Source organism: Scyliorhinus torazame, chromosome 25 (genome assembly GCF_047496885.1).
Source record: "Scyliorhinus torazame isolate Kashiwa2021f chromosome 25, sScyTor2.1, whole genome shotgun sequence".
In the NCBI taxonomy this organism is placed as follows: domain Eukaryota; kingdom Metazoa; phylum Chordata; class Chondrichthyes; order Carcharhiniformes; family Scyliorhinidae; genus Scyliorhinus; species Scyliorhinus torazame.
The window spans coordinates 6,572,873-6,717,051 of record NC_092731.1 but is presented as its reverse complement, the minus strand read 5'-3'; the positions used below and the strand labels follow the sequence as shown (position 1 = coordinate 6,717,051).

Below are 144,179 nucleotides of genomic sequence, written 5' to 3'. Positions count from 1 at the left end.
CTCAGTGTCTCCGAACAGGCGCCGGAGTGTGGCGACTAGGGGATTTTCACAGTAACTTCATTGCAGTGTTTATGTACTACTTGTGACAATAATAAAGATAAAGATTATTACAGGTCTTCACCTTGACACAGTTTGTTGCGGATTTTGGGTTGTTTCTGTCCCTGGAAACCTTGTTCTTGCTCCTAAACGTTGGTTCATGTGTCTCCTCCACATAGCAGTGTGTTTTCGGGATCCTTAAGGGGGAGGGGGAGCAGCCCAAAGTCGTGGTCCACATAGGTACCAACGACATAGGTAGGAAAAGGGATAGGGATGTAAGGCAGGAATTCAGGGAGCTAGGGTGGAAACTTAGATCTAGGACGAACAGAGTTATTATCTCTGGGTTGTTACCCGTGCCACGTGCTAGCGAAACGAGGAATAGGGAGAGAAGAATTGAACATGTGGCTACAGGGATGGTGCAGGAGGGAGGGTTTCAGATTTTTGGATAATTGGGGCTCATTCTGTGGTCGGTGGGACCTCTACAAACGGGATGGGTCTACACCTGGACCAGAGGGGTACCAATATCCTGGGGGGGGGGAAATTTGCTAATGCTCTTCGGGAGGGTTTAAACTAGTTCAGCAGGGGCTTGGGAACCTGAATTGTAGCTCCAGTATACAGGAGGTTGAGAGTAGTGAGGTCATGAGTAAGGTTTCAAAGTTGCAGCAGTGTACCGGCAGGCAGGAAGGTGGTTTAAAGTGTGTCTTCTTCAATGCCAGGAGCATCCGGAATAAGGTGGGTGAACTTGCAGCATGGGTTGGTACTTGGGACTTCGATGTTGTGGCCATTTCGGAGACATGGATAGAGCAGGGACAGGAATGGCTGTTGCAGGTGCCGGGGTTTAAATATTTCAGTAAGCTCAGGGAAGGTGGTAAAAGAGGGGGAGGGGTGGCATTGTTAGTCATTATTATGGTGGCAGAAAGGACGTTTGATGAGGACTCATCTACTGAGGTAGTTTGGGCTGAGGTTAGAAACAGGAAAGAGGTCACCCTGTTAGGGGTTTTCTATAGGCCTCCAAAAAGTTCCAGAGGTGTAGAGGAAAGGATTGCAAAGATGATTCTGGATAGGAGCAAAAGCAACAGGGTAGTTATTATGGGGGACTTTAACTTTCCAAATATTGACTTGAAATGCTATAGTTCGAGTACTTAAGATGGGTCCGTTTTTGTCCAATGTTTGCAGGAGGGTTTCCTGACAGTATGTAGATAGGCCAACGAGAGGCAAGGCCATATTGGATTTGGTACTGGGTAGTGAACCAGGACAGGTGTTAGATTTGGAGGTAGGTGAGCACTTTGGTGATAGTGACCACAATTCGGTTACGTTTACTTTAGTGATGGAAAGGGATAGGTATATACCGCAGGGCAAGAGTTATATCTGGGGGGGAAATGCAATTATGATGTGATGAGGCAAGACTTAGGGTGCATTGGATGGAGAGGAAAACTGCAGGGGATGGGCACAATGGAAATGTGGAGCTTGTTCAAGGAACAGCTACTGCGTGTGCTTGATAAGTATGTACCTGTCAGGCAGGGAGGAAGTGGTCGAGCAAGGGAACCGTGGTTTACTAAAACAGTCGAAATACTTGTCAAGAGGAAGAAGGAGGCTTAAGTAAAGATGAGACATGAAGGTTCAGTTAGGGCGCTCGAGAGTTACAAGTTAGCTAGGAAGGACCTAAAGAGAGAGCTAAGAAGAGCCAGGAGGGGACATGAGAAGTCTTATTGGCAGGTAGGATGAAGGATAACCCTAAAGCTTTCTATAGATATGTCAGGAATAAACAAATGACTAGGGCCTGTAAGAGCAGGGACAGTAGTGGGAAGTTGTGCTTGGAGTCCGAGGAGCTAGGAGAGGTGCTAAATGAATATTTTTCGTCAGTATTCACACAGGAAAAAGACAGTGTTGTCGAGGAGAATACTGAGATTCAGGCTACGACTAGAAGGGCTTGAGGTTCATAAGGAGGAGGTGTTAGCAATTCTGGAAAGTGTGAAAATAGATAAATCCCCTGGGCCGGATGGGATTTATCCTAGGATTCACTGGGAAGCTAGGGAGGAGATTGCTGAGCCTTTGGCTTTGATCTTTAAGTCATCGTTGTCTACAGGAATAGTGCCATAACACTGGAGGATAGCAAATGTTGTTATTTGCTATATATAACAGGTAACCCAGGTAACTATAGACCAATGAGCCTTACGTCTGTTGTGGGCAAAATCTTGGAAAGGTTTATAAGAGATAGGATGTATAATCATCTGGAAAATAATAATTTGATTTGAGATAGTCAACATGGTTTTGTGAAGGGTAGGTCATGCCTCACAAACCTCAATTGAGTTATTTGAGAAGGTGACCAAACAGGTGGATGAGGGTAAAGCAGTTGATGTGGTGTATATGGATTTTAGTAATGCGTTTGATAAGGTTTCCCCCGGTAGGCTACTGCAGAAAATACGGAGGCATGGGATTCAGGGTGATTTAGCAGTTTGGATCAGAAATTGGCTAGCTGGAAGAAGACAAAGCGTGGTGGTTGATGGGAAATGTTCAGACTGGAGTCCAGTTACTAGTGGTGTACCACAAGGATCTGTTTTGGGGCCACTGCTGTTTGTCATTTTTATAAATGACGAGGAGGGCGTAGAAGGATGGGTGAGTAAATTTGCAGATGACACTAAAGTCAGTGGAGTTGTGGACAGTGCGGGAGGATGTTACAAGTTACAGAGGGACATAGATAAGCTGCTGCGCTGGGCTGAGAGGTGGCAAATGGAGTTTAATGCAGAAAAGTGTGAGGTGATTCATTTTGGAAGCAATAACAGGAATACTGGGCTAATGGTAAGATTCTTGGCAGTGTGGATGAGCAGAGAGATCTCGGTGTCCATGTACATAGATCCCTGAAAGTTGCCACCCAGGTTGAGAGGGTTGTTAAGAAGGTGTACGGTGTGTTAGCTTTTATTGGTAGAGGGATTGAGTTTCGGAGCCATGAGGTCCTGTTGCAGCTGTACAAAACTCTGGTGCGGCCTCGTGTGGAGTATTGTGTGCAGTTCTGGTCGCCGCATTATAGGAAGGATGTGGAAGCATTGGAAAGGGTGCAGAGGCGATTTACCAGCCTGGTATGGAGGGAAGATCTTATGAGGAAAGGCTGAGGGACTTGAGGCTGTTTTCGTTAGAGAGAAGAAGGTTAAGAGGTGACTTAATTGAGGCATACAAGATGATCAGAGGATTGGATAGGGTGGACAGTGAGAGCCTTTTTCCTCGGATGGTGATGTCTAGCACGAGGGGACATCGCTTTAAATTGAGGGGAGATAGATATAAGACAGATGTCAGAGGTAGGTTCTTTACTCAGAGAGTAGTAAGGGCGTGGAATGCCCTGCCTGCAACAGTAGTGGACTCGCCAACACTAAGGACATTCAAATGGTCATTGGATAGACATATGGATGATAAGGGAAGAGTGTAGATGGGCTTTAGAGTGGTTTCACAGGTCGACGCAACATCGAGGGCCGAAAGGCCTGTACTGCGCTGTAATGTTCTATGAGGGGTTTGTCTTTTGAGGAGAGATTGAATAGTTTAAGCCTATTCTGTAGAGTTTAGAAGAATGAGGGGAGATCAAATTGAGGTATATAATATGATAAACGGTATGGATAAAGTAGATGTGGAGTGGATGTTTCCTCTTGTGGGCATTTTAGAACGAGAGGTCATAGTCCAAGATAAGGTTAACAGATGTAAAACCGAGATGAGGAGAAACTACTTCTCCCAAAGGGTCGTGAATCTGAGCAATTCACTACCTCAGACTGTAGTGGATGCCGGGATAGTGAGTAAATTTAGGGAGGAGTTAGATAGACATTTCATTCGTAATGGGTTGAAGGGTTATGGAGAATGAGCAGGACAGTGGAGTTGAGGCCATGATGAGATCAGCCATGATCGTATTGAATGGTGGAGCAGGCTCGAGAGGTTAAATTGCCGACTCCGAGTTCTTATGTCTAAGAGAACTATTCTGTCTAATTCCACCTTCAGTCTTGGTCTGTAGCCCTGAAGGTAACAGTACCTCAAGTGTTCTTGACTAATATGGGGATCAGGGGTTATGGGGAGACGGCAGGAGAATGGAAATGAGGTACATATCAGCCATGATATAACGGTGGAGCAGATTCGAAGGGCTGAATGGCCTAATTCTACTCCTTTGTCTTATGGTTTTATTACTGTTGCAATAGTCATGAGTCTGAGATGAATTTAGTCACACTGCCAAGTCACAAGTATCAAATGTCAAGACTTCATCTGATTTTGATGTTCACATCCATGTTTTCCCCACATGAAGTAAAAGTACAGATCAATTCTGACTGAAGTTCATTTTGCGGAGTTGTTAATGTTCACACGCCAAGTGGGAACTGTTGTGTATTCAGGTTTGTTCCCAGTTGGAGCAAGATCATTTTAAGAATTTGACCACCTGATGTACTGATGACGTCATCGGCAGTTTGGATGTGCTAACAGTCAGTCCATTCTAGCAGCTCGTGAGAGAACACCATTCCAATAAAACTCTTGTTTGTTTGTACCTTCTTGGTCTGCAATCCTATCCTTTAAATATACCACAATGAAACTGATGGTGAGGAGGTCGGAACCACGTCGATGGACCCCAGGAGAAGAAAAAGAATGTAGAAAGAATTGTTGATTTGTGCGCGGACATCTGTAAAGGTTTAAGAAGCTAAAAGCTTTGCTACACCAAAGCTGGCAACGACGGGTGCCAAATAATAGAAGCAACCCATCGAAGGAACCAAAAAAGATTTAGGTGAAAACAACATTGAAAAGACACTTGCCAGGTGCTCTGCCTGGAAAGCTGTGGAACAGTGCTTCCTCTAACGTGAGTAGCAAGTAAAGTAACAAATACCCTGCAACAATAGTTTAGAGCTGGGAGTGATCCAAACTCTGAAAGGAGCAGGCTGAGCTCAGGGTTATCTTTTTTGAAAGGAAACAAAAAGTGAGGTGCTGAAAACATCGTGGCACATTTGTGTTTACAGAAGCCTTCCCACAGTAAAATGGCAGGGGATTTTGACGCCATGGAACTGTGTGATGAAAGCACCGAATGCTGGAGCTGATACACTGAGGGATTCAAATACTTTGTCCAGGCGAACAAAATTTTGGCGGACATTATCGTCTTTTCGGGGCCCGACGTGGGGGGAAACCTTCAACCTCCTGCGAAGTCAACCAGAAAAAACAGGCTCGAAAACGTATGGTGAGATTGTGGAGATATTGCTGGGCCACTTCTTGCCTAAACCTTTGGCCATTGCCGAGAGGTTCAGGTTCCATAATCGTATCTAACGGGAAGGTGAATCAATCACACAATTCATGGCTACATGAAAGAAATTAGCTGCATTCTGTGAATTTGGAGATATCTTGCACGACACCATTAGAGACCCAACTACTGTCTGGGCTAAGAAATGAAGCTATCCAAAAAAGGCTGTCAGCAGAAAGCAACTTAAATCTAAAGAACGCTTTAGAAGACGCAGTCTCTATGGAATTAACAACTAAGGCAGCCCAACAACGAAGTTTGAACGCTAAAATTCAAAAAATTCCAGTTGAGAAATTGCCCTTGATGTACAAAAATTGGGCACACAGCAACTGATTGCTGGAGTAAAGATGCAAAACGCAAGAATTGTGGTTAAAGAGGGCGCATCGAACGTGCTCTTTGGAGAAAACAATGGGCAGCATGGTAGCACAGTGGTTAGCATGGTTGCTTCACTGCGCCAGTGTCCCAGGTTCGATCCCGGCTTGGGTCACTGTCTGTGCGGAGTCTGCACGTTCTCCCCGTGGCTGCATGGGATTCCTCTGGGTGCTCCGGTTTCCTCCCACAGTCCAAAGATGTGCAGGTTAGATGGATTGGCCATGCTATTTGTGTCCAAAAAGGTTAGGTGGGGTTACTGTATTCCGGGGATAGAGGACACATCGAATGTGATAGTTGGAGAAAAAAAAAAAGCTGCAAGCAAAATTATAAAAGGCAAGAACCAAATAGATCAAATGAAAAATCGAATAGAGGGAAGAGTGATACGAAAAGGGTGCAAAAAAGGATCAGAGTGGGCAATCGGATGATGAACTATCATTGAACGTACTGGCCATTGTGGGCACAATAAACCGCTTCTGGGTCACTCCGAACCTCAGCATCAAGAAATTGAGGTGCTTCTCGAAACGCCGGACCGTAAGGAAACTCGAGTTCATTGGAAAGAGCATTCAGTTTGGGAAAAGAGCTGCTGATTCCCTTCATGCATCAAGGGTCAACAAGAATTAACATTTTGTGGCGGCATGTGGTGCAGTGGTTAGCACCGGGACTGCGTCGTTGAGGATCCCGGCCCTGGGTCACTGCCCGTGTGGAGTTTGCACATTCTCCCCATGTCTGTGTGGGTTTCACCCCCACAACCCAAAGATGTGCAGGTTAGGTGGATTGGCCATGCTAAATTGCCCCTTGGAAAAACAATAATTGGGTACTCTAAATTAAGGGAAAAAAAGAATTAAAATATTGCTGATCATAAACAATGGTAACAACAGGCGGAAAACGAGCCAGCACAGAAACTAAAGAAGGATATTTGGATGGGAGTTGCTCCAGATGATCAGATGAAAAGAGCTGGGTCTGCTCAGAGTGCAGTCTGCAACATCAGTATTCTGGAGCTTTGACAGAGTCATCCAGACTCGAAACGATAGCTCCCTTCTCCCTCCACAGACGCTGTCAGACCTGTTGCGATTGTCCAGTATTTTCTGCTTTTGTTTCAGATTCCAGCATCCGCAGCAATTTGCTTTCATCCATGTTTCTTTCCTATTTCACTCTGTACAGCAGCATCTGAAGTCCGGTGAATATACAACAGCAAGAAAAATGACTATAAACTGACTTTGCTTAGCAAACCAACCCTAAAGGCTAAATTTAATATGTGCTTAAAGGGTGAAAGCCCTCCTGGAATTCCTCAGCAACAGCTTCAACTGGAGAAGTTAGAAGTTGCATTCCACAAACAAGACCTAAAATTGGAGGGTGACTGCAGCAAGAATGAAACCTCATGAGGACAGATGCAGGTTCTGACGGAAGCACGCGACAATCTGGAGAAGGAGGCTGTACCACAAGATTTTAAAAATTGAGTACCCAATTTATTTTTTCCAATTATGGGGCAATTTAACATGGCCAATCCACCTACCCTGCACATCTTTGGGTTGTGGGGGTGAAACCCACGCAAACACGGGGAGAATGTGCAAACACCTCACGGACAGTGACCCCACACGGACAGTGACCCAGAGCCGGGATCGAACCTGGGACCTCGGCGGTGTGAGGCAGCAGTGCTAAACACTGCGCACCGTGCTGCCCTAAAATTTTAATTTGTTCATTTTAATTTGGATGTGGGCTTCGCAGGCTGTACCAGCATTTATTGCTCATCCCTAATTGCCCTTGAGGGGGCAATTAAGAGTCAAACTCGTGCTGTGGGTCTGGAGTCACATGTATGGCAAGACCAGGTAAGGACGGCAGATTTCCTTCCCTAAAGGGCATTAGTGAATCAGGTGGGTTTTACGACAATCGGCAATTTTTCACGATCATCATTTAGACTTTTAATCCCACATTTTTATTGAATTCAAATTTCGCCATCTGCAGTGGCGGGATTTGAACCCTGGATCCCCTTACTCTGGGTCTCTGGTTTATTAGTCCAGCGACAATACCACTGTGTCAGCGCCTGCTCGCGTAAAGGAGGCCCTAGCATGCAGGCTGGAGGGGCAGCAGTTGGCAACAAAAGATAGATTGACAACCTGGGCCAAGAATTAAAAAGGCTGGAAAAGGCGCTTGAGCGAAGTCTTAGAACTCCCAACACCTGCAGAGCGCCAGTTCCACCCTACACCAGCTAAGATCTATCCAGGGTGTACCATGCTCAGCAGTGTGAATACATGTTCGTAGTTTCTGAAGTGAAAGCTCTGAATAAACAACCAAATCAGGTTTTGCAACATGACTACAGGGCTAAATGCCATGTTTTTCATGAAGGCCAGGAAGTATTGGCAAGGAACAATACCACCAGTGAAGAATGACTACCTTCCGTCATATTAGCACATGCAGGACTGGTTTGCGACACTGTTGAAACTCTCGATGATAGAACATTACAGCGCAGTACAGGCCCTTCGGCCCTCGATGTTGCGCCGACCTGTGAAACCACTCTAAAGCCCATCTACACTATTCCCTTATCGTCCATATGTCTATCCAATGACCATTTGAATGTCCTTAGTGTTGGCGAGTCCACTACTGTTGCAGGCAGGGCATTCCACGCCCTTACTACTCTGAATAAAGAACCTACCTCTGACATCTGTCCTATATCTATCTCCCTTCAATTTAAAGCTATGTCCCCTCGTGCTAGACATCACCATCCGAGGAAAAAGGCTCTCACTGTCCACCCTATCCAACCCTCTGATCATCTTGTATGCCTCAATTAAGTCACCTCTTAACCTCTCTAACGAACACAGCCACAAGTCCCTCAGCCTTTCCTCATAAGATCTTCCCTCCATACCAGGCAACATCCTGGTAAATCTCCTCTACACCCTTTCCAATGCTTCCACATCCTTCCTATAATGCAGCGACCAGAATTGCACACAATACTCCAAATGCGTCCCCACCAGACTTTTGTACAGCTGCAACATGACCTCATGGCTCCGAAACTCAATCCCTCTATCAATAAAAGCGAATACACCGTACGCCTTCTTAACAACCCTCTCAACCTGGGTGGCAACTTTCAGGGTTCTATGTACATGGACACCGAGATCTCTCTGCTCATCCACATTGCCAAGAATCTTACCATTAGCCCAGTACTCGGTCGTCTTGTTATTCCTTCCAAAATGAATCACCTCACACTTTTCTGAATTAAACTCCTTTTGCCACCTCTCAGCCCAGCAGCTTATCTATGTCCCTCTGTAACTTGTAACATCCTTCTGCACTGTCCACAACTCCACCGATTTTAGTGTCATCTGCAAATTTACTCACCCATCCTTCTACGCCCTCCTCCACGTCATTTATAAAAATGACAAACAGCAGTGGCCCCAAAACAGATCCTTGTGGTACACCACTAGTAATTGGACTCCAGCCTGAACATTTCCCATCAACCACCACCCTTTGTCTTCTTCCAGCTAGCCAATTTCTGATCCAAACTGCTAAATCACCCTGAATCCCATGCCTCCGTATTTTCTGCAGTAGCCTACCGTGGGGAACCTTATCAAACGCTTTACTGAAATCCATATACCCGTACCAGCCTCCTCGAACAGACGCCGGAATGTGGCGACTAGGGGCTTTTCACAGTAACTCCATTGAAGCCTACTTGTGACAATAAGTGATTTTCATTTCATATACACTACATCAACTGCTTTACCCTCATCCACTTGTTTGGTCACCTTCTCAAAGAACTCAGTAAGGTTTGTGAGGCACGACCTACCGTTCACAAAATGGTGTTGACTATTGCTAATCAAATTATTCCTTTCCAGATGATTATACATACTATCTCTTATAAACCTTTCCAAGATATTGCCCACAACAGAAGTAAGGCTCATTGGTCTATAGTTACCGGGGTTGACTCTACTCCCCTTCTTGAACAAGGGGACAACATTTGCTATCCTCCAGTCTTCTAGCACTATTCCGGTAGACAAAGATTACTTAAAGATCAAAGCCAAAGGCTCAGCAATCTCCTCCCTAGCTTCCCAGAGAATCCTAGGATAAATCCCATCTGGCCCAGGGGACTTATCTATTTTCACACTTTCCAGAATTGCTAACACCTCCTCCTTATGAACCTCAAGCCCTTCTAGTCTAGTAGCCTGAATCTCAGTATTCTCCCGAACAACATTGTCTTTTTCCTGTGTGAATACTGACGAAAAATATTCATTTAGCACCTCTCCTAGCTCCTCGGACTCCAAGCACAACTTCCCACTACTGTCCTTGACTGGCCCTACTCTTACCCTAGTCATTTGTTTATTCCTGACATATCTATAGAAAGCTTTAGGGTTATCCTTGATCCTACCTGCCAAAGACTTCTCATGTCCCCTCCTGGCTCTTCTTAGCTCTTTCTTTAGGTCCTTCCTAGCTAACTTGTAACTCTCGAGCGCCCTAACTGAACCTTCATGTCTCATCTTTACATAAACCTCCTTCTTCCTCTTGACAAGTGTTCCGACTGTTTTAGTAAACCACGGTTCCCTTGCTCGACCACTTCCTCCCTGCCTGACAGGTACATACTTATCAAGGAAACGCAGTAGCTGTTCCTTGAACAAGCTCCACATTTCCATTGTGCCCATCCCCTGCAGTTTTCATCTCCATCCGATCTATCCTAAGTCTTGTCTCATCACATCATAATTGCCTTTCCCCCAGATATAACTCTTGCCCTGCGATATATACCTACCCCTTTCCATCACTAAAGTAAACGTAACCGAATTGTGGTCACTATCACCAAAGTGCTCACCTACCTCCAAATCTAACACCTGTCCTGGTTCATTACCCAGTACCAAATCCAATATGGCCTTGCCTCTCGTTGGCCTATCTACATACTGTCAGGAAACCCTCCTGCAAACATTGGACAAAAATGGACCCATCTTAAGTACTCGAACTATAGCATTTCCAGTCAATATTTGGAAAGTTAAAGTCCCCTATAATAACAGGGTGACCTCTTTCCTGTTTCTAACCTCAGCCCAAACTACCTCAGTAGATGAGTCCTCATCAAACGTCCTTTCTGCCACCATAATAATGACTAACAATGCCACCCCTCCCCCTCTTTTACCACCTTCCCTGAGCTTACTGAAATATTTAAACCCCGGCACCTGCAACAGCCATTCCTGTCCCTGCTCTATCCATGTCTCCGAAATGGCCACAACATCGAAGTCCCAAGTACCAACCCATGCTGCAAGTTCACCCACCTTATTCCGGATGCTCCTGGCATTGAAGAAGACACACTTTAAACCACCTTCCTGCCTGCCGGTACACTGCTGCAACTTTGAAACCTTACTCATGACCTCACTACTCTCAACCTCCTGTATACTGGAGCTACAATTCAGGTTCCCAAGCCCCTGCTGAACTAGTTTAAACCCTCCCGAAGAGCATTAGCAAATTTCCCCCCCCCCCAGGATATTGGTACCCCTCTGGTCCAGGTGTAGACCCATCCCGTTTGTAGAGGTCCCACCGACCACAGAATGAGCCCCAATTATCCAAAAATCTGAAACCCTCCCTCCTGCACCATCCCTGTAGCCACGTGTTCAACTCTTCTCTCCCTATTCCTCGTTTCGCTAGCACGTGGCACGGGTAACAACCCAGAGATAATAACTCTGTTCGTCCTCGATCTAAGTTTCCACCCTAGCTCCCTGAATTCCTGCCTTATATCCCTATCCCTTTTCCTACCTATGTCGTTGGTACCTATGTGGACCACGACTTTGGGCTGCTCCCCCTCCCCCTTAAGGATCCCGAAAACACACTGCTATGTGGAGGAGACACATGAACCAACGTTTAGCAAGAACAAGGTTTCCAGGGACAGAATCAACCCAAAATCCGCAACAAACTGTGCCAAGGTGAAGACCTGTAATAATCTTCATCTTTATTATTGTCACAAGTAGTACATAAACACTGCAATGAAGTTACTGTGAAAATCCCCTAGTCACCACACTCCGGCGCCTGTTCGGAGACACTGAGGGAGAATTCAGAATGTCCAATTCACCTAACAAGCACATCTTTCGGGACTTGTGGGAGGAAACCAGGTACGTACCCGAGAACCTGAAAATACCTGAAACAGCTGTGCAAGACAGTACCTCAGTTGAGGACATTTCAACAGAGTCAACCTCAAAACCTTATGTCGACTCCAGTTGAGGCAACAGCAGCCGACATCCAAACTACACCAAAAACACCAGAGGTTGCAGTCAACGCGAAAAAACACGTCTCTAGGTTCGTCAACAACTACACAGGAATCGATGTCCACCACCAAAATATCTAACTTGTTGACTTGTGTTTGTTAATCGTTCATATTGTAAACTTTAATTGTTAACGTTATATTGTGCTTCATTGCAGGAGTCTGTGATGTAAAGAGGGAAGAAAGTGTTGTGTATTATCTTTGTTCCTAGTTGGAACAAGGTCACTTGAAGAGTTTGATCACTGATGACGTCATTGGTAGTTTGGGCGGGCTAGCAGCTTGTGAGAAAACACCTTTCCAATAATGCTCTGTTTGTACCTTTGTGGTCTGCAAGCCTATTCTTTAAAAGTACCACAGGAACCATTAAGAGAAGCAGAAGATGTTAAACATTGAGTTGTGTGTTGAGCCTACCTTTTGCAATGCAATCATATTTTTGTTCATGAGAATATTACTGAACAGACTCATTTTGCTATTGGTTGCGCTAGTGTTCCATTGTTGATGACAATTTATTGAATTTTATTTCTCATCGATAATTTTATTTAAATTTTTGGAAACTAATAATTAGAACTAATTTGAAGAAAGTGTTGTTTAGTTACAGCTCTGCTCCATTTTAAAAAGTGCCCATAATTTGCATTGATAGTATTTATAGTAAAATATTGGTCACTGAAACTCTAATTTTAAGCACTTTTAACCGTTGTGGTACTTTTGTACACTGCAGATGTATGGTTCTCATGCTCCCTATAGCACTTCTGACCAAAAATGACTCCAGTCTCTGCTGACAGGATTGAAGATCTACTTTTGGCACCTCAGTTCAGAGTCAGAGCTGCAATGTACAAAGGGCTTGAACACTTGCAACTCTTTGTGAAATAGCATTTTCTGTTTCCAGCTCTTGAGCTTTGACTATAACCTTACACATTCCTGGCAGTTAGTACAGCGCAGCATTTCTAGATGCTAGGAACAGTTCCGTTACATGTCTTCTCCGTAGTAGATGATTTCTGATGCAAAGGCATTAAAGAAAATTGTGAAAGAGGGGAAAGTTATAAGTGACTTTGATGAGGGAGTTGAAGGGTTGGTCAGTAAATTTGGAGATGATACGAAGATTGGTGGAGCTGTGGATAGTGAGGAGGGCTGTTGTCGGCTGCAAAGAGACATAGATAGGATGTAGAGCTGGGCTGAGAAGTGGCAGATGGAGTTTAACCCTGAAAAGTGTGAGGTTGTCCATTTTGGAAGGACAAATATGAATTAACGGTAGAGTTCTTGGCAATGTGGAGGAGCAGAGAGATCTTGGGGTCTATGTTCATCTTTGAAAGTTGCCACTCAAGTGGATAGAGCTGTAAAGAAGGCCTATGGTGTGCTAGTGTTCATTAACAGAGGGATTGATGTAAAAGAGCCGTGAGGTGATGATGCAGTTGTACAAAGCTTTGGTAACGCCACATTTGGAGTACTGTGTACAGTTCTGGTCGCCTCGTTTTAGGAAGGATGTGGAAGCTTTGGAAAAGGTGCAAAGGAGATTTACCAGGATGTTGCCTGGAATGGAGAGTAGGTCTTACGAGGAAAGGTTGAGGGTGCTAGGCCTTTTCTCATTAGAACGGAGAAGGATGAGGGGCAACTTGATAGAGGTTTATAAGATGATCAGGGGAATAGATCGAGTAGACAGTCAGAGACTTTTTCCCCGGATGGAACAAACCATTACAAGGGGACATAAATTTAAGGTGAATGGTGGAAGATATAGGGGGATGTCAGAGGTAGGTTCTTTACCCAGAGAGTAGTGGGGGCATGGAATGCACTGCTTGTGGAAGTAGTTGAGTCAGAAACATTAGGGACCTTCAAGCAGCTATTGGATAGGTACATGGATTACGGTAAAATTATATAGTGTAGATTTATTTGTTCTTAAGGGCAGCACGGTAGCATTGTGGATAGCACAATTGTTTCACAGCTCCAGGGTCACAGGTTCGATTCCGGCTTGGGTCACTGTGTGGAGTCTGCACATAAGAATTAGGAACAGGGGACTTCTGGGTGCGGCGATGACCAGCTGAGTCGCACGTTTCGGCAGCTCCCGGTGGAACGGACTTTTGGGCTCTTAATAAGAGCCCCAACGGCAATTTTAATGGCTAAAAGTACTGTGCGGTGAACCAGAAGGGAATCCCCCCTGGATACGGATGAAAAAAGGAGAGGAAGGTGGCCGGATTGCGGTGGATCCTTTAGAGCAGCGGCAAGGAAGGCAAGCAAAAACCAAGATGGCGTCGGAAGGTGGCAGTTTAATATGGGGCCCTGAACAACACGAGTTTTTGAAATGCTGCGTGGAAGAACTCAAGAAGGAGCTGTTGGCCCCGATATTACAGGCGATCGAAGGGCTAAAGGAGGAGCAAAAGACCCAGGAGTGGGAGCTTCGGGTCGTGAAGGCAAAGGCTGCCGAGAATGAGGACAACATACAGTGCCTGGTGGTGAAGACTGAGATGCACGAGGCACACCATAAACGATGTGTGGAAAGGCTGGAGGCGCTGGAGAACAACGCGAGGGGGAACAACCTAAGGATTCTTGGTCTTCCTGAAGGTGCGGAGGGAGCGGACGTCGGGGCATATGTGAGCACGATGCTGCACTCGTTAATGGGAGTGGAGGCCCCGGCGGGTCCGCTGGAGGTGGAGGGAGCATACCGAGTGATGGCGCGAGGACCGAGAGCAGGAGAAATTCCCAGAGCCATAGTGGTGAGATTCCTCCGTTTTAAGGACAGAGAAATGGTCCTTAGATGGGCAAAGAAAACTCGGAGCAGTAAGTGGGAGAACGCGGTGATACGCGTATACCAAGACTGGAGTGCGGAGGTGGCGAGAAGGAGGGCGAGCTTTAATCCGGCCAAGGCGGTGCTTCACAAAATGAAGATAAAATTTGGAATGCTGCAGCCGGCAAGACTGTGGGTCACATATCAAGGGAGGCACCACTACTTTGAGACGGCGGATGAGGCGTGGACTTTTATCGTGGAAGAAAAATTGGAATGAGCGGGTTATTAAAAAAAGAACGTTTGAAACAAAGTGGTGGGGCGAGTATGGGGGACGAAGAGGGGGGTAAAAAGGGGGAAAGAGGAGTTTTATGTTATTAATCCTGCGATGTGGTAACTTTTCTCTCTTCCACAGGAGGTGGTGGGGGGAGGAAAGGAGGTGGAAGAGATGGGGCGTTGGCCATTGGGGGCGGGGCCAAGGGGAAGCGAGGGCTCGGTTCCCGCGCTATGATAATCATGGCGGGAATAGGGAAGCAGGAAGGAGGGGGCGTCGCATGGTGCGAGCCGAGGTCACGGGGGGAAGCCGAGGTCGCTGACTTCTGGGAGCAACATGGGGGGTGTAACTACGCTAGTGGGGGATCTAGCAGGGGGGGTGGAAGGGGGGAATTGTTGGGCTGCTGCTGCTGGGGAGAGGGGGGAGCTGGTATGGGGTGGGATGGGCGGGGGGGGCACCGCCTGGGGGGGACACAGCTGCGTGGGAACCGGGTGAGGAGCTGGAAAAAGGGGATGGCTAATCGACAAGGGGGGGGGGGGTAAAAATCCCCCAACCCGGCTGATCACGTGGAACGTGAGAGGGCTGAACGGGCCGATAAAGAGGGCACGGGTACTCGCACACCTTAAGAAACTTAAGGCAGACGTGGTTATGTTACAGGAAACGCACTTGAAACTGATAGACCAGGTGAGACTACGCAAAGGTTGGGTGGGGCAGGTGTTCCATTCGGGGCTAGATGCGAAAAACAGGGGGGGTGGCTATATTAGTGGGGAAGTGGGTAATGTTTGAGGCAAAGACTATAGTGGCGGATAGCGGGGGCAGGTACGTGATGGTGAGTGGCAAACTACAGGGGGAGACGGTTGTTTTGATAAACGTATATGCCCCGAACTGGGATGATGCCAATTTTATGAGGCGTATGCTAGGACGCATCCCGGACCTAGAGGTGGGAAAGTTGGTAATGGGGGGAGATTTCAATACGGTGTTGGAACCAGGGCTGGACAGGTCGAGGTCCAGGACTGGAAGGAGGCCGGCAGCAGCCAAGGTGCTTAAAGATTTTATGGAGCAGATGGGAGGAGTAGACCCGTGGAGATTTAGCAGACCTAGGAGTAAGGAGTTTTCGTTTTTCTCCTATGTCCACAAAGTCTATTCGTGAATAGACTTTTTTGTTTTGGGAAGGGCGTTGATCCCGAAGGTGAGGGGAACGGAGTATACGGCTATAGCCATTTCGGATCACGCTCCACATTGGGTGGACTTGGAGATAGGGGAGGAAACAGAAGGCCGCCCACCCTGGAGAATGGACATGGGACTAATGGCAGATGAGGGGGTGTGTTTAAGGATGAGGGGGTGCATTGAAAAATACTTGGAACTCAATGATAATGGGGAGGTCCAGGTGGGAGTGGTCTGGGAGGCGCTGAAGGCAGTGGTTAGAGGGGAGCTGATATCAATAAGGGCACATAAAGGAAAGCAGGAGAGTAGGGAACGGGAGCGGTTGCTGCAAGAACTTCTGAGGGTAGACAGGCAATATGCGGAGGCACCGGAGGAGGGACTGTACAGGGAAAGGCAAAGGCTACACGTAGAATTTGACTTGCTGACAACGGGTACTGCAGAGGCACAGTGGAGGAAGGCACAGGGTGTACAGTACGAATATGGGGAGAAGGCGAGCAGGTTGCTGGCCCACCAATTGAGGAAAAGGGGAGCAGCGAGGGAAATAGGGGGAGTGAGGGATGAGGAAGGAGAGATGGAGCGGAGAGAGTGAATGGAGTGTTCAAGGCATTTTATAAAAAATTATACGAAGCTCCCCCCGGATGGGAGGGAGAGAATGATGGGCTTTATGGACCGGCTGGAATTTCCCAAGGTGGAGGAGCAGGAAAGGGTGGGACTGGAAGCACAGATTGAAATAGAGGAAGTAGTGAAAGGAATTAGGAGCATGCAGGCGAGGAAGGCTCCGGGACTGGATGGATTCCCAGTTGAATTTTACAGGAAATATGTGGACTTGCTCGCCCCGCTACTGATGAGGACCTTTAATGAGGCAAAGGAAAGGGGACAGCTGCCCCCGACTATGTCTGAGGCAACGATATCGCTTCTCCTAAAGAAGGAAAAGGACCCGCTGCAATGCGGGTCCTATAGACCTATTTTCCTCCTAAATGTAGACGCTAAGATTCTGGCCAAGGTAATGGCAATGAGGATAGAGGATTGTGTCCCGAGGGTGGTCCATGACGACCAAACTGGGTTTGTGAAGGGGAGACAGCTGAATACGAATATACGGAGGCTGCTAGGGGTAATGATAATGCCCCCACCAGAGGGGGAAGCGGAGATAGTGGTGGCGATGGATGCCGAGAAAGCATTTGATAGAGTGGAGTGGGATTATTTGTGGGAGGTGCTGAGGAGATTTGGTTTTGGAGATGAGTATGTTGGATGGGTGCAGCTGTTGTATAGGGCCCCAGTGGCGAGTGTGGTCACGAATGGACGGGGATCTGCATACTTTCGGCTCCATAGAGGGACAAGGCAGGGATGCACTCTGTCCCCATTACTGTTTGCACTGGCGATTGAGCCCCTGGCAATAGCATTGAGGGGTTCCAAGAAGTGGAGGGGAGTACTTAGAGGAGGAGAAGAACACCGGGTATCTCTGTATGCGGATGATTTGTTGTTATATGTAGCGGACCCGGCGGAGGGGATGCCAGAGATAATGCGGACACTTCGGGAGTTTGGAGAATTCTCAGGATATAAACTGAACATGGGGAAAAGTGAGTTGTTTGTGGTGCATCCAGGGGAGCAGAGCAGAGAAATAGAGGACTTTCCGCTGAGGATGGTAACAAGGGACTTTCGTTACTTGGGGATTCAGATAGCCAAGAATTGGGGTACATTGCATAGGTTAAATTTAACGCGATTGGTGGAACAAATAGAGGAGGACTTCAAGAGATGGGACATGGTATCCTGTCACTGGCAGGGAGGGTGCAGGCGGTTAAAATGGTAGTCCTCCCGAGATTCCTCTTTGTGTTTCAGTGCCTCCCGGTGGTGATCACGAAGGCTTTTTTCAAAAAGATCGAAAAGAGTATCATGAGTTTTGTGTGGGCCGGGAAGACCCCGAGAGTGAGGAAGGGATTCTTACAGCGTAGTAGGGATAGGGGGGGGCTGGCACTACCAAGCCTAAGTGAGTACTACTGGGCTGCCAATATCTCAATGGTGAGTAAGTGGATGGGAGAAGAGGAGGGAGCGGCGTGGAAGAGATTGGAGAGGGTGTCCTGTAGGGGGACTAGCCTACAAGCTATGGTGACGTCCCCATTGCCGTTCTCACCGAAGAAATACACCACAAGCCCGGTGGTGGTGGCGACTTTGAAAATTTGGGGACAGTGGAGACGGCATAGGGGAAAGACGGGAGCCTTGGTGGGGTCCCCGATAAGAAATAACCATAGGTTTGCCCCGGGGAGAATGGATGGGGGATTTGGAATATGGCAAAGAGCAGGAGTAACGCAACTGAAAGATCTGTTTGTAGATGGGAAGTTCGCAAGTCTGGGAGCGCTGACCGAGAAATATGGGTTGCCCCAAGGGAATGCATTCCGGTATATGCAACTGAGGGCTTTTGCGAGGCAGCAGGTGAGGGAATTCCTGCAGCTCCCGACGCATGAAGTGCAGGACAGAGTAATCTCAAAGACATGGGTGGGGGACGGTAAGGTGTCAGATATATATAGGGAAATGAGGGACGAAGGGGAGATTATGGTAGATGAGCTGAAAGGGAAATGGGAAGAAGAGCTGGGGGAGGAGATTGAGGAGGGGCTGTGGGCGGATGCCCTAAGTAGGGTTAACTCATCGTCCTCGTGTGCCAGGCTAAGCCTGATTCAATTTAAGGTGTTACACGGGGCGCGTATGACTGGAGCACGGCTCAGTAAATTTTTTGGGGTAGAGGATAGGTGTGCGAGATGCTCGAGAAGCCCAGCGAATCACACCCACATGTTCTGGTCATGTCCGGCACTACAGGGGTTCTGGGTGGGGGTGACAAAGGTGCTTTCGAAAGTAGTGGGGGTCCAGGTCGAACCAAGCTGGGGGTTGGCTATATTTGGGGTTGCACAAGAGCCGGGAGTGCAGGAGGCGAGAGAGGCCGATGTTTTGGCCTTTGCGTCCCTCGTAGCCCGGCGCAGGATACTGTTGATGTGGAAGGAAGCCAAGCCCCCGGGGGTGGAGACCTGGATAAATGACATGGCAGGGTTTATAAAGCTGGAACGGATTAAGTTCGTCCTAAGGGGATCGGCTCAAGGATTCACCAGGCGGTGGCAACCGTTCGTTGAATACCTCACAGAAAGATAGAGGGAATGGAAAAGAAGAAGGCAGCAGCAGCGGCCCAGGGTGGGGGGGAGGAACCAGAAGGAGTCTCAGGGTTATTAACATATATGTATAATATGTATAGGTCGTTGCTATAAATAATTGTATATTGGACTGTTAAATCATATTTTTGGAGAGTGTTTATCTGAGACAAGGCAGTTGCCATTTAGTTTTAGTTTTCGTTTTTGTTATATATTATTTATTACTTGTTTATAAAACAGGTCATTGTTATTTATACTGTTATATTATTGTGTAAAGGATACACAATGTACTATGATGGTTGACCAAAAATTTTCAATAAAATATTAAAAAAAAAAAAAAAGAATTAGGAACAGGAGTAGGCATCTGGCCCCTCGAGCCTGCTCCGCCATTTAATGAGATCATGGCTGATCTTTGTGGATTCAACTCCACTCCGGCCCGTACACCATATCCCCGAATCCCTTTATTCTTTAGAAAGGCATCTATCTTTTTCTTAAAAACGTTTAAAGAAGGAGCCTCAACTGCTTCACTGGGCAAGGAATCCCAGAGATTCACAACCCTTTGGGTGAAGAAGTTCCTCCTACACGCCATCCTAAATCTACCTCCCCTTATTTTGAGGCTATGCCCCCTAGTTCTGCTTTCCCCGACCAGTGGAAACAACCTGCCCGCATCTACCCTATCTATTCCCTTCATAATTTTATATGTCTCAATAAGATCCCCCCGTATCCTTCTAAACTCCAATGAGTACAGTCCCAGTCTACTCGACCTCTCGTCATAATCTAATCCCCTCAACTCTGGGATCAACCTAGTGAATCTCCTCTGCACTCCCTCCAGTGCCAATATGTCCTTTCTCAGGTAAGGAGACCAAAACTGAACACAATACTCCAGATGCGGCCTCACCAACACCCTATACAATTGCAGTATAACCTCACTAGTCTTGAACTCCATCCCTCTAGCAATGAAAGACAAAACTTGATTAGCCTTCTTAATCACCTATTGCACCTGCACACCAACATTTTGCGACTCGTGCACCAGCACACCCAGGTCCCTCTGCACAGCAGCATGTTTTAACATCTTACCGTTTAAATAATAATCCATTCTACTGTTATTCCTCCCAAAATGGATAGCCTCACACTTGGCAATGCTGAATTCCATCTGCCAGACCCTAGCCCATTCACCTAACCTATCCAAATCCTTCTGCAGACTTCCGGTATCCTCTGCACTTTATGCTTTACCGCTCATCTTAGTGTCGTCTGCAAACTTTGACACATTGCACTTGGTCCCCAATACAAATCGTCTATTTAAATTGTGAACAACTGCGGGCCCAACACTGATCCTTGAGGGACCCCACTAGTTACAGGTTGCCAACCAGAGAAACACTCATTTATCCCCACTCTCTGCTTTCTGTTAGTTAACCAATCCTCTACCCATGCTACCACTTTACCCTCAATGCCATGCATCTTTAGTTTATGCAGCAACATTTTGTGTGGCACCTTGTCAAAAGCTTTCTGGAAATCCAGATATACCACATCCATTGGTTCCCCGTTATCTACTGCACTGGTAACGGCCTCAAAAAATTCTACCAAATTAGTCAGACACGACCTACCCTTTGTGAACCCATGCTGCGTCTGCCCAATGGGACAATTTCCCTCCAGGTGCCCTGCTATTTCCTCCTAAATGATAGATTCCAGCATTTTCCCTACAACCGAAGTTACGCTTACCGGCCTATAATTACCCGCTGTCTGCCGACCATCTTTTTTAAACCGTGGTGTCACGTTTGCTACTTTCCAATCCTCTGGGACCATCCCAGAGTCTAGTGAATTTTGATAAATTATCACTAGTGCGTTTACAATTTCCCTAGCCATCTCTTTTAACACTCTGGGATGCATCCCATCAGGGCCAGGAGACTTGTCTACCTTTAGCCTCATTATCTTGCACAATACTGCCTCCTTAGTGATTACAATCATTTCAAGGTCCTCACTTATCATATCCTTATTTCCATCAGTCACTGGCATGTTATTTGTGTCCTCCACTGTGAAGACTGACCCAAAAAATCTGTTCAGCTCCTCAGCCATTTCCCCGTCTCCTATTATTAAATCTCCCTTCTCATCTTCCAAAGGACCAATATTTACCTTAGCCACTCTTTTTTGTCTTATATATTTGTAGAAGCTTTTACTATCTGCTTTTATGTTCTGAGCCAGTTTACTTTCATAGTCTACCTTACTCTTCTTTATGGCTTTTTTAGTAGCTTTCTGTTGTCCCCTAAAGACTTCCCAGTCCTCTAGTCTCCCACTAATTTTTGCCACTTTGTATGTTTTTTCCTCCCCGTGTCTGCGTGGGCTTCCTCCGGGTGCTCCGATTTCCTCCCACAGTCCAAAGATGTGCAGGTTAGGTGGATTGGCCATGATAAATTGCCCTTCGTGTTGGGTGGAGGTGTTGACTATGGGTAGGGTGCTCTTTCCAAGGGCCGGTGCAGGCTCGGTGGGCCGAGTGGCCTCCACTGTAAATTCAATGATAATCTATGATTAATCTAGGACAAAGGTTCGGCACAACATCGTGGGCCGAAGGGCCTGTTCTGTGCTGTATTTTTCTATGTTCTATGTAATGCTCAAGGGTCGGAACAGTGGCGCAGTAGTTAGCACCGCTGCCTCAAGCACCGAGGACCCAGGTTCAATCCCAGTCTCAGGTCGTTGTCTGTGTGGAGTTTGCACATTCTCCCCGTGTCTGCGTGGGTCTCATCCCCACAACCCAAAAATGTGCAGGGCATTGGCCACGCTAAATTGCCCTTTTTATTGGAAAAATGAATAAGTAATGCCCAAAAGATTGCCCATTTTGAAGACTATTCAAGATTCTTGTTATTTAGGGAAACTATATGACAAATGATTTAAAATCAGTGTAATTTAATCAGACACTCCATGAGTGAAAGTCTCTGCATCTGAAGAATAAGAATTTCTAGAAAATAGAGGAAGTGATGACCATGACCATTTCCCATACCAGATCAACCCTAATTACCTGTCTCACCGTATCCATCCAATCTAATCTTTGGAAATGTGTCAAATTAGAACCTAGTGTGGGGTCCTGTTACACTTCTGATGGCACTGTAGGTATTTGGGGGCCGATTTAGCTCTCTTGGCTGGGCAGCTGGTTTGTGATGCAGAGCAAGGCCAGCAGTGCAGATTCAATTCTCGCACTGGCTGAGGTTGTTCATGAAAGTCCCGCCTTCCTCAACCTTCCCCCCTCACCTGAGGTCTGGTGATCCTCGGGTTAAATCACCACCAGTCAGCCCTGTCGCTCAAAGGGAGAAGCAGCCACTATGGTGGCCTCACCTGTACTGTACGCACTGCAGATAAAAGTAGCAAGCGCAGCATGTTGCAATGAAAAGCTCATTTTACTAATTTAACCACAATCCGTGTGTAGGTGAGTCTCAGGGAACATTGAGTCTTTCAAAGGCTGAATGACCTGTGGTGTAAGGTTCTGTGATTCTACGATTTGTGCACTGTTAAGTGAATGGCTGGTATTGTATCTTCACATTTTTCTCATGCAAATATTGTGAAGCAATGGAAGCATTTTCAGTCTGACAAGCTGGAACACTCTTGCTTCTTCCATGACTATGACCATACTAATGAGTTTGTTCAATGCTCCGACAGCCTGCATGATATGGGGGGAACCACCCATACTGATGCCGGTATCCTATTGAACGTCAGGTCAGAATTCGAGGACCAGTCTTCACTCTCCAGGAATATCTAGAGCAGTCATTTTCAAAGTCGGGATCGTGACCCGCAGGTTGGTTGCGAGCGGGTGTCGGGGGGGGGGTGTCGAGGAGCAATCCATCGCGGAGTTTCTGATCGCGGAATGAATGCACAAAGGTCGCAGCAACAGGCTTTTAAAAATGACGGCCGCGACTGGCTTTCAGAATGCGGATGCGCTGCGCATGTGTGCACGCTCATCAGTGCGTATGCCTGGAGTCCAGCAAGAAACACTGCCTCCTCCTGACGTCAGCGCGCTGACCGAGCAGAAGGATTAAAAAAAAAAAATTCCATGAGGTCTTCCTGCCTGAAGCGACGGCAGAGAACATGTGCCCCGAACACTAACATCACATGTCCTGGGTGCGATCGCAATTCATCCGTTTTGTCAGCAGCAAACAAGCAACAGGTCTGTAAAATTTAAAATGGATCGTTTTGTAAAAGGAATGAGGCCCAGAGACACAAACAGGCCAGGATCTCTCAACTAAACCTGCTGGAGAAAGTGGCTCAGAGAACCCAAAGCAGGACAAAGCAGTGATGGTGTGAGCTGTTCAGGAGAGTCCACAACAGGACAAAGCAATGGCGGTGTGAGCTCCAGGACCTCAGATGAACAACCCATACAGAAATGTAACATTGAATGACAAAGCAAGTGAGGTTGTGAGGACCAAACGGCTCACCTGTCGCATTAAAGGTAAGTGAAAATAGTGGGTAGCAATGGTCGGCCGGCATGGGTCCCAAAGTTTGGTTGGTTGGTAAAAATGGGTCGTGATTGGTTTGATAGTTTTAAAAGACACCATAGCCTCCGTAGCATCAAGATGAGTGATGAAGCTACAAGCGTGGATATTGAAGCAACCAGTAATCACCCGGCAGAGTAAAAGGCCACCGTTGATGAGGAAGGCTATTCACACTGCAGCAAATTTTCAATGTGGCTTTTTTGGAGGGGAATTCCCGGCAAGACCATTCAATCAGAGGGAAAACTACCAGGATTCAAGCTAGCAAAGGATTGGTTGACTTTGTTTTAGGGTGGCACTGCAGAAAGTGACTCAGGATTGGGCTTCTGTTCCTGTACCATTCAGAAAACCCACAAGCAGTGAAGGGTACCTAGAGAGCAATTTCCTGTAATTTGCAGGTCAAATAAGAAAGCTTGGGTGACAATGGGCATGTTTAATGAGTGGTTTTCAATGCATTTATGCCCAACTGCCAAGAAATAGTGTGTTCAGAAAAGCATCACTCATAAACCTTTATTACTTTTTGGACAATGTCCCAGGACATCCTTCGAACCTCAACGACCTCTGAAAGATTCTGTGTAGAATACCTCCCTAAAACACTACTTGATCCAAAGAATTGCTCCAGTTATTATCAATGCTTACAATTCTGCAGGACCTTTGTAAACTCAACAAGGAGACCAATGAAGGAAAGCCAACAGCCTGCATGTTCTGGATTGACTACAACGTAGTTCAGGCAATTAATAACATTTCAAATGCTTAATAAGTAAAACAGTCGACCATGAACGGTGTATGGCACAAGATCTTGCCTGAAGCCATTCACAACCTGCAGCTTCAGTGAGCCAATTGAATTTGTTCAGCAAGAGAGGGATTATGACCAACAAAGCAGAATTTTCCGAAGTAGGACAAGATAATGTTGAAAAGGTGCAAGATTCTCATAGCGAATCTCTGTCAATGAGGATGAAGTAAACAGCAAAGGGAGTGTCCAAAGAGTTAATAAGAAAGGCATTTATACAGCATAACAGCAGTATTTACACAGGACCTGGTTACTCATCTCAGGGTCCCGTCTCCTTTCCTGTCAGTTGCTATAACAATTGACTTTTTATACGAGTGCTGGTTAACTCACAACCCAATCAGCACTAGGGAACAATCATGCCCAGCTGGAGGAGTCCCAGCAGGGCTATAACAGAAGAGCTGATGCAACTTGAGCTAGAACAAGCTCTATCGAGTAAAGGTCAAGAAAAGGAGGTGGTTTCTCCAAGCAAACAGTTAACATTGCAATGCATGGGGCAGCACGGTGGCGCAGTGGGTTAGCAATGCTGCCTCACGGTGCCGAGGTCCCAGGTTCGATCCCGGCTCTGGGTCACTGTCCGTGTGGAGTTTGTACATTCTCCCCGTGTTTGCATGGGTTTCGCCCCCACAACCCAAAGATGTGCATGCAGGTGGATTGGCCATGCTAAATTGTCCCTTAATTGGAAAAAATGAATTGGGTACTCTAAATTTATTTTAAAAAAACATTGCAACGCATGTCGGAGGCTTTCGAGCTCATTGAGGGAGCACTGAAAAATTTCAATGATAAACTCCCTTCCGCAGAAGGATCATTACAGATCAGAGATTAAAAGGGGCCTCCGCTGCTACAAGAGGCTGTACCAAGGAAAGCAGAAGATGCAACAATTCATTCGAACATTCTTCAAATCTGCAAACCATCTTATTGATCATGACTGTTAACAGTATTTGTAAATTGTGCATTCTATGGATTATGTTGTGTCCCATTTTTGACTAATAAATATTGTGTATATCATGTTGAAAATGAAAACCACTTATTGTCACAAGTAGAATTCAAATGAAGTTACTGTGAAAAGCCCCTAGTCGCCACATTCCGGCACCTGTTCGGGGAGGCTGGTTACGTTTTGAGGCTGAAAATCTTGGGTTTGGGAATGGATCTCCTGATTTTCCAAACATTTAAATGTAAAATCTTGCTTTGATATAGGGTTCTGCGAAACCTTTGTCCAGCTTTCATTGGGGGTGGGGGGGAGCAGGGAGCAAGGGCCCTGAGAGGAGGGTGAGGGTGTGAATGAGGATGTGGGTGAGGGGTGAATGAGGGTGTGGGGTGAATGTGGGTATGGGGTGAATGAGAGAGGGGATGAAGGTGAGAGTGCTTGCAAGTGAGGTCATAGAAGACAGAGGTTAGCAGTGGAAAGGTGCTTTTCTCAATGGAGAGCTGTGACTAGTGGTGTTCTGCAGGGACCTGGGCTGGGACCGTTGCTGTTTGTAGTACATATAAATGGTTTGGAGGAAAATGTAATTGGTCTGATGAGTAAGTTTGCGGACAATACAAAGGTTGGTGGGATTGCGGATAGCGATAAAGACTGTCAGAGGATACAGCAGTATATAGATCAGTTGGAGACTTGGGCGGAGAGATGGCAGGTGGAGTTTAATCCAGCCAAATGTGAAGTTATGCATTTTGGAAGGTCTAATATGGGCGGGAAATATACAGTAAATGGCAGAATCCTTAAGGATATTGACAGGCAGAGGGGTCTGGGAGTACTGCAAGTGGCAACGCAGGTAGTCAAGAAGGTATACGGCATGCTTGCCTTAATCGGCCGGGGCATTGAGTATAAAATTGGCAAGTCATGCTGCAGCTGCACAGAACCTTAGTTAAGCCACACTTGGAATATAGTGTTCAATTCTGGCTGCCATACTACCAGAAGGATGTGGAGGCTTTGGAGAGGGTACAGAAGAGATTTACCAGGATTTGCCTGGTATGGAGGGCATTAGCTATGAGGAGAGGTTGATTAAACTTGGTTTGTTCTCACTGGAACGAAGGAGGTTGAGGGGCGACCTGATAGAGGTCTACAAAATTATGAGGGGGGTGGACAAAGTGGATCGTGAAAAGCTTTTTCCCAGGGTGGAAGAGTCAATTACTAGGGGTGATAAGTTTACGGTGAGATGGGCGAGGGAAGTTTTTTACACATGGTAGTGGGTGCCTGGAACTGGCTGCCAGAGGAGGTGGTGGAAGCAAGTACGATAGTGATGTTTACAGGGCACCTTGACAAATACATGAATAGGATGGGAATAGAGGGATATGCACCCCGGAAGTGTAGAAGATTTCAGGTTAGTCGGGCAGCATTGTTGGCACAGGCTTGGAGGGCTGAAGGGCCTGTTCCTGTGCTGTACTTTTCTATGTTCTTTGAGGGTGTATGTACGAGTGAGAGAGGGTTCGAGTGTGGGGCTGTGGTTGAGAGGGAGAGGGTGGGTGAGCGTTTGGGTGTGAGTGAGGAGGGCGAGTGTGGGGATGAGTGGGTGCTCCCTGTGGTAAACCACTGTATTGTATTGTATTGTTACATGTCTGGGCTTGGCCCTGCTGGCTCTGCCTGTGGCTCCTCCCCTCGGGCTCATGTATAACGGTGGCTGGTCTCCACCTCTGATCCAGTTCGGGATCAGAGGCCAGGAGGCTTTCTGTTCAGTGTATTAAAGCCTCAGTTACGTTCACCACTCGTGTGTTCATTGATGGCATATCACTCCCATTAAAAATGACACGATATGACTTGAAAGTATTTGGTGAATAATAACTTTTTATTACAACGGATACATACAAGATATAGAAACATCTTTTAAGTATGTCTTTGTACCTATTAATCATTAATACATTTTTGTGGTTTAATTTTTCAATATATTTCTCAAGGGTTCCTTCAGCACTCTTGGGAGGTCAAAAGACTGGATATACCCTGATATAAATAGTTTCCGGAATAAGTCCATTACTTAATAAGAGGCACTGCTGTAATTTGAAAGCAAGAGCACCCTCTGGTGTAATTCCTGTGACAGCGTTCAAGAAAAGCTCGGAAAAACATAAAATTAAGGGGACAGTGTAACAGAACAGAATATCCCCAAAGGAGGAAAGATAGGGGATGGATTTTCCGCCCCTGTTCTTTTCAGGTGGTTTTGGTGATGAGAGCGGAAAATCTTGCGAGAGGGTCCAAATTGCATTTCACCCCAACGCGTGATGTGACTGTCCTTGCCCCCCTTCCCCTCAGTGACATAACGGGAGTCCCGATGTTTATTATAATACATTTCTATATAATTATCAGGCCTCTATGCCTGAATCATTTCCCCCCTCAGGTGGGTTGCATTGGTGGGGGGAACCCTGGTGAACGTTTCTGCACTTGGAGCAGCCTTTAAAAATATGACCCTGTTCTTTAAAAAATGAAGTTAGTGGCGGGGCGGACTAGGGACTCGCCCCTTGAAGTTATTTTTTCTATGTTCCCAGCGATACGGTGCAGAAAGCCGCCAATGGTGCTGGATAATTGAACATCGTTCTTCCCCCTCCCCACTCTGCCATGTTCATTTAAAATTCCGCCCAAGGTGTTTTGTTTAAAGGTTGTATATTTGCTCTGCGATCCCTTCGGTAAATGTTTACTTTGACGACTGCAGCTGTACTTTCACCTCTGCTTTTAATGGGTTGTAAAGAACTTGCGCTTTCTTGGTCTCAGGATTTTACAGGCGATTAAGTACTTTCAGACGCTAGTTACAGTTGTAATGCATGGAAGCGTGGCAGCCAGTTTGCACACTGAAAGCTCCCACAAAGAGCAATGGGATTACCACCAGATAACCTGTTTTTTTCGTGATGTTGTTTGAGGACTAAATAATGGCCCAGGACATCAGGCAGTGAGAACTTCCCTGCTTTGGATTTCCTTCTTTTCTGTTTTCTTATCTAATGCCGATATGCAGCACAGTTGAAAGAGGAAATAATTTTACAATAAGGAATCTGCTGGTTCTCATTATTCCAGCTTTCTCTGAATGCTCTTCCCGCTTGCCCCTCCTGGTTGCAGAGCCTCCAGTTACTTTGGCTCCTCCCTCAACACCTTTCCTAAACTTCTGCATTACTCTTTTCATTTGTTAAAACTCTAAAAACCCAACTTTTTCGCTGTGCCTTGCTTTGGGCCCCCCCCCTACACTGCCTTGCTCAACACCTGTTACATATAAATGGAAATGTAGTTAGATTTTTTTTTTTTTCAAAACTCATTGTATGTCGTTGCCTGACCTCAGCCCTGCATGTTCCGGGGCAGAGCCAACAGTAGGAGCTCATCACTGGGGCATTAGTTGGTTTCGCCTTTTTTTTTTTTATAAACCCAGGATCCTGGAAATGAAATGTGATTGACATTATACAAACACTTATTTTTTTTGTCAAGAGATAATGCGTTCTGCTGTTGTACATTTTAAAAATCATCAATAAATGTTGATGCTCAGCTACAATAATTTTAAATCTCAGATCACGCAATTCTAAATTATCTATATCAGGCTAGGTAATAAAGGATTTTAGCAGTCGCTAAATTGACAGTTATGGGGTTTGTCTGCACGATTGTAGGGTGTTCATTTGTAGTTGCAATTTTTCACCCAGTCTGTTCGAAATTTCACCTGTCCTCCCTGTGAAAGTGAGGTGCAGAAAGGGAGCAATGCAGTTGTCCGTTTGGGCGGAAGAGAGGGAATATCAGAAGGTGAGTCATCTCTTTCCCCCCACCCCGGCTGTCAACCCACCACTCCCCTTTGCAACTACTGACAGTTACCTTTGAAAGAATATGCTTGTTACAGCTGGAGAACAATGTGCTGTCTGGAGAAACTTGAGTAGAAAAGTTAAATACATTATGAGGAAAAACGAGAAAATTACTAGTGTATAATTGACCTATCAAATTTCTGGAAATTAAATGATCTTAAACTCATATATTTGTGTTTTATTAAAGCTGCAGCAATACACAGATCAAAGAAGAGGATGCTTTTGTTCAGGTTCATGCTGTGAAAATTAGTTGCCTGCTGTTTAATTAAGCAGAAAGACTTTGCCAAATCTGGAGCCATGGATTGCTACAGCTTCACCGATGAAAGCTCTCTCCAAACTGAAATGCATCTGCCTTTGCTATCAGACAGTGAGCTGCCCATTGCAAGTAATATCCAGAGACAAGAATTCATCTCAGACCCTGATGATATTATTTATGCAGGAATGACAAGTATAGAACTTGATTCTAACCTGGAGGCTGCAGAAATTCCTGGCGATCCATTTGCTGACAATGTAGATCTATCCCTGTACACTGTAGATAAGGGATGTGACTCCCCAAAGATTCTCAGTGACTCCACGGACACAGATTCTCCACCCACGTTGCTAGGTACTTGAATGTGCATGCATTTCTTTTACGTGCAGCAGTGCTATTGTAACTATTTTGCTGCTGGGATAAATTTGTTTCCATGCTGGTTCAAAATACATCTCCAGCCATAATTACTAACCTAAAACCTTTACATAGATCTCATTAAAATATGTGCATTGAACTGTTTGATGGCCTGTTTGGTAAAGAAGCTGCCTATTGGATAGGTCCACACTCAATATCTTGCTGGTGCTAAGTTAACCAGAACAACAGTGGAAATGCCAGTTGATCTCGACATTCCTTGGATAGGGAGTTTCTAACCCCAATTTAATAAATCCTGCATGGTAGAAGAAACTATGTCAATGTTCCTTGCTAGATGGATCAGAACTTGCATACGATTCCCTTCTCAGTTGAATAACCTGATAACTTCCATTGTGTTATAACCTGCCTGCTTACTATTGGCTGGGGACTAATGACAATCCCACAATCCTGTGGGAGTATGAGCTTCCCCAATGAGGGGGGCGGAGAAACCATTCGTAAACTCCATGTATAAATAAAGCTGGCCAGTTTGGAACCAGCAGGAAGGAGTGTGCAGCAAGGGAAGTTACTGCTGCTGTAATATATGTTATTGTAAATAAATGTAATTTGTATCCTTAAAACTCATGCTGGATTCTTCGTGGCCCTCACAAAACTGGCGACGAGGGTTAAAGTGAATAGCTGTCTACACTGCTGAAGCCACCTCCCTGGATTTTTGTTGGATACAGGTTGGAAGTTGTTTTCTATTATACCATGCCTCTGTACGGACGTTTGGATGTTTTTGATGCTGCACTGGAAAGCTGGAACCAGTACACACGACTGATGCGTTACTATTTCCGGGCAAACAATATCACCGAAAACGAGCGCCAGGTGGTCATATTGCTCACCGCCTGCGGCCCGCATACGTTTGGGGTGATTAGGAGCCTTATGTACCCAGCTGCTCCAGACACCAAAACGTTTGATGAACTTGTGAATTTAGTGGGGCAACATTTTAACCCAACCCCGTCCACTATAGTCCAGCGTTACCAGTTTAATACTGCTGAGAGGACCCCAGTAGAATCCCTTGCCGACTTTCTATCCAGGCTACGCAGGATTGCGGAGTACTGTGACTATGGTGAGACCTTGTCAGAAATGTTACGCGACCGTTTGGTTTGCGGTATTAACAATGCGGCCACCCAGAGAAAGTTGTTAGCTGAGCCAACATTGACTTTTCAACAGGCCATTCAAATAGTATTGTCCCGAGAGAGTGCAGAACGAGGAGTGCAGGAGCTACAGGGAATGGAGGTGCATGCCTTGGGGCGCAACCCCTTCCGTCCGAAAACGTCCCCCCGCACTTGAGCGAGGCGACGTCCGGATCAACGCCAGTGGCCGTCGGACATTCCTCCCCGAAGGGAGCCTTCTCCAGAACCAATGGATAAGGAGCCGTGTCCGTGTCAGACTTGTAGGCGCCGACCCCGTCGCGGACGCCGGTCCTGGGGGCGCCAGAGACGCCGTCGTTCCGACCGAAATTGGGACCAGCCCGGGGGCCGTACCTTCCATGTGGATGAACCTGCGGCAACTACTCCTGAGGACGTGGAGACGGAGGACGACTGCCTGCAGCTGCATTGTGTGGCAGCTCCCCGTGTGACCCCCATTAAGGTGACAGTATGGATCAATGGTCACCAATGGATGGAGTTGGACACTGGCGCAGCGGTCTCCGTGATCACCCAGAGGACATTCAACCGCATCAAGCAGGGTATACAGACCCTTACATTAACCGACTCAGGCCAGGTTGGCCACCTACACGGGGGAACCACTGGACATTGCAGGAACTACAATGACCCCTGTTGTTTATGGACGCCAGGAGGGGCGTTTCTCACTTATCGTGGTGCGTGGCCATGGGCCCAGCCTGTTGGGTCGGGACTGGTTGCGCCATTTGCGGTTGCAATGGCAGCACATTCTCCAAACCGTTTCTGGAGGGTTGACTGAGGTGCTAGGACAATACCCAGATGTATTCCAGCCCGATTTGGGGAAAATAAAAGGGGCCATAGCCAGTATCCAAGTCGAACCAGGAGCCACTCCGCGCTATTACTGGGCATGCCCGGTGCCTTACGCCTTGCTCGAGAAGGTAGAAGGGGAGCTCACTCGTTTGGAGAGTTTGGGTATTATCAGGCCTGTCCGTTTTGCTGACTGGGCAGCACCAATTGTACCTGTAATGAAGCCAGATGCCACAGTTTGCTTGTGTGGCGACTATAAACTTACAGTGAATACGGCTTCCCGAATCGACCGATACCCAATGCCTCGCATAGAGGATCTCTACGCGAAGCTTGCAGGTGGACTCTCGTTCACAAAATTAGATATGAGTCACGCCTACCTACAGTTGGAGTTGGACCCTGCCTCCCGACCATATGTAACGATTAATACACACCGGGGCCTGTATGAATATACACGGTTGCCCTTTGGAGTATCCTCTGCCTGCGCAATTTTTCAACGTGTTATGGAGGGCATTTTGAGAGGTTTACCGCGTGTTGCTGTCTACTTAGATGACGTTTTGATTACAGGGACGTCGGAGCAGGAACATTTGGAAAATCTGGAGGCTGTCCTTAGACGCTTTTCGGAGGCTGGAGTCCGTTTACGTCGCACAAAGTGCTTATTTCAGGCAAAGGAAGTAGTCTACCTAGGTTATCGGGTGGATCACGAAGGTTTGCACCCCGTCGCAGAGAAGGTGCGCGCGATTCAACAGGCCCCCGCCCCGATTGACACTTCGCATCTTCGTTCTTTCCTCTGTCTCGTATACTATTCCGGGAAGTTCCTCCCCAATCTGGTAACTACACTGGCCCCATTGCACCTTCTGCTAAAGAAAAATCACACCTGGGTTTGGGGTCAGCCGCAAGAAACCGCTTTCCGGTGGGTAAAGCAACAATTGTCGTCTGGGTTACTAACCCACTATGATCCTGGAAAGCCTTTGCTCGTCACGTGTGATGCATCCCCGTATGGTATTGGGGCCGTCCTGTCCCACAAGATGGAGAACGGGGCCGAGCGGCCGATAGCTTTCGCCTCCCGCACATTGACTGCAGCGGAGAAAATGTACGCGCAGATCGAGAAGGAGGGCCTGGCAGTGGTTTTTGCGGTGAAACGCTTCCACCAGTACATGTATGGCCGCCATTTCACTATAGTGACTGATTATAAGCCTCTGCTGGGACTTTTCAGAGAGGATAAGCCAATACCGCCCATTGCTTCCGCACGGATCCAGCGTTGGGCTTTGTCGCTTGCTGCATACGAGTATTCTCTGGAGCACAAACCAGGAACGCAGATAGCGAATGCCGACGGACTGAGCCGATTGCCTTTATCGACCGGCCCCATGTCGACCCCCACGACCGGTGAGGTGGTTGCAACCCTAAATTTTATGGACACCTTGCCTGTCACGGCATCACAGATCTGTGAGTGGACCCAGACGGAGCCAGTCCTGTCAAAGGTTCGGCACATAGTCCTGTATGGTGGGCAGCATAGACAGCTCCCAGGCGAGTTGCGGGCATTTTCCTCCAAGCTTTCAGAATTCTGCGTGGAAGACTGCATCCTCTTGTGGGGGACGCGTGTGATTGTCCCGGAAAAAGGCCAGGAGCTGATATTATCAGACATGCACAATGGGCATCCAGGTGTGACCAAAATGAAAATGTTGGCCCGGAGTTATGTCTGGTGGCCAGGCCTCGACACCGACATTGAGAAGGTGGCCCAAAACTGCTCCATTTGCCAGGAGCATCAGAAGCTTCCGCCGGCCGCGCCCCTACATCACTGGGAATGGCCAGGGTGGCCTTGGGCACGCTTGCATGCGGATTTCGCAGGCCCTTTTCAAGGATCCATGTTCCTTCTATTAATCAACGCCCAGTCTAAATGGCTAGAGGTGCATAAGATGCAGGGGACAACGTCCTGCGCAACAATTGAGAAGATGCGTTTGTCTTTTAGTACGCATGGCCTCCCCGAGGTGCTGGTCACAGATAACGGCACTCCATTCACGAGTGAGGAGTTTGCGAGGTTCACGAAGATGAACGGCATACGCCATATCCGCACTGCCCCTTACCACCCAGCTTCAAATGGGTTGGCAGAGCGTGCAGTGCAGACATTCAAACGAGGCCTAAAGAAGTACTCTACCGGATCAATGGACACGAGACTGGCTCGCATTTTGTTTTCGTATCGGACCACCCCCCATGCGGTGACTGGGGTAGCTCCCTCAGAACGCCTAATGGGCCGGAGACTTCGCACCCGCCTTAGTATGGTTTTCCCGGACATTGACGCAAAAGTATGCCGCACACAAGAACGGCAGTGACAGGGTTTTTCTCGGCATCGGCCGATTCGGCAGTTTGTGCCCGGTAACCCAGTGTTGGTTCGGAATTCTGCTGGTGGTGCCCAGTGGGTTCCTGGCGTAATCTTTCGCCAAACGGGCCCTATATCTTACCAGGTGCAAGCCCAGGGTCGTCTCCAGCGCAAACATGTAGACCACGTTCGGTCCAGAAGACTATCCCTTCCAAAGATTCCCCGCCCCCGGAGCTCATTGCTACAGCCACAGAGACCAGAGACAAGGGAAGGTAGTCCTCACAATCTTCCACTGGTGCCTCACTCGAAGCCTGCGCAGGTCGTTACAGAACCGTTCGGAGATAGAGACGCCGAGATGACAGAGGCAGCAGTCTCTGACTCCGAGATGGAGACACAGGACGCATCCGAGGGGGAATCCGAGGGCCCACGGGCCGTGGATTTACAATCGTTACGCCGTCCATCACTGAAGCGCCAGTCTCCGTCTCGTTACACGCCGCCTGATCCAGCGCCACGTGTAAATGGTGTCCGGCCTGCGGCAAAACGAGTCCGACGCCCTCCTTCGCCAGGGTCTTTGGTGGGTTCCTTGGACTTTGGGGGGGAGGATGTTATAACCTGCCTGCTTACCATTGGCTGGGGACTAATGGCAATCCCACAATCCTGTGGGAGTATGAGCTTCCCCAATGAAGGGGGCGGAGAAACCATTAGTAAACTTCAAGTATAAATAAAGCTGGCCAGTTTGGAACCAGCAGGAAGGAGTGTGCAGCAAGGGCAGTTGCTGCTGCTGATATACATATATATATATATTATATATATATATGTATGTGTTATTGTAAATAAATGTTATTACTTTGTATCCTTAAAACTCGTGCTGGGTTCTTCGTGGCCCTCACAAAATATTGCCTGTCCTCAGACAGAGGCTGTAACGATATGTTACCATTAGTCAGAAGAGCAGACAAGAATACCGGGGGGGGGGGGGAAATATTAAACACCTGCGTCTCCCTCTCTCACTGTAGGCAGAAACCACTCCCGATATGGTGGAAACAGCCGTCGATGCTGAAATTACAGCAGGACCTTGAGTATTCCTGAGGAAAATGTACCCCATAACATTTAAAAGTTTGACATTACAGATGCTTCACGGTTAGCTTTAGATGTGGATTTATACCAAAAAGGCCAGTTTGCCCCATTTGCAAGACTATTCAAACGTACCTAGTGTGTGGTAAGCAGACTATTAGCCATTTCCTAAAAGAAATAATCTGTGTAGTACTGTAAATGTACTGAATTCTACTTTATTTGTATTATTTTGCTCTCCTTATTTAGCCTTGCGAGGCCAGACACTACAATACTCTAAAGTGAATGCACTTTATTCATTCCCAGTGTCTGTAGGAGATGCATGCATGCAGTTTGAATGACTTAATTGTGGAAGCTCTCGATAATAGTAAGGCAGGAATCATAAGCTAGCATGATGGGTAAGAGAGACTTTACCCCCTATATACAAGTAGGTCACTAGCTCAGGTAAGTCAATCTGCCTGTCTGGATGGTTCCTGGTGGTTTGATGTTCCTTTCATTGTTCTATTATCAGAATGCTGATGCTGCAACTGATGCCGTTTCCTGCTTGCGCGGTTCATTATAAAAGCAGCTAACACAGATTTTGTGACACAGTTTGTAGTACTGCTGCTGGATGCTATGTGAAATTTCTTTTTGTAACGACTGTTTTGTGACACTTAACAACTCATTTTTTAAAATCTGTGCACGCGGATGCTTTATGTTTTGTCATTTGTGATGTTAACACTTCCACAGAGGCAACAAGGGATATGGGGATAGTACGGGAAAATGGCATTGAGGAAGAAGATCAGCCATGGTCTGGTTAAATGGTGGAGCAGGCTCGAGGGGCTGAATGGCCTCCTCCCCCTGTTTCCTATGTTCCGCTGTACTCTTTGCTTGCCTCAATATCTCTCCTCTTCAAAAGGTTAGGACTCAGGTCAACACGCAGTAATTACCTTGTTATCTCATCCGTGTAAACCTAAATATGATTTTCAGCAGGTATTTTTGTGTTGGTAGGCCTTATAGCCAAGCCCAACTCTGTCCACACCTGATGCCTACACAACAACTTGGATTTATATACACATTACTGCATAAAGAGTCCCAAGGTACTTCACGGGAATGTTACCAAACAAAATTTGACGCCGAAACACGCAATTACTTAGGACAAGGGAGGAAAATCTTTGTTGGAGAGATAGGTTTTAAGGAGAGTTTTTTAAAAGTGTGAGGGGCAGCACGGTGGTGCAGTGGTTAGCACTGCTGCCTCACGGCGCCGAGGTCCCAGGTTCGATCCCGGCTCTGGGTGGAGTCCGTGAGGAGTTTGCACGTTCTCCCCGTGTTTGCGTGGGTTTCGCCCCCACAACCCAAAGATATGCAGGGTAGGTGGATTGGCCATCCTAAATTGCCCCTTAATTGGAAAAACTAAATTGGGTACTCTAAATTTATATTTTAAAAAATGAGTGGGGCAGAGAGGTTTAAGGAGGAAGTTGCCAGAGTTTAGGGCCTTGGCAGCTGAAGGCAGAGTTTAAAAATGAGGTGCTCGGGGGGACAGAATTGGGGGAGCATTGAAAATTAGAGGCTGTCACTTTAGAATTGAAGGATCTGTTAAAGGCATGTAACAATCTCCTGAGACCTCTGGTTTAATTTTGGTTTCCAGAACATAGAGGGCTGTACTAACAGGATTGGTGATCACTGGACGCTTGTTTTTGATAAATTGGAAAAGCACACTGCCCAATTTATGCTGGAGTAAAGGGAGCAATGAATTCAACCCTGATGCGTTTTGTTTGGCAACTGAGCTTGCACACTGCTCACTCTTGATACAGGACCTTTTTGATACAGGGAATGGCTTAATGCTACATAGAAAACGCAGCTCAGAAGCTGGCCATTCAGCCCAACTCGTATATGCTGATTTATAATTGAAATGCACATTTCATCTGTAGAAGGTTGAAACAGCAACAAAATATATAACTGAGATCTTGCTGTTTTTTCCTATTGGCTTTTTACAGGTATAAGCCCTCTCCCTCAAAAGAGTACCCCTGAGAAAGGTGCAAGTAAAGGTGAAGGGAAATACGGAGGGCTGCAGAAGAGAAGGCGTCTATCTGCGAGGCATTCTCCTCAGCAAGTATTCCAGGTTAGCACTGCTCATGCTTGTTCTTCCAGTCAGGCTGGTTTCAGAGCCCGAAAATAAGCTGTTTGTAATCTGCAGTATTTTTTTATAAATATATTTTATTCAAGATTTTTTGGCCAAACATAACAGTACATAGTTTTTCTTTTAAACAACAATAAAGCAATATAAATAACAGTGGCCAGTTTTAAACAAGTAAATAAATAATATATAAACAAAAACAAAACTAAATGGCAACTGCCTTGTCAAAAATAGTTACTCTCCAAAGATACAATCCAACAGTCCAATATACATTACCTATAACAAATGTCTATACATATACAATGACATCCCTAAGAGCCCGCCCGGATCTCTTTTCCCCCCCCCCCCCCCCCCCCGGTTGCTGCTGTTGTCTTTCTTTCTTTTCACTCCCTCTATCGTTCTGTGAGGTAGTTGACGAACGGTTGCCACCGCCTGGTGAACCCTTGAGCTGAACCCCTTAATACGAACTTGATCCGTTCTAACTTTATAAACCCTGCCATGTCGTTTATCCAGGTCTCCACGCCCGGGGGTTTGGCTTCCTTCCACATAAGCAATATCCTGCGCCGGGCTACTAGGGACGCAAAGGCCAAAACGTCAGCCTCTCTCGCCTCCTGCACTCCCGGCTCTTCTGCAACCCCGAATATAGCCAACCCCCAGCTTGGCTCGACCAGGACCCCCACCACCTTCGAAAGCACCTTCGCCACCCCCACCCAGAACCCCTGTAATTCCAGACATGACCAGAACATGTGGGTGTGATTCGCTGGGCTTCTCGAGCATCTCCCACACCTATCCTCTACCCCGAAAAATTTACTGAGCCGTGCTCCAGTCATATGCACCCTGTGTAGAACCTTGAATTGTATCAGGCTTAGCCTGGCACACGAGGACGACGGGTTTACCCTATGTAGCGCATCAGCCCACAGCCCCTCCTCAATCTCCTCCCCCAGCTGCTCTTCCCATTTCCCTTTCAGCTCATCTACCATGATCTCCCCCTCGTCCCTCATTTCCCTTTATATGTCCGACACCCTACCATCCCCCACCCATGTCTCTGAGATCACTCTATCCTGCACCTCCTGCGTCGGGAGCTGCGGGAATTCCCTCACCTGTTGCCTCGCAAAAGCCCTTAGTTGCATATACCAAAATGCATTCCCTTGGGGCAACCCATATTTTTCCGTCAGCGCTCCCAGACTCGCAAACGTCCCATCTACGAACAGATCTCTCAATTGTACCGGGAATCCGTCTGGTCCCGGGGCCTTCCCCGCCTGCATGCTCCCAATCCCTTTCACTACCTCCTCCATCTCAATCTGTGCTCCCAGTCCCGCCCTCTCCTGCTCCTCCACCTTATGGAATTCCCCACTAATATAGCCACCCCCCTGTTCTTTGCGTCTAACCCCGAATGAAACACCTGCCCCACCCATCCTTTTGCGTAGTCTGACCTGGTCTATCAGTTTCAAATGCGTCTCCTGCAACATAACCACATCTGCCTTTAATTTCTTTAGGTGTGCGAGTACCCGTGCCCTTTTAATCGGCCCGTTCAGCCCTCTCACGTTCCACGTGATCAGCCGGGTTGGGGGGCTCTTTACCCCCCCCCCCCTTGTCGACTAGCCATCCCCTTTTTTAATCCAGCTCCTCACCCGGTTCCCACGTAGCCGTATCTCCCCCCGATGGCGCCCTCCCGCCCCGCCCACCCCACCCCGTACCAGCTCCGCCTTCTCCCCAGCAGCAGTAACCTAGTTAACCCCCCCCCCCCCCCGCTAGATCCTCTTCTAGCGTAATTGCACCCCCCATGTTGCTCCCAGAAGTCAGCAAACTCTGGCTGACCTCGGCTTCCCCCCGTGACCTCGGCCCCCACTGTGCAAGGCCCCCTCCTTCCTGCTTGCCTGTTCCCGCCATGATTACCATAGCGCGGGAACAAAGCCCGCGTTTCCCACTTGGCCCCACCCCTAATGGCCGGCGCCCACAATTCCTCATCCTTCCCTCCCCTCCCCCACAACATGGGGAAGAGAGAAAACTTACAGGGTCGCAAGATTAACAACTTGAGAAATCATCTTTTCCCCCCCCCTTCACCCCACGTAATCGCACCACCACTTTGTCCCAAACGTTCTTTCTCTGGCCCGCCTATTCCAGCTGCTCCTCCACAATAAATGTCCACGCCTCTTCTGCCGTCTCAAAGTAGTGGTGCTTCCCTTGGTGTGTGACCCACAGTCTTGCCGGTTGCAGCATTCCAAATTTGGCCTTCCTTTTGTGAAGCACCGCCTTGGCCCGATTGAAACTCGCCCTCCTTCTCGCCACCTCCGCACTCCAATCTTGATATACGCGGATCACCGCGTTCTCCCACCTACTGTTCCGAGTTTTCTTCGCCCATCTGAGGACCATCTCTCTCATTATATCGGAGAAATCTCACCACCTATGGCTCGAGGTATTTCTCCAGCCCTCGGTCTTCGCGTCATAACTCGATAAGCTCCCTCCACCTCCAATGGGCCCGTCGGGGCCTCCGATCCCATTAACGAGTGAAGCATCGTGCTCACATATGCCCCGACGTCCGCCCCCTCCGCACCTTCGGGAAGACCAAGAATCCTTAAATTCTTCCTCCTCGCATTATTCTCCAACACCTCCAGCCTTTCCACACACCTTTTGTGTTGTGCCTCGTGCATCTCTGTCTTCACCACCAGGCCCTGTATTTCGTCTTCATTATCAGCGGCCTTTGCCTTCACGACCCGAAGCTCCTGCTCCTGGGTCTTTTGTTCCTCCTTTAGCCCTTCAATCGCCTGTAATATTGGGGCCAGCAGCTCCTTCTTCATCTCCTTTTTAAGTTCTTCCACACAGCGCCGCAGGAACTCTTGTTGGTCAGGGCCCCATACTAGACGGCCACCTTCCGACGCCATCTTGCTTTGTGCTTGCTTTCCTTGCCGCTGCTCTAGAGGATCCTCCGCAATCCGGCCACTTTCCCCTCCTTTTTCCATCTGTGTCCAGGGGGAATTCCCTTCTGGTTTACTGCACAGTGTTTTTAGCCGTTAAAATTGCCGTTGGGGCTCCTATTAAGAGCCCAAAAGTCCGTTCCACCGGGAGCTGCCGAAACGTGCGACTTAGCTGGTCATCGCCGCACCCGGAAGTCCGTAATCTGCAGTATTGACGCACAATCAATACTCTCGAGACAAAGTGGAGTCATATCTAATCGGCTTTAATCAGCTAGAACTGTACCCAGCAGCGATGATACAGAAAGTAAAGGCTGCTGGGACGGCATTGGTTCTTATACCCCGCCTCTCAGGGCGGGGCTATGTACATTATCCAATGGTAGACCCCCTCGGTCTAGCCAATGGTCATTCACCTCTCAGGTACTGCAATACCTGGTATTACCACAAGTATACTTTTTTTTAGAAATTCCGATCAAGGGACAATTTAGCGTGTCCAATCTACCTACCCTGTACATCTTTGTGTTGTGGGGGTGAGACCCACGCAGACACTGGGAGAATGTGCAAACTCCACACGGACAGTGACCCGGAGCCAGGATCAAACACAGGTCCTCAGCACGGTGAGGCAGCAGTGCTAACCACTGTGCCACCGTGCCGCCCCTAATCCAAAGTATACTTAACTTTTTTTCCATAAATTTAGAGTACCCGATACTTATTTCCAATTAAGGAGCAATTTAATGTGGCCAATTCACCTACGCTGCACATCTTTTTGGGTTGTGGGGGTGAGACCCATGCAGACATGGGGAGAATGTGCAAACTCCACACGATACTTAACCTAATTATTTAAAACAAAACTCCCAAATCTGAGAACATGCATTGAGTAGTCATAGAGGAATCCAGAAAGGAGAATCAAAAACGAGGTTTATTTCCGAAAAGAATGTATTTACAAGTACCAGTTCCAGTCGGGACTACTCTGCAGCTCGGCTGGCTTCTATCTTTTTGAATGTATTTTATTCCAAACATACTCAAAAAGAACAACACAAATCAATAACATTCTCAACACCCCAAAACACAGTTTGTACAGTTTTTCCAACGTCTACTCCCCCCCCCCCCCCCCCCCCACACGACAAATAATTCCTCAAACATTGTCATGAACAGCCCCCACCGTGTCTCAAAGCTCTCCGCCGATTCCCTCAACTCGAACTTGATCTTTTTCTCGTGGGGGTTGTAGCAATCGCCCCCCCCCCCCCACCCCTTTGACGTCCGTATGTCCCAGTGAAGAATGGAGAGTAGGAGGACGCCTGCTCGTCTTTGCCCGCAGCTGCACTTCGGGTGGCTCCGGGGCTGGATCAGAGGGCGTATAGGGTGTCGGGGAACTTCGTTTCCCATGACCATCTGGGGGAAACTGTCGGTACTTGATCCCGGTGGCCTTGGATGTCTGGGTCTCCATCTCAGAGCCACCTCCCGCATTTTGGTGTTGTGGCCCCCAGGGGGTTACGTCCCCCAGGCCTCCATGTGGTGGAAGACTTCTTCAGATGGGGCATGGCCAAATGCCGGCTGCCTGCTCCCGAGGTGGTCATGGTGTTCTGCACCGGTCTGTTTGTGTGTATTCACCTGGTACGAAGCCCATCTGCTATGTTGTACCACTGTCCCTGGAATCCAACGGTACACCACGTCCTCTGGTTTGAAACTCCTGGTCTGCGTCTCCCTGCCTTCGCCTCTGCAGATCCTGATCCTGTTGCACGTTCCCGCCAGTATTGGAGAACGTGAGACTGAGGTGGGCCGTGAGCCTCTGGCCCATTGTAGGAATCTGTAATTGGGATCTTTACCTGCCGAACTACGCCAAGTTTGGGGGAAGCTTAGTTGATGAATCAAAGTCCTGGTGCAATACGACAAGTTGTAAGATTTGTAATATTTCTGGACTATGCCAAGTTGTTCGATTCCTTGTATTATTTGACTGTGTAAAGTTGAAGGAATTTATATCATTTCTGCTATTCGGTTATCAGTTGCACTTTGCGAATACTGGAACTCAGCAGAAATTTCAGTTAAAACTTCTCAGGTGCCAAAAAGAATTGTTTTATTTGTAGTCGCTTGATTACAATTTGAAAGTCATTTAAAAGGCAATTCGTAGACAATTCGAAGCTTTCAGAGAATTACAGGCATTATCTTTCTTTGCTTAGGCAGACAGCCTAAGTTTCCTCCGGGTGCTCCGGTTTCCTCCCACAGTCCAAAGATGTGCGGGTTAGGTGAATTGGCCAATGATAAATTGCCCTTAATGTCCAAATTGCCCTTGGTGGTGGGTGGAGGTGTTGAGTTTGGGTAGGGTGCTCTTTCCAAGAGCTGGTGCAGACTCAAGGGGCCGAATGGCCTCCTTCTGCACTGTAAATTCAATGATAATCTATGATTAATCTAGGACAAAGGTTCGGCACAACATCGTGGGCCGAAGGGCCTGTTCTGTGCTGTATTTTCTATGTTCTATGTTCTATGTAACTTTTAAAAGGTCAAAGTCTGGCAGTGAAACATGAAGAGAGAGAGAGAGCTAATCTTCAGCTAAACTCAAACTCAAAGTCAAAAGTGCATTACATCACTGACACAGACTAACAGACTGACAGAACCCCCAAAATACATCTCTAAAAACAAAAACCTTAACAGACAGACTAAGAGAATTAAAGACAGCAATTACGGACAGACAACACAGCACAACACCCCAAAGACAACACCCCAAAGACAATACAGAAAGACTCACTGACAGAATCAAAGTCCTGAATTTATGTGTGCTGAAATTCTCATTTTTAAAATGAGTACTTAAACAGCTATCTTTTACCTATACTAGTTGTATTCGAAATACCTGGCTTCTATAGTCGGCCCTTTGATAAATCGAAAAATTAAGTGAGATATATCAGAAAAGGTTAAATACATAATTAATGCGATAGGATAGGTAAAAGCGCAAAGAATCATTGCAGTTTTAAACAATAAAATGGACACTTAAAATACAACAGGCATTTCAAAATAATTATTATAATTAATAAATTAACCAAATTTGACCCTACTGATTCAGTATTAATAAATTATACAATATGTTAATAATAGTCAAATAGTTGATTGATCAGTAACATTTCAATAATAGTATTTCAGCTCAAGTTTGGATTTTGCAACTTGCAAATCTGTTTTAATTTCATCATAATGCTCAAGTTTGGATTTTGCATCTTGCAATTCTTCAACAACTGCAATTAGTTGGTTTTTAGTAGACCTATACTCATCATCACTTCGTTCAGTATTTAATTGCAACTGTTGGTATTTTGACTCCACTTTAAAAACTTGATTTTGAAATTCTCCGATTTGAACAGATAACTGCTGGAGTTCAGAGGTTTTATTTTGCAAATCTGTTCTAATTTCATCATAATGCTCAAGTATGTATTCTGCAACTTGCAAATCTGTTTTAATTTCATCATAATGCTCAAGTTTGGATTTTGCATCTTGCAATTCTTCAACAACTGCAATTAGTTGGTTTTTAGTGGACCTATGCTCATCATCACTTCGCTCAGTATTTAATTGCAACTTGGTATTTTGACTCCACTTCAAAAACTTGATTTTGGAATTCTCTTATTTGAAAAGATAACTGCTGGAGTTCAGAGGTTTTATTTTGCAATTCTGTTTTAATTTCATCATAATGCTCAAGTTTGGATTTTGCATCTCGCAATTCTTCAACAACTGCAATTAGTTGGTCTTTAGTGGACCTATACTCATGATCAAATTTAGTTTTTGCAATTGTCTCTTGATGTTTTTGGAGCTGTGCCATTACTGCAAAAGACCATTTCATACGTCTTCCACCGTTTAACCGTGTGGTCTTACCCCATGCCTTCTTGATATTATCAAGGGATCACTGACCTTTGGGGATATCATATTTTGATTCAATTTTTGTAGCAACTTCAGACAGTCCAAATTGTCTACGAATGAAAGATCTAAAATCCCCCAACATATCTCCAACAGAAACATCGGGTATTCCAGTACCCCCCTTGGATGTAGTGGGGAGTAATTTTCTGCCTGCTAAAGGCTCTGAATCTACACTTTGATTTGGATCAGCCATTAATTTTCTTGATCGCTGACTGCCGTGACTTTTTTTTCAGTCCCGTTTTATTTTAGTTACTACAGTGACTAATCTTCCAGTCATGTCTATGTTAGTCTGAACGACTGGCACTTCATTTATTTAACACAGTCTATAAAAAATGTTCTTTTCAAGGGTCGAAGTACTGATTGATGTGGCTTTAAGACTTTTAATGGGTGAAAAAGATATTTCTTACCCTAGTCTAGCCGTGGGTTCCGGCTGTCTTCTGGGCCTCCTCCGATTATCTCTGAAGCTTCCCGAAGGTTCCGGACCTCCTCCGATTATCTTCGAAGCTTTCCATCGTCACCTGGGCCTCCGAAGGTCGTTCAGTACTCTCTCTCTCTCTCTCTCTCTCTCTCTCTCTCTTCTCCCCCCCCCCCCCCCCCCCCCCCCCCCCCCCCAGCTGCCGACTACGCCAAAATGTAAGAATCTGTAATTGGGATCTTTACCTGCCGAACTACGCCAAGTTTGGGGGAAGCTTAGTTGATGAATCAAAGTCCTGGTGCAATACGACAAGTTGTAAGATTTGTAATATTTCTGGAATATTCTATGCCAAGTTGTTTGATTCCTTGTATTATTTGACTGCGTACAGTTGAAGGAATTTATATTATTTCTGCTATTCGGTTATCAGTAGCACTTTGCGAATACTGGAACTCAGCAGAAATTTCAGTTAAAACTTCTCAGGTGCCAAAAAGAATTGTTTTATTTGTAGTCGCTTGATTGCAATTTGAAAGTCATTTAAAAGGCAATTCGTAGACAATTCGAAGCTTTCAGAGAATTACAGGCATTATCTTTCTTTGCTTAGGCAGACAGCTCGAAAGTAACTTTTAAAAGGTCAAAGTCTGGCAGTGAAACATGAAGAGAGAGAGAGAGCTAATCTTCAGCTAAACTCAAACTCAAAGTCAAAAGTGCATTACATCACTGACACAGACTAACAGACTGACAGAACCCCCAAAATACATCTCTAAAAACAAAAACCTTAACAGACAGACTAAGAGAATTAAAGACAGCAATTACGGACAGACAACACCCCAAAGACAACACCCCAAAGACAACACCCCAAAGACAACACCCCAAAGACAACACCCCAAAGACAACACCCCAAAGACAACACCCCAAAGACAACACCCCAAAGACAACACCCCAAAGACAACACCCCAAAGACAACACCCCAAAGACAACACCCCAAAGACAACACCCCAAAGACAACACCCCAAAGACAACACCCCAAAGACAACACCCCAAAGACAACACCCCAAAGACAACACCCCAAAGACAACACCCCAAAGACAACACCCCAAAGACAACACCCCAAAGACAACACCCCAAAGACAACACCCCAAAGACAACACCCCAAAGACAACACCCCAAAGACAACACAGAAAGACTCACTGACAGAATCAAAGTCCTGAATTTATGTGTGCTGAAATTCTCATTTTTAAAATGAGTACTTAAACAGCTATCTTTTACCTATACTAGTTGTATTCGAAATACCTGGCTTCTACACCCATGAACAGTTCCGCCGGCACTATGCTCATCTGTTTCTTCATCCCTCTCTTGAAGGTCTGCATGGCTCGCTCGACCAGCCAGTTTGAGTTGGACCTTGTGGATGTGCCGCACACCATTTGCCTTCATAAAGCGTTCAAACTCATCACTGGTGAATGGGGTGCTGTTGGCTGTAACTAGCATCTTTGGGATATCATAAGTGCTGAAAGATAGCCGTAGCTTCTCAACCATGTCTTATGGTGTGGTGGACGACATCCGTTGGACTTCCAGTCATTTGGAGTGGGCATCTAACACAAATAGAAACATTTGCCCTTGGAAAGGTCTGGCAAAATCTACATGCAGGCGCACCAAAGATTGATTAGGCCGTTCCCAAGGATGTAGCGGGGAAGCTGGTGGGAGCTTCTGTTGATCTTTGAATGTGGTGCACTGCTGGGCTGGTTGTTCGATTGCGCCATCCAGGATGGCCACCAGACATAGCTTCTGGCCAGCATCTTCATTATCGACACCACTGAGTGTCCGTTGTGCAGATCCTGGAGGATCGCCTGTCTGCCCAGGCTTGGGATCGCGAGGCGAGCTCCACACTGGAGGATGCTGTCTTCCATACTGACCTCCTGTATCATGGGTATCAAAGGTCAATAGGTCTTTGGGCAGCTTCCCTTGCTGGCCCTTGTGTAAGACGATCTGGCATATTTCCGCCGCACTGAATCCTTTTGTGTCCAGTCGCGTATTTGGGCAGTGGTGACCGGCAAGATATCCATGAAGTTGAGGGTTGAACCGTCTTTGTCGGATCACGGTGGGGTTGGGGGAAGGGGAGGGGGTTGCGGGCACATGTCGATAGCGGGAACCTGCTCAGCGTGTCGGTGTTTGCAATCTGCGAACCTGGGCAATGCTCAGGCATGTTCGTAGGCTGCTAGCGGCAGGGCCCATTGCTAAATCCGGGCAGATGCTATTGACGGGATCGCCAAAGCCCGAACAGTGGTTTATGGTTCATCGCAATGATGAATCAACGGCCATACACATAGTGATGAAATTTCTTTGCCGCAAATACCACGACCAAACCCTATTTTTGAATGTGGGCTAATTACACTCCGCAGCAGCCAAAGTCCTTGACCGGAATTCTGTCGGCTTTTCTCCACCGTCAGCCATGAGGTGGGATAGTACTGCCCCTCAGAGGGGGAGCTCGTACTCCACGAGGCTCATGGGGAGATTAATCTCGGCCATCCCTGTGGGTCTCGTGGGGGTTATAACAATGTATAAATGTTGTCAAACAGTGTATGTTCTAGTTTATTCTAATGGAATATATTAGAGAGATCAGTAACAGTTTACATATTAAAACATGCCAATATTTTACATTTGTATTGAATTGAATTTGAAATAAAGATGAACAGTTAATTTCTGAACTTTATTGTCTAGGAGTGTAGCCAATGCGGAAAGTCGTTCAGCAGTGCCAGTGCCCTGAGCAAACACTACTTGACACACAGTCATGAACGTCGGCATGTTTGCAGGATCTGCAATAAGGCCTTTAAGAGACAGGACCACTTGTAGGTGAACATTATTTTACTCAGGAATTCTAGTTAGTTATTTTTTAAACAGACTTTGTTTGTACACCCAGAATGAAACTATATGCTACATTTCTTTTTTTATTCATCCCAGATCAGATGCAGGTTGGGTTTGTGGAATGAAATTAGGCATTCCCAGTGTTCATGTAGTTAACAGGCTGCAGTCTTGTAAGAGTGAAAGCCTGCCCGGCAGCACCCACAGACTGCCACATGAGATTAACGACCCGCTAATCTGCAATTCTGAGCCTTGGTTGAAGAAGAATTATTCACCTGAAAATTAGATCAAAAAATGCTGCTAGACTCAAAAGGGTTGGTACTAAATGCTGACAGGAATACACAGGTTCTAGGGCTAAAAATAAAGTTGTCCCTACCTGAGATCCTTCTCTAATACTACACTTGGATGTGAATGGCACGATCTAAAGGGAATTTTAAAAAGGGAATTGGATAAATAAGACCATAAGACATAGGAGCGGAAGTAAGGCCATTCGGCCCATCGAGTCCACTCCACCATTCAATCATGGCTGACTTCAACTCCATTTACCCGCTCTCTCTCCATAGCACTTAATTCCTTGAGAAATCAAGAATTTATCAATTCTGTCTTAAAGACAGTCAACGTCCCGGCCTCCACCGCCCTCTGTCGCAATGAATTCCACAGACCCACCATTCTCTGGCTGAAGAAATTTCTCCTCATCTCTGTTCTAAAGTGACTCCCTTTTATTCTAAGGCTGTGCCCCTGGGTCCTAGTCTCCCCTGCTAATGGAAACAACTTCCCTACATCCACCCTATCCAAGCCATTCATTATCTTGTAAGTTTCTATTAGATCTCCCCTCAACCTCCTAAACTCCAATGAATATAATCCCAGGATCCTCAGACGTTCATCGTATGTTAGGCCTACCATTCCTGGGATCATCCGTGTGAATCTCTGCTGGACCCGCTCCAGTGCCAGTATGTCCTTCCTGAGGTGTGGGGCCCAAAATTGCTCACAGTATTCTAAATGGGGCCTAACTAATGCTTTATAAAGCTTCAGAAGTACATCCCTGCTTTTATATTCCAAGCCTCTTGAGATAAATGACAACATTGCATTTGCTTTCTTAATTACGGACTCAACCTGCAAGTTTACCTTTAGAGAATCCTGGACTAGGACTCCCAAGTCCCTTTGCACTTCAGCATTATGAATTTTGTCACCGTTTAGAAAATAGTCCATGCCTCTATTCTTTTTTCCAAAGTGCAAGACCTTGCACTTGCCCACGTTGAATTTCATCAGCCATTTCTTGGACCACTCTCCTAAACTGTCTAAATCTTTCTGCAGCCTCCACACCTCCTCCATACTACCTGCCCCTCCACCTATCTTTGTATCATCGGCAAACTTAGCCAGAATGCCCCCAGTCCCGTCATCTAGATCGTTAATATATAAAGAGAACAGCTGTGGCCCCAACACTGAACCCTGCGGGACACCACTTGTCACCGGTTGCCATTCCGAAAAAGAATCTTTTATCCCAACTCTCTGCCTTCTGCCTGACAGCCAATCGTCAATCCATGTTCGTACCTTGCCTCGAATACCATGGGCCCTTATTTTACTCAGCAGTCTCCCGTGAGGTACCTTATCAAAGGCCTTTTGGAAGTCAAGATAGATAACATCCATTGGCTCTCCTTGGTCTAACCTATTTGTTATCTCTTCAAAGAACTCTTAACAGGTTTGTCAGGCACGACCTCCCCTTACTAATTCCATGCTGACTTGTCCTAATCCGACCCTGCACTTCCAAGAATTTAGAAATCTCATCCTTAACAATGGATTCTAGAATCTTGCCAGCAACCGAGGTTAGGCTAATTGGCCTATAATTTTCCATCTTTTTCCTTGTTCCCTTCTTGAACAGGGGGGTTACAACAGCGATTTTCCAATCCTCTGGGACTTTCCCTGACTCCAGTGACTTTTGAAAGATCATAACTAACGCCTCCACTATTTCTTCAGCTATCTCCTTTAGAACTCTAGGATGTAGCCCATCTGGGCCCGGAGATTTATCTATTTTTAGACCTCTTAGCTTCTCTCGCACTTTCTCCTTTGTGATGGCTACCATATTCAACTCTGCCCTCTGACTCTCCTGAATTGTTGGGATATTACTCATGTCTTCTACTGTGAAGACTGACGCAAAGTACTTATTTAGTTCCTCAGCTATTTCCTTGTCTCCCATCACTAGATTACCAGCGTCATTTTGGAGCGGCCCAATGTCTACTTTTGCCTCCCGTTTGTTTTTAATGTATTTAAAGAAACTTTTACTATCATTCCTAATGTTACTGGCTAGCCTACCTTCATAATTGATCCTCTCTTTCCTTATTTCTCTCTTTGTTATCCTCTGTTTGTTTTTGTAGCCTTCCCAATCTTCTGACTTCCCACTACTCTTTGCCACATTATAGGCTTTCTCTTTTGCTTTGATGCATTCCCTAACTTCCTTTGTCAGCCATGGCTGCCTAATCCCTAATACTTGAAAAGGAAACATTTGCGGGGGGAGTGCAACTAATTCGATAGATCTTGCAGAGGGCCAGCACAGGCACAATGGGCAGAATGGCTTCCTGAGTTACATCCATCTCTCAATTTAAATTATGTCTGTTGATGCATGTAGTAATATCAAGTTATGTGGAAGGAAATGTCACTGAGACTGGCCTCCCCTCCTTTAAAAAGACCTAACTGAGGTCCCAGGTTCGATCCCGGCTCTGGGTCACTGTCCATGTGGAGTTTGCACATTCTCCCCGTGTTTGCGTGGGTTTCATCCCCACAACCCAAAGATGTGCAGGGTAGGTGGATTGGCCACGCTAAATTGCCCCTTAATTGGAAAAAAAGAATTGGGTACTCTAAATTTATTTTTAAAAAGATCTAGGGTGGGATTTACCGCTGTTCAAACCGACAGGAAATTCCGGTCCCACGCCGATCCGTGGGTTTCCTGGTGACGAGAGGTGCTGTCAACGGAAAATCCTGTTGCCAAAAGCGGGACTGGTAGATTCTACTGGCAGGTCACTTCCGTGCCAAAAAACACCTGGCAGGGTGGTCAGTAAATACCGCCCCTATTATCGATCAGAGTTAAAAGAGATGATAACTGAGTTGTTGGTTTAAGCCGGAGGCATTTACCGATAATTTAAAAACAAACAATAGGATATAGTTTAAGTTACTCGATCTTAAGCCAACACCCCAAATCCTCAGTGAAGACTAGACTAATTGATTTCTGTACAGACTGATTCCACTGATTGCTAATATTCACTCCTTTGCACATGAGGTTAGTACACCATTTAATCTCTGGAACCTTGGTTTGATCTTAGGTCAGATTGAAAGGGTCGCAGTGTCCTCATCCGAGTGGCAGTAAGAATTCCACACCAGATTCAGTTGCGATAGTCCGGTCAGAGTTGCATGTTTGCCAGGCCCATAATTGAAATCCATAAAATGTTGGATGAACAGCAGTTTGTGAGAATGGGGTCAAAGGAGCAGCAGGGTTTTCTCATAGTCAAAATGAACTTGGCAAATGAACGAGGAGAGAAACTGGATGCTAATTTCTTCAAAAGAAATAAAGAGAGGCAAGATCATAAGTGTGTGCATGTGATTATTTGTGATACTTAACACAGGTCAACTCGATGAGGGATAATAATGGGATTGCAAAGCATTGTCATTATTTAACAAATGTTAGGAGCAAAATGTTATTAGTAGGTGAACTTGGTGAAACATTTTATTCTGCACTCTCTCCTTAGATCTGGACATTTGCTAACCCACCAAAAGAATAAACCGTACGTTTGTATGGAGCATGGATGCGACAAGAGTTATTGTGACTCCCGATCCTTACGCCGTCACTATGAAGTCCAGCATGGCTTGTATTGTCAGAGGGAGCCCTTTGCTGACAGCAGCTCCAAAGATGTGGATTCAACAGAGAGCATGCTGTACCTACAGAGTGGACATACTCAGACCCTTCAGTGTGAAGTGGAAATGGCACAGAGGCCTACGCCACAAGTTGAGTCTCTTTCTCAGAGATCCGCTCTGCCTAACCGAGAACTGCTAAGGCCCCTCACGAGCAGCTTAAGCCAGAAAATGCCATGCGACACCGGAGCCAGTGGAAGCAAAATTACCTTGCACTACCCCACACAAGCTCATGCTACTGCAAGCGCGCTTACTAGTCCAAGTATTTGTTTGTCAGAAAGGTCAGGCACTGTTAGACAAGCCAAATACAGCATAGCGCAAAGAGAGCATTCTTCCAGCTTAAACTGTAACATGTCTGATCCATACAACAGAGTAAACTCTTCCCATTTCTCTGTAGCAGACCCCACTGTCTCTTGTGTAGAAAGCCTAGATTCTTATGTGATGGATTCAGTGATCCCTGCTAGACCGTCACAGCCTGCACAATATGCTTTGGAGTCTTCAAGACCAGCAAGTTGGCCACAAGCTGTGAGCACAAATCATACATTATCAAGAAATGAAACTGTTTCTGCCAGGCAACAACCAAGTCAAGACCTTGTGTGGACCAACAACTTAGCGACTTACAGTGGCAGCAAAGGAAGTTATTCTTACATTGTCCCCAATTCCCAGCCTCCTGAAGAGGTATCTGCCACTTTTTCAAGTGGTGCTTTGCATAAGCTTGACTCATTTGCCCAGGCATTTACAAGGCAGAATTTGGATATTCAGTCAAATCCCTCTACTGCAAAGAGCCTGGGTGAAAATTCAGCAGTGTCTGAATTTGATGCGTGTGGAAATGTCTTCAGACAGCTTTTGAGTTACAAAGCTAATTTGAACCAGTGGCAAACCTTTCCTGAACAGAAACATCAAATACTGCAGGAACAGTACTCTCTGCAGCATCAACAGCAGATAGCAACTTCACTCTTTACACAGGTCTACATGGGAGAGCAGGAGGCCTCCCCAATGCAGAACCAAGACCAATTTCAAAACCATATGCTCCAGCTGATCTCTGATACTCAATACAACCTATCTCAATCCCAAAATTCGGTAAGTCAATCACAAGTGCTAGTTACCCAGTCCCAGCATGTACTTGCCCAGAAAATTCCATCCCAGATCCAGAATAATGGATCCCAATCGCATCATCCCTCAGAATTAGCACAGGATTTCCAGCATTCCTTAAGACAGGAAATCACTTCTCCATTTTTACAATTTCAAACCGCAAAACAGTGCCAACTCTCGAAGAACATTCTTCCTTGCTATCCGCAAGAGACAGAAAGTACAGAGCAGCAGACAGGACCTGGTTTGCAGCCTGCGTTAAGAGGTGTCTCAGAATGTCACAAGAAACCCAAGAAGAGTCCATTCAAGGCACAACATACTCCTCAGTCAGTGTGCGAAGAAGATGTTGTTCCGAATCAGCTTCAGTCACCGTCAGAGCAGCAGCTGGAGGGTTGGTCACTTCCACCCTGTAGCAACAAGAGAGGCAGAATCTCTAATAAAGATGTGTGTATAAAGCATTACACTGTTACAGGTAAATCCAGTAAGAGTGTGTCAGTTTCTCGAAAGGAGCGACAGAAGTTAGATCCCAATTGCACTGCTCCTCCTAGTCAGGTGGCTATGAACTCCTTTTCTGTTCAGAATTCTTTGACGAGGAGTATGGAAGACTATCTTCAGAAAGCATCTTTTCATGCTAGTGTCCAGGTAATTAACTTAATTTCTCTTTAGGCTTTCCTCTTTTCTCCCCTCCTCTCCTGAAGGTACCGACTTAGTAAAGTGTAGTTCTGAAGGTGACAGCCGCTCTCCTGTGCCTTCTCCCAAGTATGCAGTTTTCCATGGTAAATCTAGACCGTGAATGTTGACAGGCATTTTGACTGTGAGGACGTTCAAGCCTGATCCTTCTTCCAAAGATTTTTCAGGAACAGGAACCTCTTCCTAACCCAGGACAATTGTGGTGTTCCAACTAGATCCCCGGATAAGATCATGTACCAGAGAATGAAACTGGAAACAGGACCTTGCAATGTATGTGGCTTAGTACCCCACAGAGCAATGCATGTACCATTGGGGGATGTCCATAGGAGGGAGCTTTCTAGCATTTGCTGCTATGCTAACTGTCAGCCAGTGGAAAACCTGGACTGAAATTGCATATAGACACGGTGCCATTATGAGTGCTACTGCATTGCTGGTGGTGCACTGACGGATATTCCACTCGATTTCCATTGGCCCCTTATCTACATAGTACTCACACACTCCCTGTGTAGTGTTTATCCTCTGCCGGGAGTACAGAGGCCTGGGGGCTGTATATCCACGGTGAGAGCAGAAATATACAGGCGCCACTCTTGGTAGCAAGATTTGAAATAGGACATTTTCTGTTTTTGTATGCTGGAGGACAGCCTTGAATGGTGAATTGTTTTGAATAGCAGCAATACAGTACAAACAAAACAGGGCAAATTGATCTGTGCCAAAGAAACGAGCAGTATGATGATACTGAAAAATACTTGCACAAAAATAAAGACTGATCTCCCCAGCAGTATAGGATGGGTAGTTCTAAAACAATTACTGGTGGATGTAGGAATATGCTTTGTTTCAGCTTTTGTAAGTGCACCGCGCTCACTTCTTGCCAATGGGGCAGCGCATTGGAATTCTGGAGCAGCTAGGACACACATGAATGGCCTAACGGAATGGCACGGAATAGCACACTCCAGCTCATGCCCATTAGAAAACACAGGGCAAGCAAAGTCAAGCAGTCGGAGCCAAACCCGCTCTGCATCTGGACCACAAGAATAGAATTTCAGACCTTCTGTTCTACCAGATTGTGCGTTTTTTTTTAAAAAACATTTTGCAATATCTTCATGGGACACAGTCTCCCAGGCCATCCTAACAAGACATGAGGTAACTGAGGTGATGACCGTTGATTTTTCCATCCCTTTGAGGCAAGCTGAATATCTTCCTACGTACAAGATCAGAGAAACTGACAACATGGAGACACTGCCCGAGCAATGTGTTCTTGGTTCACATAACATTTTAGAGTATGTTCAATGTTTTTTTTTTAACCACATGTGCTGTATTTGTATTTTTTAAAACAATTTTGAAGCCTTTCCGTGTAGGGAGCCCCTGGAAATAATGACATGTTCCTGGGTACTCCCTGCAAATTTTGCCACACTCCCTCAGCTATCTGTTGCCCTAAATTCCAAAAGACTGTCGGCTGCCTGAAGGAAAACAATACCCGGGTCACTGTGCCACAGGGTCAATGTAAAAGAGAAAAAAATGAAAGAATTCTCAAGACACTCCCTGAAGTGTATGGCCCCAGATGAACAGAAATTTGATCATCTCAGACCTCTTGGGAATCGCGAGTCACCGCTTGAATACTTTTATATTATAGAATAAAAAATATAGAACAGCACCTCAGGCTCAGCAACATAAACCGCTTTATGTCTTTAAAAAAAATTCTACTTGCAAAAGCCTTAGTATGAAATATTCCAGCTTGTAAAGCTCTTTTAACCTTCTATTGTCTTGTATGTAATGAGCTTTGACTTTTCAGGGTGAAGATATTTACAGTCTTTCCAGCATGCCACAAGAAGGAGATGCATCGTCAGCAGTGTTGTGGTATGAGATTTTCCTTTGTAAAAAAATACGTAGAGGTTGGACAACATCTGCTCATGTATCTGTTGATTTAAGAGGAGGATGAGCAGATGTTTTAGTGCCATTGAGTAATGGATGCATGTTTCTACCTGTGTTTCCGAACAGCGAGTTGTTGATCTCTGGTGGTTTGGAATAAAAGACAGTTTTTGTTTTTTTTAAATAAATTTAAAATACCCAATTCATTTTTTTTTTCCAATTAAGGGGCAATTTAGCATGGCCAATCCACCTAGCTTGCACATTTTTAGGTTGTGGGGGCGAAACCCACGCAAACACGGGGAGAATGTGCAAACTTGGACAGTGACCCAGAGCCAGGATCGAACCTGGGACCTCGGCGCCGTCAGGCTGCTGTGCTAACCCACTGCACCACTGTGCTGCCCTGGAATAAAAGACAGTTGATATCCTGCAGGGAATTCTCTGTCAAATATCTGTCAGAGGCCAGGGATCAGACCACCATCATGTCCTCTAGTCAAAAATGGTATGTGGTGGGTGTTGAACAGAAGGGAAATTAGAGAAGGATGATAATATGCTACTAAATGGATTAATGATGTAATGTGCCAAATTTGCTTTGCCAGCCCTGTCTGGGATAATTTAGGCAGAGGGCTCTGCAAATGAACAGCACTGACACCAAATGCCTAGCTCCCAAACCTCCTTTTGGGTCTAATGTGAAGGATCCAGCACATGTGAGGATGCATTATATAGTGTAAGCTCACAGCTTGGCTCGTGCCCTGAAGGTACATTAAGCAGCAACATTAAAGGGGCTGATGCAGGAGGATCCCCAGCATCTGAAAGTTCCTCTCCAAGCTGCCACCATCCTGACATGGATATATATCGCAGGGTCAGAATCCTGGAACTCCCTCCCTAACAGCACTGTGGGTCAAGATGGCAGCTCACTACCACCTTCTCAAGGGCAATTCGGGATGGGCAATAAACACTGGCCCAGCCAGCGAAGCCCACATCCTATGAAATGAATAAAAAAAACACAATTCCATTTTGCTCTAATTCTAAGAATTTGTAGAGGTAATGATTTTAGAAAATGATAAGAAAACCAATATAGATTTTTACTTTGTTAGTGACATGTTTTTAGAATACTAGTATGATTATAATGCAACTAGAATCTTTTCCCCAGATCCTCCGGATGCTCCGGTTTCCTCCCACAGTCCAAAGCTGTGCAGATTAGGTGGATTGATCGTGCTAAATTGTCCCTTACTGTCCACAAAAAGGTTGGGGGGGGGCATGTGCCTAGGTAGGATGCTCTTTCAGAGTGTCGGTGCAGACTCGATAGGCCGAATGGCCGCCTTCCGCACTTAAGGGTTCGTACCCAAAGGTTGTTGTGCAGTTCACCATTTTTTATACACTTCTAAAGACATCAAAATGTAGCTGAGGAAACAGTACTGCCAGGGTTTATACAAACAGTTTGCCCTGATCTGTACCTCATGACATTAAATAAAATCTGTGTAAACCCATCCAACATCCATCTGCATGTAATTTATATTGCTGCAGCCTCTAAACACATTCCCTGCTATATCCCTCCCCGCTCCATCCATTACGGACCTGTGGCCTGGGTCACTGTGATCCTGGGACTCTAGTGCCTACCAACAACAGCCACAGCCTCCCCCAGTGGCACCACTGTGTACAAAAACTAATGGCTTCTGACTGGCCTCCAGCTCTTGGCAGGCAAGACTTAAGCAGCCAGGGTTTTGATTCCAGGCAAGGCTTGCTGGTAGCCTCACCACTGCCTGCATTGACTTTGGTTCGGCAGGCTTTCCTGAAATGTGGCAGCGCGGGTCTCTTGTCGGCTGTACAACCAGCAGGCGAGAGAGCCCTGATGCCTCCGCATGATTCCACCCTGTATTTGAGGCTCCCTGTATTTGAGGCTCCCTGCATTAATCACCTTTCTTTTTTCTTTGTTCTACCTAACCTTCAATACACAGCAGGGACTTGGTGAGTAGCAGCACTTCCCAAAATTTGGATGAAAATGAAGAGAACTTCAGGTGCGAGAGGTGTCAAGGTGTTTTCCATTTTCTAAAAGGACTAAACTGCCACACTTGTCCACGGGAAGGAATGGGAAAACAGCATTCATTGGAAGATGGTGTCAAGTCACAGAAGGTTAGGAAAATTATGCACGTTGGAACGTCAAGATCAAGCAAATTACCCTCAGTGCATTAGTTATTCTGTTGTATAGGTATGGGGATCTGCAAATCCTGAAGCTTGTGAACCTACTTTTAGCTTTGGGAGAGTGTTGGTACAGCTGTGTGTGCCACAGAACCGCTCTTGAGTAAGAAATGACGTGGGTCAATTAGTTACATGAAGCGCAGTGGATTTATATGATGGCGTAATAGCAGCCGAGATGATTGTGAGTTAATGGGGAGAACTTGATGCCAGGAGCAATGCCCTTCGAAAGCTGACCCGATTGCCATTAAAGTATAACTGTTACACGGAACCCCCTGTGTAGAGGAACCAATCTGGTTTCTAATGCTGGGGCCTATAGTTCCCCTTCTGGAAACTAGTACAGCTCAACTCACCGGGTGTTCTGGACTTCCCTGGTTGAGGTTTTATGGTTCAGAACTGGCAAAAGTCAGGTGCCATTGTCATTGGGTTCCACCGGCTAAGGTGGGAAACTGCTGAGGAATTTCAGCCTGCCCAACCCTTACTACTAAATTGAATATGTATGTACACGCATGCAAATTAGGAGCACAAGTAAGCCATTCAATAAGATCATGGCTGATATGATTGTGATTCCCTATATATATCTGACACCTTACCATCCCCCACCCATGTCTTTGAGATCACTCTGTCCTGCACCTCTTGTGTCGGGAGCTGCGGGAATTCCCTCACCTGTTGCCTCGCAAAAGCCCTCAGTTGCATATACCTGAATGCATTCCCTTGGGGCAACCCATATTTCTCGGTCAGCGCTCCCAGACTCGCGAACTTCCCATCCACAAACAGATCTTTCAGTTGCGTTATTCCTGCTCTTTGCCACATTCCATATCCCCCATCCATTCCCCCCGGGGCAAACCTATGGTTGTTTCTTATCGGGGACCCCCCCAAGGCTCCAGTCTTTCCCCTGTGCCGTCTCCACTGTCCCCAAATCTTCAGTGTAGCCACCACCACCGGGCTTGTGGTGTAGTTCCTCGGTGAGAACGGCAATGGGGCTGTCACCATAGCCTGTAGGCTAGTCCCCCTACAGGACGCCCTCTCTAATCTCTTCCACGCCGCTCCCTCCTCCTCTCCCATCCACTTACTCACCATTGAAATATTAGCGGCCCAATAATACTCACTTAGGCTCGGTAGTGCCAGCCCACCCTATCCCTGCTACGCTGTAAGAATCCCTTCCTCACTCTCGGGGTCTTCCCGGCCCACACAAAACCCATGATGCTCTTTTCAATCCTTTTTAAAAAAAGCCTTCGTGATCACCACCGGGAGGCACTGAAACACAAAGAGGAATCTCGGGAGGACCACCATCTTAACCGCCTGCACCCTCCCTGCCATTGACAGGGATACCATATCCCATCTCTTGAAATCCTCCTCCATCTGTTCCACCAACCGCGTTAAATTTAACCTATGCAATGTGCCCCAATTCTTAGCTATCTGGATCCCCAGGTAACGAAAGTCCCTTGTTACCTTCCTCAACGGTAGGTCCTCTATTTCTCTACTCTGCTCCCCTGGATGCACCACAAACAACTCACTTTTCCCCATGTTCAATTTATACCCTGAAAAACCCCCAAACTCCCCAAGTATCCGCATTATTTCTGGCATCCCCTCCGCCGGGTCCGCCACGTATAGTAGCAAATCGTCCGCATACAAAGATACCCGGTGCTCTTCTCCTCCCCTAAGTACTCCCCTCCACTTCTTGGAACCCCTCAACGCTATCGCCAGGGGCTCAATCGCCAGTGCAAACAATAATGGGGACAGAGGGCATCCCTGCCTTGTCCCTCTATGGAGCCGAAAATATGCAGATCCCCGTCCATTCGTGACCACGCTCGCCACTGGGGCCCTATACAACAGCTGCACCCATCTAACATACCCCTCTCCAAAACCAAATCTCCTCAACACCTCCCACAAATAATCCCACTCCACTCTATCAAATGCTTTCTCGGCATCCATCGCCACTACTATCTCCGTTTCTCCCTCTGGTGGGGCCATCATCATTATCCCTAACAACCTCCGTATATTCATGTTCAGCTGTCTCCCCTTCACAAACCCAGTTTGGTCCTCGTGGACCACCCCCGGGACACATTCCTCTATTCTCATTGCCATTACCTTGGCCAGGACCTTGGCATCTACACTGAGGAGGGAAATAGGTCTATAGGACCCGCATTGTAGCGGGTCCTTTTCCTTCTTTAAGAGAAGCGATATCGTTGCTTCAGACATAGCCGGGGGCAGTTGTCCCCTTTCCTTTGCCTCATTAAAGGTCCTCGTCAGTACCGGGGCGAGCAAGTCCACATATTTTCTATAGAATTCGACTGGGAATCCATCCGGTCCCGGGGCCTTTCCCGCCTGCATGCTCCTAATTCCTTTCACCACTTCTTCTACCTCGATCTGTGCTCCCAGTCCCACCCTTTCCTGCTCTTCCACCTTGGGAAATTCCAGCCGATCCAAGAAGCCCATCATTCTCTCCCTCCCATCCGGGGGTTGAGCTTCATATAATTTTTTATAAAATGTCTTGAACACTCCATTCACTCTCTCCGCTCCCCGCTCCATCTCTCCTTCCTCATCCCTCACTCCCCCTATTTCCCTCGCTGCTCCCCTTTTCCTCAATTGGTGTGCCAGCAACCTGCTCGCCTTCTCCCCATATTCGTACTGTACACCCTGTGCCTTCCTCCATTGTGCCTCTGCAGTGCCTGTAGTCAGCAAGTCAAATTCTACATGTAGCCTTTGCCTTTCCCTGTACAGTCCCTCCTCCGGTGCTTCCGCATATTGTCTGTCCACCCTCAAAAGTTCTTGCAACAACCGCTCCCGTTCCTTACTCTCCTGCTTCCCTTTATGTACCCTTATTGATATCACCACCGCCTTCAACGCCTCCCAGACCACTCCCACCTGGACCTCCCCATTATCATTGAGTTCCAAGTACTTTTCAATGCACCCCCTCACCCTTAGACACACCCCCTCATCTGCCATTAGTCCCATGTCCATTCTCCAGGGTGGGCGCCCTCCTGTTTCCTCCACTATCTCCAAGTCCACCCAGTGTGGAGCGTGATCCGAAATGGCTATAGCCGTATACTCCGTTCCCCTCACCTTCGGGATCAATGCCCTACCCAGCACAAAAAAGTCTATTCGCGAGTAGACTTTATGGACATAGGAGAAAAACGAGAACTCCTTACTCCTAGGTCTGCTAAATCTCCACGGGTCTACACCTCCCATCTGCTCCATAAAATCTTTAAGTACCTTGGCTGCTGCCGGCCTCCTTCCAGTCCTGGACTTCGACCTATCCAGCCCTGGTTCCAACACCGTATTAAAATCTCCCCCCATTATCAGCTTTCCCATCTCTAGGTCCGGAATGCGTCCTAGCATCCGCCTCATAAAATTGGCATCATCCCAGTTCGGGGCATATACGTTTACCAAAACCACCGTCTCCCCCTGTAGTTTGCCACTCACCATCACGTATCTGCCCCCGTTATCCGCCACTATAGTCTTTGCCTCGAACATTACCCGCTTCCCCACTAATATAGCCACCCCCCTGTTTTTCGCATCTAGCCCCGAATGGAACACCTGCCCCACCCATCCTTTGCGTAGCCTAACCTGGTCTATCAGTTTCAGGTGCGTTTCCTGTAACATAACCACATCTGCCTTAAGTTTCTTAAGGTGTGCGAGTACCCGTGCCCTCTTTATCGGCCCGTTCAGCCCTCTCACGTTCCACGTGATCAGCCGAGTTGGGGGGCTTCCTACCCCCCCCCCCTTGTCGATTAGCCATCACCTTTTTCCAGCTCCTCACCCGGTTCCCACGCAGCTGTATCTCCCCCAGGCGGTGCCCCCCCCGCCCATCCTCTCCCATACCAGCTCCCCCCTCTCCCCAGCAGCAGCAACCCAGTAATCCCCCCCCCCCCCCCCCCCCCGGCTAGATCCCCCGCTAGCGTAATTACTCCCCCCATGTTGCTCCCAGAAGTCAGCAAACTCTGGCTGACCTCGGCTTCCCCCCGTGACCTCGGCTCGCACCGTGCGACGCCCCCTCCTTCCTGCTTCTCTATTCCCGCCATGATTATCATAGCGCGGGAACCAAGCCCGCGCTTCTCCCTTGGCCCCGCCCCCAATGGCCAACGCCCCATCTCCTCCACCTCCCCTCCTCCCCCCATCACCACCTGTGGGAGAGAGAAAAGTTACCACATCGCAGGATTAGTACATAAAACCCCTCTTTGCCCCCCACATTCGCCCCACCACTTTGTTCGAACGTTCTTTTTAATAACCCGCTCATTCCAGTTTTTCTTCCACAATAAAAGTCCACGCTTCATCCGCCGTCTCAAAGTAGTGGTGCCTCCCTCGATATGTGACCCACAGTCTTGCCGGTTGCAGCATTCCAAATTTTATCTTTTTATGAAGCACCGCCTTGGCCCGATTAAAGCTCGCCCTCCTTGCCACCTCCGCACTCCAGTCTTGATAAACGCGGATCACCGCGTTCTCCCATTTACTGCTCCGAGTTTTCTTCGCCCATCTAAGGACCATTTCTCTATCCTTAAAACGGAGGAATCTCACCACTATGGCTCTGGGAATTTCTCCTGCTCTCGGTCCTCGCGCCATCACTCGGTATGCTCCCTCCACCTCCAACGGACCCGCCGGGGCCTCCGCTCCCATTAACGAGTGCAGCATCGTGCTCACATATGCCCCGACGTCCGCTCCCTCCACACCTTCAGGAAGACCAAGAATCCTCAGGTTGTTCCTCCTTGCGTTGTTTTCCAGTGCCTCCAACCTTTCCACACATCGTTTCTGATGTTCCTCCTGCGTCTCCGTCTTCACCACCAGGCCCTGTATATCGTCCTCATTCTCGGCTGCCTTTGCCTTCACGACCCGAAGCTCCCGCTCCTGGGTCTTTTGTTCCTCCTTTAGACCTTCGATCGCCTGTAGTATCGGGGCCAACAGCTCTTTCTTCATTTCCTTTTTGATCTCTTCCACACAGCATTTCAAGAACTCTTGTTGTTCAGGGCCCCATGTTAAACTGCCACCTTCCGACGCCATCTTGGTTTTTGCTTGCCTTCCTTGCCGCTGTTCTAAAGGATCCACTGCAATCTGGCCACTCTCTCCTCCTTTTTCCATCCGTATCCAGGGGGGATTCCCTTCTGGTTTACCGCACAGTGTTTTTAGCCGTCAAAATTGCCGTTGGGGCTCCTATCAAGAGCCCAAAAGTCCGTTTCACAGGGAGCTGCCGAAGCGTGCGACTCAGCTGGTCATCGCCGCACCCGGAAGTCTCTCAACTCCACATTCTGCCTACCCCTGATAATCTTTGTCTTAAAAATACTCAAATGATCCTGTCTCCACCGATGTCTGGGGAAGAGTTCCAAAGATTCACAACCCTCTGAGAGAAAATGGTCTCCATCTTAAATGGGAGACCCCTTATGTTTAAAATGCGCCCCCCCCCCCCCCCCCCCACACAATTCTAGTCTCAACAAGGGACAGCATCCACCCTGTCAAGGCTCCTCGGGGTCTTGTATGTTTCAATAAGATCACCTCGCAATCTTCTAAACTCCCAAAAGATCCATGTCCACTGTTCAACCTCTCCTCATAAGATAAACCCCCTCATTCCAGGTGTCAGTTGAGTGAACATTCTCTGAACTGCTTCTGGCACATTTATATATCCTTTCTTAAATATGGAGACCAAATCTGTGCACAGTACTCTAGATGTGGTGTCACCAACACCCTGTACATCGAACAACCCAATTTTATATTCCTTTCTACTTCTGTAGCCATCTGGGGTGGCCACGTCCCGATTACAAAATGGACACTTGCAAAGACTGCAGGGAAAATTGGACAATGCTAAGAAACAAGCAGGTGCAAGTCCTGTCTGTTGATTAGAACCTTGAACGCTCAGACAGGACAGAAACTACCAAACGATTTACATACTAATGAGCCATCTCCGGGGACAAAAGGGAAACATTTAGATACACAATGTTAGGACAGACTCCCCGGCGCCAGAAGAAGCCAAGACAAAGCTGACTGACAGTCACCAGGACACGCCCAGCGTTCAGGGAACCACTCCTCTATTGGAGGAAAATCAATACCGATGATTGGGAAAGACCCAATTAGTTGAGGCCATGACCAAGGCTCGCCCAAAAGAGCGCAAAGCCCCTTTGGGTATAAAAGGTATCCCCCAAGGGAGAACGCCCTCCTTTGGCTTTGGCTCTCAGCGAAGAGAGAGACCTGCCTAGCAGCTTCAGCAGACCAAGTAAGTTCCAAGTCAACGCACGCTACGAGATAAACGCTCCTAGTTGCTACCCTGTAAACAGCTCAACCCAGCAGCCTCAGAACCGAGCAACGGCCATTATTCCTCTGACTGAGCGGACACCCGAAGCTAAGTATAGGCCTTAGTAATAGTGGTAGTTTAGTTTTGTAGAGTTTATGCATGAGTAGATTTGACTGTGTAAATAAATGAGCATTGCTTTTGAACTTACTAACTGATGTATTGAGTCATTGATCAGTATTCGGTTCTGAACCTTGTGGCAGTGTCGAAAGATATCTGGCGACTCTTGAGCAAACGTGATTAAATAGAGCCAAATTAAGAACCAACCAAAGTTAGCAACATTTACTGGCGACTCTGACGGGATTCGATTTAGAAGTGGCCTGACCACTCCGAGAGAACCCAAAAATTTGAATTGACAATCCAATTGGGAACTGAAAGAAAAACCACAAGCATCAAAACGGTACTGATTAAGCCTCTGAGATTCGGAAGTGTGTTAATGAATGCGTACTAACAGGGATATAAGGTAAACCTGAGCGATTTTGTTGCGAAAAAACTTGGGAGTTTTGTAGGCCGGAAATTAGCGTAAGCCGTATCCGTATTTACATCACCGCTTTATCGCCTTCTGTTCCAAATTCGTTAGAGATCCTAGTAGAGAGAATGGCAGTGAAGGCAATGGAACGCCTTATGAACCCCCAGGAATTCGAGGTCGCAGCGACCAGTAGAGTAGGGCAGTATCCCGTTTGGGAAGAAGAGATCAGAAAATGTCTCAAAGGGAAAGGATGGCCCCTTTGGAGTGAAGTCTGTGATAATGAGGAAACAGGACCCGGGGGTATAGGACATACTTTGTGAGAGAACCTGTCAAGAGATCCACAAGAAGAGCTTGCGAAAAGCTCGCAAGCCGATGGCAATCGTGTCCTGTTTGGCACAATTGCGAGGCACAGAGGAGGTCGTTGGGACGCTCCGTAGAGAGATAGAGGAGAGAGACAGAAGTAGTGAGTTAGACGTGAGCGAGGTAGAGAGAGAGAACCGAGATCTGAAAGAGCAGTTAGCAGCAAGGGACAGAGAGGTGGATGATGCCAAGAGGGCACATCAGTCTTGTCTCGCGCATTTGAACAGCTTTCAGACACAATACGATAAGGTCTACCAGGACACTCAACGTGCGGTCTTGGTAAGACAAGAAACAGAACAGCAAGTTGAGAAATTGCAGATACAGTGCAATGATTTAAAAGCAGCCCTACGAGCACTCCATACTTCCACAACGGAACAAAGGCAGAGCTCAGTAGACCATGCAAAGTGCCGGAAGCAAATTGCAGAATTGCAATCTCTGCTGTCCGTGCAAAATGGCTTCCAGAGTACATTCGGACCCCAATTAGATCAAGAAAACGGCCCCGATTGGCAGGAATTGAACGAGACTGCCCATAGATACGTACATGGGACATGTACGCAGGAAAAAACCCAGAAAAGGTAAGCGCCCCAACCCCCAACCGAACAGGCAGAACACACCCCCATGAATCCTGTGACCACACGCTGCAAGAGAAGGAGAAGCAGATTTCCTTTACACAACCCCGTTAACCATGACCCAATTACGGGCCTGTTCCTGTGCTGTACTTTTCTTTGTTCTTTTAGAAGATTGTAGTTTAGTCGGGCAGCATGGTCAGCACGGACTTGGAGGGCCGAAGGGCCTGTTCCTGTTCTGTACTTTTCTTTGTTCTTTGTTCTTTGACGTGTGTGAAAAAATTACACCGTTCCTTCCCACATCCGACCCCCACCAATTTTTTTTGCGAAAGTCAGACAACAGACTACCATGTACGGCCTGGACGAAAAGGAGTAAGTGAAGCTCACAGTTTTGAGCCTCGACCCTTCAGTCGTAGCAGCCCTTCCCAACCCACAGAATGTAGGAGGAGGCACACTCCAAGAGATGCACACAGCGATCCTTGATGCAAACGGCTTTAACAGAGGAGACCCTGTAGAAGGCCTAAATAAGTATAGGCAAAAGAAGACCGAGCACCCCACAGCGTTTGGTGGACTTTTGTGGATTCACTTTGCCGCAGTTTTTGGAGAGTTAGCCCGTGCCCATTTGCCCCCAGATAATATGGCCAAATGGACCCAAATTCTAGTCTCCCATTCCACATAAGCAGGACGAAAAGCTTGCACAAATTATGACCCCCTCCGATGAGGCCCACAATGAAAAATGGGTTTTGAAGAGATTGTCCCGCGATTGCAGGCAAAACCGCATTTATAACACCCGATGAAGAGCACGTAGAAATTAACCCAGTTAAGGCACACCAGAACCCTGCATGGGTAAATGAAGGCAGGAACAGCCAATCGCAGCCATAACCTCAAGAATGTTATAATTGTGGACAGCTAGGACACTTTGCACGAGAGTGCAACGCGCCCCAGAAGCAGCAGAGAAACCAACAGATAGGCACCCTAAACAAGAATAGGGCAAAGCCAATCCATAGCGTTAGCGCCCGCTCAGAGTACAGACATGAACGGCACCGACTGACGGTGTTCGCGCTCCCCAACTTGGGTCTGCGACACTCTTTGGGACTAGACCGGTAGTAGCAGGCAAAGTTCGGGGACAACCCTTGGAATTTCTTTGGGACACGGGAGAGTCCCGCACCACACTCTTCCTCCACGATGTTCCAGCGAGACACGTGGCCCACAACAGACATCATTACACTCAGCGGTTTTACAGGCCATTTACAACAGGGACACATCACAGCCCCTATAGCAATACAGATAGGGAACATCGCAACCAAGTACCCCGTAGTTTTAGTTGATCTGCCCCAGACAGAAGAACATATCCTTGGGATCGACTTCATGAGCTCCCATAACCTTTCTTTCGACCCAGTGAACAAGTATGTATGGAAAATGGCAAAGGCAGCACGAGCCCCGCCACGTTCATAGTAGGAGAATATGTAAATAGGATTAGCTCAGTAGGAGACTTCTGGTTCGACCCTCGAGCCATTAGTGCAGACAAACAGGTTAGGGCAGTCCTGCAGGAACACAAAGCAGCATTTGCACAGCACAAGCACGACTGTGGCAGTTTGACTGGCTTTGTGAACGTTACAGGTCCCGACCCTAAACCCCAGAAGCAGTACGGATTTCCCCAGGAAGCAGAGGGAGAAATCTCCAAAGTAATAGAGAGTTTGTTGGATCAAGGTGTACTCAGATCAGTAGCCTCCACAAACAACGCACCGATTTGGCCCGTCAGGAAACCGGATGGATCATGGCGACTGACCATTGATTACCGGGAACTGAACAAAGTAACCCCAGCAGCAGCCCCCACCGTAGCCACGAGTCCCAAGACCATGCTCAAACAGGGACTCCAGTCAAAAAAAATTTTGGTTTTGGACATTAGTAACAGCTTTTGGTCCATTCCATTGGCTAAAGCGTGCCAGTACAAATTTGCCTTTACATTCCAAGGGCAGCAAAAATACACGTGGACGTGCCTTCCACAAGGCTTCCACAACACCCCCTCCATTTTCCATCGACAGCTGGCAAATGGATTAGCAAAATTTTCCCGCCCCGATTGTCTGGTCCAATATATAGACGACTTGTTACTACAGACAGACACAAAGGGAGAGCACATTTCGCTTCTCGACGAACTCCTAGCACTCCTAAAAGAAATTGGTTGTAAAGTCAACACCAAGAAGACCCAGATTTCGAAAGGAAAAGTGATTTACTTGGGAACAGTGATCATAGAACATAGAACGATACAGCGCAGTACAGGCCCTTCGGCCCACGATGTTGCACCGAAACAAAAGCCATCTAACCTACACTATGCCATTATCATCCATATGCTTATCCAGTAAACTTTTAAATGCCCTCAATGTTGGCGCGTTCACTACTGTTGCAGGTAGGGCATTCCACGGCCTCACTACTCTTTGCGTAAAGAACCTACCTCTGACCTCTGTCCTATATCTATTACCCCTCAGTTTAAAGCTATGTCCCCTCGTGCCAGCCATTTCCATCCGCGGGAAAAGGCTCTCACTGTTGATTCCCAAGTTTCTTTACCTGTCAGTCTGGCCTCAATAAAAGTCGAGATGGATTTGCAGGTACAGCATTAGTTATTTTATTTAGCTTGCAAGCTTGATTCCTTTCACAGAAACATAGGACACGTCCAGTCTCCTACATCCAGGAAAGCGAATGAACAAAGAGACAAAGGGATCTCTGCAAATCAATTCAAATGGTATCAAGTTTCACATACTCGACGCCCATAGGTCATCCTATATCCCTCCTGACCTGTTTGATCTATTCTGATTGGCTCACTTCCAATCCCTTCCTCTGGTCCCTATTACACAGCATCCTTTTCTCCTGCTTTGGTGGACACACCTCTTCCTGCTTTTCCATGCGGTCTGAAATCCTTTGTCTGTGAACTCACCAGAATTAGACTGGCCTACCTCTACATTACATTAACTAATATCTCTAAAGTAACTATTTTATATCACATTCGTCATCACTGTCCACCCTATCTAACCCCCTGATCATTTTGTCTGCCTCTATTAAGTCTCCTCGTAACCTTCTTCTCTCCAACGAAAACAACCTCAAGTCCATCAGCCTTTCCTCATAAGATTTTCCCTCCATACCAGGCAACATCCTGGTAAATCTCCTCTGCACCCTCTCCAAAGCCTCCACGTCCTTCCGATAATGCGGTGACCAGAACTGTACGCAATACTCCAAATGAGGCCGTACCAGAGTTTTGTACAGCTGCAACGTGACCTCATGACTCCGGAACTCAATCCCTCTACCAATAAAGGCCAACACTCCATAGGCCTTCTTCACAACCCTATCAACCTGGGTGGCAACTTTCAGGGATCTATGTACATGGACACCTAGATCCCTCTGCTCATCCACACTTCCAAGAATTTACCATTAGCCAAATATTCCGCATTCCTGTTATTCCTTCCAAAGTGAATTACCTCACACTTCTCTCCATTAAACTCCATTTGCCACCTCTCAGCCCAGCTCTGCAGCTTATCTATGTCCCTCTGTAACCTGCTACTTCCTTCCACACTGTCGACAACACCACCGACTTTAGTATCGTCTGCAAATTTACTCACCCACCCTTCTGCGCCCTCCTCTAGGTCATTGATAAAAATGACAAACAGCAACGGCCCCAGAACAGATCCTTGTGGTACGCCACTTGTAACTGAACTCCATTCTGAACATTTCCCATCAACCACCACCCTCTGTCTTTCAGCTAGCCAATTTCTGATCCACATCTCTAAATCACCCTCAATCCCCAGCCTCCGTATTTTCTGCAATAGCCTACCGTGGGGAACCTTATCAAACGCTTTACTGAAATCCATATAGACCACATCAACTGCTCTACCCTCGTCTACCTGTTCAGTCACCTTCTCAAAGAACTCGATAAGGTTTGTGAGGCATGACCTACCCTTCACAAAGCCATGCTGATTATCCCTGATCATATTATTCCTATCTAGATGATTATAAATCTTGTCTCTTATAATCCCCTCCAAGACTTTACCCACTTCAGCCGTGAGGCTCACCGGTCTATAGTTGCCGGGGTTGTCTCTACTCCCCTTTTTGAACAAAGGGACCACATTTGCTATCCTCCAGTCCTCTGGCACTATTCCTGTAGCCAATGATGACATAAAAATCAAAGCCAAAGGCCCAGAAATCTCTTCCCTGGCCTCCCAGAGAATCCTAGGATAAATCCCATCAGGTCCCAGGGACTTATCTATTTTCAGCCTGTCCAGAATTGCCAACATCTCTTCCCTACGTACCTCAATGCCATCTATTCTAATAGCCTGGGTCTCAGCATTCTCCTCTACAACATTATCTTTTTCCTGAGTGAATACTGATGAAAAATATTCATTTAGTATCTCGCCTATCTCTTCAGACTCCACACACAACTTCCCATCCCTGTCCTTGACTGGCCCTACTCTTACCGTAGTCATTCGCTTATTCCTGACATACCTATAGAAAGCTTTTGGGTTTTTCTTGATCCTACCTGCCAAATACTTCTCATGCCCCCTCCTTGCTCGTCTTAGCTCTCTCTTTAGATCCTTCCTTGCTACCTTGTAACTATCCATCGCCCCAACTGAAACTTCACACCTCATCTTCACATAGGCCTCCTTTTTCCTCTTAACAAGAGATTCCACTTCTTTGGTAAACCACGGTTCCCTCGCTCTACGCCTTCCTCCCTGCCTGACCGGCACGTACTTATCAAGAACACGCAGTAGCTGTTCCTTGAACAAGCTCCACTTATCCAGTGTGCCCAACACTTGCAGCCTTCTTCTCCAACCCATCCCCCCAAGTCACGTCTAATGGCATCATAATTGCCCTTCCCCCAGCTATAACTCTTGCCATGCGGTGTATACTTATCCCTTTCCATCACTAACGTAAACGTCACCGAATTGTGGTCACTGTCCCCAAAGCGCTCTCCTACCTCCAAATCTAACACCTGGCCTGGTTCATTACCCAAAACCAAATCCAATGTGGCCTGTCAACATATTGTGTCAGGAAACCCTCCTGCACACATTGTACAAAAAACGACCCATCTAATGTACTCGAACTATATCTTTTCCAGTCAATATTTGGAAAGTTAAAGTCTCCCATAATAACTACCCTGTTACTTTTGCTCTTATCCAGGATCATCCTCGCCATCCTTTCCTCTACATCCCTCGAACTATTTGGCGGCCTATAGAAAACTCCCATCAGGGTGACCTCTCCTTTCCTGTTTCTAACCTCAGCCCATACTACCTCGGAAGATGAGTCCCCATCTAGCATCCTCTCCGCCACTGTAATACTGCTCTTGACTAGCAGCGCCACACCTCCCCCTCTTTTGCCTCCTTCTCTGAGCTTACTAAAACACCTAAACCCCGGAACCTGCAACATCCATTCCTGTCCCTGCTCTGTCCATGTCTCCGAAATGGCCACAACATCAAAGTACCAGGTACCAACCCATGCTGCCAGTTCCCCTACCTTATTTCGTATACTCCTGGCATTGAAGTAGACACACTTCAAACCACCTACCTGAACACTGGCCCCCTCCTGCGACGTCAAATCTGTGCTCCTGACCTCTATACTCTCTTTCTCCTGTACCCTAAAACTACAATCCAGGTTCCCATGCCCCTGCTGCATTAGTTTAAACCCCCCCAAAGAGCACTAACAAATCTCCCCCCCAGGATATTTGTGCCCCTCAGGTTCAGATGTAGACCATCCTGTCTGTAGAGGTCCCACCTTCCCCAGAAAGAGCCCCAGTTATCCAGAAATCTGAATCCCTCCCGCCTGCACCATCCCTGTAGCCACGTGTTTAATTGCTCTCTCTCCCTATTCCTCATCTCATTATCACGTGGCACGGGCAATAACCCAGAGATAACAACTCTGTTTGTTCTCGTTCTGAGCTTCCATCCTAGCTCCCTGAAAGTCTGCCTGACATCCTTGTCCCCTTTCCTACCTATGTCGTTAGTGCCAATGTGGACCACGACTTGGGGCTGCTCCCCCTCCCCCTTAAGGACCCGGAAAACACGATCCGAGACATCACGTACCCTTGTACCTGGGAGGCAACATACCAAACGTGAGTCTCTCTCGCTCCCACAAAATCTCCTATCTATGCCCCTGACTATCGAGTCCCCAATTACTAATGCTCTGCTCCTCTCCCCCTTCCCTTCTGAGCAACAGGGACAGACTCTGTGCCAGAGGCCCATACCCCATGGCTTACCCCTGGTAAGTCTCCTCCCCCCCCCCCCCCCCCCCCACCCACAAGTATCCAAAGCGGTATACTTGTTTCTCAGGGGAACGACCGCAGGGGATCCCTGCACTGACTGCTTTTTCCCAGTCCCTCTTACAGTTACCCATCTATCTCCAATCTTTGGTGTAACTAATTCCCTGAAGCTGCTATCTATGACCCCCTCTGCCTCCCGAATGATCCGAAGTTCTTCCAACTCCAGCTCCAGTTCCCTAACTCGGTCTTGGAGGAGCTGGAGATGGCAGCACTTCCTGCAGGTAAAATCAGCAGGGACACTAACGGCATCCCTCACCTCAAACATCCTGCAAGAGGAACATTGCACTCCCTTCCCTGCCATCCCTCTAACTTTCAACCAAGATCTGGCTAACAAATAAAAAAATAATAATATAATATGGTACTTGCCTCACACCACTCATGGTAAACGCGAGATCGAGCACAAGAGAATTGTCTCGATCGTCAAATTGCCCCTTCCCCACAACGTCTCAGCCCTCCGGTCATTTTTAGGACTAGTTGGTTACTGCCGAAACTAAAGCAGCGCCCCTTTCCGAACTTCTCAAGAAGCAGGCACCTTGGGAATGGCTTCCACAGCATACAGATGCCGTGGATGCTTTAAAAAGAGCACTCAGCACAGCCCCCGCTCTACAGGTCCCAGATCCACATTCCCCGTACGCTATAGAGGTAGCAAGCACCGACCGAACCCTTTCGGCCGTGCTCCTCCAGGATCGCCATGACCAGTTACGCCCCATAGCATACGCCTCACGCATGTTAGATCCCGTAGAGCAAGGATTTTCTGCCTGTGAAAGGCACCTGCTCGCAGTTTTTTGGGCAGTGCAATACTTCGAATACATTACAGGACGCAACCCCATCCTCACAGAACACACACCGACACAGCTATTGTTAGACGGCCGACTTAAAGATGGCACAGTCAGCCAAATCCGTGCAGCCCGTTGGACCCTTCTTTTGCAGGGACGGGACAACACGGTAAAGAGAACCAAAACCCACACCTTCCTTGCCGATAATCTGCAGTATGAAGGCACCCCTCACGAATGTGAAATCATCACCACTAAACACAACACAGGCTCATTTATTCCCAAAACACTCCCCAGGAAAACAGGTTGTACACCCCAGAGACCCCAGCCCACAGAGACGTGCGCACCTCTAAGGATTTATGTGGATGGCTCACCACAGTGTTAAATGGAAAGAGAATTACCGGTTGCGGGATATATGTAGAGGACGTGCAGGGACGCGCCCTAGATGAAATTTCCTTGAAGTTGCCAGGACACTTAGTCTCGCAGGCAGCAGAGCTGGCAGCGATTGCATATATTGTAGACCACCCAGACTCGTTCCCGAACCCAGCAGACATCTATTCAGACAGCTTGTATGTCTGCAATAGTTTGACAGAGTTCCTACCACTCTGGGAAACAAGAGGATTTGTTTCCGCGGACGGTAAACCCCTACCCTCAGCCCCATTACTCCGCCATATCTTAGAGACAGCGAAGGATACGAAATACGGCATAATTAAGGTTCGCAGTCATCACCGTTCTTCCCCTCCCCAATGTAACTTTAAAGCAGACGCCCTAGCGAAGACGGGCTCCAGGCATGGTTATTTCTGGAATCCCCCCGAAAGCACCCCAGTACACGCAGTTCAGGTCTCACAGACCAACATTCAGGATTTAGGGAAGGCCCAGAAAGAAGACGAGAAACTCAGGGAAGTTTTAAAGGGAACCTTCCCAGCCCCGTACGACAAGTTTTAAAAACGCAATCACCACACATGACGGTGTGCTTTTAAAGGATGGCATTTATATAGACCCCAGCCAGGACAGGAACCAGATAATTTGTCAGTTCCATGACAATCATGGACACCCAAGGAATTGAACCCACCCTAGCCCACCTCAGACCGCTTTGCTGGTGGCCTGATTTAAAAATTGATGTCACACACTACGTAGAGATTTGTTTAATCTGCGCCCAGAACAATCGGACAGATATGCTAAAAAGGCTCAACTTAGCCATACCCGCCCCGTTAATGAACCCTGGGCAATTCTCCAGATAGATTATATAGGACCCCTACCCCGTGCAGAAATGGTTACAAGTATGTGTTGGTGATCATAGACACCTTCACAAAATGGGTGGAAGCATTTCCGTCAAGAACTAATACGGCCAAGACGACGGCGAAAATATTAACACACCACATCTTTAAAAGATGGGGCCTCCCACGCAGTATAGAGTCCGACCAAGGCTCCCATTTCCCCGGACGTGTAATGATAAACGTCCTCCCGATTTTCAGAATCAGACAGAAGTTCCATATTGCATACCACCCCCAGTCAAGTGGCATTGTAGAACGAATGAATAGGACATTGAAAGCCACCCTCAGGAAAATTGTTCAGCAAAATAATAGCACATGGGATTCAGTACTCCCATTTGCTTTGATGTTTTAAAGAAACACAGTATCTACATCCACAGGTTTCACCCCCCACACCCTCATGACCGGACGCCCCATGAAAGGCACTGAGTATTTACTAGGACTGGATTTGGCCAGTCCCGCAGTTACAGCCCTCACACATGAAAACAATGTCACACAACTAGTACAGAACAAAAAGGCAGCCCAACTCGCCACAGCAGTGAGACTTGGAAGCAGGAAGAAACAGAGCAAGGCCTGTTTCGACAAAACAGTACGTGCCACTGAGTTTACAGTAGGGCAACAAGTTCTGCTTTCCCTTTCCAACCACAGTTCATTCCTCTCCCCAAAACTTTCCGGTCCGTACTCCATTTCGGACAAAGTCAGCCCCTCAGTATACAAAATAACATCCCAATGGTAAGTCTGCGTGGTTTCATATAAACCAGCTCAAGGCTTACGGCTCACCGAATAACCACACACACCACATCCTGCTCGCAGCAGCAGACGATCACGCCCCGCCCACAGATGACGTATTCCTACTCTCCCCCAACCACTCTTGCCCGTCCTCAGACACGACTTCAACACCGCCCCCAGAGGCACGTCTCCGCCTCTCCCTTCCCTCAACCAGCAGCGACAGTGATAGCGATCAAGATGACGATAGCCACAGCACACCACGTTATGCCTACACCCCTGCACCAGGCCCCACTCCCACTTAATCTGACCATGATTCCACCGACCCATTTAAAATCACTTATATCAAAGCCCCTGACCCAGACCCACCGTCCGACGATTACAGATTGAAGCATAGTAGCTCCAACCTCGACACACGATTCTGGCACCGAGACAATTCGTTCAGGCTCATCCGGAATGATGAGATGGACCCCAATTCGCCCCAAGCAGCTTTAGCACCGTTACTGCAGACAAGAGTTTGGCAGCCGGGAGAAGATGATGACTTAGAGTCTGACTCCCACCAAACCAATCCCTTTGCGACCCTGTTCGCTATTGAGCAGTGAGGTGTCCAGATGATGGAGAAAAAAGGAAGCGATGGAGAGATACGGTGTCCTTTCTGATGGAACCTGCACCATGTTTGTTGAATGTTTGTTCGTTAGTGTTACCGTTAAGTGTTGTGTGTAAACTCGGAAAGTTTTTTCACGGCCCCACGTCACCACCCCCCCTCTGACGGCCAATGGCTGTTAGAGGAACTAGTTTGTCGACAGAACCTTGTTAAAGGTACAAGTTTGGCCCAGGCAATAGTTCAGAGGAACTAGTCTGTCGACAGAACCCGACTCATAGGTGCTCTCCTAATTCGAGAGGCAGCCCCCACGACGACCACATTCTTACCCGTTCTTGCCGGTTGCTCAGGCAGTGGAGAAACGGCATTGGTCCACGCCCTGCCTGAGGACCCCCCCCTCTGGTCAGCTACGCTCGGGTAGAGCACATACAGCATCGATCACCGTCCTACCGGGGATTCCACCCATTTCTTAACTGCACCCATTTTGGCTCGTTAAGTTCAAAATTCTTTTGTTTGGTTTTGGCAACCCTTAGGTTGCTTCCCTATGCTATTTACATCCTCAAACACTGGGATGGTAAATCGCACAGGCTGCGAGACGGCTCGCAGTACGGCAGTATTTTCTTAGATGTCTTGTCTAAATATTCGGGGTTTTTTTTTAAATGAGGGAGTCACAGATGGTGACCAATTATAAAGGGAAATTGGCAGTAAAGGACAGACAGACATACGAGATCTTAAGCAAGACAATAACAGAAATTATGCTTGTGTTCACAGAACTCGGAAACCCGGGAACCCCAGAGGAAGACAAAGAAGTCCGACAAAGATGAAGACAGCCTTCGTGTTCACATGGATCTTAGCGGGATCCCTTCAGTTGCGTGCGGATGCTACCCCCCCTGACCCCTACCATACAAACCGTAAATGACTCTCACCCCTGTAATGCACGGAACCCCGAGATAACTAGCCCAGCGACAGCTAGCAATACCCCGACCTTGTGTGATACGTTTATCACCTGGTACTCACTCTCATATGTAGTTGAAGCACTCTTAGTGCTGACGATACTTTGCAGTGTCGTGCAAACGTTTAGAGTTAGGAAATGGGGAAACAGAGCATACCGCTCTCACACCCCCGTATACAGATTTAGGTCCCCCATTTTCGGATTTCACCAGACCCCCGAACCCATTGGGACGGATTAAAGAGCATACATTTTGTTTAATGTATTCTATGGAATAAAGAGATGTAAACCTCTGTGTCTGACTGCCAGGCCAGAGAAATCTGTGTGCTGCTATTTTGTACAGTTTAAGATGTATGGATTATTTTTGGATTGTTTGTATTTTTGGATCGTTTATATGAGGGTAGTTTATTGAGAATAGTTAGAGCTTCCAGTTTTTTTTTCTGTAATGCATGTATTAATGTCATAGCGTCCCGTAGAATATTTTGATAATGTACTTAAAATGGTTCAGGTAAAATTGTGTTGCATAGGATAGGACAGTGTAGAGCCTAAGCATGGGTGCCCCGGGTATCAGAGGATGAAGACGCCATAGTAATGTGATCCTTCACACTTCGCGTTGAGGATCACAAGGAGGGAGTGTAGCCATCTGGGATGGCCACGTCCCGATTACAAAGTGGACACTTGCAAAGACTGCAGAGAAAATTAGACAATGCTAAGAAACAAGCGGGTGCAAGCCCTGTCTGTTGATTAGAATCATCATAGAATTTACAGTGCAGAAGGAGGCCATTCGGCCCATCGAGTCCGCACCGGCTCTTGGTAAGAGCACCCCACCCAAGATCAACACCTCCACCCTATCCCCATAACCCAGTAACCCCACCCAACACCAAGGGCAATTTTGGACACTATGGGCAATTTAGCATGGCCAATCCACCTAAGCCGCAAATCTTTGGACTGTGGGAGGAAACCGGAGCACCCGGAGGAAACCCACGCACACACGGGGAGGATGTGCAGACTCCGCACAGACAGTGACCCAAGCCGGAATCGAACCTGGGACTCTGGAGCTGTGAAGCATTTGTGCTATCCACAATGCTACCGTGCTGCCCCGATTAGAACCTTGAACGCTCAGACAGGACGGAAACTACCAAATGATTTACATACTAATGAGCCATCTCCGGGGACAAAAGGGAAACATTTAGATACACAATGTTAGGACAGACTCCCCGGCGCCAGAAGAAGCTAAGACAAAGCTGACTGACCGTCACCAGGACACGCCCAGCGTTCAGGGAACCACCCCTCTATTGGAGGAAAATCGATACCAATGATAGGGAAAGACCCAATTAGTTGAGGCCAAGTTCAAGGCCTGCCCAAAAGAGCGCGACGCCCCTTTGGGTATAAAAGGTATCCCCCAAGGGAGAACGCCCTCCTTTGGCTTTGGCTCTCAGCGAAGAGAGAGACCTGCCTAGCAGCTACAGCAGACCAAGTAAGTTCCAAGTCAACGCACGCTACGAGATAGACGCTCCTAGTTGCTACCCTGTAAACAGCTCAACCCAGCAGCCTCAGAACCGAGCAACGGCCATTGTTCCTCTGAGTGTGTGCCCGAAGCTAAGTATAGGCCTTAGTAATAGTGGTAGTTTAGTTTTGTAGAGTTTATGCATGAGTAGATTTGACTGTAAATAAATGAGCAATGCTTTTGAACTTACTTACTGGTGTATCCAGTCATTGATCAGTATTCGGTTCTGAACCTTGTGGCGGTGTCGAAAGATACCTGGCGACTCTTGAGCAAACGTTATTAAATAGAGCCAAATTAAGAACCAACCAAAAGTTAGCAACAGTTCCAATAAACAACATTCGATTTGCCTTCCAAATCACGTGATGTACTTGCATCCTAATTTTGTATGATTCACGTAGAAGGACACTCCGGCCCCCGTACCTCAAGACTTCTGCAATCTCGCTCCATAGATAAATTAGGGTTTATGGTGGCATAGTGCTTATGTTATTAAACTGGTAACCCAGGGGCGGCACGTAGCGCAGTGGTTATCACTGGGACTACGGCGCCGAGGTCGCAGGTTCGAATCCCGGCCCTGGGTCACTGTCTGTGTGGAGTTTGCACATTCTCCCCGCGTTTGCGTGGGCTTCGCCCCCACATCCCAAAGATGTGCAGGGTAGGTGGATTGGCCATGCTAAATTGCCCCTTGGAAAAAAAAAATAATTGGCTACTCTAAATTTTTTTTTAAAAATTATTAAAATGGTAATCCAAGACCTGAGCTAACCTTGAATTCATGAAACACGAGTTCAAATTCAACCATGGCAACTGGGAAATATAAATTAAAAATCTGGAATAAGAAGCTAGTATCAGTAATGGTGACTATTTATCTGCTGGATTATAATTTAAAAAATAACACATTTGGATCACTAATATCCTTTAGGAAAGAAAGCTGCTGTCTTTACAGAGCTGGCCTATGTTTGACACAGGCACAGCAATGCCTTCTGAAATAGCCTTGTTTCATCAAATCTGCACAAAGAAATCACTGAAGTATGGTAGCGGTTCATAAAGGCAGCTCACCAGCACCATCCAAGAACAAATAGGGGTGGGCTGTAAGTGCTGTCTTTGACAGTGGTGCCCACATCCTGTGAATGAATATTTAAAAGAAAATTACTTGCATATATGAGTCTGTATTATATACAGAGAGGAAGGATGATATCATTAGGTTTTCTTGTATCAACAGGCTATTTCCAAGCAATCTGACAAAATATTATTTTGTAATTCTAACTTTAGGTGACTGACAATGGAATTGAGAAAATGGAGCATGGCGGATTGTTCTTTCAATATCTGGAGGATAAACTCAGTGCTCTTCTGCTCAAGAAGCCACTGGAGGAAAGTGTGGCGATGCCTCTAGTGATCCCGGTCTCTGTACCAGTGAAATCTGCGGGTTCGAAGAAAGATGGCAAACCCAGGAAATCAGAGAATTCACCAAGGAAGTCTGTCACAACAAGGCTGACTGATTTAATAGTGTCCTCAAATGACAGCTCTGCCCAGGTGAGAATGGTCTTGTAAAGTCTTAACTGGTACAGTGTAGCCGTCATACAAATGGACTTGAGTGCCAATCCCTGCAGCACGTGACTGGAGTGAAAACGGAAGTGGCTGGAAACGAGCGGCAAGTCATCATCAGAAATAGGACGATGTTTCCAGCGGGAATCTTTCATTAGAGCCAATGAGGGAAGTTCTGCTTTGGTTTCAGATTCCCAACATTTGTGGCTTTTCTTCTGAGTTACTTGGGACTGGACCTATTGCCGTGTATGTGAACAGGTCTTTCATTCACTTTAATAGTCGCAATCTCTGTTTTTCTTATGAGCCAACAAATTATGCTGTGAGGGATTAATATTTGTTTGGGGCCATCACACAGTAAAAGACAGGACCTCCTAACAGTGTAGCACTTCCTCAATGTTTCACTAAAATATATATTACTTAAGAGATTTATATTTAGAAATGTTTGTTACTTTTGAGATTTATATGTTGTAGGTCACTGAAACTGGCAAACAAGCAAACATAAATTGCAGAGGCCACTCCAAAAAGCAACGAAGGAAGCGATCTCGTCCAGAGCCGCTGTTTATCCCATCTCCAGCATCAAATCAGACTGGGGTGCTGCCAGGGATGGTGCTGTACCAGAGTCATATGCGTTCCCCTGTTTGCTTAGCTGATCACCTTCTGGAGAAAAGCTTTCAACCTCCGCCATACACGCCTCCTCCGATGTTAAGTCCAATTCGCCATGGCTCAGGGCTTTACTTTAACAGAATCTGTTCTTTGCCAGGGAGCAAGACACCACACACAACATACACTCCTAAAGGAATCCTGGGCAGTGTTGTAGGTAAATTATTTTCCAATGCTTTACCAATTTTGTCTTTCAAGAAGGTTTTGCTGGTGTCTACTCCTTAAGGTTTTTGTAAAAACATAATCATTACAATTTTAATATAGTTGAAGATCCATGTTAAAAGATTTGACAACCATGTTAAAACAAGGTATAACGGAATTTTATTTGAACGTGTTCACTATCCTTTAAAGGAAGTTAAATAACTGGGTGGTTGTTCCTGAAGTCTCAAGATATTCTGTAAAGCTAACGGTAGTTCAAAACAATACCATTGCAAATTTACACTTTAAAAGTGCATTTTAGAAATGTGTGAGCGATTTCAGTATTGGGGAACACTTAAGGTATCCACTGTCAGAGTTAAGCATTTCAGGTTAGATTTGGCACGGGTAAAATAAAGGGTATAAGTGCCATCTATTTTGCCTCCCAATTCCTACTGAGCTTGGACTAATGTAAAACTGTCACAGTCAACATTAAATTGGCTGTTTCTCTCCAAGAGGCTATACAATGGCAGGTGTGGGTAATTAAGTAGTATTGCACTGATAGCGGTTGCAGATGGGGGTATCTAATGTGATGCGTTTTTGGGGACAAGTGAAGGGAATTTTGCCTTGCATCCAGACTAATAACTCTGATCTCCGGGAGGTTGATTCTGATGCAGGGTGGCCAAAATGAGAATGTCTTCCATGCACCAATGCTAATATCTTGTCAACTAGGAAAACAGATGTTGTGGCGAGTCCGCGGAGCTTCCACAATGACAGGCCCTGGCTGTGGAAGTCCAGTCCCCATTTCCGGCATGTAATTTTTGTGGTGGGGCAAAGGTTCACACATGAGAGAAAGGGCTATTTGAGCTTTGTGCTCCATTCAAAAGACCCCATTATCGCTGCTGTAAGGTATTTAACCCATGGTGTGTGATTCACAAATTTATGGCGTATATGTAAAGGTTGTTGAAGGATGGATAAGATCAATATAACTCTCATGTTGTTTCTCTTCCTGCACCTAGTGGTGCACAAGGCAGACTTTCATCTGTTTCCACAGCTGCTTTTTCCTGGAACAGGTCGCTAGTCTGTCATCCAAGCTTGATGGGTACGACTCTGCATTAAAATGGCTGACCAGGAGCCTCTCCCACTCTAACCACCTGCCATTGGCCTCTATTGAAAGGATCTTATAGGTTGATACTCAACCTGCTGATCGCGTTATGAGTGCACCGTCCTTGGCCATCAAATCCTAGGGTGGGTCTTGAACCCAAAGCTGATGGCTCAGACAGGAATGCCACCATTGCACTACAAGACCTCCATACTGTCATGGTGCAAAGTTTTTTAAAATAAATTTAGAGTACCCAATTATTTTTGTCCAATTAAGGGGCTATTTAGCGTGGCCAATCCACCTAACCTGCATATCTTTGGGTTGTGGAGGTGAAACCCACGCAAACATGGGGAGAATGTGCAAACTCCACGCGGACAGTGACTCAGGGCTGGGATCGAACATAGGACTTTGGCGCTGTGAGGCAGCAGTGCTAACTGCTGTGCTGCCATGCTGCCCATGCTGCGAAGTTATTTGAATACCCAGCCCTTTAAATGAAAAAAAAAGAACAAGCTGCAGGTATCAGGGAGAGTTTAAACAAATAGCTCTTCTCGCAGTTTCAATAGCTGTTGGCTGACATTTCTCTCAGGACTCTTGTTTAACTTATAAAAGTTGGGGCAGCACGGTGGCGCAGTGGTTAGCACTGCTGTCTCATGGCACCAGGGACCCGGGTTTGATCCCGGCCCCGGGTCACTGTCCGTGTGGAGTTTGCACATTCTCCCCGTGTCTGCGTGGGCCTCACCCTCACAACCTAAAAAGATGTGCAGGGTAGGTGGATTGTCCCTTAATTTGGAAAAAAAATTGGGTACTCCAAATTTTTTTTAAAAACTTATAAAAGCTCCAATTCTCTCAGCAGCGAGTCCTGAGCTCACAATTTGACTGACAGGTTAAAGAGGCAATTAAAAGATTAACTGTCTTTGACATTGGGTAAATAATTTATTTTGAGAAGCGATAAAGCACGTAAATTTAAAAAACAAGTTTGGGCTTTCATGATTAAGATTTGTTTTACTATCAAGTCTCCATATTACATTATAAGAGCTTTATTTAATCTCTACATGGCTCTTGGGTCTGCCCAGAATGCAGATTGGGTGAGTTGGTTTGGACTATAAGGGACCATGCCTGTGGAATGCCTGAGGTAGTATGGGGGTATAAGGGGCCAAGGGGGTGGGTGAGAGGTATGAGGTAGCAAGGGGTATAAAGAGCCATTGTGTTAGGTATGATCATGAGTTGGCATGGGGATATAAAGGATCTTGAGGGGGTGCAGGGTGGGAGGGTGAGGGCTAGAGTGCCTAAAATCCTACCAAGTCCCAGGGAACTGAGGCCAACCTAACCTGCTGCAGTGGCATTTGCCTGCTCCTGTGGCCGTCTGCTTCCCTCCCTGGTCAGCGACTCTATCCCGCACCTGCCCCGAGTGAAGATTGGGGGCCTTTCTTTCTTGGCCGGTGGGGAAAGCTGGGAAATTTCCCATTCAAGCTTCTCCCCTCAGTAGCAAAATTTCAGGCCCATGACCTCAAACACATTGAATATCAGCCATGAGTGTGTACTGCCCTGATACATTTTTGTGTAGGGCTTAAGTTTCGTTTGATTCTTCATATCATTCTGACCTTTCCAGATGGTGTCGATGGAATTTATGGCATCTCCGTGGTTAAAGATGACTCCATAGTCACCATAGAACCGTAAGTTATTTCAATTTCAGTCCACTTTATCAGCAACAATTATCCAGAAGATAAAGTTATCGCCCTTGTTTTAATTTGTACCTATGGTGTGTGGACATTTTTTGCATTATGTGAGACTAATATCAACATTAGTAGAAACAATGTAAATCATTGGCCTGCAGCAAAACGGGTTCCAACTTCCTTCTGCTGATTATAGTAAGTGCTTGTTTGATATTCTCCCACTCACCCTCCAGCTGAGTAGATCGCTAATGTGCACTATGCTAGTATACACACCCAATTAACAAATTATTTTAAATAAAATTAAAACATAAAATGCTGGAAAAACACAGCAGGTGTGGCAGCATCTGTGGAGAGAGAAACGGAGTTAACGTTTCGAGTCCTTATCACTCTGCTTCAGAGCAAATTTTCTTCATTTATGGGATATGGGCATCGCTGGGGGGGGTCAGCATTTATTGTTCATCCCCAGTTGCCGTTGAGAAGGTGCTGCCATGTCATCAGACAAGGACTTCAATGATGCAATTTAAAAATTAGATCCAGGCCTTCCAGGAGTGGAATTAGGAAATACTTCTAAAGACCGAGTTTGGCGTGCTCTTGCACAAACAGCAACTGCTGCAAGGTCTATTGTTTATTTTATATCTGGGATTGCTAGATTTGTGCTTAATCAAAGGTATTAAAGGATATGGGGCAAAGATAGGTTGCAGGCTAGCCATGAATAGCAAAAGAGGCTTGAGGGACTAATTGGCCTCTTGTCCCGGGAACGATTAGGTGACTTGCAAGTCTATTTCAGAGTGTTGTTATGGGCCAGGGTTTAGATAACCCCAAAGTGTATCGTGCAGTTCACCTGACCCACAACTTTTACTAGATTGTGGTATGGGGAGCACACGGCCCACTCTACAGGTGTGGTACAACAGAAATGGAAAAGTATTTTTTAAAGCAAAACAATGTTTATTCTGTGAACTCAAGTTAACCTTTTTAAAACATACAGTGAACATCTTGGCAACCATTAATTCAAATACAACCCCCAAAGACTACAACACTTAAGTAATCCTTTAAGCTTTCCTTTTAACATCCATAAGACTTAAAAAAAAGACATTTTAACAGAAGCACGTCAGGTTAAAGTCACTACTGAGAGCAGTTAATAGTTTTAAATCACCAAAGGATCAATTTACAGTTTTTAGATTACAGAGCGAGAGACTAATACCCCTTCTGGCTGTGACTGCAGCTATCCAGCTCTGAAAACGAAACTAAAACACACCCGGCAGCACACAGCCTAAAACGAAAGTAGAAAGCTGACAGACAGCCCAGCTCCACCCACTCTGACATCACTGCAGTAATAAACACCCATTTCTTAAAGGTACTCTCACTACAGATATTTATATACACACCCATTTATAAACGCCCATTTCTTAAAGGTACTCTCACTACAGATATTTATATACACACCCATTTATAAACACCCATTTCTTAAAGGTACTCTCACATGACGGTGTCAACCACAGATTTATTAACTGAATTTAAATTCCTCAATAGTTGTGGAGCGACTTGATCTTGGTTTACCTGATCACTTATCCAGGCCTCTCAATTATTAAGCTGATAACACAGCCACAATGCTACCATACCCCTTAACGAATGATGGAGGGAAACAAAACACTGGCTTCCTAAGCTCAGTAACATGTCCTGAGAATTCTTCTTTCCTTTGGTGTCTCCTCACAGGCTAGCCATTTGAGATTAGGACCTTTGCATGTGAAGGATTGAATTCTCCGTTCTCAGAAAATGGGCACTTCAATCTCCTGTGTTCCTGTCTATTTATCATAACGCATGTGTAACTTGCTTTAGGCACATTAACATTGGGTCACGGTTCCAGGCAGAGATTCCATTACTGCAAGACAAGTCGTTGGTGGATGATCGTGTTCACCAAGCAGACCTAGTGTGGAAACCATGGGATGACATTGAAACCAACAAAGTCACTCAGGCGAGAGGTGTGTTCATTTACCAGGATTATTATTTTGAAAAAATGATTGTCTCAATTGGCACGAATGAGAGACAAATGATTTAGATTTAATCGCTATTACAGAGACATGGTTACAAGGTGATCAGAAGTGGGAAATAAGTATTCCCGGGCAAGCAATATTTAGGAAAGACAGGCAGAATGATAAAGGTAGAGGAGTAGCCCTGATAGTAAAACGTGATACCGGCATTAATGAGAAAGGACCATGAAGTAGAATCAGTATGGATTGAAATTAGGAATACCACGAGTCAGAAAACACTGGTGGGAGTAGTGTATAGGCCCACTAACAGTAGTTATACTGTTGGGCAGAACATTAAAGAAGAAATTATTGGAGCTTGGGGAAAAATGTAATAATTGTGGGGACTTTAATCGTCATTTAGATTGGGACATGAAATTGGCAAGAGTCACAGGATCATAAAATCCCTACAGTGCAGAAAGAGGCCATTTGGCCCATTAAGTCTGCACCAACCCTCCGAAAGAGACCCTCACCGAGGCTGATTTTCTCCCACCCCCCTCCCGATCCCGTAATCCCACCTAACCTTTGGACGCTAAGGGCAATTTAGCACGGCCAATCCACCTAACCTGTACATTTTTGGACTGAGATGAAGAGAAATTTCATCACTGAAAGGGTTGTGAATCTTTGGAATTCTCTATCCCGGAAGGTTGTGGGTGCTCCATTGTTGAATACATTTAAGGCTGTGGGATGGAAAGATTTTTGTTTTTTGGTATCTCGGGGAATTAAGGGATACGGGATTTAACAAAAAACCCCACTATCGAACAGGATTCTGTTGGTTTTTTTCCCTGCCGATGACCTACTCAGTCGCATTTCCTGCACTCAACACCCCCGGACCCTCCCAAAGCCCCAACTCACCTGTTGGGGGTCCTCGAACCCCCCTGCACCCTACCTGATATGGGCCGGGCACTTCTGGGCCTGGATCCCTAGCATGGGCAAAATGCCATTGGGGCACCTTAGCAGTGCCAGCCTGGCAGTGCCACGGTGCCCAGGTGGTATCAGCAGCTCCAAGCTACCACCCTGTCCAGAGGCCAACCATCCAGGGCCTCTGATCGCCTGGGAGATCCTCCCAAGTGCCGTTCCGGCTAGTCCCCGTCGTGGAGACCAGTGCTAAAAGGCACCCGGCTGGGACCTCCTCGGCAAGGCTGATAGATCCCGAGGACTGGTTAGTTCTGGTGTAGGCATAATTAAATGAGCAGTTAAGCTCACTTAGGGTGGGGTGGGATCCAGATCGTGACGTCTCGTGAGATATCGTTAGATGTCACGGAGCGTCCCTGGCGGGTAGGGTGCAGTCGGTGAAAATGACGGTGCTCCCGAGGTTCTTTTTTGTATTCCTGTGCTTCCCCATCCTGATCCCTAAGGCCTTTTTTAAGCGGGTCAGCAGGAGCATCATGGGATTTGTGTGGGCGAAAAAGACCCCGAGGGTGAGAAGGGTATTTCTGGAGCGGAGTAGGGACTGAGGAGGGTTAGCGTTACCTAATCTGTGGGTATTACTGGGCTGCCAATGTGGCGATGATACGCAAGTGGGTAATGGAGGGGGAGGGGACGGCGTGGAAGAGGCTGGAGATGGCATCCTGTGTGGGCACGAGTCTGGGCGCGCTGGTGACCGCACCGCTCCCGCCGACTAGGTACACCATGAGTCCGGTGGTCCCCGATCCGGGAGAACCATCGGTTCGTCCCGGGGAGAATGGTTGGAGGGTTCCTAAGCTGGCACAGGGCAGGTATTAGAAGGATGAGGGACCTGTTTTTAGATGGGACGTTTACGAGCCTTGGGGCGCTGGAGGAAAATTTTGGCCCCCCCCCCCCCCCCCCCCGGAAATGCCTTCAGGTACATGCAGGTAAGGGCGTTTGTAAGACGGCAGGTGAGGGAGTTCCCGCTGCTTCCAGCATGCAGGATCCAGGATAGGATGCTCTTGGGGGTGTGGGTTGGAGAGGGCAGGGTCTTGGCGATCTACCAGGAGATGCAGGAGGAGGAGGAGACCTCGGTGGAGGAGCTAAAGGGTAAATGGGAGGAGGAGTTTGGGGAGGAGATAGACGAGGGTGCATGGGCGGACGCCCTGGGTAGGGTTAATTCTTCCTCCTCTTGCGCCAGGCATAGCCTGATACAATTTAAGGTTCTTCACAGAGCGCATATGACAGGGGCGAGGCTGAGCAGGTTCTTTGGGGTGGAAGACAGGTGTGGGAGGTGCTCGGAGCCCAGCAAATCACACCCACATGTTCTGGGCGTGCCCGGCGCTGGATGGGTTCTGGAGGGGTATTGCGAGGACGGTGTCTAAGGTGGTGAACACCCGGGTTAAGCCGAGCTGGGGGTTAGCACTATTTGGGGTATTGGACGAGCCGGGAGTGCAGAAGGTGAAAGAGGCCGGTATTCTGGTCTTTGCGTCCCTGGTAGCCCGGCGGAGGATTCTGCTACAGTGGAAAGATGCGAGGCCCCCAAGCGTGGAAGCCTGGATTAGCGACATGGCAGATTTCATTAAATTGGAGAGGGTACAATTTGCCTTGAGAGGGTCTGTGCAAGGGTTCTTCAGGCGGTGGCAACCGTTCCTAGACTTTCTAGCGGAACGTTAGGAGGTGGTCAGCAGCAGCAGCAACCCGGGAGGGGGGGGGGGGGGTTACTTTGTGTTTTCTACTGTGTTTATTATTGCTTAATGGGGGGTTTGTATATTGGGGGAATTCGTGATGTAGTTGTAAGATGTTTATTTATGTGTTCTTTGTTTTTCTTTTTTCTGTAAGAAGTCTTACAACACCAGGTCAAAGTCCGGTATACACCAGGTATACCTCTTCATTCACCTGAGAAAGGAGCAGTGCTCCGAAAGCTAGTGTTTGAAACAAACCTGTTGGACTTTAACCTGGTATTGTAAGACTTCTTACTGTGCTCACCCCAGTCCAACGCCGGCATCTCCACATAATTTATTTTTCCTGTAAGGGGGGGGGGGGTTTATTGAAAATATGTAAAAATGTGAATAAAAATGTTTCTTAAAAAAAAAATGTCATGGAGCATAACGACCGTCGGGAATCCCGGAAGAGGCTTCTTGCGGGATTTACCAGTGTGTCCTGTCCCGATTCCGGTGGTACACAGATGGTAAATCGTGTCCTATATTTTACCTGGCTGGCTGAGGACTGGAAATGTTGGGCTGGATTCTCCAATCACCGACGCCAAAATCACATTTGGCGATCGGCGGGAGAATCCCCAACTACGGCGGAATTGGGGGGCGTCGTTCTTGTGATGCTCTGCTCCCTCAAAAACGGCGTACTCTGGGAATGCGCCCCACGTCATATGGACGGCCTCAGGACGTTACCTGAGGCCCTCCCCCGATGCTGTGTCCCCGATGGGCCGACTTCCCAACTGCGTCGCTAGTGGGTGCTCACACTGTTCGGGGACCTTGCGTGGTGGCTGCGGGTTGTGTTCAGCGCCGCCACAGTCGGGTGGGGGCGGGGGGGAGCCGTTCCACTGGCAGGGGGGCTTCAGGTGCCGGGGGACTGGTGGGGAGTGGTCCGGAGGTGGCAAGGCTGGCCACGGTGGAAGCAACCTGCACTTCAAACTTCCGGTCGACACAGCAGTTCGACAGTTAAAAAATATCAAAGATTCTTTTTAGTGTTTCCTGATGTATATATTTTATTCAATTTTATTTGCATGCGCGGCCATGGACCCGGCCATTCTCCGGCCGTATCCGCAGGTAAAGCCGGGGGCTTTACGCTGCGCGGCGGCTAGCCCCCCCACCGGACGGAGGATCGGTGCGTGTGCGCCGCCGACATTCTGGTCGTAAGATCAGAGATCCTGTGGACACAGCCGCAGGATCGGAGAATCCAGACCCTTGTTTTTTGGAGGCTTTTAAAACAGAATTAAATTTTCCACGCCTGTTTCTGGATCTTATAAGCTGTTGCATTTTCTTAAAATCATGCCTTGTTTATTGTACTAATTTCCACGGCTAGCCTTGGGAAGAGTCATAAAACCAGTTCTTGCGGCTGGTCATCATTCAGTAATGGACGTATATAGATGTTGGAATTGGCGGCTGGAGTATATCAGAGTTTGGAGAGGGGGGAAACTACAGAACATGCTTCTAAGAAAGTCGTTTCTTACAGTGACTTTCCTTTGTAACTTACTTTTCTGTAGTGACGGACCTGCTCAACTTAGCTTGTTCAAGTGTGCTGCCTGGAGGAGGTACTAATCTGGAATTAGCTCTGCATTGCCTTCACGACACTCGAGGAGACATTTTGGTAACTGGTCTTTTTTTTTGAAAGAGCATAGTGCTTTCACTGAAACTTCACTATTGGAGTTTTGTTGCATTTCCTACTCTATATCATTTATATTCGGCACCATTTATCACTATCCTGCTGACGAGCTATCATGAATAGACAACGAAAATCTGGCAGTTGAACAAAGTGCTGTAAAAAATACTTACAGGCACATTAATAGTATGAGGTCAGTTAAAGTAGAGGTAGGGCAACTCGGAGTTAAAGGAGGTACAAAACAAACATCCGCGAGAGAAAATAAACCTAAGTGTTTTGAGATGTGGGCATCGCTGGTCACCCACCTCCTTGTGGAATGTGCCTTTGCAAAGAAAGTCTGGAGAGAGATGCAGTGGTATTTGTCAAGGTTCATCCCGAGCAGCTCTGTGACAGAGGACTCTTGTGATCTACGGACTGTTTCCAGGGACACACACCGAGACAAACATCAACTGCTGCTGGAAGGTCATCAACTCGGTGAAAGACGCTCTTTAGTCTGCCCGAAACTTGCTGATCTTCCAGTGCAAAGAATTGTCCTCGACCGAGTGTTGCAGACTGGCACATTCCAAGGTCCAGGACTACGTGCTGAGGGACGCACTCAAGCTTGGGGCAGCTGCCGCCAAGGCGCAATGGGGAAAGACCACTGTGTAAGGTCTTTCCAGCAAATGTACACCGAGGGGCGGGTAACAGTGCAAACCCCCCAATATACACCGAGGGGCGGGTAACAGTGTAAACCCCCCTCGGTCAGGGTCATTAACACTCCAATGTATAAAAGAAACATGACAATGTAAATGTTTAAGAAGGAATTGTAACGTAAAGAGCGATGTGTGTACGGTTATCAAAATTGAACGGAAGAAAGTCAAGGGAATGTGTAACTCTGATGGAAATGTACAGTCAAGATGATTTCAAAATGTTCTGTAATGTTTAGTATGATAGATTTTATGAATAAAGTATATTTTGGGGGGAAAAAATAAAAGAAATTGTTGCCCATCCCGAGTTGCCCTTGAACTTAGTGACCTGTTAGGCCATTTCCGGGGTGGGCGGGGGGGGCGGGGGGGGGGGGGGGGGGGCGGGCAGTGAAGAGTCAACCACATTGCTGTGGGCCTGGAGTCAAATGTAGGCCAGACTGGGTAAGGATGGCAGATTTCCTTCCCTAAAGGACATTAGTGAACCAGATGAGTTTTTACGACAATCAGCAATGGTCATCATTATACTTTTAAAATTCCAGATTTTTAAAATTTAATTCAAATTTGTCGTGGTGGATTTGAACCTGGGATCCCAGAGCATTACCCTGGGTCTCTGGATTACTAGTCTAGAGATAATACCACTTTGCCTCCCTCGTAACAAATGTTATATGTTCATATCCTTTTGCTGGTTCCCTGGCATCACTGCGTACAAGGGGAGTTTTTCTGTCTCTCCAGAGCTCCTCCGGATCCACAATAGTCACAACCCCCACACCCCCTTGTCCCCTTCTGGCCTCGGGCCTCTTGGTTGGGACGTGTTCAACTTGCACTGTGGCAAGTCGGGACTGAAAACTAGCCTAGCCTAATTCCTACCTCAGTTTGCTTAAATGGCAAGTCACAAATCCTGTTTCTGTAAATAAAGTATCTGCTTCATGTGTTGCACAGCAAAATATGTGGATTTAGGAGAATTCAGTTGCATTTAGTCATTACAGTGTGGAGAAAGCACTTACTGTAAAAACACTTTAGACGTTTATATTAAATGTTTTCACCTGATATTTTAAGATGTATTAACCTTCTCAAAATAGCTTCGAAACAATTTGATTCAAATGTGTTCATACCGTACAATAGTTAACAGGTTTGTCTTACTTCCAGCTCCACTTTTTGTTTTTATTTTTGAAGGCTGCCCTGGAGGTGTTATTAATGAAAGGTGTGAGGCGAGACCCTTGTCACCCTCTAGGAGATTACCACTACACTGGTAAGAACAAAGCCACTTACATAGGGGGTAGACTGAAGATTCAGATGATTCAGTGGGTACAACATTGAGCTCACAACTATGGAGTCACACCTTTGGCTAGTATGCAAACCACCCTGATCTTATTCGAAACAAACCAGTTGGACTTTAACCTGGTGCTGTAAGACTTCCTACTGATCTTATTGGGCAAATTTAGTTTGCAGTCAGTTACAGTGCTGGTGGTAAGGAAAAACCCTCAAACTTTGGCTTCCAAATCCTCGTGTCAATTAATAAATTAGATCAGTACCTTTCAGGAGGGGGTGAATATTTCAGCCAGTCTTTCTGGTGTAGTTGAGATTAGGAAGAAAGTCTGTGCATGGACAGAAGGAGCAGTCTTCATTGCATGAATGTTCATTTCTCACCCGTTTCTGGAGCTGAAATTCAGCTCCACACCTGAACTTCTAGCCCCCCCCCCCCCCCCTCCTACCCGGCTGTTATTAATTGATGGGAGGCATTTCAGATCGTGAAAACTTAAACCTTTTTATTTCTAGTATCAACAATTTAAATGTTGGACCCAAGACTAATTTATCCAAGACTAAAATATCATAAATTTGTCATGTTTAATGGGGTTCAATGTTACCTGTCTTCTCCATGTTGGGGTATGAGTCACACACACACACACACCACCTGCTATCTCACCTTGAATGCTCATCCTTCATGTCTGTGCTTACTTGGTGCCAGCAGGCTGTTCAGTCATGGTGGTCACAGGGCTGGGTTCAGTCCTGTCCTCATTCAACAGTCACAGGCACCTGTACTTTGCAGCTGGACGGCCAGGAGCAGGAAAGCTAGCTGATTTCTGTTTAACCCTCCTTGCCACTAGCACAAATGAAGCATCAAAACCGAGGCTTCCCTACTGTTTATGGCGGGCTAATTTGCCACTGAGTGCGTTTGCCCACTGAGCTATCTGTTTTGTGTAGGACTGGATAAGAACGGGAAGTGAATAAGATATGTGGTGACGAGGCAAAAAGCACCCTGTTTAATTTTAAAGAGGAGACTGATCCAATCTGAACACCCTCTGTTCCCTCTTATGTTTTTGTGAGCAGTTTCTTCTCTCATTTGAAGTCCCACTTTGTGGCTCACCATTTCCTAGTCAAAAAGGCTAATAGTTTGCTCCCCCGTTATTGCTAATGCCACTGTGCTGGAGTTCCCCAGTCCAGTTATTCCATATCACTTACTACTGGAGCCATAGTGCCTTGACCAAAATTTATCCCACAATTAGCATCACAAAAATAGATGACCAGGCCATTATCACATAGCTATATGTGGGAGTTTGGTGTGTGCATATTGGCTACCCTGTTTCCTATCATTACAACAGTAACTACATTTCAGAAAGCACGTCATTGGCTGTAACGTACTTTAAGTGGCCATGAAAGGTGCTATGGAACTGCAAGTCTTTCTACCACTCCATGTCACTGTGTTGGTGCTCCATTCACCTACTACTCCACGGCACCTTGTTCTAGCTCTCCATTGTCCTATCACTCCATGGTGGAGTGCTGATGCTCCATTGTCCTATCACTCCATGGCGGAGAGCCAGTGCCTCCATTGTCCTGTCACTCCATGGCGGAGAGCTGGTGCCTCCATTGTCCTGTCACTCCATGATGGAGTGCTGGTGCATCCATTGTCCTATCACTCCATGGCAGAGAGCTGGTGCCTCCATTGTCCTATCACTCCATGGCGGAGAGCTGGTGCCTCCATTGTCCTATCACTCCATGATGGAGTGCTGGTGCCTCCATTGTCCTATCACTCCATGGCGGAGAGCTGGTGCCTACATTCACCTGTCGCTCCATGGCGGAGAGCCAGTGCCTCCATTGTCCTGTCACTCCATGATGGAGTGCTGGTGCCTCCATTGTCCTATCACTCCATGGCGAAGTGCTGGTGCTCCATTCTCCTGTCGCTCCATGGCGGATTGCATTGACCTATCACTCCGTGGTGGAGTGCTGGTGCTCCATTGTCATAGAATCATAGAATTTACAGTGCAGAAGGAGGCTATTCGGCCCATCGAGTCTGCACCAACCCTTGGAAAGAACACCCTACCCAAGCCCACACCTCCACCCTATCCCCACACCTCCACCCTATCCCCGTAACCCCAACTAACATTTTTTGGACACCTAAGGGCAATTTATCATGGCCAATCCACCTAACCTGCACATCTTTGGACTGTGGGAGGATACCGGAGCACCCGGAGGAAACCAATGCAGACACTGGGAGAACGTGCAGACTCCGCACAGACAGGGACCTTAGAGCTGTGAAGCAACAGTGTTAACCACTGTGCTAGTGTGCTGTCGCTCCATGGCAGAGTGCTGGTGTTCCATTGTCCTATCACTCCGTGGTGGAGCGCTGGTACTCCTTTGTCGTGTCGCTCCGTGGTGGAGCGCTGGTGCTCCATTGTCCTGTCGCTCTGTGGTGGAGCAGTGATGCTCCATTGTCCTGTCGCTCTGTGGTGGAGCACTGGTGCTCCATTGTCCTATCACTCCATGGTGGGTGCTGGTGCTCCATTGTCCTATCACTCCGTGGTGGTGTGAATTGTCCTATCACTCCATGGTGGGTGCTGGTGCTCCATTGTCCTATCACTCCGTGGTGGTGTGAATTGTCCTATCACTCCGTGGTGGAGCACTGGTGCTCCATTGTCCTATCACTCCGTGGTGGTGTGAATTGTCCTATCACTGTGGTGGAGCACTGGTGCTCCATTATGCTTTGGCAACTTGGGGCAGGCATCAATAAATGAATGAATCAGGAGTCCATACACATTTTATGTCAGGCAGGGTGTGTGGGACAGCTTGCATCTGTACATTCCTCAAGATATTATTTGTCTCATTCCTGGAAGTGATATACTTTAGTACCGATGTCATTAATAATGCCCAATCTGTCACAAAGATGATATATATACATGCCACAAATAAACAGCTAAAAATGAAAAAGTGAATTTATAAATCTGTACTGAGTATTAAACAGCAGATCAGTCAGCACCTGAACGAAACTCTTTCAATTAAACACTTCTTCAGAATGATGAAGGCCGGGATTCTCCATTCACGGCTGCTGCAATCGGGAACCTCGATCAGGGGGAAAATGGAGTGCGGCACAAAAATGGGATCAGCGCCAAGATGATGTTCCCATTTCCTGCTCTCCTGCCACCGGCTATAACGTGCTACCTGCCCCACGCTGGCGGGAAAATGCAAAATAGTGATCCACATGCAATTAATGGCCTGGAAGACCAAAATGGTTTTGCTTCCTCTTTCCTCAGCAGAAAGCACTTAGCTCCTTTGATGTGGTGACGGGCTGTCAATCACAGCGAGAGTGTTTATAAACATTGTGGTTATCAAAGCAAGGTACTTGAGATGCATTCAAGCGTAAAGGGAAACATGAATAGCCTAACTTCCTAAGCAGCTGTGTCTAAACCATTAAGCTGTCAATCACGGGCTAGTGAAAGGACGCTTCGCATTTCAAGGGGCGTTAGGGGTGTCATGTGAGAGTACTTTTAAGACATGGATGTTTAAGCAATGTACCTTTAAGAAAACAGTGATGTCAGAGAGTGGGTGGGGCTGAGGTCAGGTCAGCCCACAACACTTATAAAAGCTGCTGTTCTAAAGGTATTTGTCTGAGGGAGCAGATGTTAGTAAAGAGAAAGTGTTCCGGCATAAGATGATAAAAAGTATTGACATAGTAGACATAGAGCGGATGCTTCCTCTCGTGGGTCAATCTAGAACGAGAGATTGTTTTAGGTAGCAGATTTAAAACAGAGATGAGAAGAAATTACTTCTCTCAAAGAGTCTTGAATCTGGGGCAGCACGGTGGCACAGTGGTTAGCACTGCTGCCTCATGGAGCCAAGGACCCAGGCTCGATTCAAGCCCCGGGACACTGTCCATGTGGAGTTTGCACATTCTCCCCGTGCCTGCGTGGGTCTCACCCCCACAACCCAAAGGTGTGCAGGCGAGGTGGATTGCCCATGCAAACATTTCCCCTTAATTGGAAAAATTAAAGAGTCGTGAATCTGTGGAATTCACTACACCGGAGAGTGGTGGATGCTGGGACAATGAGTAATCTTAAGGAGGAGATAGACAGATTTTTAATTAGTAATGGGTTGAAGAGTTATGGAGAAAGTTATGGGCAGGAAAGTGGAGTTGAGGCCGAGAGAAGATCAGTCATGATCGTATTGAATGGTGGAGCGGGCTCAAGGGGCTGAAATGCCAACTCCTGCTCCGAGTTCTTATGTTAATTGATTCTTCACTGAACTGCCTGGACTGCTCTTCAGAGTTTAAAAAGGTCAGACCAGGAGGATGCTATTGATCAGAGGGCTACCTGAGATTACCATGCCAAGGGTGATCTTCTGTTGCCCGAAGCTGAAAGGGGCAGACCAGCCACGGCACCCCCCCCCCCCCCCCCCCCCCCCCCATATCCCGGGGTCAATCCCTCAGCCACAGCACGAGCCCACACAACCCCCCACCTGCAGCATGACAGTGGCAGAGGGACACAATATGAGAGGTTGGGGGCGCCCTCCTTGTCAGTGGGTGAGGGGAGGGACAGGATTTGCATTGCGGGGGAATTCAGTGTAATCTCCGCCGTGCATAAATTTGCATGGCCCAGGACTATGAATCACACCTGGGCACCACTCCTAGCCCCAACGCAGACCAGTCCCGATTTGCTGCTGGCACTTTCCCTTTCACAATTGGCTGGTGTCATTGCAACACTTTCTGTCCTCTTTTCAGACATCTGACATTGGCAGTATTTCATTTCATCTCTGTTGTTAATCCTTCAATGTGTTTCTTTTGAATTTAGGTACTGAGAAATGGACTACTGCAGAAAAAAAGATGTTCAATAAAGCAATTTGCCTTCACAACAAAGATTTCTTTCTAATGCAGAAGATGGTAAGAGATAATCAAATGGCAAAGTCAGGGTATTAAAGGCAGTTAAAAACGATTCAACTTCTGCCAAAATTGACTCTATATACAATGTTGAATTTTAAAAAAAATTTAAAGTACCCAATTATTTTTTTCCAATTAAGGGGCAATTTAGCGTGGCTAATCCACCTCGCCTGCACATCTTTGGGCTGTGGGGGTGAAACCCACGCAAACACGAGGAGAATGTGTAAACTCCACACGGACAGTGACCCAGGGCTGGGATTCGAACCCGGGTCCTCAGCGCCACAGGCAGCAGTGCTAACCTCTGCTGCCCCAATATTGAATTTTTTAGGAGTAATTTTCACCTTCACTGTGGGCAGTAAACTGACAGACGAGAGGACAACCTGCCCGTTGTAGAAGATGCCCATTTTACATTTCCCCACACTGTCAACCTTCTAGTTTCCTAGGTTACACTACCATCTTAATCCCCAGTTAGTCATGAAAATTGTGCTCCTGTCCAAAGTAATTTTGATCTTTAGAGCTCATAAAACAGAGGAAGCTTTCATCTTATCGATCCAGACGAAACTCCCAGGCCTCAGCAGAGAGAAAATCCCACTCTGACTGCACGGCATTGGCAGTTGTGGAAACATTTGTCAGCCAGCACTAAAATACTGACACCTTGGGCGGGATTCTCCAAATGGGAATCTAAGTGCCGACGCCGGAGTAAAAACCGCCGTGTTTTACTCCGGCGTTGGCGCCCGTTCCCAGACCCCTATCCTCCGCCCTCCGTGGGGCCAGCAGGGGCGTCGCGGGATTTACGGGGGCGGGGCCTTGGCGTGGTGTCAGAGACCCGGCGCCACGTAAAAGACGCGGATGAGCAGTTGGGTTGGTGCCAACCGATGCATGCCCAGTAACCTCGCGGAGTGCTTCGGCCCCTCACCAACATTTTTTATTTTTATTTTAGAGTACCCAATTCATTTTTCCAATTTAGCGTGGCCAATCCACCTACTCTGCACATCTTTGGGTTGTGGGGGCGAACCCCACGCATACACGGGGAGAATGTGCAAACTCCACACGGACAGTGACCCAGAGCCGGGATCGAACCTGGGATCTCAGCGCCGTGAGACTGCAGTGCTTCCACTGCGCCACCGTGCTGCCCCGGTCCCTCACCAACATGGCGCCGGGGTTCTGGGGCTGGTTGCGCAAGGAAGTAGGCCCGGGGGTGTTGGGTGGGGGGGGGGGAAGAGGAGAGAGAGAGAGAGGCCAGCCCGCCAATCGGTGAGCCCCGGGACCGGCGGGACTAGGCCATTTACGCGCGGCCCATTCGGGCCGGAGAATTGCCGCTCACCGTCTGCGGCGATTCTCCGAGCGGCCCCGGCACAATTCGCAGGCGCTGGTTTCGGGGGGGGGGGGGTGGAGAATCACGTGCGGGGGCGGCGTGGCGATTCTCCCACCCGATTGGGGGGGGGGGGGGGAGGGAGGTGGAGAGAGAGAGAATCCCGCCCCTTATTACTGGTGTGTGTGATCTATTTATAGCAGCACCATGGAATTTGAAAGAGTCTCGTTGGAAGATGGTGCAGTTAAAACAGCATATTTTGGTTAGCAGCCTCCAGTGGCATCATTGTAAAGTGTAAATATTTTTCTGCCCACAAATGTTTTAATCCAACACATTCTCCCCATGTCTGCGTGGGTCTCACCCCCCACAACCCAAAGATGTGCAGGGTAGGTGGATTGGTCACACTTATTTGGAAAAAAATTAATTGGGTACTCTTAATTTAAAAACAAAACACATGTTTTAATCCAAACATGTAGGGCACCCTTGGAAAAAGAATCACAGCATTATAGTTTAATCCAGTAACTACTGTATTATGAAGTTCGATTTCTACAATTTTGGATTGTTGGTTCGCTATTAGAATTTCCTGCAGTACTCCAGTTTGTTGCTACCACCTAGTGATGAGAAATAGACTGCAGCTGCTGGAGCTGCAAGATGATCTTTAGCCAGTCAACATCTAAATAATTATGTAACGTTTTGTGGAACTTGGGAATGAATTCCATGCGCAGAATGAAAGACCCGGCACGCAGAAGCCTTGGACGAAGAAAGCCTTTTTGCTCATCCTTCTGAACACAAACATCTTCCCCTGCCAAAATGTAACTGTTTCTTAAATACTTTTTTCCCCCTCCTGGCTTCTGCAGCCTGAAGGAGCTTGAACTAAATGAGTTTGGGGTGGTCCCAGTCTCCTTCCTGTGAGTTCGCTGTACTATTTTCCATAAGGTGGCCATAGCAAGGGCTGATGTCGGTGGAACTAATAAAGGCTGAATTCCACACCTAAAAGGTTTTTAACTGGGAGTTTCTGTTTGGGAGAGACTGGTAGTGAATATCAGGACCACCAGGCTGGTGAATTAGGACACGTGAGCCATTTGAGGCACTATCAGAGAATATTGCTCTTAAAAATTGTGTAATGAAAAACCACCAGGCTGGAAATCAGACTGTCCAGGTTAAAATCCAGTAACTTAATTGCAGTGTTAATGTAAACCTACTTGTGACATTAAAGATTGTTATTAAAATATAGGAATGATTTAAAATCGAATAGTAAGAGGAGGCAGATCTGCTGTAGATTACAGGGCTGATTTTACAAATTACTGCTACCATTGGGAACTCACACTCTGTACATATTGAGAAAATGCAGGGGTTCCGGATCCAAAATGTACACAAGTGAATTGCCCCAGGTGAGACCCCCCTAGTAGCACCCACTCAAAAGTATTAACCCTGTTAGAACAGATCTATTGCATTCATGGGACCTGCTGTTTTACAGATAAAATACAAGACCGTGGCACAATGTGTTGAATATTACTACACCTGGAAGAAACAGCTAAAATTTGAGTGGAAAAGAACACACTTGCTTGAGGAAGAGGAGATAAAGCGTGAGGCAGACAGTCCCGCTGATGGAAAAGAAATAAAAAAGCTGGTTAGAAATGCTGCTAATTATGCTCAGGCCAGTGAGGGGACATGCAGGCAGGTAAGGGAAACCCAAGGCCAATGCTGGAGGAGTCTCTGCCCAAATCCAACAGGCACCAGATTTTTGCTGCCGGTGTGGATGAGGGCAAACTCTCTAGGGTGGATAATAGACTGACCACAGGACTATAGTACAGAAGACCGCTGAAATGGGGGTAATAAACATAAGAACTAGGAGCAGGAATAGGCAATTCAGCCTCTTGCGCCTGCTCCGCCATTCAGTACGATCAAGGCTGATCTCTTCTCGGCCTCAACTCCACTTTCCTGCCTGTTCTCCATAACCCTTCAACACATTACTAATTAAGAATCTGTCTAACTCCTCCTTGAATTTACTCAATGTCCTGGCATCCACTCTGGATTCCAGATTCACCACCCTTTGAGAGAAGTAAGTTCTCCTCATCTCTGTTTTTAATCCGCAACCCCCCTCCCTCATCCTAAAACTATGACCTCATTCTAGAAAAGGAATGTGATAGTGAGAAACAATATAACCAGGGGGGATAGATACTGTTCTTTAGTTGTGACAAGAAGTTCTGAAGGTTATGCTGCCTGCCCAGTATCAGGGGTTAGGATATCTCCCGTGGCTGGAAAGGGAGGAGATGGATCCAGTTGTCAGGATTCATGTTGGCACACAACACAGGGAAGAACAGGCAAGAGGTGAGTACCAGCAACTAGGAGCTAAACTAAAGAACAGGAGCATTCAAGTATTCTACTCTAGCTCTGAGTAAATTGGGATAGGGATAAGAAGATGAGTGAGGTGAATGGCTAATGGAGCAGGGTATGAAAAGGAGGTTTCCATTTCATGGAACACCGGCAGCGGTAGTGGGGCAGGAAGGAACTGTACCATTTGGATGGACTGCACCTGAACAAGGCTCAGACTAGGGTCCTAATGGAATGGATAACCAGGATGGTCACAAGGACTTTAACCTAGTTAAGGACAACTGCAGAAAGGCAGTTTGAGGAGTATCACCCTATTGAGGTAGTATGGGTTGAAGTCAGAAATAGGAAAGGAGCAGTCACCTTGTTAGGAGTTTTCTATAGGCCCCCCAATAGTAGCAGAAATGTGGAGGAACAGATTGGGAAACAGATTTTGGAAAGGTGCAGAAGTCATAGGGTAGTAGTCATGGGCGACTTTAACTTCCCAAATATTGAGTGGAAACTCTTTAGATCAAATAGTTTGGATGGGGTGGTGTTTGTGCAGTGTGTCCAGGAAGCTTTTCTAACACAGTATGTAGATTGTCCAACCAGAGGAGGGGCAATATTGGATTTAGTACTGGGTAATGAACCAGGGCAAGTGATAGATTTGTTAGTGGGGGAGCATTTTGGAGATAGTGACCACAATTCTGTGACTTTCACTTTAGTAATGGAGAGGGATAGGTACGTGCAACAGGGCAAGGTTTACAATTGGGGGAAGGGTAAATACGATGTTGTCAGACAAGAATTGAAGTGCATAAGTTGGGAACATAGGCTGGCAGGGAAGGACACAAGTGAAATGTGGAACTTGTTCAAGGAACAGGTGCTACGTGTCCTTGATATGTATGTCCCTGTCAGGCAGGGAAGAGATGGTCGAGTGAGGGAACCATGGTTGACAAGAGAGGTTGAATGTCTTGTTAAGAGGAAAAAGGTGACTTATGTAAGGCTGAGGAAACAAGGTTCAGACAGGGCATTGGAGGGATACAAGATAGCCAGGAGGGAACTGAAGAAAGGGATTAGGAGAGCTAAGAGAGGGCATGAACAATCTTTGGCGGGTAGGATCAAGGAAAACCCCAAGGCCTTTTACACATATGTGAGAAATATGAGAATGACTAGAGCGAGGGTAGGTCCGATCAAGGACGGTAGCGGGAGATTGTGTATTGAGTCTGAAGAGATAGGAGAGGTCTTGAATGAGTACTTTTCTTCTGTATTTACAAATGAGAGGGGCGATATTGTTGGAAAGGACAGTGTGAAACAGATTGGTAAGCTCGAGGAAATACTTGTTAGGAAGGAAGATGTGTTGGGCATTTTGAAAAACTTGAGGATAGACAAGTCCCCCGGGCCTGACGGGATATATCCAAGGATTCTATGGGAAGCATGAGATGAAATTGCAGAGCCGTTGGCAATTATCTTTTCGTCCTCACTGTCAACAGGGGTGGTACCAGGGGATTGGAGAGTGGCGAATGTCGTGCCCCTGTTCAAAAAAGGAACTAGGGATAACCCTGGGAATTACAGGCCAGTTAGTCTTACTTCGGTGGTAGGCAAAGTAATGGAAAGGGTATTGAAGGATAGGATTTCTGAGCATCTGGAAAGACACTGCTTGATTAGGGATAGTCAGCACGGATTTGTGAGGGGTAGGTCTTGCCTTACAAATCTTATTGAATTCTTTGAGGAGGTGACCAAGCATGTGGATGAAGGTAAAGCAGTGGATGTAGTGTACATGGATTTTAGTAAGGCATTTGATAAAGTTCCCCATGGTAGGCTTCTGCACAAAGTAAGGAGGCATGGGATAGTGGGAAATTTGGCCAGTTGGATAACGAACTGGCTAACCGATAGAAGTCAGAGAGTGGTGGTGGATGGCAAATATTCAGCCTGGATCCCAGTTACCAGTGGTGTACCGCAGGGATCAGTTCTGGGTCCTCTGCTGTTTGTGATTTTCATTAATGACTTGGATGAGGGAGTTGAAGGGTGGGTCAGTAAATTTGCAGACGATACGAAGATTGGTGGAGTTGTGGATAGTAAGGAGGGCTGTTGTCGGCTGCAAAGAGACATAGATAGGATGCAGAGCTGGGCTGAGAAGTGGCAGATGGAGTTTAACCCTGAAAAGTGTGAGGTTGTCCATTTTGGAAGGACAAATATGAATGCGGAATACAGGGTTAACGGTAGAGTTCTTGGCATTGTGGAGGAGCAGAGAGACCTTGGGGTCTATGTTCATACATCTTTGAAAGTTGCCACTCAAGTGGATAGAGCTGTGAAGAAGGCCTATGGTGTGCTCGCGTTCATTAACAGAGGGATTGAATTTAAGAGCCATGAGGTAATGATGCAGCTGTACAAAACCTTGGTAAGGCCACATTTGGAGTACTGTGTACAGTTCTGGTCGCCTCATTTTAGGAAGGATGTGGAAGCTCTGGAAAAGGTGCAAAGAAGATTTACCAGGATGTTGCCTGGAATGGAGAGTAGGTCTTACGAGGAAAGGTTGAGGGTGCTAGGCCTTTTCTCATTAGAGCGGAGAAGGATGAGGGGCGACTTGATAGAGGTTTATAAGATGATCAGGGGAATAGAGTAGACAGTCAGAGACTTTTTCCCCAGGTGGAACACACCATTACAAGGGGACATAAATTTAAGGTGAAAGGTGGAAGATATAGGAGGGATATCAGAGGTAGGTTCTTTACCCAGAGAGTAGTGGGGGCATGGAATGCACTGCCTGTGGAAGTAGTTGAGTCGGAAACATTAGGGACCTTCAAGCAGCTGTTGGATAGGTACATGGATTACGGGAAAATGATATAGTGTAGATTTATTTGTTCTTAAGGGCAGCACGGTAGCATTGTGGATAGCACAATTGCTTCACAGATCCATGGTCCCAGGTTCAATTCCAGCTTGGGTCATTGTCTGTGCGGAGTCTGCACGTCCTCCCCGTGTCTGCGTGGGTTTCCTCCGGGTGCTCCGGTTTCCTCCCACAGTCCAAAGATGTGCGGGTTAGGTGAATTGGCCAATGATAAATTGCCCTTAATGTCCAAATTGCCCTTGGTGTTGGGTGGAGGTGTTGAGTTTGGGTAGGGTGCTCTTTCCAAGAGCTGGTGCAGACTCAAGGGGCCGAATGGCCTCCTTCTGCACTGTAAATTCAATGATAATCTATGATTAATCTAGGACAAAGGTTCGGCACAACATCGTGGGCCGAAGGGCCTGTTCTGTGCTGTATTTTCTATGTTCTATGTTCTAAGGACGTTGGAGGGGAATTGGGCTCAGTGGTAGATAATAGCTGAAAAACAGAAGAAAGGCAAGACGGCAGAGTAACGGTCCACAATTGAGCTTTAGGCATCACAGGTGTAAATAAAAATAGAGATAAGCAAAGTGTCAATACAACATTTGAGAAGAAGGACAAGAAGGGGTGTGCGGCTGAAATAAGAGTTCTTTATCCAAGCCTTCAGAGTGGAAGGAACAACTAAATTTTATCAGGCATAAAGTGAACCCGAAAGATGGAAAATCGTGGAGAGGGAGGAGTGAGTAGTATCAGTGATTTAGAATGAAATGAGAGGATATAACGAGAGGTTAAGCATATAGTGGAGACCTCATGAGAAGAATGATGAGATAGAAAAGAATAAGACAAGGGCTTTGTGTATAAGGTCCCTGTAACAAGCGAGAAGTTGTAGGTTGTAGAAATACAAAGATTAGATAAGCATGTAGCAAATGTAGAGTAGTTTTATAGGGAGATTTTAACTTTTGTTTAGATTGGCACAAGCAGACTCGCACAGGTCGGAATCGTAGTGAATTTGTAGATTTGTGTCTAGGATAGTGTTATGTTTTTGGTCCTGGTACCTTTCAGGATCAAGTAGACGCGGAGGTGATTAACATCGCAACTGTTCTTTAGTGCTGCCGCAGTCGATGCTGCGATCCCACAATGCACTGGCTTGCAAAGTACAGCAAGCCAGTCAAAGCATACAGTACAAAACAGAGATCCCAGCTTAGTGCCACTGACCTCTGGGTCTTCAAGCCCCACACCGGACCGGGACTTGCTGCATTGTTAGAGCTGCTGTCCCTTGAATGAGATGCTAGACCTGGGATGCTTGTAGAGGATACAAGAGGGAAGTTGCACAAACAGTTGATTCCTAACCCTAACCTACTTCAGACAGAAAATGTGGTCGGGACTATTACCCATGCAGGCAGTGCGAATAAATAATGAGAGACTATTAAGAGAGAATTGAAGAGATATTTGAGGGGATAAGTGATTGAAATGTGTTTCTTTCTAGCACTGACTGGGTAGACTGCAGTATCCTTTCACTGCATTCCTCTATGCTTCTATATCAGAAGGACGTTCTGGTAACAGCAATAGTCAGTATAGTCATTGGTTGTAATATTTTATCAAAAACTATTGTGGGTAAAAATATTCAACTCTGCTTTTTCTTCTCTTCCCCCCCCCCCCCCCCCCCCCCATAGTCATTCATAGCCTCACAGGGTTTGAGCATTCCTTCCCAGACAAGTGTGAGCCGGGAAAAGCTAAAGAAGAAAATTGTACGGGCTAAGCCGAGCCCTTCTCCATCAGTTCACTGTCAGACGGGAGTCCAGGACAAGAACGAGAAAAAATTTATCCTGGGGAATTTCCCTTGTAAAGAGTGCACAAAGTAGGTAAAGCTATGAGTGGTGGGGGTCTGGGTGATACATGTTGCTAAGAGTTGTGATTTTCTGGTTAACTGCTATTAAGGTGCAGAATTAAGTCAATAACTTGCATTTATATTGGACCTTTCACTACCTCAGGACAACTTAAAGAACTTTACAGTAAGTGTTTTTGAAGTTCACTGTTGAAATATGGGGAAACTAAAAACAATATGTTTAAGAATTTTTTCATTATCAAAAGAACCTGAAACAATCAAACAGAAAAACATAAAAGATAAAAAATGGCAAAAACACACACAACATATAATTAACTTAAATACAAAAACTAACCTAAACTCCCCAACAGCTGACGGTGACGTAACTCTTTTTTTAAAAAAAAAAAAAGAAATGAATGGCTGACATCTTAGGTAAAACATCTCCACTGACCCCCTAACGTTGAACTTGACGCTCTCCAAATGCAAAAATTACATTAGGTCACCCAGCCTAACTGAGGCTCTAGGCGGAGTGGGAGGCCTCCACCCAAGCAAAATTCGCCTTCGAGCTGTCAACGAGGCAAAGGCGAGGACATCTGCCTTCACCCCAGACTGAAGCATCAGTGATTCCAACACCCCAAATATGGCCACCAGCAGACACAAATCGAAATCTACACAGAGTATCACCGACATGGTGTTAAAGAAAGAAGCCCAGAAACCTATCGACTTGGTACAGGACCAGAACATATGCATGTGATTAGCCAGCCCACGATAACGATGCTCACAGTTATCTTCAACCTCAGGGAAGAACCCGTTCATCCTTGCCCTGGTCAAGTGCGTCCTCGGCAAAACGTTAAACTGAACCAGGGGCAAAAAAAGTACAGTACTGTAGCGGGAGCCACCTTGCGTGTGTCTTCCCCCTACATTACACCACTGGGAGTCTGGGAAACTTTCTCAAGGGCGATTAGCAATGGGCAATAAATGCTGGCCTAGCCAGCGATGCCCACAAACCATGAATTAATTTAACACTCGCAGCACGCAAATTGTGCACAGTAAGCTCCCACAACAGTAATGAGACAATAGTAAATTACCGCAAATGCTGGAATCTGAAACAAAAATAGAAAATGCTGGAAAATCTCAATGAATCTGACAGAATCTGTGGAGAGAGAACAGAGTTAACGTTTCGAGTCTGGATGGCTCTTCGTCAAAGCTGGAGAGAACTGGAAATAAGATAAGATTTATACAGTAGGGGTGGGGGTGCAGTGAGGCTGGATAAAGGGCCAGCGATAGGTGGAGGCTGGGGAGAGATTAACAAAGGTGTTGTGGACAAAAAGACAAAGAGAATGTAAATGGTAGTGATCGTGGCTAAGAAGGTTACTGGCACCACAAAGGTAAGCAGTGTGCCAAAGGACAGAGAACAGATGGCCCTGGTGGGGTGAGGAGAGACAGTAGTAAGTGAAAAACAAGATGGAAAATGGGATGACAATTGAATCAATGGAAGAAATCGGATCTCAAAGAGTACAGAAATGAGATAGAGGAACTGGAGCGACGACAATAATCTCTCCCTCAATGTCAACAAAACGAAAGAGATTATCATCAACTTCAGGAAGCGTAGTGGAGAACATGCCCGTCTACATCAATGGCACCAATGTAGAAAGGGCCGAGAGCTTCAAGTGTTTAGGTGTCCAGATCACCAACAGCCTGTCCTGGTCTCCCCATGCCGACACTATAGTTAAGAAAGCCCACCAACGACTCTACTTTCTGAGAAGACTAAGGAAATTTGGCATGTCAGCTACAACTCTCACCAACTTTTACAGATACACTATAGAAAGCATTCTTTCTGGTTGTATCACAGCTTGGTATGGAGCCTGCTCTGCCCAAGACCGCAGGAAACTACAAAAGGTCGTGAATGTAGCCCAGTCCATCACGCAACCCAGCCTCCCATCCATTGACTCTGTCTACAATTCCCGTTGCCTCGGAAAGGCAGCCAGCATAATTAAGGACCCCACGCACCCCGGACATACTCTCTTCCACCGTCTTCCGTCAGGAAAAAGATACCAAAGGTCACGTATCAACCGACTCAAGAACAGCTTCCCTGCTGCCATCAGACTTTTGAATGGACCTACCTCGTATTAAGATGTTCTTTTCACTACGCCCTAGCTAGGACTTAACATTACATTCTGCAGTCTCTCCTTCCTTCTCTATGTACGGTATGCATTGTTTGTACAGCATGCAAGAAACAATACTTTTTACTGTATGCTAATACATGTGACAATAAATCAAATCAAATCAAAAAATGAAAATAAATTGATAAGAAATAAAAATGGGATGAAGGTGGAGGAGAGAGTTCACAGTCTGAATTTGCTGAACTCAATGTTAAGTCCAGAAGGCTGTAAGGTATTTGATCAGATGATATGGTGCTCTTCCTCTCGTTTGAGTTGGGCTTCACTGGAACATTGCAGCAGGCCAAGGCAGACAGGAAAGCAGGACGGTGAGTTAAAATGGTGGTGACAAGAAGGTCTGGGTCCTGCTTGTCTGCAAAGCGGTCACCCAGGCTGCATTTAGTCTCTCCAGTATTGGGAGCAGCAAATGCAATAGACCAGACTGAAGGAGGTGCACGTGAAGCGTTGCTTCACCTGAGAGGAGTGTTTGGGGCCTGAGATGGTGAGCAGGAAGGTAAAGGGGCAGGTGGTGCATCTTCAGCGATTGCATGAAAGGTGCCATGGGAAGAGGGTGAGATGTTGGGGGTGATGGAGGAGTCAACTAGGATATCCCAGAGGGAACGGTCCCCGCGGAATACAGACGGGAGTGAGGGGATGATGTATTTAGATCATGCTGGAGTTGACTGAACTGGACAAGGATGATACTTTGAATGGGGAGGCTGGTGGGGTGAAAATTGAGGACAAGAGGGACCCAATTTTGGTTCTGGGAGGGGACGGGGTGAGAACAGAGGGGCAGAAATGGTTTGGACACTTGAGAGCCCTGTCAACTATAGTGGGTGGGACGATTAATGAAGAACGAAGACATCAGCAGCACCATTTTGGAAAGTGGCATCATCACAACAGATATGGTGGAGGTGAAGGAACTGGGAGAACGGGATGGAGCCCTTACAGGTGCTTTTCAGGTGAGTTCCAGTGCGTTTTGAGTTCTTTACTTTCTGCTCAGGAAGGTTCTTTGTCCTCACTCACTTCTCCTGCATGCTCTGTGAATCTTGCAGTGCCATTTCCCACTTTCTCTTCATGTGGTGAAACTGCACCGGAGTATGAAACGGTGGACAGCTTGATCCAACGAACTTGTCCCAAGACAGAAATCAACCACAACTTGCACTTGGATAGTGCCTTCAACGCATGAAACGTTCCAAGGCATTTTACAAGAGGAGAATTATTTGGTCGGAAATCAGTCGTGACACAACTAATCCTGGCTCCCAGGTTTCCCTTCCACCAGCACTCGATCTCCTGCAAGAGGATAAAACTTGACGAAAACCCTAGGTTAGACAAAGGAAGGAAAACATTTGGGTGTTCAGATACTAACATGGCAGCAGAAACATGGCCCTAAACTCACCATCTCCCATGCGAGAGAGCATAGCCTTGTTGTAAGGCACAAGGAGTTTTGGGTATGGGACACCCACTCTGATAACCTCACCCTTTTGAAATAAAGGAAGAGATTTTTTGGGCTGTGCATGCGATTAATTGGTGTGGGAGATACGTGGTGTGTGAAATTCTGAGCTAGTGTTCCCCTTAGCAGAGTGAATTGCGAAGAGTTAGTTGCACAACCATTAGGTTTCAGACAGTGAAGAAGAACTGGTGTCTGCTGCTTTCAGCCAGGATGAACCATTTAAAGGCTTTTCTTTTCCCAGCTGGCTAAGGGTGTAAACTGCTCTCCATGAAGGATCACTTAGAATTTTATGGGTGGCACAGTAGTACAGGGGTTGCACTGTTGCTTCACAGTGCCAGGGTCTCGGGTTTGATTCCCGCTTAGGTCACTGTCTGTGCGGAGTCTACATTCTCCCGTGTCCGCGTGGGTTTCCTCCAGGCGCTCCGGTTTCCTCCCACAGTCCCAAAAGACGTGCTTGTTAGGTGAATTGGATATTCTGAATTCTCCCTCAGTGTACCCGAACAGGCGCCGGAATGTGGCAACTAGGGGCTTTCACAGAAACTTCATTGCAGCGTTAATGTAAGCCTACTTGTGACAATAATAGATTATTAAATAGTAACTTGCAATGACAAGAACTCAACTATGCAACTACAATGTCACATAGATAACAAAGTGCTGAAGTTCCCTCCCCCGCCCCTTCTGTAATCAGCAGAGCGTTGTTTGATTATTTTGGATGGCAAGTAACCAGAATTGGCTTACAAACTAATCATCCATTGGATCACAATCTTTATTATGCACGTGTATTTCAGAGTATTTGACAAAGTGAAAAGTCGAAACGCTCACATGAAATGCCACAGGCAGCAGGAGGAGCAAGAAAGACAGGCAGAGATGAAGCGGTCGAGGATACGTTTGAAAGTTGAGCCAAAGGAGGAACCAGAGGAGACCATTCTAGTCTTCACTTCAAACAATTTGCCGAACATTACCACACCATAAAAGACTTTACCAGCATCTTGGGGCTAGCAGATGTAGAAAGAAGGCTTTGGGGGAAGAGAGCAGAGCAGTAGTCCTAAGTTTTGGATTGTACAGAGAGCTTGCACAGAAATAGCCAACACCCTCCCCTGTACTGTAAATAACTGCTTCTAGGTATTTTGATTTGGTGCATCTGGAGGTGGGGAATGGGTGCACATTACAAAAGGCATATTGTAAGTAGACCACCAGACACAAAACACGAGTCTGCAGCAAATAAATGCAGAGGTTTATTTTTCAATTTCACATTGGACACTGTTTTCAAGATGATGGACAGGTCCTAACCGAGGTACTTAGTGTCAGCCACAAGATTAACTAGTGGGGGAGAGAAACCCTGGTTCAATGATAATGTGTTAAACCTGTACTCTTGCCATTGAGCTGCTAAGCTTGCAGTAATCTACAACCCATAATGACCTTAGTGTACAGATACAGAAGCTCCCAAAATAATAAACACCTGATCCATTGTATTTCAGTCACCATTGAAGAATGTTCCATTGCTGCCCCACTCACCAGCCAAATGGACAGGTAGAAATTGGTGATGCCCTGGGTCTAGGTAAAATCACTGATTATCAGCAGAAAATCAGGACATGGAGCACAACGAAACAGACAAAAAAATACAGAGGTTAAAGGAAAGAAATCCCGTCTCCTAAAATAGAAAATACAGGGTAATGGAAAAGAGAAGATGATTAGCCCGGGGGTGTGAACACACGGGTTCCACGCCTCACAACAGAAGGTAACTTCAGGAACAGCTTCTAAACAGGCAATGACGATCAATCACCACTTCCACATTCTCATTGGAAATGAGAGATAAATGGGGAGGTCATTGTTGTGAGTGGATAAACCGGCTTGTCAACTGCTACCCCGTGCATTGTCTAATCTACAATGGGGTACAAAAAGGTTTAGAAGCTACCTTTGGTCTCCACGAGCTCAGGTTGGGCACAGATAGGTAGGGCAAGCAGATGATGTTTGGTTGGCTTATATCAGTGTCTCTTGTAAACAGCTGGTTTGAGAGAGTAAACGGAGGTGAGTCAACTCCAGCTTTGTCAGTGAGCTCCTTCCCTCTGCCAGGAGACATGGACAAGATCTTTGCCTCCCAGGGAAGTTCTTGTTTTTCCCTCCTTTAAATTTGAGGATAGGTTTCCTCAGTTTCTCCTACCTGCTCTCAGCCAGGGTGTGCGCACACTCGGGGCAACCAGAAGATGGGCTTGGGGGAAATTACCTTCCCAATGTCACAAGGAGGTGCACACGTTTGTTTCAGGAGCAAATCTCCCTGTGAGGACAGTGCATGGTTTCATTTGGCGGATGCCGGCTCAGCAATTCGGGGGATGGAAGCTGTACCACAGCACTGCCGAGACACGCAGTGTTCACAGGCATATACGCTCCAGCAGGAGTGGCTAAATAGTGAGCAGTCAAACTCTCACGCTCAGGGGTGCTGAGGATAACTAGCTTTCCAATAGTTGCCCTGTCCTGAAAAATTCTATATTTTTATCCTCTTTGCATTTTTAACATTGGTGATATTATCACTGTCTGTGGCAATGGAAAGATAATTGCTACAGTCTTTATTTTATGTACCATTTTAAAAGATGAAAAATTTTGCAGTACATTTTAGCGCTTTTAAACAGGAAGTAAAGCTGAGCCATTAGGATATCGTGCCCTCTTAGCCCCAAGAGTCTGGTCAACACGAGAGTCACTTCAGGCAGGAGCAGCTTTTTAAAAAGTTCTTTTTGACAGAGGACAATCACCGAGATGTCATTATGCCAAATCTCTGGACAGGATTTGCACGGGCAGACTTTATTTTATGGTGGCTGGACCTGAAAGGCATCAAACTTTGTACCCGAGCATTGGGTACACACCCAGGAGTGGGAAATACAACATTCAGCCAGCCGAAACCCAACCTGCCACGTAATCATTTTCATTTGGGGACGATCAGAGCTGTGGGGCAGCAATCAAATTATAAACTGTGTTTCCGATCATTATACCAAGAAATATTTGATCTGAAAATGGGGGTCAGAATTTCCTCATCACTGGGAACTTATTAATCCGTGGGAGAGGAGGCAAGTACTTTAGATTGAAAGTAATCCCCAAGTATTTTAACTTGAGGCATCTCCTGCTAAGTTTGTGCTGTTGTTTCCTCACCCCGCCCACATAGTCCATAAACTACACAAAATGTCAGTTTATAGATAACCGCCCTCTTAAGAATTAAACTCCCAAATTCCATTCAAATTGGAATCCTTAATTGCTGAAATAAAGCCAGTGCGTTTCAGAATTACACGCATTTGTCAATTCTAAAGGGATGGGTTAAATATTGGGAGTTACCCCTTTAGGATTTGGTAATGTTGCACATTTTGACAAGATGTGCTGTGCAGTCCCAGCAGAGTGGAGATCTGTCTGCCTCCTGTTAGTTTACACCAGATTAATGCCCGTTCTCAGTGGCTAGACGGTCAGTGTTTCAGATGAGAGATTGGGAATGCGTTAAGCCCCAGAGCAACTATTTCTGCTGTCGTGGGTTCGTTCTTTTGATTATAGTCACGGTTTATAAAACGTGATCCACTCTTTGAAATGCAAAATAAAATAAAGAGTTGGGCGCCATTGTTTCAGAACTTCAGCTGTTTGTTTGACAGGTGAGAGAAGGAATGTGGCCTGATCCATTTCCTTCACATTCACCCAAACGAAAGATAATTTTTTTTAAAAGCCCAAACTTAAGACTTTGTTGTTTCAGACGCTTTCATAATCTGGAAGATCTAAAATGGAACAGCTTTTGCTTTACACAAGTTTTATCTCTTAATTTTCTATTGTACATTGCTGTATATTTTCCTTAAGATACAAACCCATAGGCAGTTAACAGATTACTAGAAAATTGCATTAGGAATGGATGTATTTTTACTTTTTTGCTGATAAGTGCAGTGTCTTTTGTGTATATAAGAGAATTTTTACAAATACAGCATACTCGAGTGTGTTCTGCATTTCTGTTGGGAGAAGCTGGGAAAAGGAGGGAGTGCTGATTGCCCCCTCTGATCCAGTTACCTGAATTCCTCCTTGAAGCAGTGTGCAGCCGGTGTTATTCAGAAGCACAGAAGCGTTTCAAATTCATCGAGTTGGGGCTTTGTTTGTGTGGAAAATAAAATCTGTTGAATAATTAGGTGCAAACCCACCAATGCTGTAAGCACAAGGCCCTGTAGAGTTAACTTGCTTTACAAGTGTGCAGGATTGTTTCAATAAATATGTTGACTGTTGGGAGTATTATTTCAGCTTTGTACAAAGGGCATATCTGGTTTTCCCTTTTCACTTCCTGAAAGAATGCAAATTACTCGACCTCAGTACTCTCAGCTGCTACACGGAACACTTTCTTACACCCAAATTGTCCCATTCAGGCGCTGACGTGATTTTATGCAGGGCCATACTTTTCTCCAGAGTTGGTTGGTCCTTCTGCCCTGAAAATCTTTTACCGGGTTGAACATTTAAAAAAAAAAAAGAAACAATTGCTTTGTTGTTGGAAATTGGTTGCAGCTCCACAATCCTGTGGATTTGCCAAACCACCTTCTCCCGCCTGGCACCGTTCCCAGACCCCCCGCCCCAAACACACACTGGCGGTGTCAGATTGAGCAGAATTAAATGAGAATTGGTTGATTAGGACCAGAGTTTACAGCTTTGATTTTCTCAAGCATTCCCCACCGGCAGTGACTATATGGACTAAAGAGTCAGAACCCACCCTTACCTGATACCCAGACATATTAAGCAGACAAATAGTATAAATTTGAAGAGTTGTGGATTTAAGTTCCAATCCGGCACATTATTAAATTTAGAGTCCCCCCCCCACCCCCCATTTTCTTTCCAATTAAGTGTCAATTTAGCGTGGCCAATCCACCTAGCCTGCACATCTTTGGGTTGAGGGGGTGAGACCCACGCAGACACTGGGAGAATGTGCAAACTCCACACGGACAGTGACCGGGATTGAACCTGGGACCTCGGCGCCGTGAGACAGCAGTGCTAACTACTGCACCACCGTGCTGCCCCTTCAATCCGGCACATTCTGCAATGCAGCACAGATTTTACTGAAGGCCAGCCATGTAACCTATCCCCAAAATAGAGCCAGCTTTATATTTTATGCTCTTCACTCATTCTTCAAATTTGTTTTAGAGTACTCAATTCATTTTTTCCCCAATTAAGGGGCTAATCTACCTACACCACATCTTTTGTAGGGGTGAGACCCAGGCAGACACGGGGAGAATGCAAACTCCGCACAGACTGGCCCGGGTCTTCAGCACCTTGAGGCAGCAGTGCTAACCACTGCACCACCATGTTGCCCTAGCTCTTTTCACTCATTAACCTCCTTTAATTCTCCACTCCAGCAATCATTGTATTTCCCAATCCAAAGTATTCTTTCCACAACCAGAACTACCTAACGCAGCCAGATTCCTCTCCTGCCCAACAAAGGTGCGCGTGTTTAGCAGACTGACTAGCTGAAGTGTACAGAAGACGCCTGAAAGGACAACTTTTCCAAATCCCAAGACACGCAGAAGCAAGGAGTAAATTGCCTGGCAGTGTCCCCTCTGAGGAAACAGCACGATGACGAGATTTAGGGGCATGCTTCGTGCAATGTCCAATTCAGACAGCAACGTTTAAATAAATACCAACGCAATGACAATTTTCATATTAAAACAAAAACATTTAATCTGCAAAAACCATAACCTGAAGCAAAAAGAAAACTACTGGGTAACCAGAACTTTGGTCCTACAGAAACAGCTCTGCAAAAAACAACACATCAGATAAGAAGTTTCAACTTTCTAGAAAAATGTTTAACCCAAAAAAGCTTTTGTTCCAACAAGCCTGTTCCGTCCTCAGTTCTATGAACAGGACAGGTTACAGAAAAAGTGTTTGTAAAACCACTCTCTCATCTAAGATGGCCTTGGGTCTGAACATAAGCCTGTGTGGCTGTATTATGTCCTACTACACCCATGAATGACAAAAGCAGGTATGTTTTTGACATCAGTGTATGAATGTAAGAGCTGGGCCCCTTATTCCATTCAATACGGCTACTGTTTTAAAACACCAATGCATGATTTAATATAAAGGAGCAAGCTTTCTAGTGGGCTTGAGAGGGGGGTGTGGGGGTTGAAATCAATCAAATTATCTCTACAAAAATACTGAGATCTACAAGCAGCACCCCGAGGTGCTCCCAGGATCTGACGAGGTACATCTGTGAGCTAAAAAAAAAAATTGGTGCAATCACTCTCCGCGTGGAGCCAGGACAGCAGCTACTTCCCTGCTTGCTGGGCTTGTCGGCGGAGCAGAATGTAGATTTTTTCCTTGAGCCAGTCCTTGTTGTAAGGTTGGTAAGTCTGAGTGTCTGCTCGATACCTGGTGAAGGAAGAAAAAAAGTGTGTCAAGAAGCTTCATTGTTCAATACCGACTCCTACAGCTTATAAAACCGGATGCGTTTTCATGTTCAGTTTTCAATCTTCGCCAAACCCTCCCCTTCCCCCAAGACCGCAGGTCCCATTTCAGAGGATGCATTGATTTACACGCAAACCCTGTTATAAAGGTACACTGTGTTGTCGGTACAGGTTGCCCAGTGTCAGAATCACTACTATTTGCAAAAGGAAAAAAGGCACAAGAGTGGCGCTACTTTTTATGCACAGGATTATTATTCCATCAAAAACTATGAAGCGTTTAAAAAATGTAAAGCTGGTTTTCAGGCTGGGAGATGGAAGGTCACCAGCTGGATGTATATCCATATTTAGAGGCCACTCATAGAACTTACAGTGCAGAAGGAGACCATTAACCCCATCGAGTCTGCACCGGCTCTTGGAAAGAACACCCTACTTTTTTGGGGTTATAAATTTAAAGTACCCAATTCATTTTTTCCAACTAAGGGGCAATTTAGCGTGGGCCAATCCACCTACATCTTTAGGTTGTAGGCGAAACCCACACAAACTCAGGGAGAATATGCAAACTCCACATGGACAGTGACCTAGAGCCGGGATGGAACCTGGGCGCCGTGCGCCAACAATACTAACCATTGTACCACCATGCTGCCCCCAGAGCACCCTACTTAAGTCCATGGCTCCACCCAGTAACCCCACCTAACCTTTTGGGCACTATGGGGCAATCATACAATGGCCAATCCATTCAACGTTGTAAAAATTTGGAGTACCCGATCAAGACGAATTTTTGAGACGGTGTGTGGAGCTACTTAAGAAGGAGGTGCTGACCCCGATGCTACAGGCAATTGAGGGGCTTAAGGAGGCACAAAGGACCCAGGAGACAGAGCTCCGCGTGGTGGAGCAGAAGGTGACGGATAATGAGGACGAGATCCTGGGCCTGGCGGTCAAAACACAGACGCACGAGGCGCTCCACAAAAACTGCATTGAAAGGATTGAGGCCCTAGAAAACAGAACACGAAGGAAGAACCTTCGGATCCTGGGTCTCCCTGAGGGAGTGGAAGGAGCGGACTGCGGGGCTTACGTGAGCACGATGCTAAGCTCGCTGATGGGAGCTGAGGCCCCTTAGAAGTGGAGGGGGCTCATTGGGTCCCGGCGAGGAGACCAAAGGCGGGAGAACCACCTAGGGCGACAATCGTGCGATTTCACCGCTTTAATGATAGAGAAGTGGTTCTGAGATGGGCCAAAAAGGTACGGAGTAGTAGATGGGAGAATGCAGTGGTACGGGTGTACCAGGATTGGAGTGTGGAGGTGGCGAGAAGGAGGGCGAGTTTTAATCGAGCCAAGAAGGTGTTACACAAGAAGGTGAAGTTCGGGATGCTGCAGCTGGCGCGACTATGGGTCACGTACCAGGAGAGACATCACTACTTCGAAATGGCGGAAGAAGCATGGACCTTTATTAAAGATGAGAAATTGGATCGGAACTGAGGGACTGATATTAGAGGGAAATGTCACTGTCGATGTAAATTGGGAAGGGGGGAGACACTAAGAAATGTGGGCGCCGGTGGGGGGGAAAAGAGACATAGGCGGAGGATGAGGAATGGGAGTGGGGCGGGAGAGGGAGCTGCGCCACAAGAGGCGGGTCAGCTACAGAGATGTTCCCGCGCCTGAAAGATAATGGCGGGAAGATAGGCGCAAGGTAGATGGGAGTTCCCCACACGAGGGGGTCAAGGAGTGAGCAGGAGAAGCCGGGGTCAGTTGAAGTCAGCTGACTTGCGGAAGTAATATGGGGGGAGCAATCACGCTAGAGGGGGATCTAGCGGGGGGGAGAGGAGGATAACTGGGTTGCTGCCGCAGAAATCAAAGAGGAACTGGTTAAAGAAAGGGTGGTCGGGGCTGGAATGCGCCACCTGGGGAACGAGTGGGAGCGCGGAATCGGGACGTGGGACTGGCCTAGAGAGGGTGATGGCTAGTCGACGCGGGAAGGGGGCAGGTAGCCCCCTAGTGAGGCTGATCACGTGGAACGTGAGAGGCCTAAATGGACCGATTAAAAGGGCCCGAGTGCTCGCGCACTTGAAAGGACTGAGGGCAGGCGTGGCTATGCTCCAGGAGACGCACCTGAAGGTGGCGGACCAAGTTAGGTTAAGGAAAGGATGGGTGGGACAGGTGTTCTATTCAGGGTTGGATACAAAGAATAGAGGGGTGGCCATATTGGTGGGGAAACGGGTATCATTCGAAGCAAGGAGCATTGTAGCAGATAGTGGAGGCAGATATGTAATAGTGAGTGGCAGGCTGGAGGGAATGGAGGTTGTGTTGGTTAACGTATATGCCCCGAATTGGGATGACGCAGGATTTATGAAGCGGATGCTGGGACGTATACCGGACCTGGAGGTAGGAAACTTGATAATGGGGGGGCGACTTCAACACCGTGCTGGACCCAGGGTTAGATAGATCCAGATCTAAGACCGGAAGAAGGCCGGCAGCGGCCAAGGTGCTTAAGGGGTTTATGGACCAAATGGGGGGAGTGGATCCATGGCGATTTCTTAGACCGAGGGCCAGGGAGTTCTCCTTCTCCCATGTTCATAAGGTGTACTCCCGGATAGATTTTTTTGTTTTGGGAAGGTCGTTGATCTCGAGGGTGGAAGAAACTGAGTATTCAGCCATAGCTATTTCGGATCATGCCCCACATTGGGTGGACCTGGAACTAGGAGAGGAGAGGGAGCAGCGTGCACTCTGGAGATTAGATGTGGGATTGTTGGCGGATGAGGGAGTCTGTGGATGAGTGCGGGGATGTATCGAGAGGTACCTGGAGGCCAATGACGACGGGGAGGTCCGAGTGGGAGTGGTATGGGAAGCACTAAAGGCGGTGGTCAGAGGAGAGCTGATCTCCATCAGGGCCCACAAAGGGAAAACAGAGGCCAAGGAAAGGGAAAGACTACTGGGGGAGATCTTAAGGGTGGACAGAATTTGCGGAGACCCCGGAGGAGGGACTGTACAGGGAGAGACGACGACTCCAGACAGAGTTCGACCTTCTGACCACCAGGAGGGCGGAGGTGCTGTGGAGGAAGGCACAGGGGGTGAGGTATGAATATGGGGAAAAGGCTAGTCGCCTGTTGGCCCATCAGCTGCGAAAGAGGACAGCGGCGAGGGAGATAGGGGGAATTAGAGACGAAAAGGGAGCTACGGTGCGGAGAGCAGGGAAGAGAAACGGGGTGTTTAAGACCTTTTACGAAAGACTTTATAGGTCCCAACCCCCGGAGGGAAAAGAGGAGATGTGGCAGTTTCTGGACCAATTAAGGTTCCCAAGGGTGGAGGAGCAGGAGGCGGAAGGCCTGAGGGCACCAATTGGGGTGGACGAGGTTACCAAGGGGCTGGGGAATATGCAGGCAGGGAAGGCTCCGGGATCAGATGGGTTCCCGGTGGAATTTTATAGAAAATATGTGGACCTGCTGGCCCCGCTGTTGGTGAAGACTTTTAACGAGGCCAGGGAAGGAGGGACTCTACCCCCGACAATGTCGGAGGCGACGATATCGCTAATTTTGAAGCGGGATAAAGATCCGCTGCAGTGCGGGTCCTATAGGCTTATTTCACTACTAAATGTGGACGCCAAATTGCTAGCAAAGGTGCTGGCATCGAGGATAGAGGACTGTGTCCCAGGGGTGGTGCACGAAGACCAGACAGGATTCGTAAAAGGGAGACAACTAAATGTCAACGTGCGACGGCTATTAGGGGTGATAATGATGCCCCCAGTGGAGGGGGAGGCAGAGATAGTGGCGGCAATGGATGCAGAGAAGGCATTTGACAGGGTGGAGTGGGAGTACCTATGGGAGGTGCTGAGGAGGTTTGGGTTCGGGAACGGGTTTATTAGCTGGGTCAAACTCCTTTATGGGGCCCCAACGGCAAGCGTGGTCACGGGTCGGCAAAGATCGGAGTATTTCCGACTATACAGGGGAACAAGACAGGGATGCCCGCTATCTCCATTGCTGTTCGCGTTGGCAATTGTACCACTGGCCACAGCGCTGAGAGACTCCAGGAAATGGAGAGGGGTGATTAGAGGGGGAGAAGAACACAGAGTGTCACTCTACGCGGATGACCAACTGTTGTATGTGACGGACCCAGTGGGGGGGGATGACAGAGGTCATGCAGATATTGAGGGAGTTCGGAGATTTCTCGGGATATAGGCTTAACATGGGGAAGAGTGAACTTTTCGTGATACACCCTGGGGACCAGAGTAGAGGGATAGATGGCCTGCCTCTAAGGAAAGTGGAAAGAAACTTTCGATACCTGGGGATTCAGATAGCCAGGAGCTGGGGAACCTTGCACAGACTTAATCTGACACGACTGGTGGAACAAATGGAAGAGGACTTCAAGAGGTGGGACATGCAGCCACTGTCACTGGCGGGCAGGGTGCAGGCAATTAAGATGATGGTCCTCCCGAGGTTCCTATTTGTATTCCAATGTCTCCCTATACTGATCACTAAGGCCTTCTTTAAAAAAATAGACAGGAGCATCACGAGCTTCGTGTGGGCAGGGAAAGTTCCGAGGGTAAGGAGACCCTCAACGTAGCAGAGACAGAGGGGGACTGGCGCTGCCGAATTTGGGCGACTACTATTGGGCCGCCAATGTGGCGATGATCCGTAAATGGATGATAGAGGGAGAGGCGTGGAAAAGACTAGAGAGAAAGTCCTGTAAAGGGACGAGTCTAGAGGCGCTGGTGACGGCGCCACTACCGTTCTCACCAAAGAAATTTACCACGAACCCAGTGGTGGCGGCAACATTAAATATCTGGGGACAATGGAGGCGATGGAGAGGTGTGCTGAGAGCCCTGGTGGGGTCCCCAATCAGGAACAACCATAGGTTTGTCCCAGGGAGGATGGATGGAGGATTCCAGAGCTGGCACCAGTTGGGAATTAGGAGGGTGGGAGATTTATTTATAGACGGGACGTTTGCGAGCTTGGGAGCATTGGAGGAAAAGTATAAGCTGCCCCGGGGAAATTTCTTTAGGTATATGCAGGTGAGGGCGTTCACAAGACAACAGGTGAGGGAATTTCCATTGCTCCCGACACAGGGGATCCAGGATAGAATGCTCTCGGGGGTGTGGGTCGGGGAGGGCAAGGTGTCAGAAATATACCGAGAGATGAGAGAAGAGGGGGAGGAGCTGGTGGGCGAACTAAAAGGAAAGTGGGAAGAAGAGCTCGGGGAGGAAATAGAGGAGGGTCTGTGGGCTGATGCCCTAAGCAGGGTAAATTCCTCTTCCTCGTGCGCCAGGCTTAGCCTGATTCAATTTAAGGTGCTACATAGAGCACACATAACGGGAGAAAGGTTGAGCAGGTTCTTCGGAGTGGAGGACAAGTGTGGGAGGTGCGGCGGAAGCCCGGCAAACCACACACATGTTTTGGTTGTGCCCGGCACTGGAGGGGTATTGGAGGGGAGTGACGGGAGTGATTTCGAAGGTGGTGAAGGTCCGGGTCAAACCAGGCTGGGGGTTAGCTTTATTTGGAGTTGCCGATGAGCCGGGAGTGCAGGAGGCGAAAGAGGCCGATGTCGTGGCCTTTGCGTCCCTAGTAGCCCGGCGTAGGATTTTACTCATGTGGAAGGAAGCGAAACCCCCCCGGACTGGAGGCCTGGATAAACGATATGGCGGGGTTCATAAAACTGGAGCAGATTAAGTTTGCACTGAGAGGATCGGCTCAAGGGTTCACCAGAAGGTGGCAACCATTCCTCGACTACCTAGCGGAACGTTAGAGGGAAGATAGATGACCAGCAGCAGCAACCCAGGGGGGAGGGGGAAGTTTCATTTTATGTTAATTGATTAGTCTACCATGTTGGTTAGTTACTTTTTATTAGACTGTGGTTATCATGTTACATGTACTGTTAAATTGTCTTTATGTTTGATGTGTAAGGGGAAAAAATTGTGATCGAAAAATTTCAATAAAATATATTTAAAAAAAAAAAAAAGGTAGCAAGGATAATCCCGGGAACTACAGGCCGGTGAGCCTTACTTCAGTGGTAGGGAAATTACTGGAGAGAATTCTTCGAGACAGGATCTACTCCCATTTGGAAGCAAATGGACGTATTAGTGAGAGGCAGCACGGTTTTGTGAAGGAGAGGTCGTGTCTCACTAACTTGATAGAGTTTTTCGAGGAGGTCACTAAGATGATTGATACGGGTAGGGCAGTGGATGTTGTCTATATGGACTTCAGTCAGGCCTTTGACAAGGTCCCTCATGGTAGACTAGTACAAAAGGTGAAGTCATACGGGATCAGGGGTGAGCTGGCAAGGTGGATACAGAACTGGCTAGGTCATAGAAGGCAGAGAGTAGCAATGGAAGGATGCTTTTCTAATTGGAGGGCTGTGACCAGTGGTGTTCCACAGGGATCAGTGCTGGGACCTTTGCTCTTTGTAGTATATATAAATGATTTGGAGGAAAATGTAACTGGTCTTATTAGTAAGTTTGCAGACGACACAAAGGTTGGTGGAATTGCAGATAGCGATGAGGACTGTCAGAGGATACAGCAGGATTTAGATTGTTTGGAGACTTGGGCGGAGAGATGGCAGATGGAGTTTAATCCGGACAAATGTGAGGTAATGCATTTTGGAAGGTCTAATGCAGGTAGGGAATATACAGTGAATGGTAGAACCCTCAAGAGTATTGAAAGTCAAAGAGATCTAGGAGTACAGGTCCACAGGTCATTGAAAGGGGCAACACAGGTGGAGAAGGTAGTCAAGAAGGCATACGGCATGCTTGCCTTCATTGGCCGGGGCATGGAGTATAAGAATTGGCAAGTCATGTTGCAGCTGTATAGAACCTTAGTTAGGCCACACTTGGGAGTATAGTGTTCAATTCTGGTCGCCACACTACCAGAAGGATGTGGAGGCTTTAGAGAGGGTGCAGAAGAGATTTACCAGAATGTTGCCTGGCATTAGCTATGAGGAGCGGTTGAATAAACTCTGTTTGTTCTCACTGGAACGAAGGAGGTTGAGGGGAGACCTGATAGAGGTCTACAAAATTATGAGGGGCATAGACAGAGTGGATAGTCAGAGGCTTTTCCCCAGGGTAGAGGGGTCAATTACTAGGGGGCATAGGTTTACGGTGAGAGGGTCAAGGTTTAGAGTAGATGTACGAGGCAAGTTTTTTTACGCAGAGGGTAGTGGGTGCCTGGAACTCGCTACCGGAGGAGGTGGTGGAAGCAGGGACGATAGTGACATTTAAGGGGCATCTTGACAAATACATGAATAGGATGGGAATAGAGGGATATGGACCCAGGAAGTGTAGAGGATTGCAGTTTAGTCGGGCAGCATGGTCGGCACGGGCTTGGAGGGCCGAAGGGCCTGTTCCTGTGCTGTACATTTCTTTGTTCTTTGACAGTGACCCGGGACCGAACCCGGGTATTCGGTGCCGTGAGGAAGCAGTGCTAACCACTTGCGCCACCATGCTGCCCCCAATCCACCAAACCTGCGTGAGTTTGAACCGTGGGAGGAAACCCACACAGACACGGGGAGAACGTGCAAACTCCACACACAGTCACCCAAGGCTGGAATTGAACCCGGGTCACTGGCGCTGTGAGGCAGCAGTGCTAACCACTGTGCCACCCTAGTAAATGAGCACTTGCATTCACAGTGCACGTGCTTATTTACTAGAAAAATCATTAGAAAGCAGCTGACACAAGAACGATGGGGTGAATGGCCGCCTATATTCTAAAGTTCTATGATAAATTGCCCTTAGTGTTGGGTGGGATTACTGGGTTGTGGGGATAGGGTGGAGATGTGGGCCAGGGTGGGTGCTCTTTCCAAGAGCCGGTGCAGACTCGATGGGCCGAGTAGCCTTCTTCTGTACTGTAAATTCTATGATTCTATGAAATTAAGACAAGATCCCCAGGCTGAGGTTTGTATGGACAAACCATGCTGGGAGCTGTAAATAGGCAGACAAACGGATTTTCTGGACTAATGCTTGGAAGCTCTTTCTCACACAAATGGGTAGCAGATCTCTGCAACTCCTCCCTCAAAATGTGCTGAGGCTCGGGTCAAGTAAAAACGATCAAAACTGAAAATCGGTAGATTTTTTGGAACAGTGTTAAAGGGTTAGATAACCAAGATTCAAATTTAGATACAGATCAAGGGCATCCCAATAACTAGTGGACAGGCTGGAGGGGAGTGATGGTGCAGGTGAAGCAACAGCACTTACACAAGGCAGCTGAGGTCAGCAAGGTCATCAATGAAGTCAAAGAGTTGGCTAATGTCATACGTGATGGATGGACTGTTTGGGTTCATCCTCTTCAAATGCTCTTCAAACATTTTGCAGACACCTGAGGAACAACAAATGCACGAGTCTCAATATCTTTTAACTTTCAGCTTGAAACCTCTGGTGCGCCGAATGCTGAAATTTCTTTAATATGTTTGTGGGATGTGGCCGTCGCTGGCCGGGCATTGACTGCCCATCCCAACTGCCCTCGAGAAGGTGGTAATGAGGCGCCTTCTTGAACTGCTACAGTCCACGTGGTGTGTGGACACCCATCATGATGCTGTTCGGGAGGGAATTCCAAAACTTGGGGCCCGGCAACAGTGAAGGAACGGTGAATTCTTAAAAGGGAAACGAGACTTCACATTCACACCCTTTTCTCACTCTTCCCCCACCTCCACCCCGTGCAATTGCTGCTCCCAGAACGTCGGTGCATATCAGAATTAGCAGATCTACCACATTAATGAAAAATAACTAGGCCGTCAAAGGGGAGACACAAGGAAACGAGCGGCTTGGGAAAAAACAAATCTAGAGAAAGCAACATCAGTTTGTATTTATATAAGCGCCTCTCACACAGTAACTTGGCCCAAAGTGGCACACACAGGAGGGTTTTGACACCTCACTACCTGAGATATTAGGACAAGTGACCAAGAGGTAATCCAAATGATAGTTTTTGAGGAGCAGCTTTTTAAGGAGCAGCTTACAACCGACACCAGCAGCTCCTGTCCAGTCACATTCGAGACGTTGCAATGGCATCAGCCGCTGGCAGATGAACCAGCCTGGTTTCTCCTGCTGCTCTCTGAACAGCGACCCAGGATCTTGGAAAAAAAAGGGGTTTTGCTGAACCACGTCGAAGCTTTTAGTCTTGCGCTCGTAAGGGCACTTCACAAGAATAAGTGGGAAAAGAACGATTTATATTGTACAAGAATGGCTGTCGCTTATTTTGTTTAGCTGAAACATCCATTTGCTGATTCTTTCCTCAGGGCAACGTCTGAACCGATCAGGGCCAAGCTGCCTGGTTTAAATTTCAAACAATACTTGGCAGTTATCTGTCAGTCATCATCAACTAGTGTATTCTCCATGACAACACCTCCACCTTTCAAAGTGCACTTTTTATTAGTGTCACAAGTAGGTTTGCATTAACACTGCAATGAGGTGAAAATCCCCTAGTCGCCACACTCAGGCGCCTGTTCAGATACACAGAGGGAGAATTCAGAATGTCCAAATTATCTAACGAACCATCTTCATCGTCTTATACAATGCAAATTGCTTTCCCCGTATATTAGCATTCTTGTGAAGTGTCCTGGTGAATGCAAGATTGTCTCTCTATTTGTCTGCTACAATCCAAGCTCTGTACCTCCAAACAACAAGTTTCAACAGCCAAATAGCCTGTTGACAAATAACCCTGATCGCACATTACAAACGGTACCGTTGAAACGCAAACCACAGCGAGAGCTGCCTTGAGCAGGGGAGGTCGGAAATAAATTGCAAATGCCAAGTGGCCTGCAGTGAGCACCAAGTCCAAAGTGGTTACACTGGTTTCTCAAAGCACCCCCTGACTTGACTCAATGCCCTGCTCCTGAAGAGGTAAATGGGTTTGAGTCCGGAAACCCTCCCACAGATTCATGTCAAAAAACTGGAGGTTGAAATTGTGTGAATTCTGCCCCATACCTTCCATGCATTCATTGACCGATTCATAATCTGCGTAGGTTCTTCCCTCTGGCCGCTTTGTGGGCTGTACGAGGAGGATGGTGTGCGACTAAAACAAAATAAATAACAAAGAGGTTAACTAAAAGCTGCAGGAACGGAGCGAAGCCACTTGGCTCATCGAAGCTAATTGGTCATCATCGGTTCCCGGACTGCTGAAGGCAAGGCCAGCGATGGAAATTGGGAGGATTGCAAAGATCTCAGTGGGTTTATAGAGGAGGTTGGGGGATGTCAGAGATCGGGAGGGGGATACCAGTGTGGGGATATTTATTCAGGAGGATGGTTTTGAGGGAGAAGAGCGATGGGGGAGTTGTTTTGGATTTTGTGTGTTCTGGAAGGAGGGGTTGTTGGATCCGGCGGCGGGGGAGAAAGGGGGGCTTTTAGGGATGATTTGTACTGGGGAGGGTTTGGGGTTTTATTTGGGGGGGGGGGGGATGATGGGGTGTGTGTTCGCTTGGAGCCACCCCAAAACACCTTGGGAGTCCCGGGTCTGGGTGTTAGAGAGGGGTGGGGGTCTCTGTCCCGGGGGGGGGGGGGGGGGGGGGGGAGATGGGGGGGGGGTCTCTGTCCCGGGGGGGGGGGGAGATGGGGTGGGGGGGAGAGATGGGGTGGGGGTCTCTGTCCCGGGGGGGGGGATGGGGTGGGGGTCTCTGTCCCGGGGGGGGGGGGGTCTCTGTCCCGGGGGGGGGGGGATGGGGGGGGTCTCTGTCCCGGGGGGGGTCTCTGTCCCGGGGGGGGGGGGGAGATGGGGTGGGGGTCTCTGTCCCGGGGGGGGGGGATGGGGTGGGGGTCTCTGTCCCGGGGGGGGGGTCTCTGTCCCGGGGGGGGGATGGGGGGGGGGTCTCTGTCCCGGGGGGGGGGGGGGGGGATGGGGGGGGGGGGTCTCTGTCCCGGGGGGGGGGGGGGATGGGGGGGGTCTCTGTCCCGGGGGGGGGGATGGGGGGGGGGGTCTCTGTCCCGGGGGGGGGGATGGGGGGGGGGGGGGTCTCTGTCCCGGGGGGGGGGGGGGGGGAGATGGGGTGGGGGTCTCTGTCCCGGGGGGGGGGGGGGGGGAGATGGGGTGGGGGTCTCTGTCCCGGGGGGGGGGGGGGGAGATGGGGTGGGGGTCTCTGTCCCGGGGGGGGGGGGGGGGATGGGGTGGGGGTCTCTGTCCGGGGGGGTGGGGGGGAGATGGGGTGGGGGTCTCTGTCCCGGGGGGGGGGGGGAGATGGGGTGGGGGTCTCTGTCCCGGGGGGGGGGGGGGGGGATGGGGTGGGGGTCTCTGTCCGGGGGGGTGGGGGGGATCTCCTCCCCCCCCCCCCGGGCGGACTTCTCACCATTTTTATTTTGTTGCTGCTTCTGTCGCCTCACGAGAAAAAAGATGGCGGACGGAAGCTGCGACCTTCGGCCCGGAAGCGCGATGACGTCTCACGCCCCGCCCCCTTAAAAAACATCCTGGGGGGGGCGGAGCCACAAAGTTACAACAAGTTTTTCAGAAACTTTTAGAGGCAAAAAGTTAAACTGGAATTGGGAAGATTAACAAAGGGCAAAACGTTTTTAAAATTGTCTCCTGGGAATTGGACAGAGTCTGGCTGGGGGGGTATAAACCTCATGTGGAGGGGGAGGGGGTTTAAACCCCATGGGGAGGGGGAGGAGGAGGGAGGGTTTAAACCCCCATACCCCCATGGGGAGGGGGTATAAACCCCATGGGGAGTGGGGTTATAAACCCCATGGGGAGGGGGTATAAACCCCATGGGGAGTGGGGTTATAAACCCCATGGGGAGGGGGTATAAATCCCATGGGGCGGGGGAGGAGGGGGGTTTAAACCCCTTGGGGAGGGGGAGGAGGATGGGGGGTATAACCCCCATGGGGCGGGGGAGGAGGGGGGTTTAAACCCCTTGGGGAGGGGGTATAAACCCCATGGGGATGGGGGTATAAACCCCATGGGGAGGGGGGTTTAAAACCCATGGGGCGGGGGAGGAGGGGGGTTTAAACCCCATGGGGAGGGGGTATAAACCCAATGGGGAGTGGGAGGGGGGCATAAACCCCGTGGGGGGTATAAATCCCGTGGGGGAGGGGTGTATAAATCCCAGGAGAGGGGGGTATAAACCCCATGGGGAGGGGGTATAAATCCCATGGGGGGGGGGGTATTCTTATAACCAGCCTACTTACCAGTTGGCTGGGGACTAATGACAATCCCACAATCCTGTGGGAGTATGAGCTTCCCCAATGAGGAGGGCGGAGAAATCATTAGCAGACTCCCTGTATGAATAAAGCTGGCCAGCTTGGTACCAGCAGGAAGCAAAGTTGTTGATGTATACATATGTTATTGTAAATAAATGTTATTTCTTTAAAACTCGTGCTGGATTCTTCGTGGCCCTCACAAAACTGGCGACGAGGGTTAAAGTGAATAGCTGTCTCCACTGCTGAAGCCACCTCCCTGGATTTTTGTTGGATACAGGTTGGAAGTTGTTTTCTATTATACCATGCCTCTGTACGGACGTTTGGATGTTTTTGATGCTGCGCTGGAAAGTTGGAACCAGTATGCACAACGGATGCGTTACTATTTCCGGGCAAACAATATCACTGAAAGTGAGCGCCAGGTGGTCATATTGCTCACCGCCTGCGGCCTGCATATGTTTGGGGTGATTAGGAGCCTTGCGTACCCAGCTGCGCCGGACACCAAAACGTGTGATGAACTTGTGAATTTAGTGGGGCAACATTTTAACCCAACCCCGTCCACAATAGTCCAACGTTACTGGTTTAATACCGCTGAGAGGACCCCAGGAGAATCCCTGGCCGACTTTCTATCCAGGCTACGCAGGATTGCGGAGTACTGTGACTATGGTGGGACCTTGTCAGAAATGTTACGTGACCGTTTGGTTTGCGGTATTAACAATGTGGTCACCCAGAGAAAGTTGTTAGCTGAGCCAACATTGACTTTTCAACAGGCCATTCAAATAGTATTGTCCCGAGAGAGTGCAGAACGAGGAGTGCAGGAGCTACAGGGAATGGAAGTGCATGCCTTGGGGCGCAACCCCTTCTGTCCGAAAACGTCCTCCTGCACTCCTGCGGTACCTTGGGCGAGGCGACGTCCGGATCGACGGCAGTGGCCATCGGACATTCCTCCCCGAAGGGAGCCTTCTTCAGAACAAATGGATGAGGAGCCATGTCTGTGTCAGACTTGTAGGCGCCGACCCCGTCGCGGACGGCGGTCCTGGGGGCGCCAGAGGCGCTGTCGTTCTGACCGAAACTGGGACCAGCCCAGGGGCCGAACCTTCCATGTGAATGAACCGGCGGTGACTACTCCTGAGGACGTGGAGACGGAGGACGACTGCCTGCAGCTGCATTGTGTGGCAGCTCCCGGTGTGGCCCCCATTAAGGTGACAGTACAGGTCAATGGTCACCTGCTCGAGATGGAGTTGGACACTGGCGCAGCGGTCTCTGTGATCGCCCAGAGGACATTCGACTGCATCAAGCAGGGTATACAGACCCTTACATTAACCGACACACAGGCCAGGTTGGCCACCTATACGGGGGAACCACTGGACATTGCAGGAACTACGATGACCCCTGTTGTTTATGGACGCCTGGAGGGGCGTTTCCCACTTATCGTGGTGCGCGGCCATGGGCCCAGCCTGTTGGGTCGGGACTGGTTGCACCATTTGCGGTTGCAATGGCAGCACATCCTCCAAACAGTTTCTGGAGGGTTGACTGAGGTGTTAGGACGATACCCAGATGTATTCCAGCCCGGTTTGAGGAGAATAAAAGGGGCCGTAGCCCGTATCCAAGTTGAACCAGGAGCCATGCCGCGCTATTTCCGGGCGCGCCCGGTGCCTTACGCCTTGCTCGAGAGGGTAGAAGGGGAGCTCACTCGTTTGGAGACTTTGGGTATTATCAGGCCCGTCCGTTTCACTGACTGGGCAGCACCAATTGTACCTGTAATGAAGCCAGATGCCACAGTTCGCTTGTGCGGCGACTATAAACTTACAGTGAATACGGCTTCCCGACTCGACCGATATCCAATGCCTCGCATAGAGGATCTCTACGCGAAGCTTGCAGGCGGACTCTCGTTCACAAAATTAGATATGAGTCACGCCTACCGACAGTTTGAGCAGGACCCTGCCTCCTGACCATATGTAACGATTAATACACACCGGGGCCTGTATGAATATACATGTTTGCCCTTTGGAGTATCCTCTGCCTGCGCTATTTTTCAACGCGTTATGGAGGGCATTTTGAGAGGTTTCCAGCGTGTCGCTGTCTACTTCGATGACGTTTTGATCACAGGGATGTCAGAGCAGAAACATTTGGAAAGTCTGGAGGCTGTCCTTGGATGCTTTTCGGAGGCTGGAGTCCGTTTACATTGCACAAAGTGCATCTTTCAGGCGAAGGACTGGGTTATCGGGTGGACCGCAAAGGTTTGCACCCCGTCGCAGAGAAGGTGCGCGCGATTCAACAGGCCCCCGCCCCGACTGACACTTCGCATCTTCATTCTTTTCTCAGCCTCGTAAACTATTACGGGAAGTTCCTCCCCAATCTGGCAACTACCCCGTTGCACCTCCTGCTAAAGAAAAATCACACCTGGGTTTGGGGTCAGCCGCAAGAAACCGCTTTCCGGCGGGTAAAGCAACAATTGTCGTCGTCTGGGTTACTAACCCATTATGATCCTGGAAAGCCTTTGCTCGTCACATGTGATGCATCCCCGTATGGTATTGGGGCCGTCCTGTCCCACAAGATGGAGAACGGGGCCGAGCGGCCGATAGCTTTCGCCTCCCGCACATTGACTGCAGCGGAGAAAAAGTATGCGCAGATCGAGAAGGAGGGCCTGGCAGTGGTTTTGCGGTGAAACGCTTCCACCAGTACGTGTACGGCCGCCATTTCACTATAGTGACTGATCATAAGACTCTGCTGGGACTTTTCAGAGAGGATAAGCCAATACCGCCCATTGCTTCTGCACGGATCCAGCGCTGGGCTTTGTTGCTTGCTGCATACGAGTATTCTCTGGAGCACAAACCAGGAACGCAGATAGCAAATGCCAATGCACTAAGCCGATTGCCTTTATCGACCGGCCCCATGTCGACCCCCACGACCGGTGAGGTGGTTGCAGCCCTAAATTTTATGTACACCTTGCCTGTCACGGCATCACAGATCCGTGAGTGGACCCAGACGGAGCCAGTCCTGTCAAAGGTTCGACACATAGTCCTGTATGGTGGGCAGCATAGACAGCTCCCAGGTGAGTTGCGGGCATTTTCCTCCAAGCTGTCCGAGTTCAGCGTGGAAGACGGCATCCTCTTGTGGGGGACGCGTGTGATTGTCCCGGAAAAAGGCCAGGAGCTGATACTATCAGACTTGCACAATGGGCATCCAGGGGGGGCCCGGGGGGGGGGGACCTACCAGAGGTAAGCCACGGTGACCAGGTCTCTGGCACTGAGTCTGTCCCTGTGGCTCAGAAGGGAAGGGGGAAGAGCAGGAGAGCATTAGTTATTGGAGCCTCGATAGTTAGAGGTATAGATAGGCGGTTCTGTGGCAACGATAAGAGGCTCACGGTTGGTGTGTTGCCTCCCAGGTGCCAAAGTCCGTGACGTCTCTGATTGTGTTTCAGGATCTTTAAGCGGGGGAGCAGCCACAAGTCATGGTACATATTGGTACCAACGACATAGGTAGGAAAAGGGATGGGGGTGTAAAACAGGAATTCAGGGAGCTAGGGTGGAAGCTGAGAGCCAGGACAGACCGTGTTGTCATCTCTGGTTTGCTGCCAGTGCCACGTGCTAGCGAGGTGAGGAACAGGGAGAGAGTGCAGTTAAACATGTGGCTGCAGGGATTGTGTAGAAGGGAGGGTTTCAGTTACTTGGATAATGGGAGCACATTCTGGGGAAGGTGGGACCTGTACAAACAGGACAGGTTACACCTGAACCAGAGGGGCACCAATATCCTGGGAGGGAAATTTGCTACAGCACTTCGGGGGCGTTTAAACTAATTTGGCAGGGGGATGGGAAACTGATTTGTAGTCCAGGAGATAGCGTTGCTGGAGTTCAGGAAGTTGAGGGTAGTGCAGTACTGAGGAAGGTACCAAGGTCACAAGAGTGGACCTGCAGGCATGAATGTGGTTTGAAATGTGTCTACTTCAATGCCAGGAGCATCCGGAATAAGGTTGGTGAGCTTGAAGCATGGATTGGTACCTGGGACTACGACGTTGTGGCCATTACAGAGACGTGGATAGAACAGGGGCAGGAATGGTTGTTGGAGGTTCCGGGATTTAGATGTTTCAGTAAGATTAGGGAAGGTGGTAAAAGAGGTGGAGGAGTAACATTGTTAATCAAGGATAGTATAATGGCTGCAGAAAGGCAGTTTGAGGAGGATCTGTTCACTGAGGTAGTGTGGGCTGAAGTTAGAAATAGGAAAGGAGCGGTAACTTTGTTAGGAGTTTTCTATAGGCCCCCAAACAGTAACAGTGATGTGGAGGAAAAGATTGCAATGCAGATTTTGGATAGGTGCGGTAGTCACAGGGTAGTTGTCATGGGTGACTTTAACTTTCCAAATATTGATTGGAACCACTATAATTCGAATAGTTTGGATGGGGCTGTTTTTATCCAGTATGTGCAGGAGGGTTTCCTCATACAATATGTGGATAGACCGACAAGAGGTGGGGCCACATTGGATTTGGTACTGGGTAATGAACCGGGCCAAGTGTTAGATTTGGTTGTGGGAGAACACTTTGGAGATAGTGACCACAATTCAGTGACTTTCACTGTAGCAATGGAGAGTGATAGGAACATGCGGCAGGGCAAGGTTTATAACTGGGGGAAGGGTAATTACGATACGATTAGGCAAGAATTGGGGAGCATAAGATGGAAACAGGAATTGTCAGAGATAGGCACAATTGAGATGTGGAGCTTGTTCAAGGAGCAAATACTGTGTGTCTTTGATATGTATGCCCCTGTCAGGCAGGGAGGAAATGGTCGAGTGAGGGAACCATGGTTTATAGAACATAGAAAATACAGCACAGAACAGGCCCTTCGGCCCACGATGTTGTGCCGAACCTTTGTCCTAGATTAATCATAGATTATCATTGAATTTACAGTGCAGAAGGAGGCCATTCGGCCCCTCGAATCTGCACCGGCTCTTGGAAAGAGCACCCCACCCAAACTCAACACCTCCACCCAACACCAAGGGCAATTTGGACATTAAGGGCAATTTATCATTGGCCAATTCACCTAACCCGCACATCATTGGATTGTGGGAGGAAACCGGAGCACCCGGAGGAAACCCACGTAGACACGGGGAGGTTACAAAAGAGGTTGAATGTCTTGACAAGAGGAAGAAGGGGGCTTATGTAAGGATGAGAAAACAAGGTTCAGTTAGGGCACTTGAGGGATACAAGATAGCTAGGAAGGAGCTCAAGGAAGGGTTTAGGAGAGCTAGGCGGGGGCATGAGAAGTCCTTGGCGGGTAGGATCAAGGAAAACCCCAAGGCTTTTTACACTTATCTGAGGAATCAAAGAATGACCAAGGTGAAGTTAGGGCTGGTCAAGGACAGTAGTGGGAACGTGTGCATGGAGTCTGAAGATATAGGAGGCCCTAAATGAATACTTTTCTTCAGGAAGTGTTCACAAAGGAGAGGGGCCATGTTGTTGAGGAGGATAGTGCGATACAGGCTGGAGGTAGATATTCGGAAGGAAGATGTGTTAGAAATTTTGAGAAGCCTGAGGATAGATAAATCCCCTGGGCCTGATGGGATATATCCTAGGATTCTTTGGGAGGCGAGGGATGAGATTGCAGAGCCTTTGGCTTTGACCTTTCTGTCCTCACTGTCTACAGGAATAGTGCCAGAAGACTGGAGAGAGGCGAATGGTGTCCCCTTGTTCAAGAAAGGGAATAGGTATAACCCTGGGAATTATAGGCCAGTTAGTCTCACTTCAGTCATAGGTAAATTATTGGAAAGGGTCCTGAGGGATAGGATTTATGATCATTTGGAAAGATACAGCTTAATCCAGGATAGTCAGCACGGATTTGTGAGGGGTAAGTCTTGCCTCACAAGTTTGATTGTATTCTTTGAGGAGGTAACTAAGTACATAGATGAAGGTAGAGCAGTTGATGTCGTATACATAGATTTTAGTAAGGCGTTTGATAAGGTGCCCCATGGTCGGCTCATGCAGAAAGTAAGGAGGCATGGCATCGAGGGAAATTTGGCCGATTGGATCAGTAACTGGCTATCACACAGAAGACAGAGGATGGTGATAGATGGTAAATTGTCATCCTGGAGCCCAGTCACCAGCGGTGTACCACAGGGATCAGTGCTGGGTCCTTTGCTATTTGTGATTTTTATCAATGACTTGGATGATGGAGTTGAAGGGTGGGTCAGTAAATTTGCTGATGACACCAAGATTGGTGGAGTAGTGGATAATGTGGAGGGCTGTTGTAGGCTGCAAAGAGACATTGATAGGATGCAGAGCTGGGCTGAAAAGTGGCAGATGGAGTTTAACCCTGATAAGCGTGAGGAGATTCATTTTGGTAAGACAAATTTGAATGCGGATTACAGGGTTAACGGCAGGGTTCTGAAGAATGTGGAGGAGCAGAGAGATCTTGGAGTTCATGTCCATAGATCTCTGAAAGTTGCCACCCAAGTGGATAGAACCGTGAAGTTAGCATTTATTAACAGGGGGATTGAGTTTAAGAGCCTCTTGAGTTTAAGAGGTTATGCTGCAACTGTACAAGACCTTGGTTAGACCACATTTGGAGTATTGTGTGCAGTTCTGGTCACCTCATTATAGGAAGGATGTGGAATCATTGGAAAAGGTGCAAAGGAGATTTACCAGGATGCTGCCTGGATTGGAGGGCAGGTCTTAAGAGGAAAGGTTGAGGGAGCTAGGAGCTCATTGGAGCGAAGGAGGGTGAGAGGTGACTTAATTGAGGTGTATAAGATGATGAGAGGGATAGATAGAGTGGCTGTTCAGCGACTTTTTCCTCAGGTAGATGTAGCTGTTACAAGGGGGCATAACTATAAGGTTCAGGGTGGAAGATATAGGAGGGATGTCAGAGCTAGGTTCTTTACTCAGAGAGTGGTTGGGGCATGGAACGCACTCCCAGCTATGGTAGTGGAGTTGGACACTTTAGGAACTTTCAAGCGGTTATTGGATGGGCATATGGAGTGCACTCGAATGATTGGGAGTAGATTGATTTGATCTTAGTTTCAGACTAGTTCGGCACAACATTGTGGGCCGAAGGGCCTGTACTGTACTGTACAGTTCTATGTACTCTAATTTAAAGCTGGCGCAGGCATGATTAGTTGAATGTCTGGGTCAGTTCTGGAATGACTGGGAGATACTGGGCTGGAATCTCCGGTCTCCCAGCCACGTGTTTTTTGGCGGCGAGCTGTGCGCTGACGGGATTCTCTGTTCCCACCGTTTATCAATGAGATTTCCCAATGTAACTACCCACGTCGCCGGAAAACCCACGGGTGGGAGTGCGCTGTTGGCGGGAAGAGAATTCGGACAGCGGAGAATAATAATAATCATTATTAGTGTCACAAGTAGGCTTACATTAACACTGCAATGAAGTTACTGTGAAAATCCCCTAGTCTCCACACTCCGGCGCCTGCTCGGGTACACGGAGGGAGAATTCAGAATGTCCAATTCACCTAACAGCACGTCTTTCGGGACTTGTGGGAGGAAACCGGAGCACCCGGAGGAAACCCACACGAACATGGGGAGAACGTGCAGACTCTGCACAGACAGTGACCCAAGCCGGGAATTGAACCTGCAGCCCTGTGAGTTGTGAAGCAACAGTGCTAACCACTGTGCTACCGTGCCCGGCCTGCCGTTTCAGGGTGAGAAGTTAGGCCGAGGCACGTTCTGCCCCCTCAAGCCCGTGTGAAAGTTTCCCAGTGTGGGAAGGAGATTATAACAATTCCCCGATGGTATATGGCTTCTACTAGGAGCGGGGCGACTAAGAAGGTGGTGGTGGACCCGAAGAAAGTGCGAGGGAACAGTGGCCGTGTGAAAGGCCACGGTTCTGAAGACGAGCAGGGGCGTTTCCTCCCACCTCACGGCCAACGTTGATCCCTCAACTACCCGTAAAGAAGAACACCTGGTCGTTATCACATCACCTTGCTGTGGGTGAGATCTTGCTGTGCGCAAATTACCTGTCAGGTTTCTGGCATCGTAACAGTGATTACCCTTCAAAAAGACGTCACTGGCGGTAAAGAGGTTTGGGACATTCTGAATGGCGCTACATGGACACAGGTTTACTCTTTAAACAATCACGTGTCTGGATCAGCATACTGAAATGTTCTCTACACTGGGGAGCTGACCTCACTGGCCAGAGATCAGCCCGCCATTTTGAAAGGGTTCCCTGATCTCCAAGTGAGCTTGAGGAGCCCCCCACCCCCCCCATGGGCATTACCCCATCACCCCCCCCCCCCCAAGAGAGAACACCCCAATATGGGTCGCTAATGGCCCCCCTTTGCAGGCCTCTCCACCCATTTACAGTCCCCCTCCTTCAGAACCCCCAGCGTAACCCCCCCCCCCCAACCTTCACGAGGCCCCTTCATACTCGCCCTAACCACCCCTTTCATGGGCATGGCTCCCCTTCAGGCCCTGGCCCTTGGCAGTGCCACCTGGGCACCCTGGTAGTGTCTGTCAGTGCCACTTGGACACATTGGCTATGCCAGGCTGGCGGTGCCATGGTGAAGTACTGGCAGTGCCTTAGTGCCAGAGGCAGAGCAAGGGGGCCACCCTGCCCCGGTCCCTGACCACCCAGGGGTCTCCAATGCCTTGGGAAACCCCCCATTTGCCATTAGGCCTGGTCCATGTTTGTATGGATCAGTACTAAATACTGCCTGGTCTAGGCCTCGCTGGGGAGGAGGTTAGGTCCTGGGCTCCGGGAGAACCTGCCGCTAGCATAGATAAATGAGTTAGACAGATGGATAAGGGAGTTCAGAAATACTGGCGGGCAGGCAGCCAAATGGAGTTGGTCACAATTAGATCAGCCACAAATGAATTGGAGGGGCTGAGTGGCATCCTCCTGTGCGAAACAGAAATGTGTGTGTAAACGTGTTGAGTAATTTCCTTTTATTGAGAACATTAGAGGTTGTTGGTGCAGCTATGTTTGTGGAGTGGATCAATGCATTGTCCACAAGTTTATTCCCAACTCTGTGCTGTGTTAGGCGATGAATTGGTTTGGGAGTTGGGTTACTGCATTGTGGACACTCTGAATTTCCCTCTTTCCCATTCATTGTCCTTATAAATGAATAGAACAGGGGACACTGGATAACACACCTGCAGATCACACCAATCCTCTATGATTTCAGGACAATTTCCGGCTGACTAACTGTCATGTGTTCTATTCCCTGATCAGTGGCACTTTTGGACACAGTAATATTTTATCCTGGGTAATAGTCAATTCCATAATTTGTCAAATGAAGGAGCTCGAATCTCAATCCCCGAAATCACCTGTTAACCTCAACAATCTATACCTCCCCTCCCTCGGAAATACATCAACTGTGGTACTTTGACAAGGAATGGCTCAACTTGGAATAAATGGTCGCTCAGAACTTGAACCGTGCGATGTCCATAGAACCATGGAATCCTTACAGTGCTGAAGGAGACCATTCGGCCCATCGAGTCTGCATTGACCCTCTGAAAGAGCACCCCACCTAGGCCCGCTCCCCCCGCCCTATCCCGTAACCCCACCTAACCTGCACATATTTGGACTGTGGGGGGAAACCGGAGCACCCGGAGGAAACCCACGCAGACACGGGGAGAACGTGCAGACTCCACACAGACAGTGACCCAGCGGGGAATCGAAGCTGGGACCCTGGCGCTGTGAGGCAGCCGTACTGACCACCGTGCCACCCGTATCAGTGAGGGGAACATTGGAATTTTGCTAGGACACAGACAGGGGGTGCAGAGCTTTGGCGCTGAGCTGTGTGGGGCGCACGCACCTCCTAATGACTGGGTAAAGAGGTAGCATAAGCACGATAGGCCGAATGGCCTGCTCCTGTGCTGTGTCTGCTGGTTGGCTCCTGGTCTTTCTGCTTGTCCGGGGTGCAACTGCTGGGGTGGGGAATGGAGAACACCGACCTCAGTTCAGCTGAATCACTGACACAATGTGGGCATGCGGAGACCTCCTGTGACAGTGCACAGAACCACAGGACAAGCTGAGCTCCACTCCTGCACCAGCACCTTCCTGCCTGGGTTAGACATAGGAACGGGAGGCCATTCAGCCCATAGAGCCTATTCCCTCCTTCAGTGGAATCATGGTCATGGTGACCTAACTCTATATATCCACTTTTGCCCCATTTCTCTTAATACCTTAGATACTGGAGATCCATCAATCTCCGAGTTAAATTTAACTAATGATGTAGGATCAAAGGCCATTTGTGGAAGAGTTCCAAGCTTTTCCCGCTCCTTTGTATGTAGAAATGTTCCTAATTTCACTCGAAATTTTAGGCTCTACCCCTATTCAGACTCGTCAAAAGTGGGGAGACGGGGCAGCACGGTGGCGCAGTGGTTAACGCCTTACGGCGCCGAGGTCCCAGGTTCGATCCCGGCTCTGGGTCACTGTCCGTGTGGAGTTTGCACATTCTCCCCGTGCCTGCGTGGGTTTCGCCCCCACAACCCAAAGATGTGCAGGGCAGGTGGATTGGCCGCGCTAAATTGCCCCTTAATTGGAAAAAATGAATTGGGTACTCTAAATTTATTTTAAAAAAGTGGGAGATTTAGAAGTGAGAGTTACACAGTGTGTGTGTGTGTGTGTGTGTGTGCGTGTGTGTGCGTGCGTACACGTGTGTGCGTGTGTGTGCGTGTGTGTACACGTGCGTGTGTGTCCCGATTACCACCTCCGCTGGGCACTGGCACCAGAGCAGCCTCCACACCTCCTCACAGCAGCACAAGGGAAGCAGGTGGATCTCCAATGAGGAACATTACACAAGATGATAGGTCACTTGTTAATCTCCACCCGTTTACAGAGAGCAACGCTTTGCCGATCAGAATCTCACTGCTGCTTCTGACACTGATGGTTTTTTTTGATCCGTTGTTTTGACACAAAGTTCACTGAGTCACAAAGGAGTTAAACATGGGAGATAATGTCTCGGTTACACCTTCATCTCATCGCCGGAAAAACGCTGCGGAAACACACAACGGCTGAGATATCTTTCCAAAGTGTTTCTGGTCAGGTTCGTGTCCTCGTTCTCTGCCACACAGGTGGCCAGGGAGTGAGGGAGCTGTTTGTGACACTGGGGAATGTTCCATTTAACTCAGTCTCGCTCATGTTTCCAGTCTGGGAATGAGCATTCGGCCCTATTCAACCCTATTCTTTCCATCACCCATATTGCAGCCTTTGGCTGGTCCTTTCATGACCTCAGCCTCCTCCTTCCAAGGCTACAGGTTCCAGCTGCTGTTGATCTGGGTGAAGGCAGACCCCCCACCCACCCGTCCCGAAACCTGCCCCCTCAGAAACCCGCTTGCCAGCTCTGAGACGCTGGGGCAGGGCCAGCGGGCTGTGTGCATGGGAATCGCTGAACACCAGGCAGGTCGAACCCATCTCAGGTTAGGTTACACACCGGATTTAAATACTATTTACAGGCATTGTTCTGGCAGGCACTCATCTCAATGCAGCCGGCAGGATCTTGCTGTGCACACACAGGCTGGACTACGCGGATGTTGTACATCACAACAGTGACTGTGTTTTAAAAGCGCTGGTGTGGCCCGAAAGCATTTTATGACATCCAATGGTAGCTGGAAACCTTTTCAGCTCCTTTGTCGAGGGCTGTGGGGGCAAATCCTGTTCATTGCGAATACAGAAACAGACACCGGTGGTTTTCGGGGTGAGATTTCTTTCCGGAATTCTGGTCATTGCCGAGTTCTCCAAACTCAGCCTGTGTGAGGGCGATGGGTTGGGATGGGAAAGTAACGTCTCCTGTCACTGGGGACGGGAGGGAAGCCGGGTTTCCCGCATCCTACCCAATGGATGTTGCAGGACAGGACGTGATGCCTGCCCTAGTCGATCTGCCGGCCAATACTCACAGCTTCAGCTCACACGCGAAGTGCGAGTGGATGAATGGAGGACGCTGAAGGGGGGGGGGGGGGGGGGGGGGTTGAAGGTCAGAGATAGTTGGGGGGGGGGGGTTGAAGGTCAGTGACAGTGGGGGGGGGGGGGGGTTGAAGGTCAGAGATAGTGGGGGGGGGGTTGAAGGTCAGAGATAGTGGGGGGGGTTGAAGGTCAGTGACAGTGGGGGGGGGGTTGAAGGTCAGAGACAGTGGGGGGGGTTGAAGGTCAGTGACAGTGGGGGGGGGTTGAAGGTCAGTGACAGTGGGGGGGGCGTTGAAGGTCAGAGATAGTGGGGGGGTTGAAGGTCAGAGACAGTGGGGGGGGTTGAAGGTCAGAGACAGTGGGGGGGGTTGAAGGTCAGAGACAGTGGGGGGGGGGTTGAAGGTCAGAGACAGTGGGGGGGGGTTGAAGGTCAGAGACAGTGGGGGGGTTGAAGGTCAGAGACAGTGGGGGGGGTTGAAGGTCAGAGACAGTGGGGGGGGTTGAAGGTCAGAGACAGTGGGTGGGGGGTTGAAGGTCAGAGACAGTGGGGGGGGGTTGAAGGTCAGAGACAGTGGGGGGGGGGGGGTTGAAGGTCAGTGACAGTGGGGGGGGTTGAAGGTCAGACAGTGGGGGGGGGGTTGAAGGTCGGTGACAGTGGGGGGGGGTTGAAGGCCAGAGACAGTGGGGGGGGGGGGTTGAAGGTCAGTGGCAGTGGGGGGGGGTTGAAGGTCAGAGACAGTGGGGGGTTTGAAGGTCAGTGACAGTGGGGGGGGGTTGAAGGTCAGAGACAGTGGGGGGGGGGGTTGAAGGTCAGAGACAGTGGGGGGGGTTGAAGGTCAGTGACAGTGGGGGGGGGGGGGTTGAGGTCAGAGACAGTGGGGGGGTTGAAGGTCAGAGACAGTGGGGGGGGGGGTTGAAGGTCAGTGGCAGTGGGGGGGGAATTGAAGGTCAGTGACAGTGGGGGGGGGGGGGGGTTGAAGGTCAGAGACAATGGGGGGTTGAAGGTCAGTGACAGTGGGGGGGGGGTTTGAAGGTCAGTAACAGTGGGGGGGGTTGAAGGTCAGACAGTGGGGGGGGGTTGAAGGTCAGACAGTGGGGGGGGTTGAAGGTCAGTGACCGTGGGGGAGGGTTGAAGGTCAGAGACAGTGGGGGAGGGGTTGAAGGTCAGAGACAGTGGGGGGGGGGGGAGAAGCTGAAGGTCAGAGACAGTGGGGGGGGTTGAAGGTCAGACAGTGGGGGGGGGGTTGAAGGTCAGACAGTGGGGGGGGTTGAAGGTCAGTGACCGTGGGGGAGGGTTGAAGGTCAGAGACAGTGGGGGAGGGGTTGAAGGTCAGAGACAGTGGGGGGGGGGGAGAAGCTGAAGGTCAGAGACAGTGGGGGGGGTTGAAGGTCAGAGACAATGGGGGGTTGAAGGTCAGAGACAGTGGGGGTGTTGAACGTCAGAGACAGTGGGGGGGGGGGGTTTGAAGGTCCGAGACAGTGGGGGGGTTTGAAGGTCAGAGACAGTTGGGGGGGGGGGGGTTGAAGGTCAGAGACAGTTGGGGGGGGGGGTTGAAGGTCAGAGACAGTTGGGGGGGGGGGGGGTTTGAAGGTCAGAGACAGTTGAGGGGGGGGTTTGAAGGTCAGTGACAGTGAAGGGGGGGGGGGTTGAAGGTCAGTGACGGGGGGTGGTGGAATTGAAGGTCATTGATAGTGGGGAGGTGTTGAAGGCCACTGACAGGGCGGCACAGTAGCACGGTGGTTAGAACATAGAACATTACAGCGCAGTACAGGCCCTTCGGCCCTCGATGTTGCGCCGACCTGTGAAACCACTCTAAAGCCCATCTACACTATTCCCTTATCGTCCATATGTCTATCCAATGACCATCTGAATGCCCTTAGTGTTGGCGAGTCCACTACTGTTGCAGGCAGGGCATTCCAGGCCCTTACTACTCTCTGAGTAAAGAACCTACCTCTGACATCTGTCTTATATCTATCTCCCCTCAATTTAAAGTTATGTCCCCTCGTGCTAGACATCACCATCCGAGGAAAAAGGCTCTCACTGTCCACCCTCTCCAATCCTCTGATCATCTTGTATGCCTCAATTAAGTCACCTCTTAACCTTCTTCTCTCTAACGAAAACAGCCTCAAGTCCCTCAGCCTTTCCTCATAAGATCTTCCCTCCATACCAGGCAACATTCTGGTAAATCTCCTCTGCACCCTTTCCAATGCTTCCACATCCTTCCTATAATGCGGCGACCAGAATTGCACGCAATACTCCAAATGCGGCCGCACCAGTTTTGTACAGCTGCAACATGACCTCATGGCTCTGAAACTCAATCCCTCTACCAATAAAAGCTAACACACCGTACGCCTTCTTAACAACCCTCTCAACCTTCAGGGATCTATGTACATGGACACCGAGATCTCTCTGCTCATCCACACTGCCAAGAATCTTACTATTAGCCCAGTACTCTGTCTTCTGTTATTCCTTCCAAAATGAATCACCTCACACTTTTCTGCATTAAACTCCATTTGCCACCTCTCAGCCCAGCGCTGCAGGTTATCTATGTCCCTCTGTAACTTGTAACATCCTTCCGCACTGTCCACAACTCCACCGACTTTAGTGTCATCTGCAAATTTACTCACCCATCCTTCTACGCCCTCCTCCAGGTCATTTATAAAAATGACAAACAGCAGTGGCCCCAAAACACATCCTTGTGGTACACCACTAGTAACTGGACTCCAGTCTGAACATTTCCCATCAACCACCACCCTTTGTCTTCTTCCAGCTAGCCAATTTCTGATCCAAACTGCTAAATCACCCTGAATCCCATGCCTCCGTATTTTCTGCAGTAGCCTACCGTGGGGATCCCTATCAAACGCTTTACTGAAATCCATATACACCACATCAACGGCTTTACCCTCATCCACCTGTTTGGTCACCTTCTCAAAGAACTCTATAAGGTTTGTGAGGCACAACCTACCCTTCACAAAACCGTGTTGACTATCTCTAATCAAATTATTTCTTTCCAGATGATTATACACCCTATCTCTTCTAAACCTTTCCAAGATTTTGCCTACAGCAGAAGTAAGGCTCACTGGTCTATAGTTACCGGGGTTGTCTCTACTCCCCTTCTTGAACAAGGGGACAACATTTGCTATCCTCCAGTCTTCTGGCACTATTCCTGTAGACAAAGATGACTTAAAGATCAAAGCCAAAGTCTCAGCAATCTCCTCCCTAGCTTCCCAGAGAATCCTAGGATAAATCCCATCCGGCCCAGGGGACTTATCTATTTTCACACTTTCCAGAATTGCTAACACCTCCTTCTTATGAACCTCAAGCCCTTCTAGTTTAGTAGCCTGAATCTCAGTATTCTCCTCGACAACATTGTCTTTTTCCTGTGTGAATACTGACAAAAAATATTCATTTAACACCTCTCCTATCTCCTCGGACTCCAAGCACAACTTCCCACTACTGTCCTTGACTGGCCCTACTCTTACCCTAGTCATTCTTTTATTCCTGACATATCTATAGAAAGCTTTAGGGTTATCTTTGATCCTACCTGCCAAAGACTTCTCATGTCCCCTCCTGGCTCTTCTTAGCTCTCTCTTTAGGTCCTTCCTAGCTAACTTGTAACTCTCGAGTGCCCAAACTGAACCTTCATGTCTCATCTTTACATAAGCCTCCTTCTTCCTCTTGACTGCTTGACGGTTCCCTTGCTTGACCACTTCCTCCCTGCCTGACAGGTACATACTTATCAAGGACACGCAGTAGCTGTTCCTTGAACAAGCTCCACATTTCCATTGTGCCCATCCCCTGCAGTTTTCCTCTCCATCCGATGCATCCTAAGTCTTGCCTCATCACATCATAATTGCCTTTCCCCCAGATATAACTCTTGCCCTGCGATATATACCTATCCCTTTCCATCACTAAAGTAAACTTAATCGAATTGTGGTCACTATCACCAAAGTGCTCACCTACCTCCAAATCTAACACCCGTCCTGGTTCATTACCCAGTACCAAATCCAATATGGCCTCGCCTCTCGTTGGCCTATCTACATACTGTGTCAGGAAACCCTCCTGCACACATTGGACAAAGACAGACCCATCTAAAGTACTCGAACAATAGCGTTTCCAGTCAATATTTGGAAAGTTAAAGTCTCCCATAACAACTACCCTGTTGCTTTCGCTCCTATCTAGAATCATCTTTGCAATCCTTTCCTCTACATCTCTGGAACTTTTCGGAGGCCTATAGAAAACCCCTAACAGGGTGACCTCTCCTTTCCTGTTTCTAACCTCAGCCCATACTACCTCAGTAGACGAGTCCTCATCAAACGTCCTTTCTGCCACTGTAATACTGTCCTTGACTAACAATGCCACCCCTCCCCCTCTTTTACCACCTTCCCTGAGCTTACTGAAATATCTAAAGCCCGGCACCTGCAACAACCATTCCTGTCCCTGCTCTATCCATGTCTCCGAAATGGCCACAACATCGAAGTCCCAGGTACCAACCCATGCCGCAAGTTCACCCACCTTATTCCGGATGCTCCTGGCGTTGAAGTGGACACACTTTAAACCACCTTCCTGCCTGCCGGTACACTCCTGCAACTTTGAAACCTTACTCATGACCTCACTACTCTCAACCTCCTGTATACTGGAGCTACAATTCAGGTTCCCAAGCCCCTGCTGAACTAGTTTAAACCTTCCCGAAGAGCATTAGCAAATGTTTAGCATGGTTGCTTCACAGCTCCAGGGTCCCAAGTTCGATTCCCCGCTGGGTCACTGTCTGTGCGGAGTCTGCACGTTCTCCCAGTGTCTGCATGGGTTTCCTCCGGGTGCTCCGGTTTCCTCCCACAGTCCAAAGATGTGCAGGTTAGGTGGATTGGCCACGATCAATTAGTGTCCAAAAGGTTAGATGGGGTTACTGGGTTATGGGATAGGATGGAGGTGCTCTTTCCAAGGACTGGTGAAGACACGATGGGCCGAATGGCCTCCTTCTGCACTGTAAATTCTATGATTCTATGACAGAGGGTGAGGTGGTGGAAGGTCAGTGACGGGGGGGGAGGGAGGGGGTGGAAGGTCAGTGACAGTGGGGGAGGGGGTGGAAGGTCAGTGACAGTGGGGGAGGGGGTGGAAGGTCAGTGACAGTGGGGGAGGGGGTGGAAGGTCACTGACAGTGGGGGAGGGGGTGGAAGGTCACTGACAGTGGGGGAGGGGGTGGAAGGTCACTGACAGTGGGGGAGGGGGTGGAAGGTCACTGACAGTGGGGGAGGGGGTGGAAGGTCACTGACAGTGGGGGAGGGGGTGGAAGGTCACTGACAGTTGCGTGGAGCGCGTGGGGTCAATAAGCTATTGGCCAGAGATTCAAATGAACCCCAATCGATGAACCAGTTGAAAAACAAATGAAATCTGGTGACTCCCCCTGTCCACAGGCCGGGGCCGACATCATTGTCTGTATCGCTTTAATGATTCGATATAATCAAAGTTTTTGTGCAAGAAGAGGATTTGGTCAATGTCCTCTGGCAGCAGAGCTGACCTGGCCAGGTCTGGGATGCTATTGGAACAGAAGAACGCGGTGGTAGCCGAGACGGAGGTGGCAGGAATGGCCAGGTACTGCCTGGCTAGGTTGGCCACCGCCGGGAATCGATGCTCGTTGTTTTTCCACCACTCGAAGGGGTTGGTGTTGCGTTTACGCAGGGGCTCGGTCAGGTAGCTCTCCAGCTGCTGGTGAATCTCCGGCATGCGCTCAGTGGGGTCTTCGCCGAACAGGAGGTCGTACTCACACTGGCCGGGTCGGTGGCTCCCCTTGCGGTCCCGGTGCTTGCCGCCCAGCTCGTGTTCTCTGGCGCTGTGCTCGTCTGAGGAGGAGCTGGATGAGTGGGACTGAGGACTGACCACAGCACTGGACAGCATGTTCTTCACCTTATTGTGAACCTTGTCACGCGTGTCCGCACTCAGGAAGCGCAAGTCCTTGAATCGAGGATCTAAAAAGGATGCCACAATGGCCGGACTCTCCATCATTACATCGTCATCAGGGAGGTGCCAACGTTTAGCTATCTCAGTCCTGATCTTTGCGCTCACTGTCCGGACGATACAGCCTGGGTCACCATGGTGATGCATGAGGGCTGTTATCACCCCATGAAGGCAGGGGACCAAGGAGGACACAGAAGCATTCTGCTCTTCACTGAGGAAAGACGATGCTACTTTCAGAGTCTTTAGGATGGGCAGTAAATCCTGCAGGAGTTTCCACTGGTGATCAGAGAGGTTTTGGACAGTCAGACTCCCGGCTCGATCCTCCTCCAGCACCATGCTCACTGCCCAGCGCAGCTCCAACAGTCTCTCACACATGTCGAAGGTGCTGCTCCAGCGAGTGGCAGCGTCCATGACCAGTGCCAGCCTCTCTTTGTTCATCTCTGCCAGCTTGGCACCCAGTTCGGCATTTGCCCGGGGGCTGTGCACAAAGTGGTTGACGATGCGTCGAGCGACGCTCAGCGTGTGCTGCACCTGCTCCACCTGCAGCCCCAGTTTGATGCACAGCTGCAGCATGCGGCCAGCGCAACAGAGACTGGACCAGCCGAAGCGCTCCTGCAGCAGGCGGGCGCTGCTGAGCAGGCCGCTCGCGCTGTCGTGCACCACGCAGCTCACTGCTTTGCAGGAGACGCCAAACTCGCCGGCGACAGTGTAGAGCACCTCCCCGATGTAATCTGGCGCTGGGTTGTACTGGGGGGTGGTCTTGAGAACACAGCGGGCCAAGCGCCAGCGACAGTCAATGAAATGGCCCACAATGGTCAGGTAGGTCTGTTTGCCCTGTGACGTCCAGGTATCTGTGGAGAGAGTCAGAGATGGGACTGAGTGGAGATGGTGCTCCAGCTGTAACTTGGCGATGGTGTATTTGTGTCTCAGGCTAGTG

The 144,179-nt window shown here is 47.9% G+C and overlaps 3 protein-coding genes across 3 annotated transcripts in view; 1 reads left to right on the top strand and 2 right to left on the bottom strand.

Annotated features, from left to right (window-relative positions):
* Positions 1 to 29,469: 29,469 nt before the first annotated feature.
* LOC140402230 (zinc finger protein 541-like) lies at positions 29,470 to 108,270 on the top strand. The gene is made up of 13 exons (XM_072489858.1): positions 29,470 to 29,776; positions 37,123 to 37,247; positions 47,196 to 47,323; positions 51,074 to 52,967; positions 78,141 to 78,294; positions 81,920 to 81,983; positions 83,820 to 83,962; positions 88,119 to 88,222; positions 90,094 to 90,169; positions 94,980 to 95,068; positions 97,855 to 98,058; positions 103,179 to 103,363; positions 107,731 to 108,270. The coding sequence occupies exons 1-13, from the start codon at positions 29,470 to 29,472 to the stop codon at positions 107,912 to 107,914; spliced, it is 3,657 nt and encodes a 1,218-aa protein (XP_072345959.1). The 3' UTR covers positions 107,915 to 108,270.
* Positions 108,271 to 112,592: 4,322 nt separating this feature from the next.
* LOC140402272 (enhancer of rudimentary homolog) lies at positions 112,593 to 124,690 on the bottom strand. Its single transcript, XM_072489914.1, has 4 exons — positions 124,591 to 124,690; positions 123,239 to 123,326; positions 121,514 to 121,634; positions 112,593 to 113,305 (listed from the first exon to the last, which is right to left on the bottom strand). Exons 1-4 carry the CDS (start codon positions 124,591 to 124,593, stop codon positions 113,203 to 113,205), a joined length of 315 nt encoding a protein of 104 aa, XP_072346015.1. The 5' UTR covers positions 124,594 to 124,690; the 3' UTR covers positions 112,593 to 113,202.
* A 17,747-nt stretch (positions 124,691 to 142,437) lies between these two features.
* zbed4l2 (zinc finger BED-type containing 4-like 2) overlaps positions 142,438 to 144,179 on the bottom strand; it is a 6,350-nt gene continuing 4,608 nt past the window's right edge. Inside the window, exon 2 of the mRNA XM_072489913.1 lies at positions 142,438 to 144,179. This exon is cut by the window's right edge and continues 535 nt beyond it. Within this exon, the coding sequence (XP_072346014.1) occupies positions 142,715 to 144,179 (1,465 nt within the window). The 3' untranslated portion in view covers positions 142,438 to 142,714.

Excerpts from the sequence above, each read along its gene's own strand:
- LOC140402272 (XM_072489914.1), bottom strand. Across the intron at positions 121,635-123,238 it reads GGTCAATGAATGCATGGAAG|GTGTCTGCAAAATGTTTGAA; the intron begins GTATGGGGCAGA and ends GTTGTTCCTCAG. Across the intron at positions 113,306-121,513 it reads GCTGACCTCAGCTGCCTTGT|GTATCGAGCAGACACTCAGA; the intron begins GTAAGTGCTGTT and ends TTCCTTCACCAG.
- LOC140402230 (XM_072489858.1), top strand. The coding sequence starts at position 29,470 with ATGGATTGCTACAGCTTCACCGATGAAAGCTCTCTCCAAACTGAAATG. Across the intron at positions 52,968-78,140 it reads CTTTTCATGCTAGTGTCCAG|GTGACTGACAATGGAATTGA; the intron begins GTAATTAACTTA and ends TTCTAACTTTAG. Across the intron at positions 103,364-107,730 it reads CCTTGTAAAGAGTGCACAAA|AGTATTTGACAAAGTGAAAA; the intron begins GTAGGTAAAGCT and ends CGTGTATTTCAG.